The sequence below is a fragment of the Dendropsophus ebraccatus genome, chromosome 15 (assembly GCF_027789765.1).
Source record: "Dendropsophus ebraccatus isolate aDenEbr1 chromosome 15, aDenEbr1.pat, whole genome shotgun sequence".
NCBI classification, from domain to species: Eukaryota; Metazoa; Chordata; class Amphibia; order Anura; family Hylidae; genus Dendropsophus; species Dendropsophus ebraccatus.
Genome location: NC_091468.1, coordinates 71,626,867 through 71,771,045, shown reverse-complemented (window position 1 = coordinate 71,771,045; position 144,179 = coordinate 71,626,867). Strand labels below are relative to the sequence as shown.

The window sequence follows — 144,179 nt, the reverse complement described above, 5'->3', positions numbered from 1 at the left end:
CTGTGTAAATGGACCCTTAAAATGACTACAGGGTTGGGCAATACAGGGTTCCATAGTGGCCAAGGAGGCTGTGTGTAACAGCTATATACATATATACTGCAATTAGTAACAGTCAGTTTGTTTTCTATAAATATTTCAAGTGTACATAGTCTTTACATACTGAGGCTATGTTCACACACTGTCTTTTTTTGGCCGTTGGATGGACGTTATTTTGATTCCAGATAACGGTTCTTGACCATGACGGTCGTGGTTGTACAGATTCATTATGAAATAACGGCTTTTATCGTGGTGGGAACAAAGCTGAACTGTGATCTCCACTTGCTGGGACCACCTCTTCCAATAACCCGTAGATTGACTGTGCAGTTAACCAAACATTTCAGCATTTGTCACAGAACTGCTTACTAGGCCACACTAGAAAAAATACCGACATTAAGGTTGTCACTCCATCGACTTTATATAAAATACAGACTGGTAAAAGAATCACCTTAAATACACAGCCAGAAAGTATAAATCCTCTTTGGAGCCACTAAACAACACTGTAAAAGGTTCCGTGTAGGTAACATTAAGTATATGGTGTAGTATACAGTGGATGTATATATAAGGAAAGGTGCAATACAAACGCAAATACAAAACCAAACACTGACAGATATCATCTCATGGTTCAAGGCAAATACGGACAGAGAGAACAAAGAAAACTGGTGATAAAGAAATGCCTATAAAGCCTGTAAAAATAATCATCCTGCTGATAATCGGTTCTGTATACGATATAGGGCGGTAAAGTCTTTGCATAAAGTATATAAAACAGCTAAAAGGTATAAAAAGAGTCCATGTCCAAGGTGTCTCATGTGTTAGAGCATTGTCTGTGCTGGGACTATCAGTCCCTATAGCACACAATGTGTACGTGCAAATTCTTAGTCAGGTAAACAGATGAAAGACCTGAGACCTTCGTATGAGGATTAATATGCAGACTGCCAGAACTAAATAGACAAAGGGGCGGATACAAAGCAGAGCCAGGAAATATAACACTATTACAAACTGAATGTAACCTGAACTGTCACCTATGTACACATTTAACAACCATTAAAAGTTTAGCCAAATAAAAATATAACAAGGGTTTGTGATTTAAAGGGAATCTGTCACTAGGTACACGATGCCTTAAATGAGGGCAGCATAAAGTAGTGACAGAAATGCTGAACAGATTGGTGTATTATAAACATCATCCTGTTCTGCCGTTCTCCTAATATGCAGGAGAATAGGATTCTTGCCGCACCCCTCCCCCCGCCCTCCAGCTGCTGATTGACAGGTGACTGCCTATATACAGCATGGATAGATAACTGCCAATCAGCAGCTGGTGGGCGGAGTTTTCCCGCTTCTCATGAATATCCAGGACTACTGAGCACATGCACACACATAATAGAGAGGACTACTTATTGTCCATGTTATTCAGGAGGAGATCAGCTGCACAGAACAATGTAAGTGATACATCATCCTGCTCAGCTTCTCTGTCACTAGATTATGTTACCCTGAGAGAGGAGGCCATAACCTGCCGCCCCTGAGAGAGGAGGCCATAACCTGCCGACCCTGAGAGAGGAGGCCATAACCTGCCGACCCTGAGAGAGGAGGCCATAACCTGCTGACCCTGAGAGAGGAGGCCATAACCTGCTGACCCTGAGAGAGGAGGCCATAACCTGCTGACCCTGAGAGAGGAGGCCATAACCTGCTGACCCTGAGATAGGACGCCATAACCTGCTGACCCTGAGAGAGGAGGCCATAACCTGCTGACCCTGAGAGAGGAGGCCATAACCTGCTGACAGAGTCTCTGTAAGGCCAAAAATGGATTTAACTGTATAATAAGAAATAATACACGGCATCTTAAAGTGATATGTTGGGATATTGTGTATAAATCTTAGGTAACTCTTAATCCCCTCCCACAGGTTTCCTGTGCAAGATATTTTTTGGAGAAGGTTTGATGTTCCGGTTTCCTAAATTACTGTTATTTTAAGCTTTCGGCTATAGTCAGTGCGGTTACTCCGCAGCGAGGCCGCCAAGGGCAAAATAAAAGGTTATGCGAGTTTAAAGGGATCCTCAGCTCTAGTCATTGCTGGGTGCCGATATTAGTATATATATATAGTTCTATATATTCTACAATATCAGAGGATTCATTTCTAACCAGTCTATTAAAAAAAAAAAAAAGTTTACTTGGACTAAAGACGACACTGAGCTCCGTGTCATCCGGAAAAGGCAAATAATGCATCGATAGGCATATAAAGTATAAGCGAGTCAGATCAGTCACACAGGGTGGATAGTGGTGTAAGGTCTACAAGGCCAGCCTGTATACTGTATTAGAGCGCCCCCTATGTGTACAGAGCCTCAGCCCCGTGCAGCACCAATATATGTATACTCAGATAGAAGACCCTGTGAGGTGTTCTCCAGACTAATGGCCATTGTACTGATTATTTTACAGGACAGGACATGTATCTGAGGAAGTGGAGGAGGAGCACCATATATATATTATATATATATATATATATATATATATATATATATATATATATATATATATATAGCCTATGGGAGCACACTTACATCTATGTCTACATTACCCGTCCTGTGATATACTGCAGCCACATTGCCTATAAGCAGAAGACACAGAATCCTGTTCATGTGGTACAAAAAAAGAAAATAGAAAATAGAAGACTACAAAAGTACAACACACATATATTGTCCTGTAGTGTGTATATATATATATATATCACTATATACTATATGCACATATATGTCATCATGTACTATATGTATGCATATATATATATATATATATATATATCACTATGCATATAAATATCACGAGATGGAAAATGATTATGTAAAAGAATCTGTTCCTTTGTGCAATATATAAATCTAATTAATAAGCAACATAGATGGAATAAATAGTTACATAAAACAATTCCACTAACGTTATAACATAGTACAGGAGGCCCGGATGTATGAAATCGACATTGCTATCCACTAGAACCTATAAGAAGTGGTTTTAGGGTCATTATGGCAACAATACACCTTATAAGCTGCTTCGCTTTAATGAAGCATGGCGCAAACATTTTATAAAAGAACAGAAGCTGCAATATACTCGCTTCATTTTATTTTAATACCTTTTCTATGTTTAAATCAATGTTATACATACGGCCACTAGGTGTCTCCCTTCACTGTGCATGTATACAGCTGGTGGGTCCACATTGAGTAGCAGAGAATCCTGGGGGTGCTCGCATTGAATGGTCAGCTCTCCTGTCACACAGCACCTCGGTAACCACACAGTGACATTATACATAACACAGAGCATTGTCTCCTGGTAGCTGCAGAGCTGAGAATAGAAAGTTCTTGCCCTCAGCTGATATACAACCTGCATGATGGGCGGGGGTCTCTCCTTGTGTGAGCGGCAGAAGACGAGGACTTCTTGTGTTTGGGCTCTTTTTTTTTTTTTTTTTTTGAACAGAGAAAAGACCAAATATCAGCAAGGAGGGAGCATGGAGCACAGTGCGGCCGTATGTATAACGTTGATTCAAACAAACGCTTTAATATTCAGTGGAATGGATACTGTTTGTTAGGAGCAGAATACATCTGTGAGAAGCAGTGGGGGCTTTATACCAGCAATGACAAGCAATGCAGTAAAGCGATGACCAGCAATGCAGTAAAGTGATGACCAGCAATGCAGTAAAGGTATACCAAATTTTGGTAAGTATATTATGTTTTTTTCCTGCTTTAATACTAAGCATTAGATAAGATGCAAATCACCAAACGGCTACAAAAATGTGGGCTCCTCTAATGCTTGTTCCCTCAATGTAACATGATATGTATTTATAACAGAACTCTGTACTAAGGAACGCTGATGGACCCCTCTGACTTTACTGGGGTCCATCTGTGTAGACTGCACTACTGCGGCTCTGTAGACTGCACTACTGCAGACTGTAGCTCTATAGACTGCACTACTGCAGACTGTAGCTCTATAGACTGCACTACTGCAGCTCTGTAGACTGCACTACTGCAGACTGTAGCTCTATAGACTGCACTGCTGTAGACTGTAGCTCTATAGACTGCACTACTGCAGACTGTAGCTCTATAGACTGCACTACTGCAGCTCTATAGACTGCACTACTGCAGACTGTAGCTCTATAGACTGCACTACTGTAGCTCTGTAGACTGCACTACTGCAGACTGTAGCTCTATAGACTGCACTACTGCAGCTCTATGAACTGCACTACTGCAGACTGTAGCTCTATAGACTGCACTGCTGTAGACTGTAGCTTTATAGACTGCACTACTGTAGCTCTATAGACTGCACTACTGTAGACTGTAGCTCTACAGACTGCACTACTGTAGACTGTAGCTCTACAGACTGCACTACTGCAGACTGTAGCTCTATAGACTGCACTACTGTAGCTCTGTAGACTGCACTATTTATACAGAAAACTCAATGAACCCCCTTAACACAAGTGTGAACAGCACCCACAATATTACAACCTTTTATCTTTCCGCAGGTAACACGATAGGACGGACGCCCTCACAATGTTCCCTGGTAGAATTGAGTGAACTTCAAGCCCATTTGGATTCGTCTGAACCTGATTGTGCAGCTACTGTGGCTGCTGAAGTTGGATGCAGAAAATCCGAGATGACATGGATACAGCCATACACATCCCACAGGCCGTATTCATGAGTCCCTGGACTCCCTAGGGCGGCATCCAACTTCTTCAGCCACCGCTAATCCAATGCTGCACCAAAGGGTTAAGACAAATCCAAATGTGCTGGACGTTCACTCATCTCTACTCACTGCTGTTCATAAAACAGAACGAAGTATATGAGTAAGTATATAGGTATATTATACGAGTCTGGGATCAAACCCCCATCAGATCTGTGGTCACATGGGATAGACGCAATTTGTGAAATTCTCCGCTAAACATAGGTAGTAATGATGATGTGAGATGAATCCAAGTATAAGGACCAGTCGCACAATCCGACCATCAGACTGCAGAGCTGGATTCAGGCAGTTTTGGTTTTAGTGTCATCAGTAATAGCGTCATAAAACCTTGTAGGAAATGGGATACACGCATAGTATAGGCACCTTAAAGAAAGACCCTGACCTCACCAGGACGGTACATAAAGAGTTAACTAACCAACGCATCACAAAAGTACAGAATAGAAATGAATACAGTTTTACAAAAGAAGAGTCTGCAGGTTACGAGGAAACATCTGGATCAAGAAAACTATTTGCCGCGTCTTCCGGGGGAGATGACGATGAGGAGTCTGGTTACCAGTTGTCGAGAAAGTCGAATCCGGTCTTCAGAAGTACGCTGCTCGTGTTTATCTGTAAGGGAGAGGAGAAGCAGGTTACTTGTCACTGACTACAGGACTCTGGCTGAAATCAGGGAGAGCTGCGGCCCACCGGTTACTGCCCTATAGTGACCCCACCAGGGGATGTAGGATGGTGCAAGTCTACTATAGTGACCCCACCAGGGGATGTAGGACGGTGCAAGTCTACTATAGTGACCCCACCAGGGGATGTAGGACGGTGTAAGTCTACTATAGTGACCCCACCAGGGGATGTAGGACGGTGTAAGTCTACTATAGTGACCCCACCAGGGGATGTAGGACGGTGTAAGTCTACTATAGTGACCCCACCAGGGGATGCAGGATGGTGCAAGTCTACTATAATTCCTGAAACGCTGCAATCACTATAGTTTACAGCTTTTAAGGGGTTAAAGGAGAAATCTGGCAAAAAAATTTTTATTAAAATATTGTATTGCCCCCCAAAATTTATACAAATCACCAATATACACTTATTATGGGAAATGCTTATAAAGTGTTTTTTCCCTGCACTTACTACTGCATCAAGGCTTCACTTCCTAGATAACAGGGTGATGTCACTTCCTAGATAACAGGGTGATGTCACTTCCTAGATAACAGGGTGATGTCACTTCCTGGATAACATGGTGATGTCACTTCCTGGATAACATGGTGATGTCACTTCCTGGATAACATGGTGATTTCACGACCCGACTCCCAGAGCTGTGCGGGCTGTGGCTGCTGGAGAGGATGATGGCAGGGGGACACTGAGGGACGCAGGACACTGGAGGGACACTGAGCATCCCCCTGCCATCATCCTCTCCAGCAGCCACAGCCCGCACAGATCTGGGAGTCGGGTCGTGAAATCACCATGTTATCCAGGAAGTGACATCACCATGTTTATCCAGGAAGTGACATCACCGCGTTATCCAGGAAGTGACATCACCATGTTATCCAGGAAGTGACATCACCATGTTATCCAGGAAGTGACATCACCAAGTTATCCAGGAAGTGAAGCCTTGATGCAGTAGTAAGTGCAGGGAAAGAAGCCCTTTATAAGCATTTTCTGTAATAACTGTATATTGGTGATTTGTATAACTTTTGGGGGGCAGTACAATACTTAAAGAGGACCTGTCACCCCCGGTGACGGGGTGACAGGCTCCTGACCCCCCGTTAGAGCCCCCTATACTCACGTGATCCCGCCGAGTCCCGCTTCTGGAGATGGTCGGGTCACGGAGATATCAGCGCCTGAAGCCCGGCGTGTGCGCTCCTCAGAGGAGTCCAACACTTATAGAGAATGACGGGAGAGTCCAGCACTCCGTCATTCTCTATGAGCATTGGACTCATCTGAGGAGCGTGCGCGCCGGGCTGCAGCGGCTGAGATCTCCGTGACCCGACCGGATCCAGAAGCGGGACCCGGCGGGATAAGTTGAGTATAGGGGGCTCTATCGGGGGGTCGGGAGCCTGTCACCCCGGAACAGGGGGTGACAGGTTCCCTTTAAATAAAAAAATTCACCAGATTTCTCCTTTAATGACTGGCAGCAGTGTGATCACTACCACCTAGCATTACACCCGTCCCCTGAGACACTAATGTGTGCAGGCCGATCACACTGACGCAGCCCCCTGCACACATTTAAACCCCTTCAAGACTTTGGTGACGGTCACTGGCCAGGCTTCAGGAGAATATGACGGCCCTGTGTGCACACTCTGCTTATGTGCAGCCATGTAGCTGTAGCTCCATGTGTCTTTACATAGGAAGAACCAATGTGCAGCATGTAGTTGTAGACTTGGACCTTTCCCCATTTGTCTCTAGTCACCATCTCTATCACGGGGCCCGGAGAGGCCTAACCCCAGGCCTGAGCTTCAGATACAGGAGAGACATGAAGCTCTGACCGGTCGTGACCTATGTATCCTGTAGACCAGCGCTTCTCAAACTTTTTCTATTGGAGCCTCACCCAACAGACCAAGGCAATGCCTGGGCCTCACCAGACTGACGAAGAGGATGCCTGGGCCTCACCAGACTGACGAAGAGGATGCCTGGGCCTCACCAGACTGACGAAGAGGATGCCTGGGCCTCACCAGACTGACCAAGAGGATGCCTGGGCCTCACCAGACTGACCAAGAGGATGCCTGGGCCTCACTATCTGTGGTGAAAGTCCATTTAAAAGCTGGAAATAATGCTAGGGCTACCTTACACCCATCTCTCAAGCTCTCTATACTAATAAAGCAAGTACAATATAAGTTATTAATGTTGCTAAAATGGAGATTTTTGCAAACAGCAAAAGGACTGTGCAGATCATAGTTACTTCTGAGAAAACTGGCTCCCAAGCTGGGCCTCACCAACAACTAGGGGGCGCCTCACAGTTTGAGAAGCACTGCTGTAGAGACATAGATGACATCTGTACAACACTCCCATATTATTCTTCACTATGTGGCAGCTAATATGGAGTTAATCTACAGAGAACCATCGACCCTCCAGCTGTGGATAACTACAATTCCCATCATGCCTGGAGCGGCTTCTGGAGGGCGGAAGGTTCCTCATCGCTGCCCTAAGTATCAGAGAATCATCAGACAGGAGCGAGAACATCACAGCAGCCCGAGCGCTCGGCACCACACACGTTACAGACATCACAATATAGTACCGGGAAATTACACTTAAAGGAGATTAAATTTCCTCTCTGTCGCCATTCCTGTCTCTTAGTTGCAGCGGATCCATCCCCGACACAAGAAGCAATAAATGAAATCTTGGAGCTGGGGAGTACGTGGACGGACGTTTCAGTCACTGCGCAGCGGTGCTGATCGGCCTTGGCCGGAGATGACAATCATTACGTCCCCAGTGTTTACCCTAATAGCTGCCAATTATGAGCTGTCGTTTCCTTCCAGCGGACACGTGCGCCAATTATCCCAGACTATTCCATTTAGCGTTCTGTTTATTTATTTGATGGATAACAAAACCTTAAGACAATGAGATCTCGAGGACGCTGGATGATGCGGTCGGTCACAGCCATAATAAACAGATCAGCAGATTGATCATCAGCGGTGACGGTATCGCACGGATCTGCAATATACGGGAACAGGGTGTATCCACAGCATGGCCGTGTATCTACAGAAAGCAGATGTGTTATCTGGAAGGCTGAGGAGGTTTATAGGGCAGCGTGGTGTAGGTGACACATCAGGCGTAATAGTATAATACATGTTACACAACACACTGCACTGTGCAACTAAACCTCTCACTAGTGTAAAACCCAATCGACAGTACACAAGTGGTTTGCTGGGATATGTGTATGTTATGCCACGTGTGCTTAGTGGTTTATGTCCATATATTATTAGCATTACTTAAAGGGGTACTCTGGTGAAAACAAATCTCTTTCAAATCAAGTTATCCAAATTTGTAATTTACTTTTATTAAAAAATCTCCAGTCTTTCAGTGCTTATCAGCTGCCGTATGTCCTGCAGGAAGTGGTGTATTCTCTCCAGTCTGACACAGTGCTCTCTGCTGCCACCTCTGTCCATGTCAGGAACTGTCCAGAGCAGGAGAGGTTTTCTGGTTCAATGTTTTTTATTAGGTTTTTTAAGAACAAATTACAAAAGAGAAAATCTATAAGCACTGACTTTAGTGCCAACAGTATAGTTAACTTTTAGAAACAGCAGGAGAGGTTTACTATGGGGATTTGCTGCTGCTCTGGACAGTTTATAGAGATTATACACCACTTCCTGCAGGACATACAGCAGCTAATAAGTACTGGAAGACTGGAAATTTTTAAATAGAAGTAAATTACAAATCTATAAAATGTTATGACACCAGCTGATTTGAAATATTTTTTTCTGCTAGAGTACCCCTTTAACTTTTTTGTTTAAAAAAATTTAAAAAATCCTTTAGATGATGTTGGTTACCCATAGGGACGAGGTGATGGATGATGGAAAAGGATGTGTGATGCTTTCACAAAACTGAATTATAATCAAGAGTAAAAATATATACTGATCATAGGCGACCATTTTGTGTCCCTCTAAACATCACTATTAAAGGGTTATCCTAAGAATAAAGGTTATCAGCTACCCACAACACAGGTGACAACTAGGTGACTGCAGGGGGCCCAACCTCTGGGATCCTCACTGATCATGGGGAGGTCCCTCGCCCCCTGAGCACTGTGGGGTGAAAGCCCCTTCAGATCTGTCCCTGACTGTTTTGTTTGGTTGATAAGCAAGAAATATTATACAGAACATACAGGTCACAGAGCATGCCCATAAACCTTCTATGGTCGTCTATGTCCATGAGTCTTGCTGTAAAGTACATCACTAAATGCTGTTAGAAACCACTTAAGCAAGATGTCCAAATAATAATAATGTACAAAAAATGAAATAATAAAATTACAATTAAAAACAGATTAGAAAACAAATATATTTCGGCATGTGGCATCTAACTGGTTTCCCAGATGTTACACCGACCTGTGAGAAGAGCTGAGGTCCTGCTGCTGTGATAGCCTCCTCGCTTTCTGGCTGCTTTCTGGGTTCTGTCACGGTTGGCATTGGTGCTGGTGGCTCTGGAAGAAAGACGTCATCTAAAGTGCTGACAGAAGACTGGCTCGGCCGAGGAGTCTCCAAAGCTGGAGAAACACTACTGGGGTTGGTTGTCTTTGGCTGCTTGGTGACCACCGATGGCTTTTCAGACACAAGAGACTTCTCGGGTTTCTCCGGCTTGGTAACTTCCTTCTCCTTCTGGAATGAATCTTGTCTACAATAGACCGGAAGGGGTTTCTCCCCCTTTTCTAAGGACTTTATCTGACTGGGGGTTAAAGAGTGGAATTCTGACTGGGAACCTTCCACTCGAGACCGTTCCATGCTTATCTTCCAGAAGGCGGACTCCTCTTCTTTCCTGGCTGGTGTGGAGCCATCACAGTTGGGCGTCCTCATTCCCTGAGGTGGCTTGGCAGCAGAGTTTCCCAGCGGAGTCTTCACCTGGTTGCTCTGACTGGTAGATTTGGGGGTTTGCTTCTGCTCACTCTGTACAATGGTGCTCGCTGGTTCTTGAGTAGACAACGAGGCGACGCTCAATTCCATCTGACTCTGGAAAAAGATGAAGAAAAATTAACAACAGGAAACGGGTTACCATTCAATGATGGGTATGCGCTTAGACCATTGCTTCCTAAGGATCACCATGGACCTGACATATCACCGGCAGCCAATGTAAGGGGGACAAGGCCAAGGTAGGGACTCAAGTCCAAGTGGAAATTTAGGTCCAATGTGGAGAATCTCACTGGTAAAGGTTAGTTGTTTTTTTTTAACTGGTGTCAGAATGTTATACAGATTAGTAAATTACTTCTATTAAAAAGTCTTCCAGTACTTATGAGCTGCTGTATGTCCTGCATGAAGTGGTGTATTCTCTCCAGTCTGACACAGTGCTCTCTGCTGCCACCTCTGTCCATGTCAGGAACTGTCCAGAGCAGCAGCAAATCCCCATAGAAAACCTCTCCTGCTCTGGACAGTTCCTGACATGGACAGAGGTGGCAGCAGAGAGCACTGTGTCAGACTGGAGAGAATACACCACTTCCTGCAGGACATACAGCAGCTGATAAGTACTGGCAATTTTTTAATAGAAGAAAACAATGTAGGTTCAGCACATTAATGGCCACCATTTCTTTGTGCAACAAAAACAGGGTTTATCCCAATCTAGCAGGTTAGCACAAGGTATATAGCGCTTTACAGACCCTAAGAAATGAAGAAAAGAGTCTGTAGGTTTCAGTATTTCTTTCACTACTTTGGAAAATCTGTCAGCGATTTATTGGATCCATTCATGCTGCTATAAATAAGGATTTTAATCTTTGCCAGAGCAGCTGTAAAAATAGCTATTTTAGAGGATGACCCCCCAGAGACCCTCTGTAAGTGTTTGTACGAGTAACAGCGAATGAATAGCAAACAGTGTGCACAAGGCATGGTCCTCTGACAGGTACAAGTATACGGAGAGATGGGCGAGTGGATACGTCGGCACACCACTGGAGTGATTTTTGGCGAAGGTCAGGCTGACGCTGTATATTAGTCCGTCCTCGGGATCTCACAGTTAAATCTACAAAGCATGACATGAAACTTAATGGCGTCTTGCAGAAACACTTTGGGTGGTTTGCGGAATTATCCTAATACACCAAAGTCCAGAAAGCCCTACAGCATCCGAGGAGGTTCAGAATTCCGAAACGTTGTGTTTTACTCGGTTGCACAATAAACTTGTGAAATTCTGAACCACCTTGGATGTTGTGGGGCTTTGAGGACGTTGGTGTATGGACCTTCCACTATGGGATGGTTGGCCTCCATCACCATCACCGATACTAGAGCCTATTGGGCGCTGACTTCTTAGCAGTTTTTATTCTTCTACATTGGGAAGAGGGTGATGTACTATCCGAGCCTGCCACCTGTTCATGATGCAACATCTGAGTAGTGAGATAGGCAATTGGTGAGTAATGGGTGCTCATGTGCTTCCTTCCCTTTCTCTTAGGTTTGCGCTAAATAGGGTTAGTCACTTCGGCCAGAAACCTGTTGCTACTAGAATTTAGCGGACTTCGAGCATGTTCGGGATCATCCAAACTGGAGCTTGCAGCCCTAGGGAGTCCGGGCGGATGCAGCCCTAGGGAGTCCGGGCGGATGCAGCCCTAGGGAGTCCGGGCGGATGCAGCCCTAGGGAGTTCGGGTGGAAACAGCCTTTGGCCTGTTTCCAGGACTCCCTGGGGCTGCATCCAACTTCTTCAGCCACCGATAATCAAATGCTGAAATATCGAACTCAAGCATGCCGCTCGTATTGCGCTCATATCTAGTATTGTACTGAACAAGCAGGTAAGAACCCAACACCGCCCCGTGACTTCATTGTCCATCATTATGGATGATCAGGACTCTTGTACTTTCCAATATTAGGAATAAGCGGAGAGTTAGAATGGCTTCCAGTGCATGGACCCTAAGGATGGATGACAGCTCCACCTCAGCCATACGAGTGATCAGTAAGATATGCTAAGATGGTGGATTAGAGACTAATATAGCATTGTCTGCCATAGAGGAAGAATTTTCCAAACATGAGACAGACACCGGATAGGAATGGGAATATATAAACAGCCACATTCCAACATCTGGATATTCAAGTAGTTAAATGTTACCTAAAGGAGCACGCCGCAAAAAGATGGTGTCAGGGTCTGGTGAGCATGGTGATACTGCCCCTGTGGTCTGCAACCTGTGACTGGGAGGGTTTCATCGTGAGCTGCAGACCAGTCCCCTTAAAGGGAATCCGTCACCATGAAAATGCTACCTAAGCTATCAGCATCCTCTTACAGAGCAGATATATAACATTATGGGGAAAGATTCAGTATAACTTGTAATTTATTGATTGAAATCTCTGATGTTTGCATGCTAAAGAGTCCAGTCTATTGAGTGACTCCGCCCACTGGACTCCTTATCACACAATGAGCAGCAATTTTACTCAACATGTTACAAGTTATGCAAAAAAGGCGTCCGTGGAGTCTCGGTTGCGAGTCTCAAAACACGAGATAGCCAGATATCTAGCCTGTTGCCACGGGGTGCCTCCATGATGGGGAGAGCACCACACCACCCTGATAGGTAGCCCCTTAAGTCCCACTCGGTTGCGATTATTGGAACATAAATAGGGAAACACCAGGGTGGCCCTTTATTGTCAATGTCTAACTCAAGGTGCGAGTATTGCTACATGACAAGGGCTTGCCAAGGCAGGCTTCCACCCACAGACAGCCGTTTCGGGGTATTTGCCCCTAGTCAGTGTGGAGTAATGATCACAATACTCGTACCTTGAGTTAGACATTGACTATAAGGGGCCACGCTGGTGTCACAGTGTCTACAAATCTACACGAAACAATGTCTTTGCAGCCCTTGGTAAACGACTATTGGCACTCATTTACAGGTATTATCGGGCCCCCATCAGCCAGTGTAATAACACCCTAAGTTTATCGGACAGATGCTCCTCCCTTCATGTTGGAAAGGGATAAACATTTCATTACCGTTGCTATTGTTTTTCACTTTTGAATCTATTTGTAACTTTTGATGTCTGTGTTTTATTGCAGCCGGGTCACTGCTGGCTCTGCTATGCAATGGCACTGTCAGGGAAATAACAGAATGGGCTCAGGAATCCTTCCAGAAAGCATTGTCAGTGACCACAATCCACCGGGCATATATAGTATACACAGGTAATAAGAGGGGTAGGAGTATATATTATATATATATATTATATATATACACACACACACACAGGTAATATATACAGGAATCCTTCCAGAAACATTGTCAGTGACCACAATCCACCGGGCACATATATACAGGTAATAAGAGGGGTATGAGTGTATGAGTATATATATATATATATATATATATATATATATATATATATATATATATATATATATATATATATATATATATATATATATATATACATACACACACACAGGTAATACATACAGGAATCCTTCCAGAAAGCATTGTCAGTGACCACAATCCGCCACTGTCAGCTGAAACTCTACAGTGCACAGAGGAAGCCATTTCTAAGCTCCACAAGCTCCGTCCTCTGCACTGGGCCGGGGGGCATTTACAATGGAGTGTGGCAAAATGGAAAACTGTTCAGTGGTCAGATAAGTCACGATTTGAAGTTCTTTATGAAACACTAGGACGCCATGTGGTCCGGACCAGAGAGGACAAGGCCCAGCCAAGTTGTTATCAACGCTCCGTTCAGTAAGCCGCATGGCTGATGGCATGGGGCTGCAGGACTGAGAGGCATGGGGCTGCAGGACTGAGAGGCACAGGGCCGCATGATGGATGGCATGGGGCCGCAGGACTGAGAGGCATGGGGCCGCAGGACTGAGAGGCATGGGGCCGCAGGACTGAGAGGCATGGGGCCGCAGGACTGAGAGGCACGGGGCCGCATGATGGATGGCATGGGGTTGCATCAGTGCTTGTGGCATGGGCAGATTGCATGTCTGGAAAGGCACCATTACTGCAGAGAGCTAGGCTCAGGTTCTAGAACAACATCTGCTCCCATCTAGACGTCATCTCTTTCAGGGAAGACCCTACAACAAGATAATGGCCGACCACATTCTGCAGCGATCACAACATCACGAATACGTAGGGGAAGGATCTTTCACCTATAGAGAAAATTTGGCGCATCATAAAGAGGAAACTGCGACAAAGACGGCCCAAGATGCTGGAACAGTGAGAGGCCTGGATTAGACATGAATGGGAGAGCATTGCTATTTCTAAACTGGTCTGATCTGTCCCCAGACGTCTGCTGTAAGAAGGGGGGGGGGGGGGTGTGATGCCACACAGGGGTAAAAACCGCATGGTCCCAACTTTTTGGGGATTTGTAGACACTGAAGTTTTGAAACAACATATTTTTCACTTAAAATGATCCATTCTCTGAGTTTAAACTTTTGATCTGTGATTTGTCTTCTATTCTGAATAAAATATTAGTTGTTGCCCCCTTCACATCATTGCATCAGTATTTATTCACAATTTGTTTAGTGTCCCAACTTTTTGGAATTGAGGTTGTACATGTGGTACATACACACATAAACACACAGACATATACATACATACAAAAACACATACACACACATATATACATACATATATACACACACACACACACAAGCATACACATGCATATATACACACAAGCATACAGATATTAGGCAATTTCCTGCAGCATGTTGCAGACTGTATAATCCACAGTGCAGATCAATTACACTTCCACATACAGGAGAGATCTATACAATCCCATCTGCATGGAAGTTACTGTAAGGTGCACAGTAAATCTGCCGCATGTGAATGATCCCCCATAGCAGTCAGTCTATCCTGGAGGAGAGCGAGGCCCGGTGTGAGGGATGTGTAGCGGCATAAGGACACCGAGGATTGATCAGGCTGCTCTCCTACAGACACAAGAAGGAAAAAATCAATTCCTTTTCTTCCACTTAGAAGGGAACGAGCCCAGAAGTCTATTTATACCCGTTATTCAGCTGGTCGGAATGCGCAGTATTTCAGAAGCATGCGAGGCCGCTGGGGACCCGAGGAAGCTGTTTAGTTTGGCAGCCGGGAGAATTCTAAATAGCCGAGAAGCAGGAATCTGACTCTGTGTCTCTGTACCTGAAGATTCACTGAGACGAGAACCAGAGAGACCGGCAGGAATGGAAGATATCTGTGTGTGCATAATAAATTATATATATATATATATATATACACATATATATTTTGTAGAGAGAGATGGAAGATATAGATATAGATATATGTGTACAGAGCCGGGCAGAGCAATAATCGAGAAGCCCAGCACTCCCTGGTTATGGCTAGAGGAGTTAGGCTGGGCTCAGACTGTATTTTTTTTTTGCTGTATTTTTTTTTTTTTTTTAATCAGTTTTTTTTTTTTGCAAAAAACAGATGAATAAACGGATGTATTTGTGCACATCCACTTTTATCTGTTTTTCCATTGACTTCCACGGATTAAAACACATTTTTTATTTTATTTTTTTTTTAAATGTACACAAAAACTTGGTTGACTCCATTTTTGTGTACGCTAAAGGGTTTATTAGCTTGATGTGTGAGGCAAAAATGCAGACAGAGCAATAGGAGCAATAACTGAGTATACAGCTGATTCCCTTTGCCTCCGCTGTGGATGTATATACAGTCCACATAGCGAGCTGTCAGTCACTGCTGTCCCATAGACATACAGAGAGTTATCTGTAACGTTCAGCATATTCCGCTCGCCGACCGGTCAGACCGGATTCTCATATCTGATCCAGAGGGAGTAATGTACAAGCAGAGGATCAGCAGCAATATGTGACCAGTAGTGCACCTGCCGCCATTACAGCTCATGTTCAGCATATGGGGGCAGCCGCATGTTCTGTGATTGCGGTCCGTGCACTGAGAATGCGGCATGGACTGTAACACGGAATGATTCATTATAATGCTGGAAGTCCCGCATTATGGTCCATAGCACATCTTACATGCATAGAACATGTGAAAGCCCCTTAGCTGTCCTGTGCGCGGACAAGAGATTTGTAATTTACTTCTATTAATCAATCTCCAGTCTTCCAGTACTTATCAGCTGCTGTATGTCCTGCAGGAAGTGGTGTATTCTCTCCAGTGTGACACATTGCTCTCTGCTGCCACCTCTGTCCATGTCAGGAACTGTCCAGAGCAGGAGAGGTTTTCTATGGGGATTTGCTGCTGCTCTGGACAGTTCCTGACATGGACAGAGGTGGCAGCAGAGAGCACTGTGTCAGACTGGAGAGAATACAACACTTTCTGCAGGACATACAGCAGCTACAGATATACATATTACAGAGTTTCTATATTGCAGTTATCTGAAAGGACAGTTATACTTTCAAACAAAAAACCCGTACATTGCTATTTATGGGCAAATTAAAGAATTTGTTTATGGGTTAAAGGGGTATTCCGCTCAGACGGGGGGGGGGGGGGGGCAGAGAGAAAAGCTCACACACAGATTTTTGAGTTTTTAGCAGAAAGCAGCAGTTAAGAACTGGGGGAAGGAGACTGAATAGATAATAACAAGTATGGAAGGAATTGTTAAGTCTCACCATGGGCAGCAACATATCCAAAGTTATTTTTGAGTGGAGTACCCCTTTAATATTCATTGGCCGAAACTTTAAACATTGCACAAGACAATAGAACAAACTGTCTACGTGTCATATTTATGTGTGAACCAACACTTACTCTAGTTTCCCAGGAAAACGGTGCCGAATGTTCATCTTGCCAAGTAATATCCTGCAAAAGAGAGAAAAAAGATGTGTGACTACTCTGCCTGTAATGCTTCCTGCCCCCGGCCGGGGGTCACTACATAGGAGCACAGCTCGCTCCCCGTCACTACATGGAAAGGTTTCTATACAGAATAGTGGAGGAATAATCCTTCACATGACACACAATGCTCCAACATCTCAGAGAGTCTATTCCAGGGACGTCGATCTCCACGGTCGCACAACGTCATCTCATTATTTCCTCTCTTGGAGGAGAGAAATCTGTATCCATACTCCTGGCTGCGGCTTTTCTTTAGGGAGAACAAAAGGATTGGGTGCTAAAATCCAACCTGCCCGATGCTTCTTTCTCCCAACATCATCTGCTAGAGGCCGCTCTTCCCATTAAAGGGGAACTCCAGAGAAAAATAAATATTTTTATATCACCTGGTGTCAGAAAGTTATATAGATCTGTAAGTTACTTCTCCAGTCTTCAAGAACTTATCAGCTGCTGTATGTCCTGCGGGAAGTGGTAGATTCTCTCCAGTCTGACACAGTGCTCTCTGCTGCCACCTCTGTCCATGTCAGGAACTGTCCAGAGCAGCAGCAAATCCCCATAGAAAACCTCTCCTGCTCTGGACAGTTCCTGACATGGACAGAGGTGGCAGCAGAGAGCACTGTGTCAGACTGGAGAGAATACACCACTTCCTGCAGGTCATACAGCAGCTGATAAGTACTGGAAGACTGCAGACTTTTTAATAGAAGTCAATTATAAATCTCTGGCACTTTCTGGCACCAGCTGATTTGAAAGAAAACATTTTTTGGTGAAGTACCCCTTTAAGAAATAAGGTAAATAAGTTGGAAATGATCAGTGCTGATCTGCAGAGTAATAAGCTGATCCTTATGTTGCTGGGTCCTGTGTCCTGACGGTATGGCGGAGCTGGTGGAGCTGGTGGAGCTGGCGGAGCTGGTGGAGCTGGGTTACTGTGGATGACGATGACTCTACAACAATGAGGCTCCATCCACACTGACGTGACATATCAGCTGATTTGAGGGACTTATAACAGGATCCATCGGGGTCCAATGAGATACAAGAGACCCTCATATACCACTATACTGCCCGCCATATACCACTGTGCTGCCCGCCATATACCACTATGCTGCCCGCCATATACCACTATACTGCCCGCCATATAACACTGTGCTGCCCGCCATATACCACTGTGCTGCCCGCCATATACCACTGTGCTGCCCACCATATACCACCCGCCATATAACACTGTGCTGCCCGCCATATACCACTGTGCTGCCCGCCATATACCACTGTGCTGCCCGCCATATACCACTATGCTGCCCGCCATATACCACTATGCTGCCCGCCATACAACACTGTGCTGCCCGCCATATAACACTGTGCTACCCGCCATATACCACTGTGCTACCCGCCATATACCACTGTGCTGCCCGCCATACAACACTGTGCTGCCCGCTATATAACACTATGCTGCCCGCCATATAACACTGTGCTGCCCGCCATATACCACTGTGCTGCCCGCCATATACCACTATGCTGCCCGCCATATACCACTATGCTGCCCGCCATATACCACTATGCTGCCCGCCATATACCACTATGCTGCCCGCCATATAACACTGTGCTACCCGCCATATACCACTGTGCTACCCGCCATATACCACTGTGCTGCCCGCCATATACCACTGTGCTGCCCGCCATATACCACTGTGCTGCCCATCATATAACACTATGCTGCCCGCCATATAACACTATGCTGCCCGCCATATAACACTATGCTGCCCGCCATATAACACTGTGCTGCCCGTCATATAACATTATGCTGCCCGCTATATACCACTGTGCTGCCCGCCATATAACACTGTGCTGCCCGCCATATAACACTATGCTGCCCGCCATATACCACTGTGCTGCCCGCCATATACCACTGTGCTGCCCGCCATATAACACTATGCTGCCCGCCATATACCACTGTGCTGCCCGCCATATACCACTGTGCTGCCCGCCATATACCACTGTGCTGCCCACCATATACCACTGTGCTGCCCGCCATATACCACTATGCTGCCCGTCATATAACACTATGCTGTCCGCCATATACCACTGTGCTGCCCGCCATATATCACTATGCTGCCCGTCATATAACATTATGCTGCCCGCCATATAACACTGTGCTACCCGCCATATACCACTATGCTGCCCGCCATATAACACTGTGCTACCCGCCATATACCACTATGCTGCCCGCCATATAACACTGTGCTGCCCGCCATATAACACTATGCTGCCCGTCATATACCACTATGCTGCCCGCCATATAACACTATGCTGCCCGCCATATAACACTATGCTGCCCGCCATATAACACTGTGCTGCCCGTCATATAACACTATGCTGCCCGTCATATAACACTATGCTGCCCGCCATATAACACTGTGCTGCCCGCCATATACCACTATGCTGCCCGCCATATAACACTGTGCTGCCCGTCATATAACACTATGCTGCCCGTCATATAACACTATGCTGCCCGCCATATAACACTGTGCTGCCCGCCATATACCACTATGCTGCCCGTCATATAACACAGGGAAGGAACCTCGATACCAGTCTGAACACCTAAGCACAGCAGTGCCAGGCCTCGATGCCAATGATGGATCCCGCAGCACCAAGCCTGATATTTCTAGGTAAATATTATGGAGTCAGAGCCATAATATTTGTATTATAAGCAGAACCTGCAGACATCAGCCCCCCCCTTACCATGTGACCTGCTGTAGCCCCACCCATCACAATGACAGGCGTGGGTGACAGTCTGGAGTTTACAAGCAGCTTGTTGTCGCAGCCCTTTAACCATGTCACTGCCAGTAGCTGCCCTGTCTCTGGATACTGTGTATTATTCATACACTGATCGTACATTATTGTGGCTTCCTCTCTCACATCCACAATACAAAGCCAAAGCCATAGCCATAACCAAAGCCATAGCCAGGAAATCATCCCGATGGGGCCCATGGTCACTAAGAGCTCTGTACGCCAGGTAAAGGGGCTGGTGCCCGGGGCAAGTACCTGGCTTGGAGAAAATAAAGGGAAAGTAATACAACAGTGTATGCATCGCCGCTCAGCGCTATACAATGTACATGTGGTGGACTCCCCTGCTCCTGTATCCTGAGCGGTGATGTATACAGTATATATATCGGCCTGCTCCTGTATCCTGAGCGGTGATGTATACAGTATATATATCTGCCTGCTCCTGTATCCTGAGCGGAGATGTATACAGTATATATATCGGCCTGCTCCTGTATCCTGAGCGGTGATGTATACAGTGTATATATCGGCCCTGCTCCTGTATCCTGAGCGGTGATGTATACAGTATATATATCGGCCTGCTCCTGTATCCTGAGCGGTGATGTATACAGTATATATATCTGCCTGCTCCTGTATCCTGAGCGGTGATGTATACAGTGTATATATCTACCTGCTCCTGTATCCTGAGCGGTGATGTATACAGTATATATATCTGCCCTGCTCCTGTATACTCCTGAGCGGTGATGTATACAGTATATATATCTGCCCTGCTCCTGTATACTCCTGAGCGGTGATGCATACAGTGTATATATCTGCCCTGCTCCTGTATCCTGAGCGGTGATGTATACAGTATATATATCTGCCCTGCTCCTGTATCCTGAGCGGTGATGTATACAGTATATATATCTGCCCTGCTCCTGTATCCTGAGCGGTGATGTATACAGTATATATATCTGCCCTGCTCCTGTATCCTGAGCGGTGATGTATACAGTATATATATCTGCCCTGCTCCTGTATCCTGAGCGGTGATGTATACAGTATATATATCTGCCTGCTCCTGTATCCTGAGCGGTGATGTATACAGTATATATATCTGCCCTGCTCCTGTATCCTGAGCGGTGATGCATACAGTGTATATATCTGCCCTGCTCCTGTATCCTGAGCGGTGATGTATACAGTATATATATCTGCCCTGCTCCTGTATCCTGAGCGGTGATGTATACAGTATATATATCTGCCCTGCTCCTGTATCCTGAGCGGTGATGTATACAGTATATATATCTGCCCTGCTCCTGTATCCTGAGCGGTGATGTATACAGTATATATATCTGCCCTGCTCCTGTATCCTGAGCGGTGATGTATACAGTATATATATCTGCCTGCTCCTGTATCCTGAGCGGAGATGTATACAGTATATATATATCTGCCCTGCTCCTGTATCCTGAGCGGAGATGTATACAGTGTATATATCTGCCCTGCTCCTGTATCCTGAGCGGTGATGTATACAGTGTATATATCTGCCCTGCTCCTGTATCCTGAGCGGAGATGTATACAGTGTATATATCTGCCTGCTCCTGTATCCTGAGCGGTGATGTATACAGTGTATATATCTGCCTGCTCCTGTATCCTGAGCGGTGATGTATACAGTATATATATCTGCCCTGCTCCTGTATCCTGAGTGGTGATGTATACAGTGTATATATCTGCCCTGCTCCTGTACACAGTATATATATCTGCCCTGTTCCTGTATACTCCTGAGCAGTGAGGCATACTGTGTATATATCTGCCCTGCTCCTGTATACTCCTGAGCGGTGATGCATACTGTGTATATATCTGCCCTGCTCCTGTATACTCCTGAGCGGTGAGGCATACTGTGTATATATCTGCCCTGCTCCTGTATACTCCTGAGCGGTGATGCATACTGTGTATATATCTGCCCTGCTCCTGTATACTCCTGAGCGGTGATGCATACTGTGTATATATCTGCCCTGCTCCTGTATACTCCTGAGCGGTGATGCATACAGTGTATGTAATGTCGCTCACTTTCGATCTGCCAGGCTTTCTCAGGGTACAATAGTTGTTGGATTTTTTGCACCCAAGAAGACCTTGTGGCCCCCTATGCTATGTCTCTGCATATATGCATGTAGTGACTACGGAGAAGACATCTATCAGGCCTCCTCCTTAGGAATATTACAGTCAACCTCCCCTAGTCTGAATGGCTGATACCAGAGAACAATAGCTGGTGCACCCAGGCTGGAGGTTCAGCTACAGGTTATTATTAGGAGCCCTCTGGGCACAGGGTCTGTGTGGTGTCACCCTCCGGGCACAGGGTCTGTGTGGTGTCACCCTCTGGGCACAGGGTCTGTCTGGTGTCACCCTCTGGGCACAGGGTCTGTCTGGTGTCACCCTCTGGCACAGGGTCTGTGTGGTGTCACCCTCTGGCACAGGGTCTGTGTGGTGTCACCCTCCGGGCACAGGGTCTGTGTGGTGTCACCCTCCGGGCACAGGGTCTGTGTGGTGTCACCCTCTGGCACAGGGTCTGTGTGGTGTCACCCTCTGGCACAGGGTCTGTGTGGTGTCACCCTCTGGCACAGGGTCTGTGTGGTGTCACCCTCTGGCACAGGGTCTGTGTGGTGTCACCCTCTGGCACAGGGTCTGTGTGGTGTCACCCTCCGGGCACAGGGTCTGTGTGGTGTCACCCTCCGGGCACAGGGTCTGTGTGGTGTCACCCTCCGGGCACAGGGTCTGTGTGGTGTCACCCTCCGGGCACAGGGTCTGTGTGGTGTCACCCTCCGGGCACAGGTCTGTGTGGTGTCACCCTCTGGGCACAGGGTCTGTGTGGTGTCACCCTCTGGGCACAGGGTCTGTGTGGTGTCACCCTCTGGGCACAGGTCTGTGTGGTGTCACCCTCTGGGCACAGGTCTGTGTGGTGTCACCCTCTGGGCACAGGGTCTGTGTGGTGTCACCCTCCGGGCACAGGGTCTGTGTGGTGTCACCCTCCGGGCACAGGGTCTGTGTGGTGTCACCCTCCGGGCACAGGGTCTGTGTGGTGTCACCCTCCGGGCACAGGGTCTGTGTGGTGTCACCCTCCGGGCACAGGGTCTGTGTGGTGTCACCCTCCGGGCACAGGGTCTGTGTGGTGTCACCCTCTGGGCACAGGTCTGTGTGGTGTCACCCTCTGGGCACAGGGTCTGTGTGGTGTCACCCTCTGGGCACAGGGTCTGTGTGGTGTCACCCTCTGGGCACAGGTCTGTGTGGTGTCACCCTCTGGGCACAGGTCTGTGTGGTGTCACCCTCTGCCCAGCACCCCCTGGCACGGCACCTACCTCCTCCCCGAAGTGCACCACCTTCTGGCCGCTCTGGATCTTGAGCACCGGGTAGCAGGGCAGGGCGGGCTCGGTTGTGCTGGGGCCCCGGTGTAGGGCATACCTCCTCTGCAGCTCCGGGTCCACCATGCTCCGGTCTATGGCCTCGTCCTGCTCCTTGGGCGGCATCTTCTCCCACTGGGCTCCGTACCGCTCCCGCACCCGCTCCTTGTCCTGCATGATCTTCTTGGCCATAGAGTTCAGTGAGGAGAAGTAGGCGAAGCGGTTCCGCTCCCTCTCGTCCAGGGGCCGGTTCCCCAACACCGAGATCCGGGCTGCGGCTATGGCGGCCGCCATGGAGGCCATGATGTCCCCGGTGCTTTGTGTGGATTGTTGGCAGCTAGACCGTCACCGAGCAGCCGCCCGAGCACATCCCGCCTCCCGCAGCCTCTGCTCTCTGCACGGACAGTCACTTCCTTTATCCTCCTCCCCCTGTACTGCCCCCCCTCCCTGCCTCCCCCTGCCTCCCCCTGCCTCCTCCTCCTCAGCACTGCCTCCCTGCCTCCTCCTCAGCACTACCTCCCTGCCTCCTCCTGCCTCCTCCTCAGCACTACCTCCTCCTGCCTCCCCCTCAGCACTGCCTCCTCCTCAGCACTGCCTCCTCCTCAGCACTGCCTCCTCCTCAGCACTACCTCCTCCTCAGCACTACCTCCTCCTGCCTCCTCCTCAGCACTACCTCCTCCTCAGCACTACCTCCCTGCCTCCCCCTGCCTCCCCCTGCCTCCTCCTGCCTCCCCCTCAGCACTACCTCCTCCTGCCTCCTCCTCAGCACTGCCTCCCTGCCTCCTCCTCAGCACTACCTCCTCCTGCCTCCCCCTCAGCACTGCCTCCTCCTCAGCACTACCTCCTCCTGCCTCCCCCTCAGCACTGCCTCCTCCTCAGCACTACCTCCTCCTCAGCACTACCTCCTCCTCAGCACTGCCCCCCTGCCTCCCCCTCAGCACTGCCCCCCTGCCTCCTCCTCAGCACTACCTCCTCCTCAGCACTACCTCCTCCTCAGCACTGCCTCCCTGCCTCCTCCTCAGCACTACCTCCTCCTGCCTCCTCCTCAGCACTACCTCCTCCTCAGCACTGCCTCCCTGCCTCCTCCTCAGCACTACCTCCTCCTGCCTCCTCCTCAGCACTACCTCCTCCTCAGCACTGCCCCCCTGCCTCCCCCTCAGCACTGCCCCCCTGCCTCCTCCTCAGCACTGCCTCCTCCTCAGCACTGCCTCCTCCTCAGCACTGCCCCCCTGCCTCCTCCTCAGCACTGCCCCCCTGCCTCCTCCTCAGCACTGCCCCCCTGCCTCCTCCTCAGCACTGCCCCCCTGCCTCCTCCTCAGCACTGCCTCCCCCTGCCTCCTCCTCAGCACTGCCTCCTCCTCAGCACTGCCCCCCTGCCTCCTCCTCAGCACTGCCTCCCTGCCTCCCCCTCAGCACTGCCTCCTCCTCAGCACTGCCCCCCTGCCTCCTCCTCAGCACTACCTCCCTGCCTCCCCCTCAGCACTGCCTCCCTGCCTCCTCCTCAGCACTGCCTCCTCAGCACTACCTCCCTGCCTCCCCCTCAGCACTGCCTCCCTGCCTCCCCCTCAGCACTGCCTCCTCAGCACTACCTCCCTGCCTCCCCCTCAGCACTGCCTCCCTGCCTCCCCCTCAGCACTGCCTCCTCCTCAGCACTACCTCCCTGCCTCCCCCTCAGCACTGCCTCCCCCTCAGCACTGCCTCCCTGCCTCCCCCTCAGCACTGCCTCCCTGCCTCCCCCTCAGCACTGCCCCCCTGCCTCCTCCTCAGCACTGCCTCCTCCTCAGCACTACCTCCCTGCCTCCCCCTCAGCACTGCCTCCCTGCCTCCCCCTCAGCACTGCCCCCCTGCCTCCTCCTCAGCACTGCCTCCCTGCCTCCCCCTCAGCACTGCCTCCCTGCCTCCCCCTCAGCACTGCCTCCTCCTCAGCACTGCCCCCCTGCCTCCTCCTCAGCACTGCCTCCCCCTCAGCACTGCCTCCCTGCCTCCCCCTCAGCACTGCCTCCTCCTCAGCACTACCTCCCTGCCTCCCCCTCAGCACTGCCTCCTCCTCAGCACTACCTCCCTGCCTCCCCCTCAGCACTGCCTCCTCCTCAGCACTACCTCCCTGCCTCCCCCTCAGCACTGCCTCCCCCTCAGCACTGCCTCCCTGCCTCCCCCTCAGCACTGCCCCCCTGCCTCCTCCTCAGCACTGCCTCCTCCTCAGCACTACCTCCCTGCCTCCCCCTCAGCACTGCCTCCCTGCCTCCCTCTCAGCACTGCCCCCCTGCCTCCCCCTCAGCACTGCCTCCCCCTCAGCACTGCCCCCCTGCCTCCTCCTCAGCACTGCCCCCCTGCCTCCTCCTCAGCACTGCCCCCCTGCCTCCTCCTCAGCACTGCCTCCCTGCCTCCCCCTCAGCACTGCCTCCTCCTCAGCACTGCCTCCCCCTCAGCACTGCCTCCCTGCCTCCTCCTCAGCACTGCCCCCCTGCCTCCTCCTCAGCACTGCCTCCCCCTGCCTCCTCCTCAGCACTGCCTCCTCCTCAGCACTGCCCCCCCTGCCTCCTCCTCAGCACTGCCTCCCTGCCTATTGCGAACGACCAAACGATGTCTTATTCAATGCGAACGATTTGCGAACGAGCAACGATAAAAATAGGTCCAGGTCTTATAAAGCGATCAACAATTTCTCGTTCGGTCGTTAATCGTTACTGCATTTCAACCGAACGATTATCTTTTAGATTCGAACGATTTAACGATAATCTGAACGATAATCGTCCGGTGGAATAGGGCCCTTAGTTTTAGCCCCAGTGGTGAGAATGAGAACTGCAGGATATCAGGATTATTATATAATATAGAGAGAAAAATGGAAAATTAGGAAAAATGTCACCAAAAATTCTTAAAAACTCTGTTTACCTCTAAAATCATTATTTACACAATAAGTCATTTCCTGATGTACTGTCCCTTTAATCAGCCATAGAGGTACAGAGTGACGGCCCATATTACCTTTATGAGACTGTAACAATAGGATGATGACATGCGGCTTATTAGCAGCTGTTGATAAGATGATCAGGTTATTTAGGTCTTTGTTCCCCGGATTATTATGGAGACGTCTGTGACTGCGGAGAGATTATCTATACGTGGAAATGAGCGGGGATTGATTTACTTATATCTCACTATTGTATCAAGGTGACTGATGGTAATTGTGTCTGTATCTATATACTGTGACTGATGGTAATTGTGTCTGTATCTATATACTGTGACTGATGGTAATTGTGTCTGTATCTATATACGGGGAACAATCATATCTATATACTGTGACTCATGGTAATTGTGTTTGTATCTATATACGGGGAACAATCATATCTATATACTGTGACTCATGGTAATTGTGTTTGTATCTATATACAGTGACGGTAATTGTGTTTGTATCTATATACAGTGACGGTAATTGTGTTTGTATCTATATACAGTGACGGTAATTGTGTTTGTATCTATATACTGTGACTCATGGTAATTGTGTTTGTATCTATATACGGGGACAATCATATCTATATACTGTGACTGATGGTAATTGCATCTGTATCTATATACTGTGACTGATGGTAATTGTGTCTGTATCTATATACGGGGAACAATCATATCTATATACTGTGACTGATGGTAATTGTGTCTGTATCTATATACGGGGAACAATCATATCTATATACTGTGACTCATGGTAATTGTGTTTGTATCTATATACGGGGAACAATCATATCTATATACTGTGACTCATGGTAATTGTGTTTGTATCTATATACAGTGACGGTAATTGTGTTTGTATCTATATACAGTGACGGTAATTGTGTTTGTATCTATATACTGTGACTGATGGTAATTGTGTCTGTATCTATATACGGGGAACAATCATATCTATATACTGTGACTGATGGTAATTGTGTCTGTATCTATATACGGGGAACAATCATATCTATATACTGTGACTGATGGTAATTGTGTCTGTATCTATATACGGGGAACAATCATATCTATATACTGTGACTGATGGTAATTGTGTCTGTATCTATATACGGGGAACAATCATATCTATATACTGTGACTGATGGTAATTGTGTCTGTATCTATATACAGGGAACAATCATATCTATATACTATGACTGAGGGTAATAGATGGTATTAGAGAGGAGGGAATTTGCAGTAATAACAAAACAAAGGGCTTCATTATCTCTGCAATCTGCTCATCAGCCGGCTGCCTTAAAAAAATTTCTTTTAAATCAACTGGTGTCAGAAAGTTATATAGATTTGTAACTTACTTCTATTAAAAAATCTCAAGTCTTTCCATACTTATCAGCTGCTGTATGTCCTGCAGGAAGGGTTGTTTTATTTAAATTCAGAAACAGCGCTCTCTGCTGCCACCTCTGTCCATGTCAGGAACTGTCCAGAGCAGCAGCAAATCCCCATAGAAAACCTCTTCTGCTCTGGACAGTTCCTGACATGGACAGAGGTGGCAGGAGAGAGCACTGTGTCAGACTGGAGAGAATACACCACTTCCTGCAGGTCATACAGCAGCTGATAAGTACTGGAAGACTGAAGATATTTAAAGGAGAAGTTTGGTAAAAAATATTATTAAAATATTGTATTGCACTCCCCCCCCCCCGCCCCAAAGTTATACAAATCACCAATATACACTTATTACGGGATAACATGATGATGTCACTTCCTGGATAACATGGTGATGTCACTACTCCCAGAGCTGTGCGGGTTGTGGCTGCTGGAGAGGATGATGACAGGGGGATGCTCAGTGTCCCTCCAGTGTCCTGCGTCCCTCTGCCATCATCCTCTTCAGCAGCCACAGCCCGCACAGCTCTGGGAGTAGTGACATCACCATGTTATCCAGGAAGTGACGTCACCATGTTATCCAGGAAGTGACGTCACCATGTTATCCAGGAAGTGAAGTGAAGTGAACAATCTGATTTGTAGGGACGTTTATAGCTGGATTTCAGTACACCTGATCCTCTTGTTCTCAGGGAAAATAAGCCACCGCCAGAGGTGAAAGCATATGCATACCTGGCTGAGCCAAGTGTATGTGTGTATATGGAGGTGAGGGTCAGGAGAGCCGGCTGTCAGCGGTCGGCTCTCTGATGTCTGAGGCCGGCTTTATCCTTCTTACCCATACTTGGTATTATAGCCCGAAAATGTTGACAAAGTAACAGGATATAATATATAAGGAGAGTTGGCATCTTTCTTGGCAGTGATTAAAGGAATGAAATGATGGTTCCAGATGTTTCCTCCCAGCAGGGTTATATATAGAACAGCCACAAATATTCCCCGTCCAGCAGAGGAAGAATAGTAAGTGTAGCCTCAATGGCATCTACTATGGCAGAATATACGGCCGTCACTTACAGGACGTAGCAGCTTATCCCGGACTCCGTGCAATGAGGAAGAAGCGCACAGACCCTCCTAAGGATCTACTATCTAAAGCCAAGAAGATCTGGTGTGTACAGGCTAGCGGGTGGTCCTACAAAGTTGTCAATCACAGCATAGGACTGCCCACTTGACTACTTTCCACAATGAACAGATTACCACAGAAGGCGACCATGTCTTGGGGTTTTACCAGAATTGCCTGATCCTGGTTTGTGAACAGTTGGTGTAAAGTTCAGATACTCGACAATTATCAATTCTCCAGGTATACGGGAATAAATCTGGAACATGTGAGGTAGCTGCACCTTGATAAATCCTCCCCAATAGCTCCGGCTTTTTAGGTCTTCCTGCAGGACATACAGCAGCTGATAAGTACCTGACTACTGGAGATGTTTAAAGTAATTTACAAGTCCATATAACTTTCTGACAACAGTCGATTTAAAAACGTTTCATTTCTCCAGTTCCAGATCAGCGATATGTCAGATATCGGCGACAGCAGGACTTATTATAGTTCCCAGTAGAACGTCCTGAATCCGCTGGGCAGAGATCACAGCGACCGATACATCTATGGCCGTGCAGGATCAGGCCCCTGCGACAAATACATCAGTTCCTGCCCTGACCAATTGTTAGTGCACCAATGTATTATTACTCTCCTATACGCAGAGGCCGGGACGATATACTGGTGAGGCCGGGACGATACGCAGAGACCGGGACGATATACTGGTGAGGCCGGGACTATACGCAGTCATGTACTGGTGAGACATAGATAATACGCAGTCATGTACTGGTGAGGCCGGGGCTATACGCAGTCATGTACTGGTGAGGTCGGGACGATATACTCAGTCATGTACTGGTGAGACATAGATAATACGCAGTCATGTACTGGTGAGGCCGGGACTATACTCAGTCATGTACTGGTGAGGCCGGGACTATACGCAGTCATGTGCTGGTGAGGCCGGGACTATACGCAGTCATGTACTGGTGAGACATAGATAATACGCAGTCATGTACTGGTGAGACATAGATAATACGCAGTCATGTACTGGTGAGGCCGGGGCTATACGCAGAGTGGAAATCCCTTAGAACAACCTATCCCAGGGAAAACATTAAAAAAGCCTCACCACTTGGAAAACCCCTTTAAGTCTCCAAAAGGTCTTTAAAAAAAAAAAAAACTAATCTGAAAAATTTCAATTAAACCCAATGTAAAAGGGCAGGACTACTCCGGACTGGCCAATCTAGTGGTTGAAGGGGTTTCCCATGACTCGGAGGTATGATGTATCACTCTGCCTATTCACATGAATGGGGTATGTTCTCAGCTCAGTGCCTGCCTGCTGGTGATGTCAGCCTATCCATTTATACTGTAACTTATTCTTATTCCTACCTGTCACATAGACACAGATGATCTGCTTGGGGTAACCTGGAAACAAATTTATAGTTAAAACAAAAAAAAGGCAACACAGAGAAATAAAAATAATCTGCAATCTGATCAATGTAAATCCCAGTCTGACCAGTCCGGGGCGGTCGGCAGATTTCCTCCGCTTCACATTATGAACGTTTCGGTTTTGGTCTCTTAAATGCTCGGTGACATAATATCAGTTCAAGTTTTAATGAAAACGTATAAAAAAAAAAATGCCAAAAAGTGGTAAAGAACCTAATTTGTTCACAATTGCACTTTTTTTTTTGGGGGGGGGGGGGGGGGAGATGATAAAATTCAAAAATAATTTAATAACCAGCAGGTTCCATAGTTGTACATCGGACTATCAGGACGTCTTAATACAGCGGAGGGAAGAGTCGGCGTTCAGGACTTCTATCATTGCTCTCAGTGTAGGGAATGACTCGGAGACAGATGGGAGGCTCTTGTAGGAGGCGGGAAGGCTGGGGAACAAAACAACAGTGTCATCCCACATTACTACTACTATAGGTCTTAATGGGCCTCCTTGCCTGTCAATGACCCCACAGATCACCGTGACTAGTCACAGTTTAGACGACTAGTTCACGACTGTCCCCCAGTCTCACATGCGGTATTAAAATGCATTTTACTGCACATCAAACCCATGGAGCCCAGATCCCCTGACACCACCGGAGAACCTTTAAAGGCTATTCTAGTCAAACATAACTTCTGATATGTTGCTGCCCATGGTGAGACTAACAATTCCTTCCATACTTGTTATTATCTATTCAGTCTCCTTCCCCCAGTTCTCAGCTGCTGCTTTCTGCTGAAGACACAAAAATCTGTGTGTGAGCTTTTCTCTCTGTCTCCCCCTCCTCCCCCCTCCCCTTCTGAGACGGCTGATGTAAACAAGTCCCTGGCTGACTGTATCTGCAACATTGTAGCTTTTTTTTGTAATGCTGGGAGAGATATTCAAAGTGAGTTAATCAGCAACCTGACCTCAGATTAACCTTCCCGGCATTACAAAGGAGTTATAAGATGGAGAGAAAGACTCACACAAGATTTTTTTTGTCTCTTTTTTTTTTTTGTTAGTCTCATCATGGGCAGCAACATATCAAAAGTTATGTTTGAGTAGAACACCCCTTTAAAGTTTAGAAAGTAGTGTCTATCTTTTGGCAAAAACTGTACCGGTCTTATTCAAGAGTTGTGTGGGGTATTGCAGTTAAGCAACCTTCACGTAAAGGAGAACTCTGGCCAGAGGATGTTGACCCCCCCCCACACACACACACACACACACAGCATCCAATTACCTCCTGCCACCCGATTTGCTCGGCTTCCTGGGTCTTAAGACAGGACCTGGGATGTGACATGGCAGGCAGCTCAGTCATTTAGCGGCAGGACATGGACAATGGTGGTGCTGTTTAACCCCTTTGCGTCAGCCATATGGTTATATACATCCCTGCTGCACATGTCCCAAACAGCAGGAATTTACCTAAACGTTTCTGACTGTGAAAGGATTTTAATGTGCGCAGGGCCGTTTCAATGAGATCAATCCTGCACACATTACCATCCCCAAACCAGCCATAATAACAGGCAGCCGCAGTCACGCAGCTGCCTGTCAAACCCCTTCAACATCGTGGTGAATAGCAATCGCGGCGTTTAATGTAGTCAGTGACAGGACAAGCACCTGTCACTGACTGATCGGGAGCGTACCGACTGTGAACAGATGGCCGATAATACTGATGAATGCTATGTCACAGCTTCCATCACTATATGCAATAAGAGCATCACACATATAAGCCCCTTATATTCATAAAATCATATATTAGAAAAAAAAAATATATATATGCCGCTCTGGTAACTCACCTTCTTAGACTCATCCAGCTTTTGGCCGTTTTGCTGAACACGTCTGATCCTGGTGCCGTCATAGCTTCAAAATCCACCAGCTTAAAAAAACAGAATGATGGCAATGAGCTCATAAGAACTGGCCGTAACGTAAACGTCAAAGCCTCTAAATACAAAGAAACACTGAGAAGGAAAAAGGGCCGAGAAAGTATATGCTCACATTATGTACGGCCCGATTAGAACTAATCTTGAGGACGGCCACAAGTTTTCCCAGGATGTGCACACAGCTGTAAGAGTCCCCTTTAAAAGCAGCTGTTACTATCACTCCCTGTTGTCACTTTTGCAAAAATCTTCACCTCACAGTGCAAGATGGATGAAGCCTCTACTAGACCACATTATAAACCCCAGGGATGCTTATAGTTCAGGTCTCCCGACCCGCAGTTAGGACCTGAGTTTGCATTATATGCAGATGTTAAAGCGACTCTGTACCCACAATCTGTCCCCCCCCAAACCTTTTTGCTTTTACTCCAAGATCTCTCCTGGGGTCCGTTCGGCAGGTGATGCAGATATTGTCCTAAAAAACAACTTTTAAACTTACAGCCCCGTGCCATATGGGCGTGGCTTAGAATCTCTGAGCCCTAACTTTGCACCACCCCTCTGTCCCTCCTCTCCACCCTCTTCATCATTAGGAATGCTCCAGGCAGATTGTCTCCTATTCCTTACCTGTGGCAGCCCGGCACATGGACTGGATCGTGAAGACACCTGTGCAAATGTGCAGCATGGAGAAAATGTTCCAGTGGCATTCCTAATGATGAAGAGGATGGGGAGGAGGGACGGAGGGGGTGGTGCAAAGTTAGGGCACAGAGATTCTAAGCCACGCCCGTAGGGCACAGGGCTGTACGTTTAAAAGTTGTTTTTTAAGACAATACCTGCATCACCTGCCGAACGGACCCCAGGACAGATCTTGGATTAAAAGCAGCTATCCGAAGGTACAAGTGGTTTGGGGTGTGTGTGTGTGTGTGTGGGGGGGGGGGGTGTCAGATTGTGGGTACAGTCTCGCTTTAAAGGGGCACTCTGGCGAATTTTTTCCCCAAATCAACTGGCATCATAAATTTATATAGATTTGTAATTCATTCTATTAAAAAAAATTCTCCAGTCTTTCAGTACTTTTCAGCTGCTGTATGTCTTGCAGAAAGTGGTGTATTCTCTCCAGTCTGACACAGTGCTCTCTGCTGCCATCCATGCTCTCCTGCTGTCCATGTCAGGAACTGTCCAGAGTAGGGATGTCACGATACCAGAATTTTGAGTTCGATACCGATACCATATTTTTTTTTCCGATACTCAATACCATATCGATACTTTTGAAAAAAAACACTTAAAATACAAATATAAAGACACCCCCCCCCCCACCTCACCCAGACTGTGGGTATGATGCCCCCATGCACCACATTTTTATTTATGTGACTTTTTGATCACTTTTTTTGTTACTTTTAATGGTTCGGACAATTCCGCATGCAATGATGCCAAATGTTTATTTTTTTACATGAATAAAAGGGAAAGGCGGGGATTATTAGAACTTTTATTCTGAAATTTTTTTAATTGTCATCTGCCTCATAGGGGTTTTCGCCTTCCCCTGGATCAGCACAGTAGGATTTCCCTAGGTTTTTTTTTACACTTTTTACCTCCCAGCATACCTTCTTCTTGTGCACTACAACTCCCAGCATACCTCCTTGTCCACAAAGAGGTATGGTGGGGTTGTAGTACACAAGAAGGTATGCTGGGAGGTACAGTGGTGCAGCAGCAGCCTCCCAACACAACAACTCCCAGCATACATCTTTGTGCACAAGAAGGTATGCTGGGAGTTGTAGTGCACAGAGGTATCCTGGGGGTTGTTGTGGTGTCAGGAGGCTGCTGCTGCACAACTGCAACTCCCAGCATACCTTCTTGTGCATTACAACTCCCAGCATATCTTCTTGTGCACAAAGAGGTATGCTGGGGGTTGTAATGCACAAAGAGGTATGCTGGGAGTTGTTGTGATGGGAGGCTGCTGCTGCACAACTACAACTCCCAACATATTTCCTTGTTTGTTATAACTCCCAGCATACCTTCTTGTGCACTACAACCCCCAGCATACCTCCTTGTGCACAAGAAGATATGCTGGGAGTTGTAGTGCACAAGAAGGTATGCTGGGAGTTGTAGTGGACAAGGAGATATGCTGGGAGTTGTGTCGGAAGGCTGCTGCTGCACAACTGCAACTCCCAACATCTTCTTGTGCACTAGAACCCCCAGCATACCTCTTTGTGCAAAGAGATATGCTGAGAGTTGTAGTGCACTAGAAGGTATGGTGAGAGTTGTAGTTGTGCAGCAGCAGCCTCCCGATCCCAGCATACCTCCGTGCACTACAACTCCTAGCATACCTTCTTGTGCACAAGCAGGTATGCTGGGAGGGGACTGGCCGGTGTGAGGGACCGCAAAGTGCAGCGGCGGGTCTCGGGGGACGGAGGGAGGGGTGGATGAAGGGCTGGACTGGCGGTGCAGAGGTGGCTGCCGGGGCTGACAATGGGGGGCAGGACTGGAAGGACGCAGCCGCGGCGGGGGAATAGTTAAATAACTGCCACCCGTAATATCGAGGGCTGCAGTCATTAGCAGTGGGGGCCGCTCCATATACAGCAGACTTCTGCTGCATATGGAGTGGCTCTGGGGGGGGGGGGGTGTTAAATGCCGCTGTCAGTTGTGACAGCGGCATCTACCCTGTAAAATAGCCGGCACTAGCGATCGCTATGTGCCGGTTATTTGAAGTTGGCGCCACCGGGAGCGGAGAGCGCGGGGGCGGAGGAGGGGACACCAGGGGGCGGCACACAGAGAACACGGCCGGCGCTCAGCTAGCTGCCGGCCGTGGTCTCTGCGCTGTACTTTATATTAAGCTGCGCTATTATGCAGCTTAACATAAAGTATCGATACCAGGAAATCCTGGTACCGAACCGTTTTTCTGCCCGAAATATTGTTAGTAGTATCGATATTTCGGTGCATCGTGCAACACTAGTCCAGAGCAGCAGAGGTTTTCTATGGGGATTTGCTGCTGCTCTCGAAAGTTCCTGACATGGACAGAGGTGGCAGCAGAGAGCACTGTGTCAGACTGGAGAGAATACACCACTTCCTCCAGGACATACAGCAGATAGTAAGTACTGGAAGACTAGAGATTTTTAAATAGAATGAAATTACAGATCTACATAACTTTATGATACCAATTAGTTTGAGATCTATATATATATATATATATATATATATATATATATATATATATATATATATATATATATATATAGGAGTACCCCTTTAACACTGCCAAAGTAAAAACAGATGACCCCCAGACACTGGCTGCTTCTGATGTGTTACACATTGGCCCAACAGAGCTTTTAAATATAATCTTAGAAGCTCCATTTGTGGTTATAAAATGAATAGTTTAGAGCCGTACCTTTCCTTTCAGAATCTTCCCTGAAACCTCTTTACCACTGGCCATTAAGGCTCCCATAATTACAGAATAGGCGACCACACTGAGGAGGAGGAAGGGAAAAGAAGAACGTTAAAAGGAGAAGAAAACATGAGAGATGAGAATATCTGCTCTGCATATCGGCCACATATAATAAGGCAAGCATCACAGAATTATTATAAAAGGACGCTGGTTGACCTCAGGGAGAACAACCAAAACACCGCAGAGACACCATCAAGTGTCTCAACATCAGTGTATTCTAGAACATTGCCCCCTGGGAAATCAAATACGCAAGAGAACACTGCAGAGACACCATCAAGTGTCTCGACGTCAGTGAACTAGCCAGCCCTTCCTCCGGGAAGGAACAACCAAGCCTAGGAATGTCTCCAATTAAGGAAACCACCTAAGCAAGGTATCCATCCACAGACAGCTGTTTCGGGGTATTTGCCCCTCATCAGTGTGGAGGAGGTTTCTGGCTAGTGGGAGCAATGACTAGTAAGTGCATGCAAAAGGACGCTGGTTGACCTCAGGGAGATCAACCAAACCCCGAAACAGCTGTCTGTGGATGGATACCTTGCTTAGGTGGTTTCCTTAATTGGAGACATTCCTTGGCTTGGTTGTTCCTTCCCGGAGGAAGGTCTGGCTAGTTCACTGACGTCGAGACGCATGATGGTGTCTCTGCAGTGTTCTTTTGCATACAGAATTATTATAACACATCAGAGCAGTGCGGATTACACAATATACAGGGAAGTCTCAGATGTATTTAAAAGGGAGACTCCATAAAAGATTCTTCTGTCACTGACCAGCATGGTACCACCGGGGACCCCAATCTTGCATCAGCCATTGGCCACACATACCCTATTACATGGGGAGATGGGCGGCTATTAGGTAATGAGGATTTTTAGGCAATCAGAATTTAGTGATCAATAGAGGACAAAAAAAAAACTTTATATTTCAGAAAACCACAGAAAGCTTTTCAAATGTGGACTTTTGCCTCGCACTAACCTTAAGGGACAGTGTCATCAGAAAATTTTTGGTGACTTTTTCTAATTTTCCATTTTTCTATCTATATTATTAAATAATAATGATATCCTGTAGTTCTCATTCTCACCACCGGGGCTAAAACTAAGCTGAGACTTCCTGTTGTGTCTGTGGTGATAAGAGGAGGCTGCAGTAGATCTGTACAGCATTGCAAAATCATGCGACACCAGTAGGTAGAGGAGACAATAGCAGCTCTCTGTGGGATGACCTCTTCACAGGTCACAGAGCGCTCAGTAATGTTTCACATTCATCTCAAGGGGACAGAGTTTGTGTATTGTTGTCTATGTCCATGAGTCTTGCTGTAAAGCAAGTCACTAAATGCTGTTAAAACAGCCCAGGCAAGATGCCGCCCCCATAACAATGTACAAAAAAAGGAAATAAAAAAATAATAAAATCAGAAAATAGAAACAGATTAGAAAGAAAATTTAGGTGACATCTTCCCTTTAACCTGCAAGCCGTTCCCCTAGTGCTGCCCTCTGATACACAGGCGTTCCTCTGGTGCTGCTAATATCCTGCACTGCTGAGTATACAGAAGGGACGAATGTGTGGACGGCCATAAACACACGGCCAGATGTCTGCAGCTGTTATTATATTTCTTAGCACTGACAGCAGGATCGGCATTCAGGATCACCGTGTCCTATACTGCAGGACGGCCCCCATGCTGGGGAATTATTCAGACTTTGACTATATTTGCCCTTTAAAAAAAAGGACATTAGTCCCAGCACTAAGAACGGACGTACTGCATATACAATCACAGCTACTGCAGGAGAGGCTCACATTATGTGTGGGTGCACAGGAAGCTGGAGGAGGAGGCTCCTGGTACCCTACAATCAGCAGTCTGGGGCGAGGCAGAAATTTCTTTTTGTTAGCCGGCCATACAGCGGTGCCGCGTGACCATTCTGAACGGATGGGCACTTTTCACATTAGGCTATGTTCACACAACATATTTCTATGACAAGAACGGCCATTGTTTGCAATTAAAATGGTCATTCTTATCATAAAACAAGTGTTGCATTAAAGTCAAAGCAAACAACGGCCATTGTTCACACAGTGTAGGGAACAGTCGTTGTTTGATACGCCCACCCAAATCATTGACACGTCAATAATTACCGGCTGCTGTGCATACATAGTGCACTTTTTAATGCAACAACGGCCGTTGTTTTTGAGTGCCAAACCGACTCAGTCTTCTGTACATTGTGTGAACGTCTGTATTTTTTTGGGGGGGGGAAGGGGAGGGAGTTAAACGAGTCATTGTGATCAAGTTAACACAGGCTTCATCTGTGCCTATTATGTTAATGCAAACGTATCAATTTAATTCTTATTTCTATACAACCTTATGGACGCCCCGGACCGATCCCGCTGGTGTGGTTCATTTTTTAATCCGCCACCCGACTCTCGCAATCGGCGTAATTCTCTAAACATGGAGCGCCCAGATATCCCCTCCACTGGGTGATCTGCACCTCCTGAATCAAGCCTGGCCCCGGGCCTGGCTCAGCGTGTCCCTCAGGGGAGGGGATATGGGTGCACTGCGGGTGCTGCTGAGTATACTCCATAGATTTCACTATGATGGACGACACTGACCTGGATCCCCGGGAGAGCGGCATTAAGTTGTAGAAGTAATAGACCAGCGACAGGATCAGCTCACATACAACATCCGCCTCCTGCAAACCAAAGACGAGAAGCATCAGTGATGGATTCCCAAGGTTAAAAGCTTTATAGACAATGTATTACTGCTGAGCAGCGTCACAGGAATTCACCGATTATCCTCGTGGTTATGCAACTTATTAGCGGACAGAGACGTTAATTGCTGCGACATCTGAGATGCTTTGCGACAAAGACGTATTTTTTTTTATTGATATAAGACGGCCTTGTCTCGTTTCTGCATTGATGGGGATTTACTGAAATACACAATGAAATCAGATACGCACAAAGCGGAAACGGACTCTGCGCTATAAATATGGCGGTCCCTTCCCGTCACCTTGAGACTACAGACAGCGGATAGGTCCTAGAGTCCTGCAATAATAAACTCACCGCCACAGGCTCCAACTCATAGCAAAGTCAATAGGAAAACTAACGGCCCTATTACACGGGACGATTATCAGGCAAATTACCGTTATATTGTTAGAATTTAACTGATAATCGTTTTGTGTAAATGTAACAACGGTCAAACAACCATCGAGAAATCGCTCATCTTACATTCGGTGCTGACACCAAAATCATTGATAATCGTTCGCTGGGATTCCACATCGTTCCTTCATTCACCGGGATCAGATGGAGCAAACGATCGTAGTAACTAATGACTATCGCTCTGTGCAATATGGGGAACGATATCAGGTTAATGACTGTTCCTCTGTTACTTCTCCTAGACATTTGTAAATAAAATGACAACTGGGTGTTACCAGATGATGGAATGGTAACACCCAGTTGTCAATTTATTCATATATTTCTAGGAAGAACAGAGGAACCTCAATATGAACTGATAAGAAAGGATGCTCTAGAATGGTTCTCTCTTGAGAGGCGCTGTTGTGAAGAGACCAACAGGGGTTGTGATCACAAGCAGTTTTTCAATATACTCTATTTTAAGTTTAGTTATGTTTAAGTTTTCTATGTTTTAATCAACATTATACATATGGCCACTAGGTGTCTCCCTTCACTGCGCATGTTGCTACAAATCCACATTCAGTAGCAGAGAATCCTGGGAGTGCTCGCATTGAATGGTCAGCTCTCCTGTCACACAGCACCAAATCCTCTGTAACCATACAGTGACATTATACATAACACAGAGCATTGTCTCCTGGTAGCTGCAGGAGTGTTTGGTCTCTCTTTTTTTTTGAGCAGAGAAAAGACCAAATATCAGCAAGGAGGGAGCATGGAGCACAGCGTGGCCGTATGTATATAACATGGAGCACAGCGTGGCCGTATGTATATAACATGGAGCACAGCGTGGCCGTATGTATATAACATGGAGCACAGCGTGGCCGTATGTATATAACATGGAGCACAGTGTGGCCGTATGTATATAACATGGAGCACAGTGTGGCCGTATGTATATAACATGGAGCACAGTGTGGCCGTATGTATATAACATGGAGCACAGTGTGGCCGTATGTATATAACATGGAGCACAGTGTGGCCGTATGTATATAACATGGAGCACAGTGTGGCCGTATGTATATAACATGGAGCACAGTGTGGCCGTATGTATATAACATGGAGCACAGCGTGGCCGTATGTATATAACATGGAGCACAGTGTGGCTGTATGTATAACATGGAGCACAGTGTGGCCGTATGTATATAACATGGAGCACAGTGTGGCCGTATGTATATAACATGGAGCACAGTGTGGCCGTATGTATATAACATGGAGCACAGTGTGGCCGTATGTATATAACATGGAGCACAGTGTGGCCGTATGTATATAACATGGAGCACAGTGTGGCCGTATGTATATAACATGGAGCACAGTATGGCCGTATGTATATAACATGGAGCACAGTGTGGCCGTATGTATATAACATGGAGCACAGTGTGGCCGTATGTATATAACATGGAGCACAGTATGGCCGTATGTATATAACATAGAGCACAGTGTGGCCGTATGTATATAACATGGAGCACAGTATGGCCGTATGTATATAACATGGAGCACTGCCCGGCCGTATATATAACATGGAGCGCAGTTTGGCCGTATGTAGAATGTCGATTTAAACTTAAAAAAACTAAATGAAGTAATAGTATAGTGCAGAACTGCTTGTGATCACAAGCCCTGTTAATTTCTTAAAGAAAAATGTTCAGTACAGGAACACGTTAAAGAAATGCAAGTTTTTCCTAAATTAGACAATGGCTCCTCTTCCAATTTACTGAAATATAATAAGTTCTACTCACTCCTAGTTCTGTGGAAAGCGCTAACACCTTTCCCTTTGCTGTCAGATCCTTATAGAGAGCCTCGATCTCTGCATGGTACAACTGCGTCCGTTCCTCCGTCGTCTGCGTCTCCACGGAAAACAATATGTTACCAATTCTGAAAGAAAACATTGAGAGCATCACAAAGAGACACGAGGAGGAGAGAGGAGACTGCATCAATGAAGCACAGTCATTAAGAACCATTAGGACGTCTATCGAGCTTGGAGAAATTGTTGCTTGGTAAATTATCTGACGGGGAGAATTGCTCTGGATCAGTAATGGATTTTATATGAAGTTCTGCGATGTCATTTTTCTTCTTTTAATGAGATCAGGCTACGGAAATGTCACACTACTCTGTTGTAAAGAATACTTACCAAAATGGGTTTCTAGGTTAGCTTTGTTTTTGGAGGTGTTAATGGAGATCTTTTTCAATAGACTCTACCAAAAATGAGTGCTATGGGCTACGTTATGGTTTATGGAAGGTGTGCTAGCAGTAGAGGTTGGAACATTAGTGATATACCTTTACTTTATGATCTGACGGGCTTGGACTGGCTGCAGCTCTCAGCACACCCAGTAGTCAGGTCTCTGCTAAACAGTTAATGGGACACTGCATACTCCCCTTCTTTTTCAAGATAAGTCAAGACGAGTCCCAGAGGTCTGTAATATGCTAATACATTTTAATATAGGAATACCTTTTTAAAAAGAGTAAGAAAAATAGTTGAGCTGTCATCAGACACCCTCAGTGATCAGGAGATATAGCTGGGGAGAGAGCGCAGCAGACGTGCCATTCACTCCCTGGCTGTATCTCTTTTATGGCCGAGTCCTTTAATGGTAGTCTATGAGAACATCTAGACGGACAGAGCAGGTGGCTGGGGAATGGATCATACTGCTGCTGCATCATCTCCCCGGCTCCATCTTCTGATCACAGCAGGTCTCAGCAGTGAAACCCAGTGAGATGTCAACAGTTCTTTTTCTTAATAAGCACTCTTTCCAGTTTAAAAACTACTACTTTTTTACTTCATAGCTATTAAACAAATCACAAACATAACTGAAATGTTAGCTGAACATTCTGGCTTCATGAAACAGGCATCAAACAACTGAAAGGAGATGACTATGCTTAATGTCATATGTAATACAGTAAAATATTATAAAATAATCAACTAAAAAATAACCCCGCTTTGTAGTTCCTTTTATTACGGTCCGAATTCCATGAACTTCCAAGCTTTTCCGAAAAGTGTTAGTGGCATCAGCTTTGCAGGTTGAAGTCTTCTCAAGGAGAAATTTATTTGAAATTTTCACTATAATTTTTATTTGCACTTAAACCTGGGTCGGTTTCCCAGCTTTGTTTTTAGGTTGTGATTCGCCTTTCTTAAAGGAAAACGTTAACACTTTTTATTCTGAGACAAGATGCATTATGAAAGGTCATTACCAAACCTCCTCCTATCAATGGAAGAAGAGGAGTGCACGGACTGATGTAATGATCAGCATCTTCTCTGATCCTTTATCTGATATCAATATCATGAGTGCGAGGGGAAATGTGATCTTCTTTATACATATCATTATCTCCTTGTCCAACTCATCACTGGATATCACTTACATCCCATCCTGCACACTCCATTATTTGTTCTCTTTAGTACACGGTGACCTCCTCCTCTTCTGTTAGGTGCCAGGCTTGGCTGTTTTATAGTGTAAATCCCATTTCAATCATATCAGCCAGTCGCTGACTACCTGAGCGGGCGTTCCATCACCGCAGGAGTATGAGCTGCAGGAGACCAGCGGGGTCTAGGAGTGGTGATGCAGCACGGCGAGGGATTGGGGACAGGTAAGTATTGATTCTTTATTCTGTTCGCGCACCCCCCCTTGCCTACTATGTGGTTTTTGTTTTGGCCGGACTTCTCCTTTAAGTTAGGGTCCTTTTACATGGAAACTTATTGGCAGACAGGAACCCCTTACTGCCGTCAGATCGGCCCACATGAAAGAGGCTGCAATCACCCAGCAAACCAGAGATCTCTCGTAGTCGCCCGCACCTTATCCCGAGAAGACAGAAATGTGTGGATCATGAAGTTTATAACCGGCACGAGCTGAATTTAAAGGTTTTATGTCACCAATAAAATAACCGGCTTTCATTTGCTTGGGTTACATGAAGCCAGAACATGTAGCTACTTATAAGTATTGTAACATCTGTAGTTTTTGTATAGGGCCAGATTAACATGTCCGTGCTGCTACAGAAGCCACCAGGGACCCCACCAATGATTTGTGGGTCAGGCTGCATGACAGTGAGGGCAGGTTCTCTTTAAAGTTAACAGAATAAGGGGTTAAAATAATCAGACAGCTGTAAGGAATTAATTTCATATTTTGGACATGGTGTCAGTTACTTCTATTTAAAAATCTTTTGTTTTCCAGTATTTATTTTCTGCTGTAAATGGAGTATTCTCTCCAGTCTGACACAGTGCTCTCTGCTGCCACCTCTGTCCTGGAGGGGGGGGGGGGCACAGGGGGGCTGCCCAGTGATCGCTAGATTGTCCGGGCAGCCCATAGGGGATAGTGGCGGTCTATTCCATGGAGCGACGGCAGCCGACATGAACAATGTTGGCTGATCGTTGCCTTTTATTCCACAGGACGATTATCGGCCATAACGGCCTTTAGAACGCAGCCACATTTTTTATTCCCTTTTGCCTTCAGGGTCTGGACACTGCGGCTGTATTACAGCTGCCTGACACTGGCCTATACACACAATGACATATTCCTCACCGATTATTCCCAGGAACAATCTAATGTTTTCACTAATGTTCTCAAAAACAAATGAGAATCCCAGAGTTATCTCCGAATACAGGAAATTGGGAAAAATAACCTCAAACCAAACCGCCATGTGAAAGAAAGAATCATCGAGTTCTGATAAACTATGAATTGTATGAAGGGAATATGTGCCAAGTAGCAGACTGCTAAATAGATAGTGCTGGCTATAATGGAAAGGGGGATGGAACACAAACAGGGCATCTACAATGGTCCTGTAAGCATTAAAGCGGTACCCCAGTGAAATAAAACTGTTTTAAATCAACTCGTTTCAGTAAGTTATATAGATCTGTAAATTACTTCTATTAAAAAATCTCCAGTCTTCCAGTACTTATCAGCTGCTGTATGTCCTGCAGAAGTGGTGTATTCTCTCCAGTCTGACACAGTGCTCTCTGCTGCTCCCTTTGTCCATGTCAGGAACTGTCCAGAGCAGCAGCAAATCCCCATAGAAAACCTCTCCTGCTCTGGACAGTTCCTGACATGGACAGAGGTGGCAGCAGAGATCACTGTGTCAGCCTGGAGAGAATACACCACTTCCTGCAGGACATACAGCAGCTGATAAGTAGTGGAACACTGGAGATTTTTAAATAAAAGTAAATTACAAATCTATATAACTTTCTGGCACCTTTTGATGTAAACACATTTTTTTCTCTGGAGTATCCCTTTAAAACTGGACCATGAAGCAATGGAAGGTTGTAAGGTCTGAAGAATCCTATTTTCTGTTATATTATGTGAGTGGTCAGGTGTGTGCATTTCTTACCTGTGGGGGAGATCACACCAAGATGCACTATGAAGGTTCTGCTAGTCATGTGACACATACCCGATATCTACCTGAACGGGCTTTATACCCCCCGCCCCCCACATACACACAAAGGTCATATGCAAGTATGGTACCAGAATGGTCTAATAAACAGGACAGAGATCAAGATGTTAACTTGGCCTCCAAATTTCTCAGATCTCAATCCAATCCAACATAGTGGAGAAACAAGTCCCTTATCACAAGTAACAGGACTTAAAGGGGTACTCTCCTCTCACATATTCACGCCTGATAGATGCAGCTCCCACCTCTGGGACTGGGACTGATAGTTCCCCCGCTCGGCCTGGTTGCATCTGAGCGGCTTGTTTAAACGTCACTGCATAAACATTGCAGCACTTGCTACCTACTCTATAGAAGGTTTTAATGTTGTGGCTGATTGATGTACATGACATTGTGTGACCTCAGATTAAGAGCATCTGGCAAACTCCTCTGACTTCATTATGACAATTCTAGAGCAGCTTTTGCTGGAAACTCTGTCATACTGAAAATCAATGAAAAGGACGAAGACTGCATCATGCCCCTTGCCCCCTAAGGCCGGGTTCACACTGAGTTTTTGCTGTCCGTTTTTTGCAAAGGAAACAGATGTATTTCCGTGCATCCGTTCGGAATAAAAAAAATAAAATAAAAAAAGAATAAAAAAAAACGGTTTAAAACGCATCCTTTTCTTTAGCGTACACAAAAACGTGGTCAGATATGTTTTGATACCTTATTATCCTTATCCCTTTTATCAATGGAAAAAAAGGGATCAAAACGGATGCACACAAATACATAAAAGGGATGGAAACAAATGGACTGAAAAAATGCAGTGTGAACACCTAGTTATTAATATGATGGTATGCTCCTGGGAGAAATAACGGGGGAAAGCACAGGGGTCTGGGGAAAGCCGCTCTACAATATCATACAGAGCACAAGTAGTAATACAAGACACCTCACACACAATAAGCACACACAGAATATGAAGCCGCCGGTGACTGCACGAACATCACAGGATTATTCAGAGAAAAAGAGAAAAGGACTAAGTAAACTAAAGATAAGGAAGGCAGGGAGCCGGGAAGGAAGGAAGGGAGGCAGGAAAAAAGGAAGGCAGGGAGGAAGGAAGGCAGGAAGGAGAGGAAGGCAGGGAGGCAGGAAGGAAGGAAGAAAGGCAGGCAGGGAGGAAGAAAGATGCGGGAAGGAAGGAAAGAAGGCAGGAAAGAAGGAAGGCAGGGAGGCAGGAAGGAGAGGAAGGCAGGGAGGTGGTGAAAGAGGCAGGAGGGCAGGAAGGAAGGAAGGAAGGAAGGAAGGCAGGGAGGCGGGAAGGAAGGCAGGGAGGCGGGAAGGAAGGAAGGCAGGAAGGAAGGGAGACAGGAAGGAAGGCAGGGAGGCAGGCAGGAAGGAAGACAGGGACGTGGGGAAAAAGGCAGAAAGGCAGGGAGGCGGGAAGGATGGAAGGCAGGGAGGCGGGAAGGAAGGAAGGGAGGCAGGCAGGAAGGGAGACAGGAAGGAAGGCAGGGAGGCAGGCAGGAAGGAAGACAGGGACGTGGGGAAAAAGGCAGAAAGGCAGGGAGGTGGGAAGGATGGAAGGCAGGGAGGAAGGCAGACAGGCAGGGAGGTGGGAAGGATGGAAGGCAGGGAGGAAGGCAGACAGGCAGGGAGGTGGGAAGGAAAGCAGGCAGGGAGGCAGGCAGGAAGGCAGACAGGGAGGTGGAAAGGCAGGCAGGGAGGCGGGAAGGAAGGCAGGCAGGGAGGCGGGAAGGAAGGCAGGCAGGGAGGCGGGAAGGAAGGCAGGGAGGAAGGTAGTCAGGGAGGTGGGGAAAAGGCAGGAGGGCAGGATGGAAGGCAGGGAGGCAATAAAGGAAGGCAGGCAAGGGAGGCAGGAAGGAAGGCAGGAAGGAAGGAAGGCAGGCAGGTCATCTGAGGAGAAAGGAAAGGAGGCGCAGATACAGAAAGGTTTCTTACTTATCTCCTGTTATAGTTATTGTGAAGCCATCATATTCTTTCCCTGGATCTTTGAGGCTGGGAACTTTTGTGTTCACTGTGAACCCATCTCTGGTTTTGCTGTTTAACTGCTTTCAAAAAGTAAGATAAGTATTATCAGTCCATAGACAAACATGGAGAATACTCTATTCATCCCGAGAAGAGATTGATATAATATTAGATTAAATAATAAACCAACTGCACAACCGGCCATAGTGTCGGCAGCCGACTGTCTACTGTCTTACCTTTAAAGTGACTGTACCACCAGGCCCAGGCTGAAGCACTGGAGGCGGTCGACCCACCCTTAGTGGGAGGAAACCCCTGCCCCTATATGATTGGGTTCCATTGATTCTAATGGAGTCAGGTCATGGAGGGGCTGGAGTTTCTTCCCACTAAGGGTGGGTTGGCCGCCTCCAGTGCTTCAGCCTGGGCCTGGTGGTACAGTCACTTTAAAACCTACAGAAATGTAGACACTAGACATGTTAAAGGGGAAGTCCTGTGTCCGAGTCGGGGGGAGGAGGCTGAATATAACATGCACCAAACTCCCTGGCTACAGCACAGGGGTCCCGCCTCGGCTGCCGAATGGCTGAGCGGGCCGAACACGTCACGACCTGGGTCTCCGTTGGGGGAGGGGCACCAGGATCCGGAGCGAGTGACCGTGGACCTCAGTGGTGGAGCCGGGGAGGAGGTGCATGTTGATGTTATGTTCAGCCACCTCCTCCCTGACTCTTGTGGGATTAACCTCCCTGATTAACCGGCCGTTAATGGCAGATTATTAAATAAAGATGAGCTATACTAGTTATTGTTATTTTATGAAATTCTAGTTATTACGGTGATAAAAGACAGAGAGGGGCCGGATAGAATTCCTGTTCCTTCTCTGCAGACACTTTATTGAGTGACCTGTGTAATAGGAGACAGTCTGGTTGCTAGTAACTCATCGCAGGACGGGATGCAGCGGTGCTGAATGTGCTGCGCTCTGCTGCGTCTCCCTCCGGCATTACACACGTCTCCAGGGACAATACAAGCCCTGCAAACATGTGGGACGTCAGAGAGATCCATAAGGTAAGTGAAAACATACTTCACGTCACTGCCCGGCCACCACTCTCATAGCTGATAGCAGTGGTCGGGATCCTTGGCACCTGCTAACAGCGAGGCAGAGGAGCCAAACTTCAAAAGAAAACTATTCTGCTAATGCAATGCACTTGTAACACGGCTTTCTTTTGCATTTCCTGTCGCCTAAGTTTAGGTAAAGGGAATACCGCTTTAAAGTTAGATTAGTAGGATAAGTCAGGTGGGTGAATCCCTTTAAATCTAGTGACATTACTTTTTTTCTTCTGATAGATTCTAGATCATCTTTATAAATTCACATAATGATAACTTATCAGTCGGATTTTAGTGTCGATCCCTATTCCCATGTGGCAGTATGAGCCCTGACACTACAGCCTGGTAAGGACTCCGGCCATGACGGCTCCGCTACATCCTGTAACACATTGTGGTGTAACAATGGCGACCCCTCACCTTCATTATCGGCAGGAGGTCCTCCACTTTTTGGACTTTTTCTAACGCTTCTTTAACTTCTGAAAGGCCTCTAGGATTGTTGGCACTAAAACACAATTGTGCAAACAATCACATTTTATGTTTTTATTTCAAGCAAGAGCCAAGGACTAAAGAAGGAAACAATGTAACGATAGGATTCCAAGTATTCAGTCACACTGATAATAGTTACCTGTGATAGATCATTATCCGATCCTTTATAAAGCTGAGAATCTTTTCAAAGTATTCCAGATATCGCATGTTGATGACCTGACCTCTGGGAGAAAATATGAAAACACATTATAGCAGGAGAAGGGAATATCTGTCATCAGGCAGCGAGTCCTATTAGAGGGACAGTCTCATCAGAAAATGACTCATTGTATAAATAATGTTTTATGTTACACACATTTTTTAAGAATTTTTGGTGACATTTTTCCATTTTTCTATCTGTATTATAAAATAAACTTGATATCTTGCAGTTTTCATTCTCTCCACTGGGGCTAAAACTGAGCTGAGACTTCCTGTTGTGTCTGTGGTGATAAGAGGAGGCTGCAGTCAAGTGATCTGTACAGCATTGCAGCGTCATGTGACACCAGTAGATAGAGGAGACAATAGCAGCTCCCTGTGGAATGACCTCTTCACAGGTCACAGAGCGCGCTCAGTAATGTCTCACATTCATCTCCAGGGGACAGAGTCTGTCTATTGTCGTCTATGTCCATGAGTCTTGCTGTAAAGCATGTCACTAAATGCTGTTAAAAACAGCTCAAGCAAGATGGCCGCCCCCATAATAATGTACAAGTAGGGAAATAAAAAACTACAGTCAGAAAATAGAAACATTAGAATAAAAGAACAGTTTTAGCATCTGACTCTAATCAGTAACAGAAAATTTAGGTGACACCTTCCCTTTAAAGTGAGTTACTCAGCCTATGCTTATGTTAATGGCCTTTCCTGAGGATAAGCCATCAATGTTACACTGTCAGGAACGTGACTCCGGGCACCCCCTCCTGTGTTCCTCTCCGCACCTTCAGTAGAAGTGGTGCAAGGTACTAAAATGTTGTCCCGTTCACTTGAATTGTCACACTGGTCCTACTCCCAGGATTATGGTGGTGAGGGGCACAATGTATATTAGTCAGACCCCTCAGGTCTAGGTATAAAAACAGCTCAGTATTATATTGACTTGCTGGTAGAATCAGTGGTCCGGCCATTTCTCACATCAGGCTTTGTTTGCATTTGTTATCATCTGCATATTATCCTGTGACCGGCCAGAGAAGCAAGGAAAAGAAGAGCCTGTGTGAGTACTGCCGGGAAGCAGCTGAGCTGTTGTGCACTGAGGGGGATCCTCACCCCTTTAATGAGGTTGTCCGGAAAAAATTAACTTGTCCCCATCCACAGGGTAGGGTAAAAGATCACGACCTCTGTACCCCATGCCATTCTCCATATCGGCCCCCGGCTTCTTTGTTATGAATAGAGCAGAGGATACGGCACGTGACCTGCAACTCTATTCATTCCTATGGAGCCCAGTAAGCCGGAAGAGCGTCTACTTAGCTCTTTCTGGCGGCTCCATAGGAATGGACAGAGTTGCAGGTCACGTCGGTCTATTCATAAGGGGGCCTGAGATCTGCAGGGGGTACGGTGGTTGCACCCCCCCCCCCCCCCCGCAATCATTTACTTTTCCCATATCCTAAGAATAGGGGAAAAGTAAATTTTTCCCAGAACCCCCCTTTATTCTATAAGCCTGCTACACTAGTAACAGATATACATTACAGACAGTCTATTAGCTTTACACGTCACTGCTCTGTACTTACCGGATGAGGTTGATGTGGTTGTTGAATCCTCTAATAAGACTCTGAGTTGGCATTTGATCCAACCAAAGCACCGGCTGGTCGGGGTCAGCAATCCTGTCAATAGAAGAAATACACATACTTATACGTATATATATTACTATGTACAGGAAGAATAAGGCGCTAGGATAGTTCAATGTGATGTTGCTTTATGGAATACCCAGGATCACTCCTATTACCCATGAGTATATTCTCACCCCCCGCTTGCTGCTCTACAAAACTATTGTGATATAATATTGGGTCTCACTTATCCATTGTTTGCCCATAGAAACCAATCACAGGGTGACCTTTAGTCTCCCATAACAATTTAAGAATACGCCGGGTGAGCGTTAGGGATGAGCGCACCTGGAACAGCTCAAGTCCGATCGTTCGGCATTTGATTACCGATGACTGCAGAAGTTGGAAAATGGCGGTATGGCGATATAATGTTTTCCTGGGGCTGCATCCAACTTCTTCAGTCACTGTTATTCAAAAACTGAATGATGGGACTCGAGCTGCTCCAGCTGCATTCATCTCTGAGTGCAAATACCAATGTAACAACACAATACATTGTAACATTCCAACAAATTAGTTTCTCCAATTCTCCCCACGGAACCAAGGATTTATGGACATTTTGTGAGAATCCAGAAAAAACATTTGGAGGTCAATGAGAACCGGAGCAGAGTCTGGCAGTCCTGTACAATGTGCACTTACAGCAAGAAAGACTGTGCACCTTAGGCTTGGTTCACACTACATTTTTGCAATCAATTTTTTTTTCATCCGTTTGTATTGAAAAAACGTATGAAAAAAAACAAAAACGTATGCCTTTGTGATCAAAACGGATAAGTTTTTTTTTACGGACACAAAAATGAGGAACGTTATTGTGTACGTTTAAAAAACGGATTTTTTTTATAATGGAAGTCAATGGGAAAACAGATGCACACAAAAGGCATACTTTTTTTTCATCCGTTTTTTTGCAAAAAACGGATTGCAAGAACATAGTGTGAACCCAGCCTTACATCTACAGAGTGCAGGAGGGTCTCAGAGTATGGGAGCTTTAAACATTGCTTTATAGCAGACGAGAGTTTCCTTTCCAGTAATAAGTGCTGGGTGCAAAAACTTTGTTTTCCTGCTCAGCCCTGCACATGAGAGGAAGGTAGGTGATGTACTGATTCCATCTACATCTATGAGACTTTCTGCAAATTCTTACACCACTTGCTTTGCTGTCACGAAAATTGCATTCAGGATGAAATAATAAAATAAAAACCAGTGCAAAGGTGTATATAGCCACTGCAAATAGTCTGATGCAAAAAAAAAAAATAATTCAAAAAGTGCAACAACTCCGCCAGCAGGAATGTAACTGAAGGAGGAGAAGAAATAAAACACTTCACTAAAGGCTTACCAACATTTAGTTTCCTTTGTGTGACCATAACAACGTATGATTTTTATACAGAATACAAAGATTTTCTGGACATACAAACTATTTTAGATGCTTAAAAAAAAAAAAAAAAAAAAAAAAAAAGAAGGACTACCCCATACTAATCTAAATTTTAAATACCCCTTTAAATGAAGAAAACGGGGTTCTAATATAGTATCTTTAGGACATGAAGAAGAGCCCATTACAACAGAGTTATGATGTCAGGTTTCTGGCTGTTCTACCTTCTCCATTTAACAGCGATGTCAAACATATCTCTCCACTGCATGAGCCTGGTTTTCCCATTTATTCGCACTTTAGAGTTCATCCATGTCTTCTGGACGGCCTGCATGACTTCCAGAGCTGCCAGCCCCATAGCTGCAAGAGAGCGAGACAGAGAGAGAACTGGATATGACTGTATTTAGTCTGGACAATGCTCTGTGAGCTCCAGCATGGATCATTACTAGATTGGTGCTGCTGGTGGATACAACTCATGGGGCATTCGATAGACCGATAGACTGGGTACAATCATTAACCTTGTACAAGCGTGTGCATAACCAATCCTACCTTCAGCTGAATGCTTACAAGTGTGACCATGAAGTGACAACGGAAGACAGACCGCACTTATAACGTCCGGCATGTGAACGGTCATCCCTTCAGTGGTCAGTGTGTAATACTTTAGGTTCACCTGTGGTGGGGCTGTAGGAAAATACTTACAGGCTGTAGGAAAATACTTACCGCCAAGCTTCCCCCAAAGAAAAACCCCACAGGAATCGCTTGGGGTCCCAGCAGTAGGACACTGTGTGATCTGCTTAGTGTCAAGGGACACGTTAAAGAGACTGTGGACAACCCCTTTAAGCTGACAACATATATAACAAGTATCCATCAGTTGGACACCTACTGGGCAGCAATGGAGAGAAGCGCTGGCAGATATACAGTGGGGGAAATAAGTGTTTGATACACTGCTGCAGACTATCCCACCAACAAACCATGGAGAGATGTGTAATGTTTCTGGTCGGTAACAGAATCTAAACAAAAAATTCCAGATATGACATTGTAGGATTTTCAAATAATTACGATTTTATTCCATGAAGAATAAGAATTCTCCGGCTCACAGAGCTGTTAGTGTCTCTATAAGAAGCTCCTCCCCCTCTGCCCTCATTACCTGGATTACCTGCACCTGTGTCATCTCGTTACCTGTATAATAATAATCACCTGTCCTCACACTCATCAGACTCCAACCTCTCCACCATGGCCAACACAAAGGGCTGTCTAAGGACACCAGGGACAACACTGTAGACCTGCACAAGGCAGGGATGGGCTACTGGACAAAAAGGTAAGCAGCTTGGTGAGAAGACAACAACTGCTAGTGCAATTGTAAAAAAGGAAACACAAGACGACTCTCAATCCTCCTCAGTTTGGGGCTCCATGCAAAATCTCACCTCTTGGCCTAAGGAAGATCCTAAAAAATCAGGAATCAGCCCAGAACTACACGGGGAGCACCTGGTAAATGACCAGAAGAGAGCTGGGACCACAGACTCATAGACTACTGTAAGTGATATACTACACCGTCATGAATTATAACCCTGCAGGACACACAAGGTCCTCCTGCTCACACCAGCACAGGGCCAGGCCTGTTTAATGTTCACCAATGACCATGTGTATGATCCAGAGAGGGCCATGTGGTCAGGAGGAGACCAAAATGAGAACTTTTTCAGTATCAACTCCACTCGCTATCTTTGGAGAATGAGGAGGACAACCTTAAGAAAACAGTCTTAGCAGTGACACATGGGGGAAGGCGGGGGACGGACATCAGGCTTTGGGGTTTTACTGCAAAGGGGACAAAAGACTGCGCCATATTGAAGGGAGGATGGATGGGGCCAAGTATTGTGAAACTTTCAACAACAACCTCCTTCCCTCAGTAAGAGCAGTGAAGAGGGATGGTGGCCGGGTCTTTCAGCATGACAGTGACCCAAAACAGGCTCACACAAAAGAGCTGACCATATCGCAGCATATATACCTGCTGGTATACACTACCTCTGTGGATTCTCTTGTTCGGCAGAAAACCAGATGTTTCATACTGCATTAAGGTCCCTAAGCGATCGGCTGCACAAATAAGCTCTTGTATTTCCGATTTGTAGCTTTCAAAATTCTGGGGCAAAACATCCCTGAAAAGATGTAAGATATAAATATATAAGCCGACATTATAAAGATATATAGAGATATACACTGACATTACAAATATAGAAACAAACAAGGGTTTTTCCTTTTTTCTTTTTTTTTTTTTTTTGCTAAAACCTAAAAATCTTTCAATCTGCTAGCCTGGGGAGAGGCAGGGATGGGGGCTGCACATCACACATGTATGGGGAGAAGAGGACGGGGAGACACAAGGAGGTTGCATTGATGTGTGACCATAATCTGCCTATATCTGATCATGGGAAGAGGTCAGGGCGTAAATTATAGAAAAGAAGCTGAGCAGATTATATATAGTTTGAATAACTGGTAATTTATTAATGTAACTCTCATGTGTCATGTTGGCGGTCCTAATAAGTGACTGACAGCTCTTTATGCACCCGGGTCAGTTCACACGGAGTGAATCTGGTGGAATCCCGCCAGCCTCCGTGTCATACAGGCAGTCTATGGGAGGCTTGCGCACCTCCTCTCTCCGCTTGGGAGAACTGACATGTCAATTCCTCCAAGCAGAGAGGCATAGAGAGAGGAGGCGCGCGAGCCTCCCATAGACTGCCTGTATGACACGGAGGCTGGCGGGATTCCACCAGATTCACCACACTATACCTATCTGCTCTGTACCATGATGCTGGCACTTTCAATGTGACAGAATCCCTTTAAACGTATAGTATTCTTGTTCCTTAAAAGCCAACCTGCGGTCATTATCGCCCAGTACATCATCTTCTAATCTTCTGTAAAAATCATACTTATGTACGGCCGCCCAGTGCTGTTGGCCCCAATATAATCCAATAAAAGTAATTTGCAGCTCAGCTACGGAAGCAAACAAGAGTAAAGGTCTACTAGCAGGCCTGTTATTAGAGACAAAAATATTTAACTCTTTCCTGCTCTATGTGCAAGTTGATTAGTCTGAGGGCCACATTACACGGCCCGATGTGCTGGGGAAGCGAGCGCCAACCTGTCAGCTCAGCAATGGCCTCCTCCTTGTTCGCAGCGCACTGTCTGTGCTATTACACACACAGACAGCAAGCAGGGAGCAGCAAGAGGGGCCGCGGGGAGCAGCGCGCTGCAGACAACCGCTGATCTTTTAAACATGTTAAAATACCACAATCAGCTGACAATGTGTACCCCCTACAAGATGTGAGAGGAGTGGAGATGAGTGAACTTCAAGTTCACCTGAACCCAAACCCATGGCTTTTGATTATCGGTGGCTGAAGAAATTAAATGCAGTCCTAGGGAATCCTGGAAGGCATGGATAGAGCCTATCGCCTATGGTTGTATCCACGTTTCCAGGCAGCCTTAAGGGCTGCATCCAACTTCTTCAGCCACCGGCAATCAGATGCTGGGAGTTTGTGTTCGGATGAACCTGAAAGTACTTGAAGTTTGCTGATCCCTAGAGAGGAGATTTTAAGTAATGTGGGACAAAACCCTTAAGCCCCTATTACACAGGGTGACTGTGAGGAGTAAACGAGTTCTGTCAGCGCTCATTTGCTCCTCATTCCCCGCTCCCTATCACGCGTGGTGGCAGTGAGCGGGTGAGAGCTTGGGGGGGCTGCCCAGGTGATTGCTAGATCGCCCAGAAGGCCCATAGAGAATAGCGGTGGTCTACTGCCGCCGATCCCATTCCACGTAGCAGCGGCAGCAGATCGCTGCTATACGAGCAGTTTGTCTTTCAATATGTTGAAAAACAAACGACTACAACGATCAGCCGACATCGTTCATGTCGGCTAAACGTTGTGTTCTATTACACAGGACGATTATAGGCCGTAACAGCCGAAAAACGGCCGAATACTGCCGATAATCGTTACGTGTAATAGGGCCTTTATTCAACTATCCCAATCAAACTTAAATTATCAGTACTCTATATGTCCACAACCTGTTCTGCCATAGAGGACACGGGTAAGAGTAAGCATCTTACTTTATGTGAGGTTGGAGTCCCGGCTGCTCCTCATAATCCTCTATGAGAAAAGGAAGATTTTTTGCCCAATGATCCTTAAAGTTTCCCGGAAGATCAGTGTCAATATTATATTCTGTGACTGGGGTATCCAGATGGGAGTGCAAGTAGCGGGAGTATTCTGTAAAAAAGAGGAATCAGGTATAAAGTAACACAAGAAGGGATGGGCTGAAAATACAAAAAAAAAAAAAAAAAAAAAAACACACACCTTAGGCTGGGTTCACACTGCGTTTTTGCAATCAGTTTTTTTTTGTGTGCATCAGTTTTGATCCGTTTTTCCATTGTAAAACGGACGGACACATAAACGTAGCTGACACTACTTTTGGGTCAGTTAAAAAAAAAGGATCCGTTTTGAACCTTTTTGTACAATGGAAGTCAATGGAAAAACAGATCAAAACGGATGCACACAAATGGAAAAATCCGTTTGGAAAAAACGGATTGCAAAAACGCAGTGTGAACCTAGCCTTACTCACCTATCTGAGTCCCCGGGGCTCCCGCCTCACCCTGTGTTTGCCAGGGAAGGCCGTCTCTGCAGTGAGGAGCTCGTCCTGAGAGAAGCCCGAGCTGTGGCGGCCATACGATGTCACAGTGGGAGCACCGGGGAACCAAGGGCTTATTTCCATGTTCTGTGATTACAGTCCGTGCACGGAAGATGCGCTATGGACCAGAATCAAGAAACTCCCGACATTGTGATTCATGTCCCAAATCAGTTTAAATCTTTGCGGTACTGTACTGACACAGCTGCGCGGATGTGTCAGTACAGTAGCAAGAAGACTTAAACTGACTCATAGATCCCGGCTTAACTATGAATGATGGAGCTCCTTACTCCATCCCATAGCATATACAGAACGTGGGAATAAGCCCTAAGATAGGTGGTTATGTGTTTTGTTTTTAGTAATTTCTTTATTCCCAGCTTTTTTTGGATGTATATGCTAACTACTGAGTGGAGTTTTGCAACTTTTTAGAAAGTCACATTTAATACACATGGTTAAAAACCTATATACAAAAGCCTCGCACCTTCGGTAGGGGGAGGGGCAAAACTCCCCGCCTTGTGAATGTGGTGCAGGGCATGGACCAGAGATTTGATGAATCAAAAACTGCATCACAAACTGGGGCATTTGCAATAGTAACTGTGTCTGACAGGGCTGGCAGTAGCTCATACTCCATGACGGGCCAGTAACACAGAGCATCAGTCGACTAGCAGATGTGTGTATACTGCAGAATCCATTGAGCATGTCTGAGCGCTGAGTTATTCTGCGCAGATCTTACAGTCCTTACCTCTTAAGTACTTCACCTTTAAATATTCCTGGCTTGCTTTCTGACCGGGCATTGGATCATTTAACATGACTTTAGTCTGGGCTTTAATTCCCTCATAAAAGTGTCCCATGGAGACGTGGCTGAGGCCCTTCATATACTGGCACACTTCATTATACGGTTCCAGCTGAAGACAACGCTGCACAGGAGGAAAGAGGAGAAAGGATTTACGGGACCCTCAGTACATTTCATCTTCTCAGAGATTCAGTTCTGCATGTAGGGACATAGGCGGCACGATTCAGGCTTCAGGACATGGATATACATACAGAACTGAATCATATACACAACTGAACCACATGTAGTATAATATCCATATATATGCCATATACATAGGCTCCAGATGGGCTGCTTACAGTATCTTCCCGGTAAATTACTAAGTAATGGTATCCATCCATCCGATCCATTAAGTTAAAAAAAACAACAATGTATCTGATGGTACATTCACTTTAAATAAAGTTTTAATTTGAAACTTTTTTTATTATATATACTATAACTATATTTAAAAATAATCCTAAAGTGTGACGGTTATCAGTCTGGACACTAGGCCTGAAAACTAAAGATCCCATTACAGGAGCTGAGCCGCAATGTATAGCAGCGCCAGTCTGGCAGATCGGCACTCACTTACCTATGACATAGTTGGCTGATTGTGCGACCAGGGCCGCACGCAAATCACTAGGCTTTGTTTTAATCGGCCAGCAGAATTTTTTTTGACAGGTATAAAGAGGAACTCCAGCAAAGAAAAAAAAATTCTTTTAATTCAACTGGTGTCAGAAAGTTATACAGACATGTAATTTACTTCTTTTTAAAAATCTCCAGTCTTCCAGTACTTATCAGCTGCTGTATGTCCTGCAGGAAGTGGTGTATTCTCTCCAGTCTGACACAGTGCTCTTTGTGCCACCTCTGTCCATGTCAGGAACTGTCCAGAGCAGTGGCAAATCCCCATAGATACCCATTTTTGCTGGAGTACCCCTTTACAATGAGCGATAAAACAAATGCATGCACACGTGAATTCTATCTTAGAAAGACAAAAAAAAGTCAGCCTAATGATCATGTAATGGTGGGTAGAAACAGACGTCTAGAATTAAAGGTTCCTGTGATCGATAAGCTGATTGCTAGAGCAACATACGCGATTAGTGAAGACTCACCTTGAAGTTTGTGAGCGCCTCCTGGAGGCTGCCATGGTGGTAGAGCATTATCCCCCGCAGCTGAAGGGTCTGCACATGATTCTGATTCAGCATCAGAGCTTTCTGGAAGTTCTCCATGGCCGCTTCAAAATTCCCAAGTTCTCTAGAATCAAACGTGCACCAAACCGTAAGATCACAGCGGATACAAGTGTTTGTAGCTTTAGTTTGTGTTAGTTGGGTGTTTCAATTACATTCTTCTATAACAATGAAAATGTCACAGAAAAATAACAGATACCAGGATTGTTGGCTTGAGTTAGTTTTCGATGCAACATGATACAGCCATAGGCCACAGGCTGCATCCCCCCTCCCCCGGATGTCATCAGGCTGCATCCCCCCTCCCCCAGCAGTCATCAGGCTGCACCCCACCCCACCCCCGGCAGTCATCAGGCTGCACCCCCCCCCTCCCCAGGCAGTCATCAGGCTGCATCCCCCCTCCCCAGGCAGTCATCAGGCTGCACCCCCCCCCTCCCCAGGCAGTCATCAGGCTGCACCCCCCCTCCCCAGGCAGTCATCAGGCTGCACCCCCCCTCCCCAGGCAGTCATCAGGCTGCACCCCCCCTCCCCAGGCAGTCATCAGGCTGCACCCCCCCTCCCCAGGCAGTCATCAGGCTGCACCCCCCCACCCCCGGCAGTCATCAGGCTGCACCCCCCCCTCCCCCAGGCAGTCATCAGGCTGCACCCCCCCACCCCCGGCAGTCATCAGGCTGCACCCCCCCTCCCCAGGCAGTCATCAGGCTGCACCCCCCCTCCCCCAGCAGTCATCAGGCTGCACCCCCCCCTCCCCAGGCAGTCATCAGGCTGCACCCCCCCCCCCCTCCCCTGGCAGTCATCAGGCTGCAACCCCCCCCTCCCCCGGCAGTCATCAGGCTGCAACCCCCCCCTCCCCCTGCAGTCATCAGGCTGCACCCCCCCCCCCCCCTCCCCAGGCAGTCATCAGGCTGCATCCCCCCCCTCCCCAGGCAGTCATCAGGCTGCATCCCCCCTCCCCAGGCAGTCATCAGGCTGCACCCCCCCCCTCCTCCCCAGGCAGTCATCAGGCTGCATCCCCCCTCCCCAGGCAGTCACCAGGCTGCATCCCCCCACCCCCGGCAGTCATCAGGCTGCATCCCCCCTCCCCAGGCAGTCATCAGGCTGCACCCCCCCTCCCCAGGCAGTCATCAGGCTGCACCCCCCCTCCCCAGGCAGTCATCAGGCTGCATCCATGCTCTCCAGGCAGTGGGATTTAAATGCTTATCATTTGAGTTCAGTAAGTTTTCTCATCTCTATTGGTCAGCGAACTCTCACCAGGAGAAACACTACTCAAAAGTAGCCACTGAGAGCCTATCTGTAAAGCAGCGGGTGAAGCAAGAACCCAAGTGTAATCAGACGGCAGCGGTAAGTTACATACATATAGCTACAGCCTGAGTTTTGCAGCAATCGGACATTATTTGGCTGCATTATTTTTTTCACCAATGACTGTATTCCATCTGTCCCCCAGCATCTACGTGTTTTGTGTAAGATAAAACATACAGCAATAACAACTCAAGCATAGAGGTAGTCCGTCATGGAACAGATCCCCGGCAGAGTGTATAATGTGTATGTGATGATACAGCGGGGAGCATTACCTGTACGCCTGACCAAGGCTTTTATAGGCCTCAATAAAATTTGATTTCTGCTTCAACGCTTCCTTGAATGTTTCAATAGCTTCCTGCAAAAGAGAGTGACAAGAAGGTAAATGTATACCTATATCGGCACGCAGCATTTATATTGTATTTGTGGTGAAAGTCACATGAAAACCCTCACCACTAACCTGTAGTGCAGATCTGTTATTCCATGTGCATCAATGTGCAAAAGCTGAAATGGGCGCAGTCACTAACACTAACCCCGACATGTAATCAGACATAAAACGCTAAAAAGATTGCATCTTCTTCATCTTCGGAATATACCTACTGATCCCGGGGGTCTCAGCGTTGAGTCTGACGACATGTCTTGGTGACAGGTGCTCTTTAAAAGTGCTATCCGGCGCTTTAAAATGTTTCACATTGCGCTAAGACATATGGAAAACAAAAAGCCTGTACTCACCTCTCTGCACTCCCCTGGCAGTGATGCTGGTGTCCCCGGCTGGTTGCAGCCACCGCCTCAGGAGTGACAGTCCCCTCAGTCCTGAGGCGGTGGCTGCGACCAGCGGGGGACACGGTACCACTGCCAGGGGAGCGGGGAGAGGTAAGTACAGGCTCTCTGTTGTTTTCCATACGTCTACAGCGCAATATCAAGAATACTGAAGTGCCGGATAAGCCCTTTAAAGGGAACCGACCATCAGTATTTTGCCTATAATGCTGTTAGCAGCTCCTAATAGAGCCACTAACCCCCCCCCCTTACCATGGTTTGTGTACGGCATTCGGTACCTTTCTATGCAGTAAAATGGTCCTTTAATCCGGCACGCAGTACAGAGAAGTTCCCGCCTCTCTCCCAGCAGTGCGCGCCAGATCATTGGTCGGGAAATTACATTCTAACTATACAGTAAACATGATGGTTTTACCGATGTATTACCTTGAGCAGGCCTCGATGGAAGAACGTCAGGCCTTTATATAACACGGCTATTGGCTGGTTTTGATTTAATTCCAGGGACCGCTGAAAATCCTCATGTGCTGCTAAATAATCCTGCAATGTAAGGAAGCGTATGAGAAAGGGATCTATATACTGTACAATGTGCACATGAACCGAAGGAAGAACACGCTCTGCGGGATTATTTCCTGTCCCAGCATTGTAGTCTGCTGCTATAAGAGTCAATGCAAGTGGGGGGGGGGGAATATGGACATCTCTACATTGATGACCAGGCTGCTACTAGTCACAGGGCCGGCAGGATTTCCAGCACCGCTACACATAACTAGGGGGACACCTAAACTTGCCAAGTAAATCGTTACCTGTTAATATGTAGTCAGGATAAGAGGTCATTATATATCTGTAAATGACTGAATTACGCAGCAGATCTGTAACATTGCTGATCTCACCTCCGATATAAAGTACAGGGTACCGCGGTGCCTGTATAGCCGCGCTGATGGCTGTAACTGGATGGCTCTGGTGAGGTCACCAAGTGCTTCACTAATCCGACCCAACGGAGACAAAATCTGTCGGAGGAAAAAAAAACATCTATGACATATAAAGCTCTGCATGTATAACAGAGGACGCCCTGTCTATTGCATCCATTCTCAGGTCTCAACTCATCACGCTCATACGCATAAAGCATCAGTGACATCTGGTTACATGGTTGTCACGCAATGTGGTAAAGACAACCAGATGCCGCAGCGTGCCCTGAGCCCGTCCTCGGAGTTCCTCATTCACTTTGAGTATAAAGGCGACTAAATTAATAGGAAGCGCCTTGGTGAACATTGTAGTTTCAGGTTTAGTATGTGGATGCAGACGACTCTCTGTAGATGGTATACCACCAGACGTTGCCCAGCAAACACATACACATATTAATTATATATATTATATATATATATATATATATATATATATATATATATATATATATACACACACACACATGCACACACATACACACACATACACACACACACACACACACACACACATTCTACAGGCAGGGACTTTTACTGTGTTTCAGAATGACAACTATTTCATATCCTGACGGCACTGGACTCCTGTCTCACAGTGCTGCAACTAAAAAACAGTATAACCAACAAAGTGCTGAGATCAGCGGCCATCAGTACAACCTGGTACACTCAGACAAGGTACAAGAATGTGATGACGAGGATGAAAAACGTCCTTATTTATTGCTGCTGTACAGGTGAGTATACAACGTACCCGACCCTTCTCTGTCCATGTCAGGAACTGTCCAGAGCAGGAGAGGTTTTCTATGGAGATTTGCTGCTGCTCTGGACACTTCCTGACATGGACAGAGGTGGCAGCAGAGAGCACTGCGTCAGACTGGAGAGAATACACCACTTCCTGCAGGACACACAGCAGCAGATAAGTACTGGAAGACTGGAGATTTTTTTTTTTTTTTTTAATAGCAAATTACAAACCTATATAACTTTGTGACACCAGTAGAAGTGAAAAAAAGAGTTCCCCTTTAACTACACTATTATATTATAAAATAATATATATTATAACATTTTATTATATTATATTACATTATATTATATTATAAAAAAATAAAAAAAACTCATTTGTAGTAGGAAAAGATTCCAGCAGGTATCTAGTATCAGGCACTTCTCATACTACATAACACCACACTTCGGGGAAATGTGTGGCCACCTGAACTGTTCACCCAGAGTTATAGGGTGGCACCCATTACTTTATTCCATAGTACAGTACATGGAGAGCCCAGTTCTATATAACTGGCTGTGTCCGGCCCCAGGAGGACGCTGGTGTGAGGACGTTGGTGTGCGGATGTGTCGGCTCTGCAGCGTTCCCCTATTACACCACAAGGGTGCGGTTCCAAAATGAGAAAGACAGGAGCGGCACTTACTTCTGCTCTCTGCTCATACACTTCCGGGTGGTCGGGCTCCAGACTTATAACACGGCTCAGCTCAAATAAGGCCAATTCTGCATTTTTTATGTCCTTAAAGAAAGCAAAGAAAGACATTGTTAATTACCGGCTAATAAACGTAATCTAACATAAACGTGCAGCAAAGCAACAACAATACTAGAGATGAGCGAATATACAGGAATAATGAAGTGAATCAGCTTATCAGCCAGCTGCCGGGAAAAGCTGGATCCAGTCCTGGGAAACGCAGAGTAGTCTCCCAGGACTGGATCCAGCTTTTCCAGACACCCGGGGAGGAGCGGCACCAAGTTAACAGGCAGCCAACCACCGAGCTAAGGAAGCAATGTGCTTCATTATTACTGTATATTCGCTCATCTCTATTACACACCGTCACAAAGCATGAAGAAGACATAAAGAGCGGCATGCCCCATTTTTTTGTCATTGTCTTTTACCATCTCATGTCGCCATTTACTACCACTAAGAAGAATGCAAAGAAAATGACGAATACTGTTATATAGTAAACGTTCCATGCCGTGTACAGGGGGGGGAGGTGCGACACTGATGGCAGAAACAGCCAACACCAACCATCCAGCAACGATTTGTGCAGCTCTGCCTGAACGATAGATAAATGTTCCTGCAAAGCTCCTAAGCTAAGGTTAGTGCCCCAGGTGGCCACCGCCGCTCTGATGAAGTCAGTATAGCAATAGCAGAGCAAGCAGCGATACTTGTCACCGCCCGCTGCGGAGAGGCTGCCGTGCTCTGCTATAGTGACAGGCAGCTTCCCCCGGGTATTGTATATACTAACAAGCATGGCAACAGCAGAAAACAGGGAACACAGGCGGCCACAGAGGGGCCCTGGACGCCACTTATGGCTGCAAATATGTTTTATATTAAAACAATGTATTAACAAGAAAAAGTACCTCTTTAGGCGGTTCAGTGCAGTGGGGGCAGGATTACATCCCTTGGTATACTAATCTGCCTTTCTGCTTGCCCCTCTTCATGAATATTGAGGCGGTGGTCTGTGCTGATGTCACTCATCTGCTGAGCCCAGGACCAATATTCATGAGTAGGGGGGCGGGAGGACTGGTGCACAATTGGCTGTAGTCCCGCCCCTTGTGCACTAAATGGCCTAATCCCGACGTTTAGTGTACAGGGCGGGAATTGTAAACAAACTGGGGGGGGGGGGGGGGGGGGGTGACATCATTGCAGCACCTGACCGACCGGAGGAACCCCAAAACTGCATGGAACTGGCATTAGAAGCCAATTAGAGTTTAGAAGGGCAAAGGGTATTAAACTCCTTTAAAATATTAATAAAACAGATTAAATATAAAACATATGACACCTATAATGGAATATAACACATATGGCAGCTATAAGGGAATATAAAACATATGACACCTATAAGGGAATATAGCACATATGGCAGCTATAAGGGAATATAAAACATATGACACCTATAAGGGAATATAGCACATATGGCAGCTATAAGGGAATATAAAACATATGACACCTATAAGGGAATATAGCACATATGGCAGCTATAAGGGAATATAACACATATGACACCTATAATGGAATATAACACATATGACACCTATAATGGAATATAACACATATGACACCTATAATGGAATATAACACATATGACACCTATAATGGAATATAACACATATGACACCTATAAGGGAATATAAAACATATGGCAGCTATAAGGGAATATAAAACATATGGCAGCTATAAGGTAATATAACACATATGGCAGCTATAAGGGAATATAACACATATGACACCTATAAGGGAATATAAACACATATCACAGCTATAATGGATTGTAACACATGACACCTATAATGGAATATAACACATATGACACCTATAATGGAATATAACACATATGACACCTATAAGGGAATATAAAACATATGGCAGCTATAAGGGAATATAAAACATATGGCAGCTATAAGGTAATATAACACATATGGCAGCTATAAGGGAATATAACACATATGGCAGCTATAAGGGAATATAACACATATGGCAGCTATAATGGAATATAAACACATATCACAGCTATAATGGATTGTAACACATATGACTCCTATAAGGTAATACAACACATATAATGGAATATAACACATATGACACCTATAAGGGAATATAACATATAATGGAATATAATACATATCACAGCCCTGTGAACATCAGGTGTGTCACTTACCTGTAGCCCCTTTTTGCCATAGGCGATCCCTCGGCCGTATATCGCACTTACAAGATCTGCATCCTCCTATCAAAGATGGGAAAAGTATGTGAATTACTGAACACATTTATGTACAATACCAGACAATATCAGACTATCCGTGGCTTTCAGTAAGAATATAATCCCACAGCACAATGGCCATCTTTAGCCAGAGAGCAAATACAAAAATCTTACCCTATATATTCCTATTGTGTACATCAGCGCTATTAAAGGTAATCTGTCACTAGGTTTATTCCACATATTATACATACAATGGTGTAAGGAATCAGCTGGAAGAACATTTACAGATGGTAATAACCTAAAGCCGATAACCTAGCAGCACAGTCAATGATTAAGGAATGGTCTATATGTATACGACAATATAATAGAGGAAAAACTGACACCTACCTGAAGCATCGAGGAGAAATGCTTTACAGCTTCATCGTGCAGGCCGCTGCCTATTAACACGTACCCGATAGCTGGGGAAGGAACAAAGGAAAGGTCATCGATAGTGGACAATTACACATTGTAACCAGACAAGAGAAGGGATGAGATCTACATATGAGGATGAGGATGGTGACGAGGATGAGCATGAGGGTGGTGACGAGGACGATGATGAGGATGAGCATGAGGATGGTGACGATGATGATTTGTGATAGGATTTTCTTACAATACTTTAAATAAAGAACCTAAGGGAGACATTACTACTACAGTGCTTCTTGCACTGACAATCTGGGCCTTAAAGGGTTACCGTCACTTAAAAAAAAAAAAAAAAACCACTTGGCATATCGGAGACTAAAGGGAGCTAAAGGGCCTCTTACACGGCAAGGAGTGTTGCTAGGAACGACCTATGTAATAGTGCCCGCGATCAGCTGAGGAGCTGGAAAATCCATATTCCTCGGCGGATCACATCTCTTGTGCGGTGGCAAAATTTATTGCAATTGGCCGCACATGTTCCTGCGTAAACTGGGGACTTGCGACAGATAAAAATATAGTTAAATGGCTGAACGAACGATACAGAGATCACGGCCCAAATGCTCAATTAATCGCACCTCCTAAAGGCTGTGCAAACGGGTGCTGATCCTGCTGATCGTCGCTCGTCTGTGTCCTTGCACGGCCCCATATCAGGCAGCGTAAAAACACCATTCGCTAGAATAATCACTCAGTTAAGCTTCTCGCTGTCTCAATGCAGCAGGTGGACTTTATAGAAAGTCAGTGGAGCAGCGAATATATATATATGTATTTTCTCATTAGCGATGTCCATGCAGCCCTTGCCTAGTGTAAAGCAATAGAGTTCATACATACACCTGACCACGCTCCACTCCCCGGTACCTTCCTGTCTGCAGCCTGTAGCTGCCGCGAGTACTGCAGAGCCGGTCTGTGAAGTGACAGGCCAGTGATTGGCTAAGCAGTCTGTCACTTTAGAGGCCAGCCCTGCAGTTCCACTGGCAGCTGTGGGCAGAAGACAGGAAGGAGCATGGACAGGTACATACAAACTTTATTATTTTTTTACACAATCGTCAGTCATGCTCCATTATTACACATAGTGATGGGTGCCCGGCAGCCAATGATTTTAGGTCAGTATCTAAAGACTTGATCAGCCAATGATCTTTGTCTTTCTTACATGGAGTGATGATCTGCCAAATTGGCCTGATTCAGCAGATTATTGCTCTGTGTAATAGGCCCCTAAGTGCTTCTAGTGATCGCTGGGGGTCCAACCAATAAAAAAAAAAAAAAAACGTTATTAGCACATCAAAAGTTAAGTGACAATCATACTTTAAAAAGGGACTGTATCCTCTTAAAGTGCTCATGGCGGGAAGAGAAGTAAAACCACTGGTGCTCACTAGAGATGAGCAAACCTGGAGCCGAACCCCAACCCTCTGCATCCACGTCTGAGTGCTGCTTCCACTGCTAGCCTATTGTTGTGTAGAGGCAGTGCAGGGGTTAAGGGCCACAGAATCCTCCATACACCGTATTATCAGCTCATCCTTCCTTCAAGACAAGTTCTTCAGGTTTGTTTTGATAAATGACATTACAGATGACGGACAGTTTAAAGTTTCTCTACTTCCCTTGAGACTTACCCAGCTCCTCATTCGTATCATCGTCCTCTGTAACAAACGGCAATCTCTTCTGCTCGGCCAGAGTCTTGGCTTGGCTCTGAAAAAGAAAAGAAAAAGCGGCCATCAATGCATGACATGTGTCCGCCTAAGAAAAATGTAAACTTGTATATACAGTGTGAGACAGCAGGCCATTATTCTGAACACAACTGCCTAAGACTTGGTATAATATAATGCATATACTCTACATGCAATACATGCAAGGGCAGCCATAGAGAAAGGCACTGCTGCATAGTGGCTCCCTACTCTACTTAGCAGAAAGAGTCTTAAAGGGACCTGAGGCAAGGTGGTGACAGTGTGCTGTAGGCGACATTGCCCTAGCGGTCATATAACCTTTGTGTAATACATAATCGCAACTTTTTTAAAGAAGAGTCAATGAGGAGTTGTGGCTCAATGTTGGTGCCGCGCTCTGGCCGCATCACCGCTCCTTCCTCCTCCCAGAAGACATCAATTCTGTCCAGGCTGGAAAGGAGAAGCGGCTCAGCAGCACCAATGGTCCCTTGTGTAGTGGCTTTAAATCAGATGCCCGCTGGTATACCCACGATCCCTAAGTGGGTCAACGTAACTTGTATGAATAGGGTCCAACAGCATCCAGGGCTAGTTTATTGGTGTCCAAGTCTACATAAATACGACGTTTCGACGTTTGTCAGAACCCCAGCGGAGTCGAAACGTCATATTTATGTAGACATGGACACCAATAAACTTTAAATCGATTCTGTCCAGTCCACACATGCAGCACTGCTGTCGAAGGCCACACATACAGGCAGTGTAGCTCAGAGGAGCGGTTCACGCGTGCTGTGCGGCTGAAGCCAATTCACTCAGTTGGGACACTAAACGCACATGCACTGATGCTCCAAGCTAGAGCACCCACAGGACGTCCACAGTGGTGCAAGCGAGAAAGGGGGGCACACACAGGAGAACAAGCAGCGATTAATATACAGGGAGAAGAGAGAGGAGGAAGCGGTGGTGAGGCGTGCCAGAGCGCGGAACAAACGCCAGACCACAACTCCTCTTTTACTTTCTTAACCTGCACACCATCACTATGATCATATGATCACTAGAGCACTATCACCTACAGCACACGGTCAGCGTCAGGTCCGAGCGCAGGCAGGTTCATATTAAGGTGCCTATACAGCTTCAATAGCTGTCGGATGATTGTTACTGTGTTCTCTGTGTAGAGAGGCAAGCCACAGCCAGACTTGTCTGGCAGCGGTAAATCTCTCTGTGAACAAAGGAGACAGCCAGTGAAAATCCATCATGCCCATCATCATCTGTCAATGGAGTTTCAGGAGGAACCATACACCTCATACTGTGCCAGTGAACGTACCATCAGGTACATCATTTTTCTTCCGCGCTCAGCACCGTTCTCTCCTTGTACATTGGTCCGACTCTGGAGGCAGGCCCTGTTTTCAAAAAAGATCTGTGCCACCAGGATTCCCATGCCGGCCTCAACCAGGTAATGTAAAAAAAAAAAAAAAAAGATCGTTCATTCACGTTAAAGAGGTTATCTAGCACTACAAAACATGGCCACGTTCTTTCAGACAGTTGCAATTTGCAGTGCAGTTTGCCATTCACTTCAATGGAACTGATCAGCAAAACCCTGCCCAAAATGGAGACAAGAGCGGTGCTGTCTCTGGAAGAAAGTGGCCATGTTTTTGTAGCGCTGGATAACCCCTTTAAACTGGCAAGTCCCCCTGAGACATCCATATACCCGCCTGCATCCACCTTCTCCTGGCAGCCGGATACAAGTGCCGATCGCTCAGTTTTCGGTAAGTTGGCTCATCTCCCAGCCTACGGATCGTAAAGGACGTTCACAAAGTTTAATAACATACCAGGATTTTTTCTGTGTTCCGTGAAATAATGGATTCACAAGCTGGGGATCCTCTTGGCTCACAGTCCATTTCACGAAAGGTAAAAAACGCTGAATCTGCAAATGTCAAGAGTTTTATTAGAAGAAATGTAGCGGAAACCGGAAACAAAACTTTATACTCGTGACATAAAAATCATAGAGGCAAAAAGTTTATAAAAGGTTCAGTCATTTCTAGGAAAACTTTATTATATATGTTTATAGGGGTCAGAGGTCAGTTACTAAGTTTTATAGGCAATGTGCCACCTCCGGTCACCGATCAGACCCAGATACTCAAACAGCTTTCTGATTCCAATCTCATTCTACTGGTTTCTAATATTTAGAATTGTAATTTTTTTTTTATTCAATTTCTGAATGTTCTTATAGGGTCAGCCATATTTCCCCTATAATAACAGCATTTAGAGAGATGCTTTACGGCAGCCGCATGCAGCAAGGGCGAGCAGGGAAGCTGTAACGGTCACCTATTGTGAATGGCCTGATCCCATTTTATGTATTGATAAAAAAAGAAAAGAAAATAAAGTGATATTCTACAGAGAAGATGCCCACGGAGGTCGATTGCAACAGAGCTGTGACCAATGCAGCCGTACGTATACATCACACAGGAAGCCCAGAGAAGAGGAACCCGAGGCGGCGGCCGGTGCAGGGACGTCATAGGACACACACAGATGTCAGGGCCTACATTTAGCTTTGGCTTATGGGTATGAAGGCACACAGGGCATTATTACTCTGCAGAATGAGTGGCTGATCCCAGGGGTCACAGAGGCCGCAAGACCCTGCTATATGCACACAACTTTGTAGTAGTTTATTAAAGGGGGATGTTCACCCCCCAGTGCTCTCTGCTGCCACCTCTGTCCATGTCAGGAACTGTCCAGCGCAGCAGCAAATCCCCATAGAAAACCTCTCCTGCTCTGGACAGTTCCTGACATGGACAGAGGTGGCAGCAGAGAGCACTGTGTCACACTGGGGAGAATACACCACTTCCTGCAGGACATACAGCAACTGATAAGTACTGGAAGACTGGAGATTTTTGTTAATAGAAGTAAAATTACAAATCTCTGGCACTTTCTGACACCAGTTGATTTGAAAGAATTTTTTTTTGGGGGTGAACAACCCCCTTAAAGAGGAGCGTAACTGAGCGGACTCGATCATTCAGCATTATATCTTCGGTGGCTGAAGAAGTTGGCTGCCGCCCTAGGGAGTCCTGGAAAACATGGATACAGTCTATGGCTGTTTTCCTGGACTCCCTAGGGCGGCAGCCAACTTCTTCAGCCACCGAAGATAAAATGCTGAACGATCGGGCCCAAGCATGCTCCACCTTCTGCAAAACTACAATTGTAGCTGTACAGACGTGGAGCTCTAGGAGTTGTCCATGTTTTCCCTCCTGTTATACAGTCCCAGATCCGGCTACGTCCATAGGCTCCTCATTACATTGTGTACAATATCCCTCATAGGAGCTAATGATACACGGAAGCAGACAGGAGGCCGGGCAGCAGAGGACAATCACATTATTCCTTGTATTATTACTTCCCAGGACCATGGATCATTCCTTTACATAATCAGATTACTAGATCACTCTTAGGCCATGTTCACATGCTGGAACAGACCGGCCGTTCCATGACCCGGCCAGATCACAGGACGGCTGGTCTCTGCAGAGATCATTCTGGCCGGTAATGATCATTCTGGCCGCAGAGTTTTGCCGCTCGCTCCGTAGTGTGCACTGACATGCTTTTCTACGGCCGCTATTCAATGAATTGTGGCCGCAGAAAACTGACATGTCCGTTCTTTGCGGCGCGGCGAGGAATCTCAGCTGGAGCTTATACTATGTGTATACGCTCCAGCCGAGATCCCATAGAAGAGTATGCAGGGTGTCTTGGCGTACAAAGTACGGCCGTTGTTGCCAATTGCAACAACGGTCTTACCCATACTTTGTGTGAACATAGCCTTAAAGGGGAACTATCAGCGGGTGATACAAGTCTAACCTGCTGATATGTCCCTAATACACAGGAGACTGAGGAGGAAGGGATGTCTCTTATAGTATGTGTCTCCTACAGCGCGTCTCTTACCTTCCTCCTCGGCGCGGTTCTGGTGCAATTAGTAGTTTGCTCCATGGTCTGGTGAGACCATTACGGACACTGCCCGCCCCCAGTTAGAATAGAGCGCCGCCTGTCCGCCAGATCCCACAGAGAACGAATGGAGCAGTGGTACAAATGTGCTACCTGTCACTTTATTATATGAGGAGATCAGGGTCCCTGTTTTAAAAGGGGAACTCCAGGGAAACTCCAGAAAGTTATACAGATATAATTTACTTCTATTTAAAAATCTCCAGTCTACCAGTACTTAGCAGCTGCTGTATGTCCTGCAGGAAGTGGTGTATTCTCTCCAGTCTGACACAGTGCTCTCTGCTGCCACCTCTGTCCGTGTCAGGAACTGTCCAGAGCAGCAGCAAATCCCCATAGAAAACCTCTCCTGCTCTGGACAGTTCCTGACATGGACAGAGGTGGCAGCAGAGAGCACTGTGTCAGACTGGAGAGAATACACCACTTCCTGCAGGACATACAGCAGCTGATAAGTACTGGTAGACTGGAGAGAATACACCACTTCCTGCAGGGGCCCCAGCAGTTCGACCCCAGGAAGATGGGAAATAACTTTGTCAGATGGGTATACTGCTCTATGGTCACACTATGATGGTGCCCTCTGTGGCACATAAACATTTTTTAAAAAGGGTATGCCAATGTATATGAGCACGGGCAAGAATGGGCCCCATCAACTTCAACAGCCCAAACGGAGTCAGTCAGTAACTACATTCAGGTAATTTTATAAACATTTCATGTTTGGACTAATGGCCCTATTCCACGGAACGATTATCGTTCATAAACTCGCTCAAACGACCGCTCGTTAACGATAATCGTTCCGTTGAATTGATGAAAACGATTGAACGACTCGAGCAAAATGGTCGTTGAATCGTTCTCAAAAGTTTTTCAACATGTCGAAAAAAAATCGTTTGTCTTCCTACGATAATTCGCTAATCGTTTTGTTGAATTAGAAATCGTTAAATCGTTCTGGACAGTATCAAATTCTCAAGGTTTTTTTAAGGTTTTGTCACACCTCTCTCACACCTCCAACTTCTATTCCCCGCCTACATTATCATCCCGGCGAACGTTTTAACGATCATGTAACGACCGCAAAATAATTGTTATCGTTCACATTACCACTAGATTGAATGTGTAATCGTTCGCAAAAAATAGTCGTTTATTGATCGTTAACGAGCAGTCGTTTGAGCGAGTTTATGAACGATAATCGTTCCGTGGAATAGGGCCATTAGTGTCGAGTGCGGTGAACACTGCAGATGGGTTTGTACTCGGACTAGATTTCTCAACGTCCAGTCTGATATCAGGTAGGGATTGCAGACTGTTCACACTGATCACTATGAGGACAGGATCTGCTCCACGGCTCCCGTCCTGCTCCAAGAAACACGACTATCTGCCGCGCCCTGGAGAGTCGGATGAAGCTGGAGACGTCAGATCTTCCTTCACTATAAACAACGGCCAGAGAAATGGATTGTGACCATAACAAAGCTGCTGCTGCTGGCCCGGCATATGTATAATAAAACTCAGAGGACATCTATATCCCTGGCAGATAGATTACAGGAGCCGTATACAACGTCCGCCGGCCCCAGGTTACTTCTATATTAGGAGATCTGGCAGCAGACAACGGCCAAACATTGCCGTGAATCATAAGAGAAATCTGTAGAGTAATCCCTGAAGCATCGTGAGGGCAGACATGGTAATCCAGATGTGAGAGAACGGGGGGCACTCACCAAACCCCTGCAGGACCAGGCGGGAGCACCACTACACCCAGCAATAACAGGGACCCCTACAGGACAGGGCCGGAGCACCACTACACCCAGCAATAACAAGGGGGCACTCACCAAACCCCTGCAGGACCGGGCGGGAACACCACTACACCCAGCAATAACAGGGGGGCACTCACCAAACCCCTGCACCGGGCGGGAGCACCACTACACCCAGCAATAACAGGGACCCCTACAGGACAGGGCCGGAGAACCACTACACCCAGCAATAACAGTGGGGCACTCACTAAACCCCTGCACCGGGCAGAAGAACTACAACACCCAGCAATAACAGGGGGGCACTCACCAAACCCCTGCAGGACCTGGCGGGAGCCCCACTACACCCAGCAATAACAGGGGGGCACTCACCAAACACCTGCACTGGGCGGAAGACCTACTACACCCAGCAATAATAGGGGGCACTCACTAAACCCCTGCACCGGGCAGAAGAACTACAACACCCAGCAATAACAGGGGGGCACTCACCAAACCCCTGCAGGACCTGGCGGGAGCACCACTACACCCAGCAATAACAGGGGGGCACTCACCAAACCCCTGCACAGGGCGGGAGCACCACTACACCCAGCAATAACAGAGGGGCACTCACCAAACCCCTGCACCGGGCGGGAGCACCACTACACCCAGCAATAACAGTGGGGCACTCACCAAACACCTGCACTGGGCGGAAGAACTACTACACCCAGCAATAACAGGGGGCACTCACTAAACCTCTGCACCGGGAAGAAGAACTACTACACCCAGCAATAACAGGGGGCACTCACCAAACCCCTGCACCAGGAGTGAGCACCACTACACCCAGCAATAACAGGGGGCACTCAGCAAACCCCTGCAGGACTAATAGTGAGCCACAGGGGCTAACACAGTGCGATGCAGACTCACGGCTACTGCGGGTATAGATGGCGGCCGTCAGTCCGGATCTGTAACACGGCACCTATAGAAACCTATGGTATCATACTGCATCTCCATCTGAGAGAGACCCCCCCCCCCCCCAACACTGATCCAGTATAGAGAATATGATCAGGTGTAATGTACAGGGGGGTCAGGAGGATCCTACAGAGACGACCATATAACCAGGTGAGAGCACAATCTCAGACACCACCAATATAATCTTTGGATAAACCACTCATTATCAGGCTATCCCCTATCTACAGCTACAGATCGGTGGACCACAGAGCACAGGGACCCCAGGACACAGGGACCCCCAGACCCCAGAGCACAGGGACCCGAGGCCACAGCGGACCCCCAGGACACAGGGACCCCCAGGCCACAGCGGACCCCCAGGCCACAGCGGACCCCCAGGCCACAGAGGACCCCCAGGCCACAGAGCACAGGGACCCCAGACCACAGGGGACCCCTAGGCCACAGAGCACAGGGACCCCAGGACACAGGGACCCCCAGACCCCAGAGCACAGGGACCCGAGGCCACAGCGGACCCCCAGGACACAGGGACCCCCAGGCCACAGCGGACCCCCAGGCCACAGCGGACCCCCAGGCCACAGAGGACCCCCAGGCCACAGAGCACAGGGACCCCAGACCACAGGGGACCCCTAGGCCACAGAGCACAGGGACCCCAGACCACAGGGGACCCCCAGGCCACAGAGCACAGGGACCCCAGAGCACAGGGGACTCCCAGGCCACAGAGAACAGGGACCCCCAGGCCACAGCGGACCCCCAGGCCACAGCGGACCCCCAGGCCAAAGAGCACAGGGACCCCAGAGCACAGGGACCCCCAGGCCACAGGTGACCCCCAGGCCACAGCGGACCCCCAGGCCACAGCGGACCCCCAGGCCACAGCGGACCCCCAGGCCACAGAGCACAGGGACCCCCAGGCCACAGAGCACAGGGACCCCCAGGCCACAGAGCACAGGGACCCCCAGGCCACAGCGGACCCCCAGATCCCAGGCCACAGGTGACCCCCAGACCCCAGAGCACAGGGACCCCAGACCACAGCGGACCCCCAGGCCACAGCGGACCACAGAGCACAGGGACCCCAGGACACAGGGACCCCCAGGCCACAGCGGACCCCCAGACCCCAGGCCACAGGGGACCCCCAGGCCACAGGGGACCCCCAGGCCACAGGGGACCCCCAGACCCCAGAGCACAGGGACCCCAGGCCACAGAGCACAGGGACCCCCAGGCCACAGAGCACAGGGACCCCCAGGCCACAGCGGACCCCCAGGCCACAGCGGACCCCCAGGCCACAGCGGACCCCCAGGCCACAGCGGACCCCCAGGCCACAGAGCACAGGGACCCCAGACCACAGGGGACCCCCAGGCCACAGAGCACAGGGACCCCAGAGCACAGGGGACCCCCAGGCCACAGAGCACAGGGACCCCCAGGCCACAGCGGACCCCCAGGCCACAGAGCACAGGGACCCCCAGGCCACAGAGCACAGGGACCCCCAGGCCACAGCGGACCCCCAGGCCATAGCGGACCCCCAGGCCACAGAGCACAGGGACCCCAGACCACAGGGGACCCCCAGGCCACAGCGGACCCCCAGGCCACAGAGCACAGGGACCCCAGAGCACAGGGGACCCCCAGGCCACAGAGCACAGGGGACCCCCACAGGCCACAGAGCACAGGGACCCCAGAGCACAGGGGACCCCCAGGCCCCAGAGCACAGGGACCCCAGACCACAGCGGACCCCCAGGCCACAGCGGACCACAGAGCGCAGGGACCCCAGGACACAGGGACCCCCAGGCCACAGCGGACCCCCAGGCCCCAGACCACAGGGGACCCCCAGACCCCAGACCACAGGGGACCCCCTCCGAACCCGAAAGAGAAGGAGAAATGTCCAATATAAGAGAGTGTCAGGACGCATATGGGGCCAGGAAACCTCGGCCCTCCAGCTGCTGCAGAACTCCCATCAGACCTGGACACGCGAGATAAGATTTAGCTTTGGCTGCTCAGGCATGATGGGAGTTGTAGTTTTGCATAAGCTGGAGAGCCGAGGTTCCTGACTTTGGTCTATGGGGTTTCCAGACCTTTATCCTCTGTTCTCCAGATCATTTTGATCAATGCTTTTAAAGGGGCACTCCAGTGACAATATTTTCCATTTAAATCGACTGGCGTCAGAGAGTTATACAGATTTGTAACTTACTTCTATTTAAAAATCTCCAGTGTCCCAGTACTTACCAGCTGCTGTATGTCCTGCAGGAAGTGTTGTATTCTCTCCAGTCTGACACAGTGCTCTCTGCTGCCACCTCTGTCCATGTCAGGAACTGTCCAGAGCAGCAGCAAATGCCCATAGAAAACCTCTCCTGCTCTGGACAGTTCCTGACATGGACAGAGGTGGCAGCAGAGAGCACTGTGTCAGACTGGGGAGAATACACCACTTCCTGCAGGACATACAGCAGCTGATAAGTACATGATAAGATGCATGTTTGCCAATTCTGTAGGGCCCCTATAGCCATCCATGTACTATTACACAGGGGCCCCTATACCCAGCCGTGTACTATTACACAGGGGCCCCTATAGCCAGCCATGTACTATTACACAGGGGCCACTATAGCCAGCCATGTACTATTACACAGGGGCCACTATAGCCAGCCATGTACTATTACACAGGGGCCCCTATGACCAGCCGTGTACTATTACACAGGGGCCCCTATAGCCAGCCATGTACTATTACACAGGGGCCCCTATAGCCAGCCATGTACTATTACACAGGGGCCACTATAGCCAGCCGTGTACTATTACACAGGAGCCCCTATACCCAGCCATATACTATTACACAGGGGCCACTATAGCCAGCCATGTACTATTACACAGGGGCCCCTATAGCCAGCCGTGTACTATTACACAGGGGCCCCTATGGCCAGCCGTGTACTATTACACAGGGGCCCCTATGGCCAGCCGTGTACTATTACACAGGGGCCCCTATGGCCAGCCATGTACTATTACACAGGGGCCCCTATAGCCAGCCATATACTATTACACAGGGGCCACTATAACCAGCCGTGTACTATTACAGAAGGTTTCCATTCACTGACAGCAGGCAGAGATCTTACAATGGTGACAAGCAGCAGCAGTATATGAGAGACTTCCTTCCCCCAGGTCAGAGGAGCACCGGTGCCCCCCGCCAGCCCCCGCACTCACCGCACTCCTCCAGGTCCCAGGCGGAGTCAGACTCCGGGTCCCTGTGACTGCAGCCCCCGGTCCCGCCGCCGCCATGTCTGCCCAGAGCGGGGCTGAGCAGTGACCGGTGCAGGGGCCCCTCTCCGCCTCCCCCGCTGGCGGTCACCCGTCTCCCCGGAGCTCCGGCCGCCACCAGCAGTACTGCAGCGCCCAGGACCCCCAGGCCAGATGCCACCATCGTCCCCACCACTCTGTGTTGTGTACACACACCGCCCGCAGGTCAGAGCCGCCGCCACTCGCCGGGCGCCTGGGACTTGTAGTCTTCCCGGGCGCCGCGTCCCTTCAGCGGGGAGCCGCCAGCACTACATCTCCCATCAGCCCCCGCGCTTCATTCACTGAGCAGGAAGTAGTGGACGCTGAGGTGTTTGCTGTCAGTGCGGGACAGGCTGAGGCGGCCGGGGCAGGCTGTCAGCACAGGTGGGTGTGTCGTGGCCCCAATATCGCTGCTTCGTGCTCGTTCACACTCAGCGTTATGTCAGGATGGGTCCGGGCGTGTGTGCAGCCATCAGTCTCATTGTATTCACCTTCCTACAGTGACTGACTGCACCCGTGTCCCTACAACTCCCATCCTGTCCTGCCGTATGAAGGCCGCAAGGGCATGCTGGGAGTTGTAGTGCTGCACAGGTTGGAGTACAAAGATCCCCCATCGTCCAGCATCTGAGCCCCCATCTGATAGGAGCCATCACCTCCACCCCTCTGTACTCACCCCCACCCCTCTGTACTCACCCCCATCCCTCCATACTCACCTCCATCCCTCCATACTCACCCCCACCCCTCCATACTCACCTTCACCCCTCCATACTCACCCCCACCCCTCCATACTCACCTCCATCCCTCCATACTCACCTCCATCCCTCCATACTCACCCCATCCCTCCATACTCACCCCACCCCTCTGTACTCACCCCCATCCCTCCATACTCACCCCCACCCCTCCATACTCACCCCCATCCCTCCATACTCACCTCCATCCCTCCATACTCACCCCATCCCTCCATACTCACCCCACCCCTCCATACTCACCCCCATCCCTCCATACTCACCTCCATCCCTCCATACTCACCTCCATCCCTCCATACTCACCCCCATCCCCCCATACTCACCTCCATCCCTCCATACTCACCCCATCCCTCCATACTCACCCCACCCCTCCATACTCACCCCCATCCCTCCATACTCACCCCCATCCCTCCATACTCACCCCCATCCCTCCATACTCACCCCCACCCCTCCATACTCACCTCCATCCCTCCATACTCACCCCACCATACTCACCCCCACCCCTCCATACTCACCTCCATCCCTCCATACTCACCCCACCATACTCACCCCACCCCTCCATACTCACCCCCATCCCTCCATACTCACCTCCACCCCTCCATACTCACCCCCACCCCTCCATACTCACCCCCACCCCTCCATACTCACCCCCACCCCTCCATACTCACCTCCATCCCTCCATACTCATCCCCACCCCTCCATACTCACCCCCACCCCTCCATACTCACCCCCACCCCTCCATACTCACCTCCATCCCTCCATACTCACCCCCATCCCTCCATACTCACCCCCATCCCTCCATACTCACCCCCACCCCTCCATACTCACCCCCATCCCTCCATACTCACCCCCATCCCTCCATACTCACCCCCACCCCTCCATACTCACCTCCACCCCTCCATACTCACCTCCACCCCTCCATACTCACCCCCACCCCTCCATACTCACCTCCACCCCTCCATACTCACCCCCATCCCTCCATACTCACCCCCATCCCTCCATACTCACCCCCACCCCTCCATACTCACCTCCATACTCACCTCCACCCCTCCATACTCACCTCCACCCCTCCATACTCACCTCCACCCCTCCATACTCACCTCCACCCCTCCATACTCACCCCCATCCCCCCATACTCACCTCCATCCCTCCATACTCACCCCCACCCCTCCATACTCACCTCCATCCCTCCATACTCACCTCCACCCCTCCATACTCACCCCCATCCCCCCATACTCACCTCCACCCCTCCATACTCACCTCCACCCCTCCATACTCACCCCCATCCCCCCATACTCACCTCCACCCCTCCATACTCACCCCCATCCCCCCATACTCACCTCCACCCCTCCATACTCACCCCCATCCCTCCATACTCACCCCCACCCCTCCATACTCACCCCCACCCCTCCATACTCACCCCATCCCTCCATACTCACCCCAACACCTCCATACTCACCCCCACCCCTCCATACTCACCTTCACCCCTCCATACTCACCTCCACCCCTCCATACTCACCTCCATCCCTCCATACTCACCCCCATCCCCCCATACTCACCTTCACCCCTCCATACTCACCTCCACCCCTCCATACTCACCCCCATCCCTCCATACTCACCCCCATCCCTCCATACTCACCCCCATCCCTCCATACTCACCTCCACCCCTCCATACTCACCTTCACCCCTCCATACTCACCCCCACCCCTCCATACTCACCTTCACCCCTCCATACTCACCTTCACTCCTCCATACTCACCTTCACCCCTCTGTACTCATCTCCATACTCACCCCCACCCCTCCATACTTACCTGCTCAGTAATGGGCTGCTCACCCCTCCATACTCACCTTCACCCCTCTGTACTCATCTTCATACTCACCCCCACCCCTCCATACTTACCTGCTCATTAATGGGCTGCTCCACCTTCTCTGGGTGATCACAGATACTCCATACTGAACTCCGCTCCACCCCTCCATACTCACCTGCACCCCTCCCACACTCACCTCCACCCTTCTATACTTACCTCCATCCCATGGGTGCAGACGCTTGGTATGTTGTAAAGTGTTTATACACATTTGAATCCATCTGTTCCTTTGCATATATAGTGGGGACCAGGTGCCCCCCTCCCCCGTGGCAATGGGCACCAAATACTCCTTCAGGAGGTGCTGCCGTGTATTCTTTATACTTTCCTGTAGATACAGGATGGAGCTGCAGATCCCCATAATGCAGTAGTGTAGTACAACAGGCTAGAATAGAGAAGCAGGGCTGCTGTCAGAGGTCTGTGTGGTCACATGACAGGAGAAGGGGTGTGTGTTCAGCATGGACCAATCAGGAAGTGAGAATCACAGAGCTGTGCAGGAGGACGGTGACAGAAACTTTATATACAGCAGTGTGAGTGCAGGCACATTATAGCAGCAGTGTGTATAGCTGAGTGTGAGTGCAGCCACATTATACTGTAACAGCAGTGTGTATAGCTGAGTGTGAGTGCAGGCACATTATAGCAGCAGTGTGTATAGCTGAGTGTGAGTGCAGCCACATTATACTGTAACAGCAGTGTGTATAGCTGAGTGCAGGCACATTATAGCAGCAGTGTGTATAGCTGAGAGTGAGTGCAGGCACATTATAGCAGCAGTGTGTATAGCTGAGTGTGAGTGCAGGCACATTATAGCAGCAGTGTGTATAGCTGAGTGTGAGTGCAGGCACATTATAGCAGCAGTGTGTATAGCTGAGTGTGAGTGCAGACACATTATAGCAGCAGTGTGTATAGCTGAGTGTAAGTGCAGGCACATTATGGCAGTAGTGTGTATAGCTGAATGTGAGTGGAGGCACATTATAGCAGCAGTATGTATAGCTGAGTGCAGGCACATTATAGCAGCAGTGTGTATAGCTGAGTGTAAGTGTAGGCACTTTATATCAGGAATGTAGAGGATGGGAAACACAGGGGCTGATGGAGACTGCAGGGAGCAGGAAGGAATGAGCAGGGCAGATGTGGGCACATACACACAGCGCTCTCTGTCCGGGGAGAGAGGGGTTACAGCTATGGAGAGATTACCTCCACAGTCCTGTCCCCTGATGTAAGCCCCAGCCGGAAGTGGATCTGCTATGATTTGGAAGGTGAGGGAGACTTCCTGGGTCAAAGTACAGGGCTGTAGACCCCGCTATGCAGACCATGCCCCTCCCCCACTCCCCCTCCCACCCAGTACAGGGAGCTCTTACACCAAAGCAATGCTCTTACACCAAGTCACTAAAAACTGAGATCTCTTCTTGCAGAACACTCTTAAACCAAGTTACCACTGTGTGTGTGTGTGTGTATGTGTATATATATATATATATATATATATATATATATATATATATATATATACACTTTCTGACATCAGTTGATTTAAAAGAATCTTTTTGTGAACAACCCCTTTAATATTGCTGTGTTGTATATTAAAACCTTCTGAGCTTTGATATAATTGTCATTTATCGCATTACAGAATGAAAGGCCGTGTGGACGATGCGCATGGAAATACGAAGCCGCTGTACAGGTGCATCGAATGCAACGAGGAATCCACCGAACTCTATAGAGATTACAGACACGGGGTGCTGAAGATCACCATCTGTGTGAGTGCCGATTGAGTGCCGATTGAGTGCCGATTGAGTGCCGAGTGAGTGCCGTGTGAGTGCCGAGTGAGTGCCTTCACTCCTCCATACTCACCTTCACCCCTCTGTACTCATCTCCATACTCACCCCCACCCCTCCATACTTACCTGCTCAGTAATGGGCTGCTCACCCCTCCATACTCACCTTCACCCCTCTGTACTCATCTTCATACTCACCCCCACCACTCCATACTCACCTTCACTCCTCCATACTCATCTCCATACTCACCCCCACCCCTCCATACTTACCTGCTCATTAATGGGCTGCTCCACCTTCTCTGGGTGATCACAGATACTCCATACTGAACTCCGCTCCACCCCTCCATACTCACCTGCACCCCTCCCACACTCACCTCCACCCTTCTATACTTACCTCCATCCCATGGGTGCAGACGCTTGGTATGTTGTAAAGTGTTTATACACATTTGAATCCATCTGTTCCTTTGCATATATAGTGGGGACCAGGTGCCCCCCTCCCCCGTGGCAATGGGCACCAAATACTCCTTCAGGAGGTGCTGCCGTGTATTCTTTATACTTTCCTGTAGATACAGGATGGAGCTGCAGATCCCCATAATGCAGTAGTGTAGTACAACAGGCTAGAATAGAGAAGCAGGGCTGCTGTCAGAGGTCTGTGTGGTCACATGACAGGAGAAGGGGTGTGTGTTCAGCATGGACCAATCAGGAAGTGAGAATCACAGAGCTGTGAGGGGGAGTGGGGGAGGGGCATGGTGGGGCATGGTGGGGGAGGGGCATGGTCTGCATAGCGGGGTCTACAGCCCTGTATTTTGACCCAGGAAGTCTCCCTCACCTTCCAAATCATAGCAGATCCACTTCCGGCTGGGGCTTACATCAGGGGACAGGACTGTGGAGGTAATCTCTCCATAGCTGTAACCCCTCTCTCCCCGGACAGAGAGCGCTGTGTGTATGTGCCCACATCTGTCCTGCTCATTCCTTCCTGCTCCCTGCAGTCTCCATCAGCCCCTGTGTTTCCCATCCTCTACATTCCTGATATAAAGTGCCTACACTTACACTCATCTGTGTGAGTGCCGTGTGAGTGCCGTGTGAGTGCCGTGTGAGTGCCGTGTGAGTGCCATGTGAGTGCCGTGTGAGTGCCGTGTGAGTGCTAGTAGGAACAGGCTCAAACAAGGGTTAAAGGGGCACTCCAGCGAAAATCTTTACTGTACAGGAACATTCTCCAAACACTCAGCATTTGACCCCAGGTGGCTGGAGAAGTCGGATGCCGCCCTAGGGAGTCCTGGAAATGATGGAGACAGCCATAGACCATAGGCTATATCCAGCAGGACTCCATAGGTGTGCTGTGTCTGCTGCGGATGCTTGTGTGGTGCGCTGTGTCTGCTGCGGATGCTTGTGTGGTGCGCTGTGTCTGCTGCGGATGCTTGTGTGGTGCGCTGTGTCTGCTGCGGATGCCTGTGTGGTGCGCTGTGTCTGCTGCGGATGCTTGTGTGGTGCGCTGTGTCTGCTGCGGATGCTGGTGTGGTGCGCTGTGTCTGCTGCGGATGCCTGTGTGGTGCGCTGAGTCTGCTGCGGATGCTTGTGTGGTGCGCTGTGTCTGCTGCTGCTGCGCATGCTTGTGTGGTGCGCTGTGTCTGCTGCGGATGCTTGTGTGGTGCGCTGTGTCTGCTGCGGATGCTTGTGTGGTGCGCTGTGTCTGCTGCGGATGCTTGTGTGGTGCGCTGTGTCTGCTGCGGATGCTTATGTGGTGCGCTGTGTCTGCTGCGGATGCTTGTGTGGTGCGCTGTGTCTGCTGCGGATGCTTGTGTGGTGCGCTGTGTCTGCTGCGGATGCCTCTGTGGTGCGCTGTGTCTGCTGCTGCTGCGGATGCTTGTGTGGTGCGCTGTGTCTGCTGCGGATGCTTGTGTGGTGCGCTGTGTCTGCTGCGGATGCCTGTGTGGTGCGCTGTGTCTGCTGCGGATGCTTGTGTGGTGCGCTGTGTCTGCTGCGGATGCTTGTGTGGTGCGCTGTGTCTGCTGCTGCTGCGGATGCTTGTGTGGTGCGCTGTGTCTGCTGCGGATGCTTGTGTGGTGCGCTGAGTCTGCTGCGGATGCTTGTGTGGTGCGCTGTGCCTGCTGCGGATGCTTGTGTGGTGCGCTGTGTCTGCTGCGGATGCTTGTGTGGTGCGCTGTGTCTGCTGCGGATGCTTGTGTGGTGCGCTGTGTCTGCTGCGGATGCTTGTGTGGTGCGCTGTGTCTGCTGCGGATGCTTGTGTGGTGCGCTGTGTCTGCTGCGGATGCTTGTGTGGTGCGCTGTGTCTGCTGCGGATGCTTGTGTGGTGCGCTGTGTCTGCTGCGGATGCTTGTGTGGTGCGCTGTGTCTGCTGCGGATGCTTGTGTGGTGCGCTGTGTCTGCAGCAGATGTTGGTGCAGAACACCCGGGTACAGTAGCCGCTCCGTAGGATTAGCGCGGCAGTGCCCATCACACATTAATATTAATGATATTTCTCTTCTGATCTGAATGTAGAAATCCTGCCAGAAACCTGTGGACAAGTACATAGAATATGACCCCGTCATCATCCTGATCAATGCCATGCTGTGCAAAGTGCAGGCCTATAGGCACATCCTCTTCAACACGGCCATCAATGTAAGTCACAGAACAACGTACTGCATAGTATTCACCAGCCGGGCACAAGTGGCAGAGGGGGTCACCAGTGATGGAGCCGGGGAAATACCCAGAGTAATCGTCATTTATGTCATAATGATACGGCAGAGGTCACTGGGGTCATTAGGGCCAGAATATTGGCTTACAGCTGTTCTTTTACTTACAGTGTACCTGTCATGTATTACCCTGATCCGATCAGTTCGAAAATTCTGCCACTGGAAGTCTGGATATCCATGGACGCAACCACGCCGGGTCAGTACTGTGCACAAGCTCTATTGAATCAGAATAGGGTTCATGCACTGTACTGACCTGGCATGGTGTCCATGGATATCCATGGCAGAATTTTCACACTGATCAGGTCAGGATAAATCATGACACTTTAAGAGAAGTCGGTGCGGTCGGTTGCAATGCTTGGCTATTCCTGATACGGCTACACAGACTCTGTCTAAGTAGTGTAGATGGTTCAGGGTCGGGGGTGGGGGGTAGAGGGGTCGCAGTTTGTGAAAGGTGAGAGAATGTTAAGTGTCTTCTGTGTGGTTTCTTTTGAATTGCGGGCTGCGGTCGTCGGGTCCATGCTCTGTTTCCTTCCACCTTATGAGTTGCTCCCCTAGAATGGACCTTGGCCTTAGATATTTTGATCTCGTCATAACTTTCTGGTTTTGGGACTCTTTCCTACAATATCCGTACACTGTACGGATCTGTTCTGTTCTGTTTACTATTGTGAGACTCGCTGCCTATGAAGGCTTGTTGTTTGTTTTTTTGGTTGTAACTGTTGGTTTTGAAAAATGCATAAATAAAACCTTTTAGGGTGTGTTCACACCTACAGGATCAGCAGCAGATCTGCAGCAGATCCGCAGCAGATTTGATGGTGCAGATTTGATGCTGTGTTCAGTTATTTAAATGAAATCCGCTGTGGATCTGCTGCGGATCCGCTGCGGAAAATCAGCTGCAGATCCGGTAAGTGTGAACGTACCCTTAAAAACAAACAGGTGCAGTCGGGTCCGTTCGGCAGGTGATGCAGTTATTGTCCTAAAAAACATCTTTTAAACTTCCATCCCTGTGTCAAATTGGCGTGGCCTAGAGTGTCTGTGCCCTAGGCCTGCACTGCTCCTCTGTCCCTCCTCCCCACCCTCTTCTCCATTAGGAATGCCCCAGGCAGATTTATCCTATTCATCACCTGTGTGAGCACTGCACATGGTGGACGGTGAGGCATCTGTGCAGTGTTCAGAGAGGTGATAATTCGGGAAAATCCTGCTCGGGGGGCATTCCTAATGGTGAAGAGGGCGGGAAGGAGGGACGGAGAGGCGTTGCAGGCCTAGGGCACAGACACTCTAGGTCACGCCAATTTGACACAGGGCTGCAAGTTTAAGGGTACAAACACACACACCGTATACGCTGCGTATTTACTCCTGCGATATGCAGCAGATACGCAGCAGATTAGATCTATATAACTGAACACAGCATCAAATCTGCTGCAGATCTGCGTATCTGCTGCGTATACGGTGTGTGTGTTTGTACCCTAAAAGTATTTTTTTATGACAATAACTGCATCCCCTGCAGAACGAACCCCAGGACAGATCTTGGATTAAAAGCAGCTATCCGAAGGTACAAGTGGTTTGGGGGGGACAGATTGTGGGTACAGAGTCGCTTTGATTTCCCTTTTGTCTGTACCCCCACCATGTGTTTCCCAGTATTATCAATGACGTAACAAATAACTCAGACCACAGGTTGTTTATTAGATTTATTTTATTCTGTGCAAAAAAAAAATAGTTGCTATGCAGTGGAGGAGTCAGGATGTAACGTTCCCATGTAGCAGGCTTTATATGACAACCGTAACTGTCCACAGAAATGTAAGAAGAGGTGGATGCATTGGCGTATGCTACATGTCCCCACAGATTGATCCTGGGTTTCTTGTTGGGTGGAGGGGGGGAGGGTGCTAGTGTGATTGCCTGGGGGCATGTCGGTGTTCTTTCTATGTTCTTCGTCCACTTTGCTTGGTTGTTTGTGTAGCCGCATTATTTGTCGGCCTTTCTCTGGACTAATCTCCCTCATGGTTTCTTATGGGGTTTTTATCACCATTGTTTATTATTGCATACAGTGCCGCGCTCGCTCCTGCCACTTGGGCACTTAGTACTTTGCTGTTATTGTACTTTTCTATTGAAAAATGTTAAATTCTTTTTAAAAAAGAGTAGTGTGTAACACACCAGTCTTAAAGGGGCACTCCCGAGGAAAAAATGTAAAAAATTTCCAGTCTTCCCGTACTTATCAGCTGCTGTATGTCCTGCAGGAAGTGGTGTATTCTCTCCAGTCTGACACAGTCCTCTCTGCTGCCACCTCTGTCCATGTCAGGAACTGTCCAGAGCGGGAGAGGTTTTCTATGGGGATTTGCTGCTGCTCTGGACAGTTCCTGACATGGACAGAGGTGGCAGCAGAGAGAAGAGTGTCAGACTGGAGAGAATATGTTGCCGGGGTCCCCCCTTAAAGACAATATATAAGTACTATTTTATGTGACTGCGGGATCGGGCCACATAGGGTTTGTTTGTTCTGTATAGACACAAAATAGACACAAGACTTCTAGTATTTGCAGCGTTGCTTCCTTTCAGATGTCTTGCAGCAATAAAAAACATTGTGAATGATGGTGCACATAGTATATGTATGAGGTAACTGGAGTGTGAGCTCTTGTGGGCACGGGTCTGTGTGTGTGTGCATCCTCTGTACAACCCTGCAGAACTTGCTGGCTCTGCTGTATGTAAACAACAGGAACTGAAACCCGTCGGTGTGTGAGAACATGTATATAGACAAAGGCTTAGTATAGCTGCTAGTACTGTATGTAGGAGAGCAGCAGTGTGCAAAAGGTGACTGTATGTGAGAGAGCGGAAACCACAGATGCAGCAGACGCTGTCATGTGTCATGTCACCTGTCAGTCTGACGTCACCCTCGTCTGTCCGCCTGTTTCTATTTCCTCCCATTTCCCCCCGATTCTCTGTAGTGGGATTTAGATTTTCTATGTTAAATCTGCACCAAAATTCCTCTGTAAATCCATTTATTGTGAACGTGTCCCAGGGGCTGTGATCCTTCTCTGCTCCCGGCCGTATTCACTGGTCAATTTTTTCATTTTGCCTCCACTTCAGTCATCTACATTACAGTGTTGTTGTTTTTTTTGCCGCAATTTGCACAAAATAGCAATAAAAACAGCAGCTTTGCACATTTTCACTAAGATTAAAGTGTCCCTGTTGTTTGGAAAACTTTTGACACATCAGGGAGACATGTCATAGAGACATCATAGAGACATGTCATAGAGACATCATAGAGATATATCAGAGAGACATCATAGAGACATCAGAGAGAAATGTCATAGAGACATCAGAGAGACATGTCATAGAGACATCAGAGAGACATGTCATAGAGACATCAGAGAGACATGTCATAGAGACATCAGAGAGACATGTCATAGAGACATCAGAGAGACATGTCAGAGACATCAGAGAGACATGTCATAGAGACATCAGAGAGACATGTCATAGAGACATCAGAGACACATGTCAAAAGTTTTGATCGGTTCAGGTCTGAGTGTTCACACTCATAGCAATTGGGAGAACAAGCCAGGAGAGGAGCCGCACTGCTGCACGTCCGCTCTTTGTCACATGATCAGTCAGGCTCCTTAGACTTACATTATGGACCTGACTGATCACATGATACAGCGCTGGGAGAGGATCGCACTTAGCATGGTCTTCTCGGGGCTTTTTCTCCTGATCACTACAGGCGTGAACACTCAGACCCTGACCGATGTCTTTATGATGTCTCTGACATGTCAAAAGTTTTCAAAACAACAGTTACACTTAGCATACGTTCACACGTACCGGATCCGCAGGGGGGTTATTGCTGCGAATTGGCAGCGAGATGCTCTGCGGATCCCTGCCCAGTAAACTCTATAGGCAGACAAACTCGCAGCAGGGTGCACATCCCGCTGCGAGTTTGTCCGCAGGCCGTCCCGTTAACCCATCGGTTACTTGCTTCTGGGGTTCTCTGCAGGTCCCACTCGGCCAATCAGTGCGCTGCCCTGCAGCAGCGCACTGATTGGCTGAGCGGGACGTGAAAGCACCGGGAGCCCCGAAGCAAGCCGGAGTGGGGACTGGGTAAAGTATAGGGTCCGGCAGGGGGTTTAACGGGGCTGGCTGTGGACAAACTCGCAGCGGAATGTGCATCCTGCTGCGAGTTTGTCTGCCCATAGAGTATACTGGGCAGGGATCCTGCAGCGGGTAAACTGCTGCGGATTTGGTACGTGTGAACGTACCCTTTAAAAGGGTTCCTGTTATTACAAAAAAAAAAAAAAAAACTGCTGATATGTTGCAGAGACATCAGTAGTTTGGATCAGGTGAGGGGGTCTCTGTGTTCACACTCCCACTGATCTCTCAGTATGGCGGGGAGAAGCGCCCAGCTGAGTGCTTCATTTCCTGCGATCCCGATCTCACGGCATGAGACCAGCTCTGTTATAAGTCTATGGAGTCCTATCAGTTACCTGAGTCACTGGAATAATAACATGTCCTTTCTCTACTCCCTAGATTCACGGTAAGCTGTGCGTCTTCTGCCTGCTCTGTGAAGCCTACACCAGGTGGCGACAGCTGCCAGGATCCAGCAGCCACACCGACCCTGAAGACATCATCAGATATGCAAAAGAATGGGATTTCTACAAGCAGTTTGGGATCGCCGCTCTGGGTACGGTAACTCATCACATGTACACAATCACTTCTTCTGACTTCAGGGGGTCCTGGTGGTCAGACCCCTTACAGATCAGCCACATATCCCCTATACTTTTAATCCCCCTTTGAGAAGTCCTTTTAAACAGGCCTTAAAGGGATTTTAGGTTGTTTTCTTATTCAATTTTTTTTATTTCAATCTTTTTATCTTTTTTTTTGTTGTTGGACATTTGTGGATCTGCAGACGCCATTGATGCTTTTTTGATATTGATATAGATATAGATATTTTCTTTGATACATGGATAACGATTAGGGGGGTCCACTTTTAATACTTGGATTTTTCTTACATGGTCTTATTATGTTTTTGAGTGTTTGAGTCTGCATCCTGACGCTCCGTTAAATGTCTTTGGCGCTGACTGACGTTTCTGAGCACTTGAACCTTGTAAGAGCCAGACGCTGCTTTCTGCAGTGCTGTCACGCTATAAGAGCGCCATACGCCATATCTATAACTGTATACAATGGAGAAAGCTTCCAGGACTCTAAACACCGAGGATAAATGTGCGTCTCATGTCTTCCATCTTTCCTCACTAGTTTGGAGAGTTGCCGGATTTCTTCTTTTTCTGCAGTTGATATTGATGGGATTTCTGGTCGGCCATCCTGCCCAGTGCTGCATAGACTGCTGTGCGGGGTACAACCTCATGTATACGCCTGGTGCCAGGATAGCATCATAGTGCCAACCCACAGTCTTCTCCGACTATATACAATGTGGCTCCCTGTAGCTGGTGATGAAAGTGTTAGGGTCACTTTACAAAACTTTACACAAGTCCTAGAGGCAGCATCTGGGTGCTGAGAACCGAGGCCCATCACTAGATAGAGACGAGAGGACAGACTGAGGTCAGACCCCCCGGATAACCTCTTTAAAGTAACAGTAACACGTTGAAGTGGCTTTCCCATGACTCCCAGTACTGACATTACAACAACTGTACCTGGTCTCCTGTCTGTCACTAGAATATAGAGGCCGAGGCCTTCAGTATTTTCTTAGCACTGTGCCACTACTATCCTGACCCTGCACAGAGACCTGCGGGGAGGATGAGCTGCACCTGCACAGAGACCTGCGGGGAGGATGAGCTGCACCTGCACAGAGACCTGCGGGGAGGATGAGCTGCACCTGCACAGAGACCTGCGGGGAGGATGAGCTGCACCTGCACAGAGACCTGCGGGGAGGATGAGCTGCACCTGCACAGAGACCTGCGGGGAGGATGAGCTGCACCTGCACAGAGACCTGCGGGGAGGATGAGCTGCACCAGGACAGGAGCGCTCCAGGATACAGCTCAGCAGGCGGTATTAGTGCTCAGACCCCCGCAATCAGTGCCACAGTATTCTCTGCGATATGGCTTTACTTGCTTGGCTGTAAAACGCCTTTTAATATATATTTGTGATATCTTGTATTCCCCAGAACTGGCAGCGTTCCTCACTGGAATCTTCATGGCTTTGTTCCTGGTGAAGCGGAAGGCCTTCAGGTCGTCCTCTGACTTTGCTTTCCTCCTGAAGGCTCTGTTACTCTCCAGCTATGGGAAACTCCTGCTGATCCCTGCAGTCATCTGGGAACACGATTACACCCCGCTCTGCCTCCGGCTCATCACCCTCTTCGTTCTGACATCAAACACCCAGGCCATCCGAGGTAATGGAGAGTGTTTCTTGTGGCCGGGAGCACCCAGACACTTCCCTTCAGAACATTCAGCTAAGATGCTTTAGTTTATAGAGCAGCGACATTGCCAGACAGGTCCGTCCATCCATCCATCCATCTATAACACTACTGCAGACGCAGCACCCATCCAAAGCTATGGTCACCTTCTAGTATCTTCCAGACATAATGCAGTCCTTCGTCCTGTAAGGTTAGCCAGTGGTGAGGAGTGAAGCCCAGCCAGACCCTGTACTTTCCTATGAAGTGCATTTCTTCTCCGTTTTGTTCAGATGGAGGTGAAAATAGTCGTAAAATAGAAAACATATGGAAATATAATGTATATCAGTTCCTCAGGTATAGGTGTACCTGTTGTTTCATGTTCCCGTACAGTTAGGGCTGCCTCTTTGGCTGCTTTCTGGCGATTTTCACCGCATTCCGCAGTTCTGGTGCCCAGATATTTCCCTGTCTCCCTTCTCACCTATTTGGCATCAAAGAGTTAGACCTGTATTCTTTGAATGACGTAGCCCGTCAGTGCCCCCCCCCCCCCCCCCTTCCACACTCACCCCGACCTGTTTCTTCTCGTCTGTTAAAGAGCCTTTACACCAGCAGTTCATAGAGACAGATGCGCACTGAGCATGGCTGTCAATCAAATGAATGTCTTGCTCGGGCGCACACATGGGGCCGGGACTTCCTGTGTCTCCATTCTATGGTCTAATGAAGAAGCAGAGTCGAGATTTCAGCCAGTATAACGGTGAATAAGAAATAACGCACTTAGCGCCCCCTGGTGTTAGAAGGTAAAGGCTAGGCTTACAACATCAAAATATTTAAATAAAGTATGTTACAGGCTGGGCCGTATTTACCACTAGGCACCTGTGGTTCGGTGCCTAGGGCAGCACCTTGCAGGGGGGCAGCACCAGGGAGCAGGGGGACAGAAAAAACTAAATTTTTTGTTTTTATTTTTTTAGTTTCCCTCCTCCCGTTCAGACTTGCCAGTAAATCTGGTGTCTTTTCCAGGGGGGTGGGGAGTATGGTGGTATTGGTCAGGTCTGGTATCGCCAATAGGTGCGTGAAGATGGGGCGTCTTCAGGTTTAGTGCCTAGGGCAGCAGCAGCTGTTAATACAGGGTCGTCAGGAAGCCCAGGAGCTGGTGTTTAATATATATATATAACAACAGGTACTCTTTAATGCCTGCTATTAGAATTTTCCAGCTAAAGAAAAATAAAAGCAAATAAAGAAAAATTATTAATAAAAGCTAGAAAACGGTTGGGATTTCATAGTGACATGTCAAATGCTTTTTATTGGTGGAATCTGAGCAATCAGACCCCCACCAGTTCAAATCAGCTGGTGTCAGAAAGTTACATCGTTTTCTAATTTACTTCTGTTTAAAAATCTACAGTCTTCCAGTACTTATCAGCTGCTGTAAGTCATGCAGGAAGTGGTGTATTCTCTCCAGTCTGACACAGTGCTCTCTGCTGCCACCTCTGTCCATGTCAGGAACTGTCCAGAGCAGGAGAGGTTTTTTATGGGGATTTGCTGCTACTCTGGACAGTTTCTGACATGGACAGAGGTGGCAGCAGAGAGCACTGTGTCAGACTGGAGAGAATACAACACTTCCTGCAGGACATACAGCAGCTAATAAGTACTGGAAGACTGTAGATTTTTAAACAGAAGTAAATTAGGAATCTATATAACTTTCTGACACCAGTTGATTTGAAAGATTTTTCTTTCACTGGAGTGCCCCTTTAAATTTGTTAGGTTGGAAGGCTGTCGGTGAGTCTCATGTCATTATTTTCATTGTTCTGCCCCTATAACCTAGCAGAAAAACAGTAATAACTAGTGGAGAGGGAGGTACAATGACTACATGTTGTATAAACAAAGTTTTCTGTTTCTCTCTCCTTTAGTGACCTTGGATGTGAGTCGAGCCCTATCGCTCATCGCTATTGCCTGTGGAGTGCTTCTAGAAAATGCACTTTCCTCTGTTCAATGGGCTTTATAGTAAATGTACATATGTATCGTACAACAGCAACAACCTAGGAATTCTCCTGACCATCTGGGGTGATACACAATGACCATCAGGGACTCATTACAAACGTTGATAATATTTATTTTGTTATATTCTAACCTTTCTCAAGCTGATACTATACCTCAATGTTTTATATGTATTTACAGATGTTAATAAATGATACATTTTCGCTATGTACAGTCCTTTTCTCTGTTTACACATCAGAGCTGCACGTTCGGACAGCAGGCGGTGAGAGAAATGGAACAACTGTGTCTCCTTTCCCCTATACTACTCAGGAGAGGCTGTTGTTTCCCCGCCTCTTGGTCAGGTGATCACTGATTGGTGTGATCTGAGTGGTGAGCGGGGTTACAAATGAGATGTTACAGCTTGCCTGGCCCACAGAAGAGACAGACATCATGTGACCTCTGTCTCAGAAGGGATTACACACAAGCTTAGATTATAGGTGGGGATTGAACAGGGTTGATTTTTTTCTTAACCAGAGTTCCCCTTTAAGACACTTCTCAGAATCATTATCTCTTTGTACCCACGTCAGTAGGCCTCTCAATAGCCAGCCTGTTCTGTACTGGTGAGGGCCTCTGTCTGCAGGGGGCAGTCTTTTGTTTTGGAGACTTTTTTGGTTTGGCGTAGATCCCCAGTCATATTGTAAGACTCCTAGTTGGAGTGAAACACGGACATGGATGGAAAACTGCATTTAAAAGCCGGTGTAAGAGCTGCTGTATATATCCTTTCTTCCCAATAGATTTTATAAAGTATATAAAGAAATCTGTGTCTGTCTTGTGCCCCGTCTACTTCTGTACTGGCAGGCTGTGGTAGCGGTTGGCTGTGGTAGCGGTTGGCTGTGGTAGCGGTTGGTTGTGGTAGCGGTTGGCTGTGGTAGCGGTTGGCTGTGGTAGCGGTTGGCTGTACGGTTAGTTCTGCCCAAACAAATTTAAAAGTAGAGGAAAACTGTGCTGTGTGTATGAGTAATGTAATATTCCAAGTAATCCTCCTCCTCTGCAAATCTGCCCGGAACATAAGATCCCTGGTATAAGAGTAACCTGATCAGAGGAGCAGAGAGGGGGGGGACCAGACTAGTCCATGGACCTCAGGAAAAATGGAGCTTTATTTATTAGGCAGTCGTAAAAGTTGTGTCCAAGATGTGGTGTGTGAATGTGGCCAACCCCGACACATTAAGGGCTTAAAGGAGTTGTCCAAGGGCTATTTTATATATATATATGTAGATATGAACTACCTGCTCAGCCAATCACTGGACGCAGCAGTGACTCACCTCAGCCAGTGATTGGTTGTGCCGGCAGTTCCCTTAAGACTACAACCAGGAATTGCCGAGCATCAGCATCAGACATGGTTGAAACGGCATCAGTGAGAACGTCGGGAAGGGTATACCTTTAGTCGTTTGTTTTGGGTCCTGACTGAACACATCTGTATATAACAATTCATCCTTGGAAAGCCCTTGTAAATGGGATCTAGTTACATTATTTTTAGCCATTTCATAACTCCATACCTCCACTCCACAAGAATACAGGTTTTTTGGGCACAGTGGTGATTTTGGGTAGGACTTAATTAACCCTTTCACGACCTAGGGCCATTGATGCATCAATGCCCAGGTCGTTTTTGGACATCAGCTAATGGGATCATAATGATCCCATCAGCTGATGTCCCTATGTCTGCCCCCTCTCCTCTGTCCCCTGCCACTGTCACAATCTTGTGACAGAGGCAGGGGAAAGAGGGGAGGGGGCAGAGCTCACTTCCAGGATAAAATGTCACTTCCTGGATAACATGATGATGTCACTTCCTGGATAACATGGTGATGTCACCTCCTGGATAACATGGTGATGTCACTTCCTGGATAACATGATGATGTCACAACTCGACTCCCAGAGCTGTGCGGGCTGTGGCTGCTGGAGAGGATGGTGGCAGAGTGATGCTCAGTGTCCCTCCAGTGCCCTGTGACCCTCAGTGTCCCTCTGCCATTATCCTCTCCAGCAGCCACAGCCCGCACAGCTCTGGGAGTCGTGACATCACCATGTTATCCAGAAAGTGACATCACCATGTTATCCATGAAGTGACATCACCGTGTTATCTAGGAAGTGACATCACCGTGTTATCCAGGAAGTGACATCACCGTGTTATCCAGGAAGTGGCATCACCGTGTTATCCAGGAAGTGACATCACCGTGTTATCCAGGAAGTGGCATCACCGTGTTATCCAGGAAGTGGCATCACCATGTTATCCAGGAAGTGACATCACCATGTTATCCAGGAAGTGACATCACCATGTTATCCAGGAAGTGAGGCCTTGATGCAGTAGTAAGTGCAGGGGAAAAAGCACTTGATAAGCATTTCCTGTAATAAGTGTATATTGGGGATTTGTATAACTGTTGGGGGGCAATACAATACTTTAATAAAAATTTTCACTGTGTTCTTTTACAAGAATTTTAACAATTCCTTCCATACTTGTTATTATCTATTCAGTTTCCTTCCCCCAGTTCTCAGCTGCTGCTTTCTGATGTAAACAAGTCAATGGCAGGCTTTATCTGCAACATTGTAACTTTTTTGGAATGCTGGGAGGGTTATTCTGAGGTCAAGTTGCTAATGAAGTCACTGTGATTAACCCTCCCAGCATTACAGATAAAGCCAGACAGGGACATCAGCGGTCTCAGAAGGGAGGGGGGAGGAAGGGGAGACAAAGAGAAAAGCTCACACACACATTTTTGTGTTTTCAGCAGAAAGCAGCAGTTGAAAACTTGGGGAAGAAGACTGAATAGATAATAACACATATTGAAGGAATTGTTAGTCACACCATGGGCAGCAGCAGCATATGAAGTTGTTTGAGTGGAATGCCCCTTTAAGAGCACAGCAGTGGTCGGTAACCTGGACAGCAAACTCAACAATGGGAGGGAAAGAGCAGCAGATCAGGAGGAGGAGACAAGTTTGCTAAATTATTGTATATGCAAAAATATTTACCTTACCGACAGGTCTACAAGTAGAGATGGACAATGTTTGCAGTTAGCAGAATGTGATGTTGGTGACTGTATATACAGGATGTGCTTTACTGCTGCTGTAAGAGTGTATATACAATAACACAGGGATTAGCTGGAACTGTGCGCAGTGTTATTCTCTGACCTCAGTCCAAGCCGCTCTAATTACCCTTCTAGAGGAAAGTTCTCTCCGGCCGACACAGGAGGCAGAACAGTAAGTACGGCCAGTTCTGTAGGAACCAGTAATTGCTGCAGTAGATTCTGATTTTATTAGGAAAACAGCAGCAGCAGCAGCGAGGAAAAAGTAACGGAAGGCAGAAAGGAGATCCAGGCAGATGGCGTCCGAGGCTGGAAGAACTCCGCAGCTCCAGCACCCAACAACTTCAAAGATACGCTGCCTAAGGCTATGTTCACACTGCGTATATGTCAGGCCGCATATTTTCGCAGCCGGACATATACGCGTTAAACTCCAGCCGGGGATTTACGCTACTTGTGGCCGGCTACGTACGGAGCGCGAACTTACGCCCGCAGTCTACTTACGCTTCCGGAGCGCCCTACGTAGCTATCTGACAGCGGTCTTTTACTTGGAAATCTTCGCCTAGCCCCGGACACCCCACAGAACCTTTGGGATCGGCACAAAAAGATGGCAAAATTAAGAAATCACCACTACGTACGGGACCGCATGTTACGCTACGGGCGTAAGTTACGGCATTTTCGTCCTCAAACAATGGTCTGGTTCATTTTTTACGGCGCCGCGTACGATCCGGGCGTAAGTTCTTACGTAGTGTGAACTGTGCAGCCGTACATCATATACTTTCCATTGTACGCAAACTACGTAAGTCTCCGTCCGCTTATTCACGGAACACGCTACGTCTGGAGACTTACGTAGTGTGAACATAGCCTAAATGTACGAGGAGAGAATGCAAATAGTGACAGAAGGCGATTATAGAAGTGCTGCGAAATGGGATGGGCTACAAAGTGTAATAAGTAGTATCAGTTTATTCTTAAAAGGATAGTTCAACAACAACAAACAATTCTTTTAAATCAGCTGGTGCCAGAAAGTGCCAGAGATTTGTAATTTTATTCTATTAAAAAAACCTCCAGTCTTCCAGTACTTATCAGCTGCTGTATGTCCTGCAGAAAGTGGTGTATTCTCTCTCCATTCTGACACAGTGCTCTCTGCTGCCACCTCTCTCCAGAGCAGGAGATGTTTTCTATGTGGATTTGCTGCTGCTCTGGACAGTTTCTGACATGGACAGAGGTGGCAGCAGAGAGCACTGTGTCAGACTGTAGAGAATACACCACTTCCTGCAGGATATACAGTAGCTGATAAGTGCTGGAAGACTGGAAATTTTTTAATAGAAGTGAACGTACCATTACAACTATGGAAAAAAATGTTTTTTTTTGTTTTGCAGTACCTACTTGGCACCGACGCTGGACGAAGGGCTGGTGTGGCCCTCCTTTCAAATGTTGCCCAGTTCCCGGGCTCGGCCCTGTTTTTTGCTTATGCGCCGGCTCGGCACTAAGCACTGGGGGCAGACATGGCGCCCCCCAGTGTGACAATTACCCCTCCCCTGCTTGATTCTAATAGAGCTGTGTCACCAAGGGCATATTGTCGGGGGGCGCTGGGCCGAGCCGGTGCACAAGCAGAAAACAGCCCAGAGTGCGGGAGAAACTGGGTGGTGTTTTTGAAAAAAAAAGGACGGTGTCACCTGGATGCTCGCGCCGGAACTGAGCAGGTGGTGCAAAAAAAAATTTAAAAAATTCTGTAGTGGTGATGGTGCATTCACTTTGAAGGAGAAGTTTGGCGATTTCTAAAAGCTTACGAGTAACAACTTACCTCTCCTCGTGCCCGTAGTGACCGGCAGGAGCGGCTGTGGGACCCCCGCCGGGCTCCGGGAAGCCCAAGGCTGCAGGCTTTCAGAAATGGCCGGACTTCTCCTTTAAGTAATTGAAGTTTCCACCACTCCCTGATAGATGCCGCAACACACAATACAGCGCTGCTCCTTGTTATGAAAATCGCCTCCTGGTCCCAGAGAAATCTAAGTTTTTGTAAATATGCTAATTAGCTAGTTTGGTGCCCTGGAGGCGGGCCCAGCACCCCCAGTGCAGCGATTTACACTCCTACTGATGATGGGCCTTATTATTATTCATCTAGATGAAGCTGTCACTGGTCACCGACCTTTCCTAACACTGTGCTATATATGAGAGATAGCCAGACCTGGGGGGAAGAGCTCAGCCCTCTGCCGTTCTTTCCTTTTAGCTTGTAAGATCTGGCAGGCAGGGTGCTCCCTCCTCATGTTTCATCTTATGTTCACACGTGTATCTGTGTAATATCTGATTCTGTCTGTACATGTTCCCTCAGGATTGTGAAGTGCTGGGGAAACGTATACTGCTGTACTGTAATATATATTTATATTATTATTATTTGCAACGAGTGAACATTCCTCCATTCATCTGTTTTTGGATTTGTATTTAATAGCCTGACCATGTGACCAAACCAGGGGCGTAACTAGACATGGCTGGGCCCCATAGCAAACTTTTGATTGCCCCCCCACCCCCGACTGACCACTAAACGGTCAAGTGAAGTCATAACTACATAACTGCTAGCTCTGGTCAGGAGTGCTTGCAGTTAAAGGGACATTTGCAAAACCCAGGAGACCAGCAGGGCCACTCGGTGCTGCAAATAATGACAGCTCAGGGGGCCCAGTGTATTGCAGGAGCAGGCCATGGGGCCCCCTGATGCGGCGGGCCCCATAGCAGCTGCTATGGCTGCTATAGTGGTAGTTACGCCCCTGGACCAAACCCTTTAAGCCCTTTTACACGGGTTGATAATCGGCCCGCTCACAGGTGACAGTGATCGGCCGAGAAGCGAGGAAACACCCGATCCTTAGCTTATCCCATCTTTTGTGCGGGTTTTAAAACCTGATTTCAATGTCCGCACAAACAATACGCTGATCGTTTGTACAGTCTGGCCTCGTGATTAGTTGTGGTGTTTAAAGGCATTTGAAATGATTGGCACTCGTTTGCAGCCATGGCCGGACGAAGATTGGAGCATCTAAAAGGAGCCTTAGGAACAGTTCCTGACATGGACAGAGGTGGCAGCAGAGAGCACTGTGTCACACTGGAGATAATACACCACTTCCTGCAGGACATACAGCAGCTGGTAAGTACTTGAAGACTGGAGATTTTTAAATAGAAGTAAATTACAAATCTAAATAACTTTCTGACACCAGTTGATAAAAAAAAAACAAAAAAAAAACATTTTCTCTGAGGTACCCCTTTAAGAAGAAAACTGCTGCTCCCCCATTGTTTTCTTTGATTCTCTTTATCTATTTTTTGGACGGCTGTAATTTTGGGTGTAATTTCTGGAGGATAGACCAACCTTCTGTATTCTTCTCCATGATGTGTATTGTAGCTATGAGCGGGGCGCCCCCAGACATGTCTGTACATTTCCCGCATTCTGCAGACATGTGCCGCTCTGCTCTCATGCCTGGGATTCCATTACCGTCACCACAGGGAGATCAGACTAACAAATACTTTCTAGAATATTCCGCATTCTTGCATAAGTCTCAGGCTACAGGATTTTGCATCTTCCCGTGTCAGCGGTCTCTCCTAGTGTTTGCCGGCTCCAGGTACATAGCTATATATAATGGCCGGCTCCAGGTACATAGCTATATATAATGGCTGGCTCCAGGTACATAGCTAAAGATAATGTCCGGCTCCAGGTACATAGCTATATATAATGGCCGGCTCCAGGTACATTGCTATATATAATGGCCGGCTCCAGGTCCATAGCTATAGATAATGGCCGGTTCCAGGTACATAGATATAGATAATGGCCGGTTCCAGGTACATAGCTATATATAATTGCCGGCTCCAGGTGCATAGCTATATATAATGGCCGGCTCCAGGTACATAGCTATATATAATGGCCGGCTCCAGGTAGATAGCTATATATAATGGCCGGCTCCAGGTACATAGCTATATATAATGGCCGGCTCCAGGTACATAGCTATATATAATGGCCTGCTCCAGGTACGTTGCTATAGATAATGGTCGGCTCCAGGTACATTGCTATAGATAATGGTCGGCTCCAGGTACATTGCTATAGATAATGGCGGCTCCAGGTACATAGCTATAGATAATGGCTGGCTCCAGGTACATAGCTATATATAATGGCCGGCTCCAGGTACATTGCTATAGATAATGGCCGGCTCCAGGTACATAGCTATATATAATGGCCGGCTCCAGGTACATTGCTATATATAATGGCCGGCTCCAGGTACATTGCTATATATAATGGCCGGCTCCAGGTACATAGCTATATATAATGGCCGGCTCCAGGTACATAGCTATATATAATGGCCGGCTCCAGGTACATTGCTATATATAATGGCCGGCTACAGGTACATTGCTATATATAATGGCCGGCTCCAGGTACATAGCTATATATAATGGCCGGCTCCAGGTACATAGCTATAGATAATGGCCGGCTCCAGGTACATTGCTATAGATAATGGCCGGCTCCAGGTACATTGCTATAGATAATGGCCGGCTCCAGGTACATTGCTATAGATAATGGCCGGCTCCAGGTACATTGCTATAGATAATGGCCGGCTCCAGGTACATAGCTATAGATAATGGCCGGCTCCAGGTACATAGCTATATATAATGGCCGGCTCCAGGTACATTGCTATATATAATGGCCGGCTCCAGGTACATTGCTATAGATAATGGCCGGCTCCAGGTACATTGCTATAGATAATGGCCGGCTCCAGGTACATAGCTATATATAATGGCCGGCTCCAGGTACATTGCTATATATAATGGCCGGCTCCAGGTACATTGCTATATATAATGGCCGGCTCCAGTTACATAGCTAAAGATAATGTCCGGCTCCAGGTACATTGCTATATATAATGGCCGGCTCCAGGTACATAGCTATATATAATGGCCGGCTCCAGGTACATTGCTATATATAATGGCCGGCTCCATGTACATAGCTATATATAATGGCTGGCTCCAGGTATATAGCTATATATAATGGCCGGCTCCAGGTACATAGCTATATATAATAGCCGGCTCAAGGTACATAGCTATATATAAAGGCCGGCTCCAGGTACATAGCTATATATAAAGGCCGGCTCCAGGTACATAGCTATATATACTGGCCGGCTCCAGGTACATTGCTATATATAAAGGCCGGCTCCAGGTACATAGCTATATATAATGGCCGGCTCAATGTACATAGCTATAGATAATGGCCGGCTCCAGGTACATTGCTATAGATAATGGCCGGCTCCAGGTACATAGCTATATATAATGGCCGGCTCCAGGTACATAGCTATATATAATGGCCTGCTCCAGGTACGTTGCTATAGATAATGGTCGGCTCCAGGTACATTGCTATAGATAATGGTCGGCTCCAGGTACATTGCTATAGATAATGGCGGCTCCAGGTACATAGCTATAGATAATGGCTGGCTCCAGGTACATAGCTATATATAATGGCCGGCTCCAGGTACATTGCTATAGATAATGGCCGGCTCCAGGTACATAGCTATATATAATGGCCGGCTCCAGGTACATTGCTATATATAATGGCCGGCTCCAGGTACATTGCTATATATAATGGCCGGCTCCAGGTACATAGCTATATATAATGGCCGGCTCCAGGTACATAGCTATATATAATGGCCGGCTCCAGGTACATTGCTATATATAATGGCCGGCTACAGGTACATTGCTATATATAATGGCCGGCTCCAGGTACATAGCTATATATAATGGCCGGCTCCAGGTACATAGCTATAGATAATGGCCGGCTCCAGGTACATTGCTATAGATAATGGCCGGCTCCAGGTACATTGCTATAGATAATGGCCGGCTCCAGGTACATTGCTATAGATAATGGCCGGCTCCAGGTACATTGCTATAGATAATGGCCGGCTCCAGGTACATAGCTATAGATAATGGCCGGCTCCAGGTACATAGCTATATATAATGGCCGGCTCCAGGTACATTGCTATATATAATGGCCGGCTCCAGGTACATTGCTATAGATAATGGCCGGCTCCAGGTACATTGCTATAGATAATGGCCGGCTCCAGGTACATTGCTATATATAATGGCCGGCTCCAGGTACATTGCTATATATAATGGCCGGCTCCAGTTACATAGCTAAAGATAATGTCCGGCTCCAGGTACATTGCTATATATAATGGCCGGCTCCAGGTACATAGCTATATATAATGGCCGGCTCCAGGTACATTGCTATATATAATGGCCGGCTCCATGTACATAGCTATATATAATGGCTGGCTCCAGGTATATAGCTATATATAATGGCCGGCTCCAGGTACATAGCTATATATAATAGCCGGCTCAAGGTACATAGCTATATATAAAGGCCGGCTCCAGGTACATAGCTATATATAAAGGCCGGCTCCAGGTACATAGCTATATATACTGGCCGGCTCCAGGTACATTGCTATATATAAAGGCCGGCTCCAGGTACATAGCTATATATAATGGCCGGCTCAATGTACATAGCTATAGATAATGGCCGGCTCCAGGTACATTGCTATAGATAATGGCCGGCTCCAGGTACATTGCTATATATAATGGCCGGCTCCAGGTACATTGCTATATATAATGGCCGGCTCCAGGTACATAGCTATAGATAATGGCCGGCTCCAGGTACATTGCTATATATAATGGCCGGCTCCAGGTACATCGCTATAGATAATGGCCGGCTCCAGGTACATAGCTATAGATAATGGCCGGCTCCAGGTACATTGCTATATATAATGGCCGGCTCCAGGTACATAGCTATATATAATGGCCGGCTCCAGGTACATTGCTATATATAATGGCCGGCTCCAGGTACATAGCTATATATAATGGCCGGCTCCAGGTACATTGCTATGCTAGGACATGTCACTTCTTTCGGCGGATAGCGGAATACGCCGGCCCATAGAGTAGTGCCTATGGAGCCGGCGGAAAGGCGCGCGGCCGTGCGCGTGGACATTATCCACGAGAATTCCTCAGTGTGAACCCACCCTATTGTAGCAACCATACAGAGTCTTATCAGCCATATGTCACACACAGGACGTTTATTAAGACTGGAATTTTTTGCACCAGTCTTGAAAACCTCCTGTTGGTGCGGAGGCTCACCGGATTTATGGTGCGGAGGCTCACGGTATTTATGGTGCGGAGGCTCACCGGATTTATGGTGCGGAGGCTCACCGGATTTTTGTAGAGGCGCCATCCCTCAATCCTGTGCACACTGGAGACTCTTTGTGCACAAACACCTAAAAAATTTTTTAAATGCAGTGTCCTCTGCTTCCGCACCTACTGTCACTACCTCTCCCACCTCTACTTCTATTTAAAAAATTCCCAATCTTTCAGTACTTATCAGCTGCTGTATGTCCTGCAGGAAGTGGTGTATTCTCTCCAGTCTGACACAGTGCTCTCTGCTGCCACTTCTGTCCATGTCAGGAACTGTCCAGAGCAGGAGAGGTTTTCTATGGGGATTTGCTGCTGCTCTGGACAGTTCCTGACATGGACAGAGGTGGCAGCAGAGAGCACTGTGTCAGACTGGAGAGAATACACCACTTCCTACAGGACATACAGCAGCTGATAAGTATTGAAGCAATGGGACACCAACAATCTTATAAAGATTAGTAGAAGGTGCGAGCTGCATGAGATATAAGACGTCTTTCATCTGTGAAATGGAAGGAAATTGCTGTATCTGAGGAAGCGGCTACTTTCCTGTAGGAAGTTGTAGGACGGGAGTACTGCGCTGCCATCACACTCTCATCTATTATTAATACTCGGGATCTCCCTCCATGTAATTATCCCTTTGCCGGTCGGACAACGCATGAATTATCGATGACTGAGATCTTTATGGTTTCTCTTCATTTCGACCCCGTCTCATCATTCCCTGATGTAGATGTCACCGCTCGGTGGTTTCGGGATCATCTGCACTTCGTATCTTCGTACTTCTCTGCTGTGACATAATACAATATATACTGGAATTCCTTGGATTTTGTGTCCTGCCAAGATGAACAGTTTTTTCATGATGAGTTTTCTTGCCAGGGAACAATTCTGAGATGAGTAATACTGGATACTGGATGAACATATGTGCGGACTCAACCCCGTTCTTTTACAATCATCAGCAGTGTACACAAGCAAGGAGCTTTAGATACACCAAGCAAGGAACTTTATATACACCAAGCAAGGAGCTTTTTTATACACCAGACAAGGAGCTTTATATACACCAAGCAAGGAGCTTTTTATACACCAGGCAAGGAGCTTTATATACACCAAGCAAGGAGCTTTAGATACACCAAGCAAGGAGCTTTAGATACACCAAGCATGGAGCTTTATATATACACCAAGCAAGGAGCTTTAGATACACCAAGCAAGGAGCTTTAGATACACCAAGCAAAGAGCTTTATATATACACCAAGCAAGAAGCTTTATACAAACCAAGCAAAGAGCCTTATATACATCAAGCAAGGAGCCTTATATATACCAAGCAAGGAGCTTTAGATACACCAAACAAGGAGCTTTATATACACCAAGCAAGGAGCTTTATATACACCAAGCAAGGAGCTTTATATATACACCAAGCAAGGAGCTTTATATATACCAAGCAAGGAGCCTTATATATACCAAGCAAGGAGCTTTATATATACCAAGCAAGGAGCTTTATATACATCAAGCAAAGAGCCTTATATATACCAAGCAAGGAGCTTTATATACATCAAGCAAGCATAAGGTTGGGTTCACGCTGCATTTTTGCAGTCTGTTTTTTCATCTGTTAATGCAAAAAATGTGAAGAAAAATTTATTTGTATATTAAATGTCAACCCAAAACTGTGAAAATCATTGTGATACTGACGTGAAATCCTGGCAAACTATAGAGAGGTGGACAAACCAGGAGGAGGAACAGGTGAGAGCCGGGGGGCGCGGGAAGCTGCAAATAGGAGTTCATAGTTCATGCTGCCACTGCTCCTATCATACGGAAAAATGGCAGCAGAACATAAGCAGTCTGATCGCTGGTGCTTCAGCCTGTTGAAAGACAACGATCATCCAACAATAGTGCATGTTGGCTGATCATTGTCGTCTATTACACAAAACGATTATCGTCCATAACAGTCAGTATCGGCTGTATACGGACGATAATCGCTTTGAGTAATAGGGCCATAACACTGGAGGACGTGCCTATTGAGCCCTGAGCCTGGCCTCTCCTATCCTGGTAAAGACTGCCCTGAATCGGATCTATCCCCGTCGCTCCTAAACAGACCCTAACCATCTCATTCATAGAACAGACCAGCGCTGTGCATGGGAACCAGGTGGCAGTACAAAAAAAAGGATCCCGCCACCAGCATCCCCACACCGGCACCAATCTGTTAATGTAAAAAAAACAAAGTGATGTACCGGTTGGTGATCTCCCCGCTTAGCTTGGAATTTTCTTCCCTGGCAGGATATCCAACTATTCCTGAATTTTGAGACCTGTGACTGAGGCTCCACGGACTCTTTCTTAGCATATTTATATTTTTCAGGAGGTAATGCATAATGGAGACTCTTGAGTGAGTACTCCATCCAATCTTTTGCTGATCTCCCTGAGTTAAGTGATTGTTGTGTTTTAGGGCAGCCATGTTTTCCTCCTGCCATCTTGAGCATTGGCGGTATCCACTCATAGACCATTCCTTTACTGGGAGTCACACTTTTCTCGGTGCTCAAATATCATCGGCTTGAAGCCAAAGAAGCTGTAACTCACAGGAAAGGTCACCATGATGTGATCATTGCTATATGTAGGGCTGTGACCTTGTCATTCACCTTTGCCCTCCGCTTTGGCCTTTGTAGTGTTGTACAAAGAGGAGACAATGAGAAAACCAGACGAAAGATTAGAATATAGTGAAATGGCCGATAGCGTTCAGCAATGCTGCAAGATAGAACAGGCGGGAACATCTGACGGACATCAGGCTCAGACAAAACATGAGGGTCGTCTGGTCGCAAAACTAGAACTTTCTCCGAAAGACGGTCACTCATCAGTTTATGTAATTTTAGTATAAACTTCAGTTTTTGTTACTTATAAAACTTAAATATAATGGACCTCCTTAGGCCTAATACACATGTTCTGGGTTTCACGGATATACCAATCATGGAAGCGCTGTAGTTGGGTCCCATCCCCCTTATGCTGTCACGATGCAGGAAAGTCTTGGCGGCTCCGTAATGAAGCAGTCACCGTGGGTTTACACTCATAATTAGATCAATTTAGGGGGCTCTATCATGAGGTCAGGTGGGTTCTGCCCCAGATGCCAGGTTCCCTTTAAATGGCTGCACAAACAATACAGTGATTATTGGTGCGGCCCGCTCGATTAGCCGCAGTCTCACTGATTGGAACTTGTTTGCGGACGGCCGAAGATTGATTAATGTAAAAGGCCCATGGTGTGAATCTGCAAAGCTGCTAACCATCACGCTGCTTGCATTTGCTAATCCCCAGACATCTGTTCGGCATTACTCAGCGGTTGTTTGCACCTACTATCTGGCCTGGAGAATGCGTATGAGGAAGATTCACTTTCATTTACAATTAAAATGGGCCAGACTGATGGCGAGTCACCAAACGATGGAACAAATGAACGTGACTCCATAAAGCTCTGAGTAACCATGGGAGTAGTCAGTACCGCACCGCATTAATATGTACTGGTTTAGGAACGGCCTTTAACTCAGCACAACATGATTTCATAATACAAAGTATAGCTGTGGGTGTATCACATACAGTATATACCTCTAACCATATCTACAGTGCACCAATAGGATTGTACAGTAAATATAAATATATAAAACATTATAGATGCCAGCAGTGTTCGCTTTAGGCTTAAAGGGAAGCCCCGCTCACTGCCGCCACACTCCTGCTCAGTCCGGGATCTCTGAGCGGCGGCTACAAGAGCCTAGCGCTGCGGCACACGGCACAATGTCACTTATGCGCCTGCAGAGGATGGAATGTTGGGCGACTGCACGGGAGCCAGGTAAGTATAGTTGTTCAATGCTGAGCAGGTTTGTAAAACATGTGAAAGGGGATGTAGAATGCATAGAATTCAGACAAACACTATATCGGGAATCCATCCTCAGCCGTTGTAGCACGGCCAGTAAAGAATAAGCCAAATTATACCAAACACGAACTAGGACTTTAATTTTATTAGAGAAAATGTACGATTAACATTTCTAAATAAATACACAAAATAAACAAAATATAACAAAAAAGGGTTTTTTTGCTTAGCTGATTGCAAAGAAATGTTGAGGTCCTAAAAACCATAAGTAGGTCTATGAGTCGGGCTCAATGTGTGCTCCTTGTGCAATCATATGTAACAGACACGGAGTGGTTCATGGCGATATGTGCAGAACGTGAACGGAACGGAACCGGCACATGTTACAGGAAAGTGCATAGGAACAATAATACCAATCACTAGAGTACAGCCAGCAGCATAGGGGTTAAAGTGTCAGACAAAACAACATGGAACACTGTTTGAATACACAATAGTTTGGAAAACGCACAAGAAAAATTACGTGAAGACAAGTGGAGCCGTAATGGATGTAATAAAGTGGAGAAAGAGCGGAGCCGTAATCCACATGAATTCATCAGATTCCAGCTATTACTTCCGGATGAAACGCAGCACGAAGACTGGAGGTAACTTGTCTCATACTGGTCTGCACTGGTTTCTATGGCCGGGACTTCATGTTCTGATCTGATGCATAAAACACACGATGGGAAGCAGAATCGGGACAGAAATACACAAAAACTAAACTATTCTCATGTGTCTCATGGAAGGTGAATAGACCCTGTATATGTGTGTGCGCTTAATAGTTCAAAAGGCAATAAAATGGGACATATCTGGGACAAGAGCCCGCAGAATGTCACGGGTGCAGCGAAAAACATTGGATTCTGCCTCACACGGCTTCTTACTCTAGATACAGATACGTGTACAGAGTCCAACCATGAATATCCTCTGGCAATCACCAGCGATTTCTTCCTGTATGTGAATTAGAGATGAGCGCAACCAGAGCGAGCTCGAGTCTGAACGTTCGGCACTTGATTACTGGTGATTGAAGAAGATGGATGCCGCCCTAGGGAGTCCAGGTGGATACAGTCTATGACCTATAGCTGTATCTAGGTCTTCCTGAACTTCTTAGGGGGGCATCCAACCCCTTCAGCCACCAGTAATCAAATGCAGTATAAGAGGCTGAAGTTGCGCTCATCTCTAATGTGAATTAAAGCATTACAGCGATGAGAGACGTTGTGTGGCCGGAATCATCCAACAGTCAGAGATGCAGGAACACGAGTCACTCAGAACGGGATCGTGAGCACAAAGTTATAAATAAAATGGTAACATTTTTGGTTGCCAATAAATAGACATAAGCGAGACAGTTTTTGGTCAGTAAAACATCCATATGCAGCCACCTGAACGTGGACCTTTACAGGGATATTTTAATCTAAAGGTTTTTGTACATAGGACGATTATTCGGGTAATTGTCACATCAGATAACTGGAAAAACGTCCGCTCATCGGCTGATGGCATCTTATGTGCAGCCCTGTAAATTGTTGTTTTTTGTACCTTTCCACTGGATAGGAGATAAATGCTAGATGGGCGACAGTCCGCTAACCCCAACTCACCCCCAACCCAAGCTACAAGACTGCGGCTAGGGTGACTGCTTGGAAGGGACATATGTCTGAGCAGTGAGAGTCTGGGTCTTAGTTGGGGTCCCAGTGATCAGACCCCCACCTTGCATTTGTCACTAATCCAGTGGATAGGTGAGGAACGCTTTAGACTAAATTCCTGTAAAGAAGAATCTGTCATCACATTCTCGCTTCCTAAATGACGGAGCCATCGGAGAGGTCCCCAGCGGCTCCTCCCCACCCCGCCGGCCTGAATTCACAGATCTCTCCCTATATCCAAACAGAGAAAGATCTGGCAAAGTGGTGGAGAGAAGACTCGTGGTCCAGGTGGCAGGAAAGCAATGACTGGTCCCTTTGGGGACGCTTCTATATAGATTATGGTCAGTATTTTGCATCTGTTCTTGTCAGCAAAAAAACAGCCTGAAAGAGAAAACAGAATGCGCCCAAAGTGGCCTAAAGGGGGGATAACTATTAGGATGACCTCATGTTCCCTCGGATTGTATATGGACGTCTTATGATCACACAACCAAATGGACTCGTCTGTGGAGTTTATACCTTATTCTGCTTTCTTAGCAACACGGATTAAGGCCGAACCCTGTCTCTACCAAGGCTCTTGTGCACTAGTGACTTTACACACTCGATGCGTGTTCCTAAACGGTGCGGACCCTATGACCTAATCTTATCAGCTGGACCCATGTGAGGAAGGTTATGGGCGATTCTGCAGCATTCAGTTCTAAGAAACGGGAGCTTCTTCTTGCCATTTGCTAAGAAGCGATGATAGAAGCCATTGCTGTATGGGCGATTTAAGGCAGATGATGGAAGCCTGTATAGTTAGTCCTATCACTACCAGTCTCCAGCACTACTCATTGGATACGGTATTATAAAAAGTCCTCTCATACAAGTGCTTCTGGATGGTAAAGGCACATGGACTAGGTTCCACATTGCTTCCAGCATAACCATCACCAGGCACGGTGAGCAGAGAACAGTCCTCGGAAACATGGCAGAAAAGGAGCCGGCATGTGGCAGGTTAAATATTCTCCAGTATCCAGTCCTCATTAGATATAGCAGGTACTGATAGAGTAAGGTTCCCTTCGGAGTCCTCCCTGCCACCTTTATGGAGGGCTCCCGCTTCCTGGTAATACTCCTCCTCCTCATCAAAAAATCCATTCTCCATGGCGTAGGTACATTCTGCACTGGAGGCCGCCTGGCAAGCGCCTTTATATTCCTGGATGGATTCATACAGCGAGTACAGCTGACACAGGAGAGACATGTCAAGTTGTCTGAGCCCGACCTGGGGATAGAGAACATAGCGGTTCATACAGAGCACAGCGGGATGCAACAGGACGCAAGTATCACATGCTGGGCGCATACACAAACTCACTGCGTTTTATATAGTAGAGCTGGGTTTGTAGGTGCTCAACAGTGCACAGGGTGGGGGCACAACAGGCACCCCAACCCGATCGCCGTGTCCGGCAGCTGCTGCAGAGGGAGTAGTGGTTGCTGTTACCGTTCCATCTGCCTCAGTATAATGGCTGCTCTCCGTGCGGACGCTGCTGGACACAGCGATCGGGTTGGGCAGCCACTTCTGACCCCCACCCTGTGCACTGTATATTAGAATATACAGTACCCAAGGGAAACAGAACCCTGCTCAGCGGTGCTAGGACAGGGCAGGGGGGTCAGGGATCAGGAATTATAGTCCTGCAGTTCCCAGCAAAAACGTTAATGGCAGCAGATAAACCACGCCTCCGCTTTATGCTGCCGCTAAACAGACGTGGATATGTCCAAGAAACGTTCACCTTACACATTACTGCAGCGGTCTATGTACTGGTAGAGTGTGTGGGTACAGCCGGGTTCCCACCGCTCCGGCCTCATCTCCAAGCAACCATGGAGAACCCCAGCCCCCCGCTCCTCACTGGAGAACCCCAGCCCCCCGCTCCTCACAAAGAACCCCAACCCCTCCGCTCCTCACTGGAGAACCCCAGCCCCCCTGCTCCTCACTGGAGAACCCCAGCCCCCCTGCTCCTCACTGGAGAACCCCAGCCCCCCTGCTCCTCACTGGAGAACCCCAGCCCCCCTGCTCCTCACTGGAGAACCCCAGCCCCCTGCTCCTCACTGGAGAACCCCAGCCCCCCTGCTCCTCACTGGAGAACCCCAGCCCCCCTGCTCCTCACTGGAGAACCCCAGCCCCCTGCTCCTCACTGGAGAACCCCAGCCCCCCTGCTCCTCACTGGAGAACCCCAGCCCCCCTGCTCCTCACTGGAGAACCCCAGCCCCCCTGCTCCTCACTGGAGAACCCCAGCCCCCTGCTCCTCACTGGAGAACCCCAGCCTCCCTGCTCCTCACTGGAGAACCCCAGCCCCCTGCAGAGAACCCCCACTGCTATCTATACATTACCGGAAAGCTGGATATGGCGGCTACTGATATCCTATACAAAGCTCTCACTGTAATAAATCTATATCGCTCTATTGGCTGTCGCCCAGTTTCGCCCATTATCTCCATAGCGCTCGCCGCATCCAACCATAAGTAGTCCGCAGACAGCGGCATCACTCACACACTGACCTGTACATCAAATACTAAAGAGAAAAACCACAAAAGATCCAACCCAAAGGGACAGACAGATGTGACCATCGCTCTCTGTATACGGCTCTGTGCACACCTACATAAATCCATGAAATGGAAGGGATACAGTAACGTGTACACGCACCTCACCTCTAAGAGGTAACAGTACCTACAGAAGGGTCCGATACTAAGAAATGGGAACAGTGCAAGATAAGTCCCTGGTGGTCTGTGGTGGGCTGGAGATATGTACCACTCTATATATAATATATTCTGTACAGATGGGGGAAGCCGGCCTCACCTCATGTCACTTCATTCAGTGCCGCTAACACTTCCTATAGAGAGCAGTACACAAGCTGGCGGACACTGGATGATATTTTCAACTGGGTTCACACTGCGTTTTTTTCTTATCTGTTTTATGCAAAACTGTGCTCGTTTGCTGGGCCTATTCCACGGCCCAAAAATAGTTTAGCGAGGGCTGCAGGGACATAGTTACCGATGTCCCTGCAGACCTTGTTTAAAAAACATACTTTACCTATCCAGGCTGCAGGTCTTCTCCTTCTCCCGGTCCCCTGCGCAGCAGCAGCTTCGGACCGGCCTGTCTGAACTGACAGATCGCTCAGCCAATCACTGGTCGCGGCGCTCCTGGCCAGTGATTGGCTAAGCTAAGTCGGCGGTCGCCCGTGATAAATCGATTATCGCTCTGTGGAATAGGCCCCTAAGTGTAGACAGTAGGTCTCTATTACACTGCAGCTCCAACTGGAAAATCCTTCAAAGCACTTAAAGGGGTTCTCCAGCATTAGATAAACATGGCCACTTTCTCCCACAGACAGCACCGCTCTTGTCTCCAGGTCAGGTGCAGTTTGCATTCATTCACTTCAATGGAACATATTAGCGGCCATTTTCACCCAATGTGTGAGCCCAGACTAATATCTGTTGACAATACTGGAGCGCTGCCTCAGGGCCCCATGGAGTGTATCATTATATGCACCTAATGTATACATGGAACATATACCACATGTGTGATGTGAACGCAGCTGAAGAAATACAATATGAGGTGGAAAGCTTAAAGGGGTTCTCCAGCTAATTTTTTTCTTTCAAAACAACTGCGCCAGAAAGTAACAAAGATTTGTAATTTATGTCTATATAAAAAAATTCCAGTACTTATCAGCTGCTGTATGTCCTGCAGGAAGTGGTGTATTCTCTCCAGTCTGACACAGTGCTCTCTGCTGCCACCTCTGTCCCTGTCAGGAACTGTCCAGAGCAGGAGAAGTTTTCTAAGGGGATTTGCTGCTGCTCTGGACAGTTCCTGACATGGACAGAGGTGGCAGCAGAGAGCACTGTGTCAGACTGGAGAGAATACACCACTTCCTGCAGGACAAACAGCAGCTGATAAGTACTGGAGAGATTAGAGATTTTTATATAGAAGTAAATTACAAATCTGTGTAACTTTCTGCCACCAGTTAATTTGAAAGATTTTTTTTGCTGGAGTACCCCTTTAACATAATTTTATCATGTAAAGGAAACATGTTAAGGGTGCCTTCACACCTACCGTATCGCAGCAGAAAATCCGCTGCGGATCCGCAGCGGATTTGACAGTGCGTACTTAATCCTGTGTTCATTCATTAAGTTAAATCTGCTGCGGATCCGCAGCGGATTTTCTGCTGCGATACGGTAGGTGTGAAGGCACCCTAAAGCTGTATCTACTAAATGATAACCTTTTCCAGCAAACCCCTTACATACAGCAATGCAGATGCAGGACAGGGATAGTCCCCCACATTGTCTGTCCCCCCCCCAGTATATTGTGCTGAGACAATAGCAGGACATATGCTCCTCTCCACCCACTGAATGGTAAAACAATTAGGCCGCGTATTCTGCGGATATCCTATAGATTTACTGAGAGCGGCCTCTGCGCAGGGACTCTGGGGAGAACAGGCAGCCGCTCTTAACGAAACACACGAGACCCCAATGTGGATGAGTTCAGTGAGTGGATGAGTTCAGTGCCCTATGACCCCGACACGATGCAGCGTTGTGCCCGGCGGCTGCCCTGCTGGATGTATATGTGCCATGTGCAGTGTAATACAGCGTTGTGCCCAGCGGCTGCCCTGCTGATGTCTATGTGCCATGTGCAGTGTAATACAGCGTTGTGCCCAGCGGCTGCCCTGCTGATGTCTATGTGCAGTGTAATACAGCGTTGTGCCTGCCCTGCTGGATGTCTATGTACCATGTGATACAGCGTTGTGCCTGCCCTGCTGGATGTCTATGTGCCATGTGCAGGGTGATACAGCGTTGTGCCCGGCGGCTGCCCTGCTGGATGTCTATGTGCCATGTGCAGGGTGATACAGCGTTGTGCCCGGCGGCTGCCCTGCTGATGTCTATGTGCCATGTGCAGGGTGATACAGCGTTGTGCCCAGCGGCTGCCCTGCTGGATGTCTATGTGCAGGGTGATACAGCGTTGTGCCCAGCGGCTGCCCTGCTGGATGTATATGTGCCATGTGCAGTGTAATACAGCGTTGTGCCCGCGGCTGCCCTGCTGATGTCTATGTGCCATGTGCAGTGTAATACAGCGTTGTGCCCGCGGCTGCCCTGCTGATGTCTATGTGCCATGTGCAGTGTAATACAGCTTTGTGCCCAGCGGCTGCCCTGCTGGGTGTCTATGTGCCATGTGCAGGGTGATACAGGATATAAGCAGATTGGTACTTATAAGACTAGTGCGCCATGTGCAGCCATGCCTCGTCCTCCCTCGTACATGGGTGGCACTGCACTATCTTGAGCTGTTTAAGACCTGGCACATCTGCTCTTAATTTTATAATAGGCGGCCATGTATAAAAATAGCAGATCCTGTTTCTCAATCTTCTTACTGCACCTAAGTCTCTGGCCCCGGGCTGGACGGCAGCCGGCGAACAATACATCTACCTTTACTGTAATGGAATGATTCATACGTCCTTGTGATCCCTAATACTCAGGGGGAGCGGGGCCCCATAAATACACAGGAGCGGGCCCTATAAATACATGGGAGTGAGCAGGCCTTATGGCTCTTACTATTTAGGGCAAAGGCCTTTATCCCTCTAAGTAACTTCTGATCTGATCCCAATGTACAGATATATCTTTCTAGTGATCATTTTACTCCTAGGTCTGTAACCATGACAAGGGGGAATCCTCTACATCTAGAGGAAAGAAGGTTTCACCACCAGCACTGACGTGGATTCTTTACTGTAAGAGCAGTGAGACTATGCAGTCATGGCCTATTCATTATATAAGTACAGGGGAGGCCTGAATGCTTCTATATAAATATATTACAAGTTATGGACACTAGATTCCATGTGATCAGAATAAATCCCTGGATCAGCGCCCTATCACCATAGTGGGGTCAGGAAGGAGTTTTCTCCATGTGATGGGACAATTGTCATCTGCCTCGTAGGGGTTTTCTCCTTCCTCTGGGGCAGCACAGTAGGTTTCTGTAGGTTGAACTCGAGGGGCTCTTGTCCTCTTTTCACCTTATGAACTATGTTACTATTATAATGAGGATGAGACACAGAAGTATACGAAGATTTACTATGATAGAATGTAACACAAAGTAACTATTCTATAGTACATGAGATGAAATACAACAAGAGCCTCTGCGGACGGCTACAATGTAAAGCAGCGGCATCCTGACCGTCTTAGGGAGAGTTCATACACCGGCATCACACACCGTATTTAGCTGCAATTTGTACCAAATCCCCAAATAACCCGATTCTGGCTGGAATGGAGTCTATGGAGCCGGCGGAGAGGGAAGCGGGAGCGTGCGGGGACGAGCGGCGGATTCTGCACGGCGTTTTCCACCAGAATTCCTCCTTGTGCATATACCCTTATAGTACAATCACACACAGCAGAATCTATTCCACACTATGGGGTTGTTCGGGCAGCATGGCCTGATTCTCTAAAAGCCCAGTGCAGAGGAACCGGAGAATTGCAGAAAATTCAGCAAAAACCCTGGGCAGCGACTTATTACTGTCCCCATCAGCCAGGACTATAGGTGCAGATGCGGCACAGCAGGGACATGAGCCCGGGTCACAGGCTGCATCTACGTATTCCAGGACCCCCCCTAGTTCTGCCTCCAACTCCTGCAGTCACCGGGAAAACAAACGCTGAGGGTTCAGATAACATTGCTGTTGAAATTTACTGGCTATCCGCCATTTATTGGCACATAACGGGCATTGTTTTAAAATTATGGCCGTAATGTCATTAAATGACGGCCATTGATTACATTTCAACAGTGAACAGAGAACATAGCCTTAATGCGTTATGAACCCACTCCTGGTTTTGGTTGCTGTGTGGGAGCATAGCCTTACAGTCTACCTGTCATGACGTTCTCTGACCCGATCAGCGCAAAATCCATTTGGCCGCTGAAAGTTCGTCTATCCGTGGATAAGACCCCGCCGGGCTGGTACTATGTGCAGCCCCCATTCAGAGTCCGTTGGGCTCGTGCACAGTACAGACCCTGCTCGGCCGTGTGCATGCATATCAGAACGTCCAGTGGCTGAATGGATTTCCCGCCATTATGTCGGCATACTCCATGACACGTAACCTGCTGGTTATTTCTGGTTATCAGAGGACACAGTTCACCTACCATCTCCTTCCTAAGTAACGCCAACGCTGCGTCCAGATTTGGCGGCTTGGGATGAGCTTGTGCGCTGCCACTTGTCCCTCCGCGGCTCAGGTCATCCTGAATACGAGACTTCTGGGCGTAGACTCTCTCCAGGTCCCGCCAGCCCGATCCTCCGCTGGAGTTCAGCAGGCCGCTGAGGCTTTTTGGCAGTGGAGGCAATCCCTCCATACAAGGGGTCAGTGGGGTAACAGCGGCGTGCGACCCACTCATCACTGGACCGGGGTGACAGCGCCGACCAAGCCAAGCGTTCCTAGTAAAGAATGACGGACATTGTATAAATATAACAAGCGTTACATCATCATCATCATCATAGCCTCACGCTACATCATCATCACAGCTGCGCGCTACATCATCATCGTCATCACCCATTTCATCACAGCCGCATGTTACATCATCATCATAGCCACACGCTACATCATCATCAACATCACAGCTGCGCGCTACATCATCATCGTCATCACCCATTTCATCACAGCCGCATGTTACATCATCATCATAGCCTCACGCTACATCATCACCCTCACCCATTTCATCACAGCCGCATGTTACATCATCATCACAGCCGCATGTTACATCATCATCACAGCCACAGGCTACATCATCATCAACATCACAGCTGCGCGCTACATCATCATCGTTGTAGTCATCACCCATTTCATCACAGCCGCATGCTACGTCGTCATCCTCATCATCACAGCCGCATGTTACATCATGGCCACCGGAGTTACCCAGCAACTAAAGTGTCTATGAAAACCTCCGGGGCTCAGGAACTACTTCTTTAGTAATACAGTCAGACTACTTGGGGTTTCCAGGACGGCTCCGCTATGGTATATGCGCCTGACAGGACCAGCGGGTATACTGCACAACCCTGATATACAAAAGCCCATCACATACTGGAAAGGTACAGCTAAATTATAGACTCTGGTAACACATACAGCACTCAGAGACAACACAATCTTATCTCTTCCAGTAAAAGAGGCTTACTTAAAGGGGTACTTATCAGCTGCTGTATGTCCTGCAGGAAGTGGTGTATTCTCTCCAGTCTGACACAGTGCTCTCTGCTGCCACCTCTGTCCATGTCAGGAACTGTCCAGAGCAGGAGAGGTTTTCTATGGGGATTTGCTGCTGCTGCTCTGGACAGTTCCTGACATGGACAGAGGTGGCAGCAGAGAGCACTGTGTCAGACTGGAGAGAATACACAACTTCCTGCAGGACATACATCAGCTGATAAGTACTGGAAGACTGGAGAGAATAAACCACTTCTGCAGGACATGCAGCAGATGATAAGTGCTGGAAGACTGGAGATTTTTATATAGAAGTAAATTACAAATCTGTATAACTTTCTGCCACCAGTTGATTTAAAAGTCCCCCCCCCCCCTCCCCTGCTGGAGTCCCCCTTTAACCCAGTAGAAGGGTATGTTTACACAGAAATGGCCTTTGAGGTCATATGAAAATCCTAGAAGGGGATTCCTAAGCGCTGGGTCACCGTGTAATATATTGTGTGTGACTGACTGTAACTTCCCCCGACCTCATCAGCTGCTTCCAGAGGATGTCAGACCAGCTGGGATTCCTACTGTGTGTGCGTGTATATATGTATATATATATTACACACACACACATATATACATACACACACAGTATATATCTCATTACTGCCCCCCCTATGTGTCTGGCAGCAGATGACCCCCGTCATGTCTATGGTGGAGTAAGAAGAGACTGTTGTCTCTCCTCTTTAGCGGTGTGACCCCCTCATGTCTCCTCACACATGGCTGCCATCCCGAGGTCTCTGTGTCCTGCTGAGCTGAGAACAGCTGTGATCACACGTATACAGATAAGAGAGAAGAACCAGATGCCGCCTCCTCTCCCCACAGACACCGGCCTAATATGCCTGTTATTATAGCAGGGAGGGGAGACAAGGGGCTGCCAGACCCCAGATCCTCCAGTAAGAGACATTGGCAGCAGAGTGACCCCTCCCCCCTTAGAGGAACGGTCCAGGATTATGTGCGGCTTATATCACCTAGTACAAGGTTACTGCCGGGGATCAGGAGGACTACTCTGTACCAGATGATTTATGCAATGTGAATATCACTTTAAGGACCAGGATATAAGGCGACTGCCGCACCCGTCACAGGTGAAACCTTTCCCTGCATTTCCTGTTCTGCTCCTGCACAGAATGATCAGTCATCTTATTACATTTCATGTTTTCCTATTAAAGGGGTAGTTCACAAAAAAAAAAAATAATCTTTCAAAATTGGTGCCAGAAATTCATAATTTACTTCTATTAAAAAAAAATAATCTCCAGTCTTCCGGTACTTATCAGCTGCTGTATGTCCTGCAGGAAGTGGTGTATTCCCTCCAGTCTTACACAGTGCTCTCTGCTGCCACCTCTGTCCATGTCAGGAACTGTCCAGAGCAGGAGAGGTTTTCTATAGGGATTTGCTGCTGTTCTGGACAGTTCCTGACATGGACAGAGGTGGCAGCAGAGAGCACTGTGTCAGACTGGGGAGAATACGCCACTTCCTGCAGGACATACAGGAGCTGATAAGTACTGGAAGACTGGAGATTTTTAAATAGAAGTAAACTACAAATCTGTAGAACTTTTTGAAATCAATTGATTTGAAAGAAAGAAGGTCTTCTACTCCTGTAACAGATCCTGTATGCGTGAACGCACTCTTTAACAATTAGAGGATAGAAAATAGCCGCGTCCCTTCTATCAGGCCGGAGTATACGTACTCCCCCCCCCACGTCCCTTCCATCAGGCCAGAGTATACTGTCCCCCCACATCCCTCCCATCAGGCTGGTGTATAGTGCTATCGCCCCCCCCCCCTGTACATACATACATATATATATCTTCTCCAGTCACATGGCTATGCTGCAGTCCCTATCAGGCAGAGCGGCAGATCGCCCCATTAGTAATGAGTGCACCGTCTCTCCGGAGATGCCGTACAGCAAACACCTCCCAGCCGCCCTCCGCAGGGCTCCTTTAAGAACATTGCTCATTATCAGGAGTCACATAAGGTTATTATAAGAGCAGTAACCTCCGGGGGGGGGGGGGGGGGGGGGGGGGGAGGGGACGTCGGGGGAATATCACTGATTCCTGGCAAACGTATAACAGGCAGGAGTGTGCTGCCCACAGGGAGGCTGCCCGCAGGCGGCAGGTCACATCCTGGACGGCCACTTGCAGCTGGCACACACAGCTGAATGTGATACAAGAGACATCTGACACTAAAGCTGCCCCCATATACACCAACTGCCCCCAGATATACCAACTGCCCCCAGATATACCAACTGCCCCCATATATAACACTGCCCCCATATACACCAACTGTACCCAGATATACCAACTGCCCCCAGATATAACGCTACCCCCAGATATACCAACTGCCCCCAGATATAACGCTACCCCCAGATATACCAACTGCCCCCAGATATACCAACTGCCCCCAGATATAACGCTGCCCCCATATACCAACTGCCCCCAGATATAACGCTACCCCAAGATATACCAACTGCCCCCAGATATACCAACTGCACCCAGATATAACGCTACCCCCAGATATACCAACTGCCCCCAGATATACCAACTGCACCCAGATATAACGCTGCCCCCAGATATACCAACTGCACCCAGATATAACGCTGCCCCCATATACCAACTGCCCCCAGATATACCAACTGCACCCAGATATAATGCTGCCCCCATATACACCAACTGCCCCCAGATATAATGCTGCCCCCATATACACCAACTGCCCCCAGATATACCAACTGCCCCCAGATATACCAACTGCCCCCAGATATACCAACTGCCCCCAGATATACCAACTGCCCCCAGATATACCAACTGCCCCCAGATATACCAACTGCCCCCAGATATACCAACTGCCCCCAGATATACCCGCTGCCCCCAGATATAACGCTGCCCCCATATAACAACTGTACCCAGATATAACGCTACCCCCAGATATACCAACTGCACCCAGATATAATGCTGCCCCCATATACACCAACTGCCCCCAGATATAATGCTGCCCCCATATACACTAACTGCCCCCAGATATACCAACTGTACCCAGATATACCGCTGCCCCCATATACCAACTGCCCCCAGATATACCAACTGCCCCAGATATAACGCTGCCCCCATATAACAACTGTACCCAGATATAATGCTGGAGGCCAAAGTAGTAGTGCTGCCTGTCGTGATGCCGCGGCAATGGGTGGTATATAGTGATGTCATGTACCCACGGCAATGGGTCACATATAGTGATGTCATGTACCCGCAGCAATGGGTCACATATAGTGATGTCATGTACCCGCAGCAATGGGTCACATATAGTGATGTCATGTACCCGCAGCAATGGGTCACATATAATGATGTCATGTACCCGCAGCAATGGGTCATATATAGTGATGTCATGTACCCGCAGCAATGGGTCACATATAGTGAGGTCATGTACCCGCAGCAATGGGTCATATATAGTGAGGTCATGTACCCGCAGCAATGGGTCATATATTGTATAGTGATGTCATGCACCCGCGGCAAGGTCTGACCCAAAGTGTCATCACTAGAATAAGACAGTTATAACCTTCTCCCCTATAATATATAAAGCTCCATTCATATTCCGCCCCGGGCTCCTGGATACGACCCAAAGGCTCCAACTGGTACTGAACAGGTCACCGCCCTACGAAATATCAATGACTCTATGGACGGCGCCAAAGTGAGTCGCTATCTGTCTTGTCCTTCAAATAAGAAAGACTGTCTATGGGCAGAGGGTAGAGTGCCCTCCGGGACCCCACAGCAGGACAGGCACTCTCTCTCTGGTCAGTGGCCCCTGGGACCCCTCCGCAGGGCATGCCCCCCCCCCCTCTCTCTCTGGTCAGGGACCCCTCAGCAGGGCAGGCTCTCTCTCTCTGGTCAGGGACCCCTCAGCAGGGCAGGCTCTCTCTCTCTGGTCAGGGACCCCTCAGCAGGGCAGGCGCTCTCTCTCTGGTCAGGGACCCCCTCAGCAGGGCAGGCGCTCTCTCTCTGGTCAGGGACCCCCTCAGCAGGGCAGGCGCTCTCTCTCTGGTCAGGGACCCCCTCAGCAGGGCAGGCGCTCTCTCTCTGGTCAGGGACCCCCTCAGCAGGGCAGGCGCTCTCTCTCTGGTCAGGGACCCCCTCAGCAGGGCAGGCGCTCTCTCTCTGGTCAGGGACCCCTCAGCAGGGCAGGCTCTCTCTCTCTGGTCAGGGACCCCTCAGCAGGGCAGGCTCTCTCTCTCTGGTCAGGGACCCCTCAGCAGGGCAGGCTCTCTCTCTCTGGTCAGGGACCCCTCAGCAGGGCAGGCTCTCTCTCTCTGGTCAGGGACCCCTCAGCAGGGCAGGCTCTCTCTCTCTGGTCAGGGACCCCTCAGCAGGGCAGGCTCTCTCTCTCTGGTCAGGGACCCCTCAGCAGGGCAGGCTCTCTCTCTCTGGTCAGGGACCCCTCAGCAGGGCAGGCTCTCTCTCTCTGGTCAGGGACCCCTCAGCAGGGCAGGCTCTCTCTCTCTGGTCAGGGACCCCTCAGCAGGGCAGGCGCTCTCTCTCTGGTCAGGGACCCCCTCAGCAGGGCAGGCGCTCTCTCTCTGGTCAGGGACCCCCTCAGCAGGGCAGGCGCTCTCTCTCTGGTCAGGGACCCCCCTCAGCAGGGCAGGCGCTCTCTCTCTGGTCAGGGACCCCCTCAGCAGGGCAGGCGCTCTCTCTCTGGTCAGGGACCCCCTCAGCAGGGCAGGCGCTCTCTCTCTGGTCAGGGACCCCTCAGCAGGGCAGGCTCTCTCTCTCTGGTCAGGGACCCCTCAGCAGGGCAGGCTCTCTCTCTCTGGTCAGGGACCCCTCAGCAGGGCAGGCTCTCTCTCTCTGGTCAGGGACCCCTCAGCAGGGCAGGCTCTCTCTCTCTGGTCAGGGACCCCTCAGCAGGGCAGGCTCTCTCTCTCTGGTCAGGGACCCCTCAGCAGGGCAGGCTCTCTCTCTCTGGTCAGGGACCCCTCAGCAGGGCAGGCTCTCTCTCTCTGGTCAGGGACCCCTCAGCAGGGCAGGCTCTCTCTCTCTGGTCAGGGACCCCTCAGCAGGGCACGCTCTCTCTCTCTGGTCAGGGACCCCTCAGCAGGGCACGCGCTCTCTCTCTGGTCAGGGACCCCCTCAGCAGGGCAGGCTCTCTCTCTCTCTCTCTCTGGTCAGGGACCCCTCAGCAGGGCAGGCTCTCTCTCTCTCTCTCTGGTCAGGGACCCCCTCAGCAGGGCAGGCTCTCTCTCTCTCTCTGGTCAGGGACCCCCTCAGCAGGGCAGGCTCTCTCTCTCCGGTCAGGGACCCCCTCAGCAGGGCAGGCTCTCTCTCTCTGGTCAGGGACCCCTCAGCAGGGCAGGCTCTCTCTCTCTGGTCAGGGACCCCTCAGCAGGGCAGGCTCTCTCTCTCCGGTCAGGGACCCCTCAGCAGGGCAGGCTCTCTCTCTCTGGTCAGGGACCCCCTCAGCAGGGCAGGCTCTCTCTCTCTCTCTGGTCAGGGACCCCTCAGCAGGGCAGGCTCTCTCTCTCTGGTCAGGGACCCCCTCAGCAGGGCAGGCTCTCTCTCTCCGGTCAGGGACCCTCTCAGCAGGGCAGGCTCTCTCTCTCTGGTCAGGGACCCTCTCAGCAGGGCAGGCTCTCTCTCTCCGGTCAGGGACCCCTCAGCAGGGCAGGCTCTCTCTCTCTGGTCAGGGACCCCTCAGCAGGGCAGGCTCTCTCTCTCTGGTCAGGGACCCCTCAGCAGGGAAGGCTCTCTCTCTCTGGTCAGGGACCCCTCAGCAGGGCAGGCTCTCTCTCTCTGGTCAGGGACCCCTCAGCAGGGCAGGCTCTCTCTCTCTGGTCAGGGACCCCTCAGCAGGGCAGGCTCTCTCTCTCTGGTCAGGGACCCCTCAGCAGGGCAGGCTCTCTCTCTCCGGTCAGGGACCCCTCAGCAGGGCAGGCTCTCTCTCTCTGGTCAGGGACCCCTCAGCAGGGCAGGCTCTCTCTCTCTGGTCAGGGACCCCCTCAGCAGGGCAGGCTCTCTCTCTGGTCAGGGACCCCTCAGCAGGCTCTCTCTCTCTGGTCAGGGACCCCTCAGCAGGGCAGGCTCTCTCTCTCTCTGGTCAGGGACCCCTCAGCAGGGCAGGCTCTCTCTCTCTGGTCAGGGACCCCTCAGCAGGGCAGGCTCTCTCTCTCTGGTCAGGGACCCCCTCAGCAGGGCAGGCTCTCTCTCTCTCTCTGGTCAGGGACCCCTCAGCAGGGCACGCTCTCTCTCTCTGGTCAGGGACCCCCTCAGCAGGGCAGGCTCTCTCTCTCTGGTCAGGGACCCCTCAGCAGGGCAGGCTCTCTCTCTCTGGTCAGGGACCCCTCAGCAGGGCAGGCTCTCTCACTCTCTGGTCAGGGGCCCCCGGGACCCCTCTATGTCTATTAGCCTCAGGATTCCCGTACACAATAGGCGGCACAGAGCGCGGACACTCACCAGCTCCTCCTGCACACGGTGCGGCTTTGTGTCAGATCCTCGGTGCCGGTGCGGTTCCCGGTGTCATTCCCCCGTGCTCGGTGTGTCTCCGTGCCTCCCGCCGGCGCTGTGTGTGATGGGGGAGGGCGGCGGCGGTGTGCTCTCTCGCCTATGGCCGGCTGGGTGGGGGAGCAGTGCTGCTGCAGGGGGAGGAGGAGGAGCAGGAGGGAGGGCTCTGTGTGACACCCGCCCCGACAGCCTCAGCGCTCACAGGGAACAGCACAGCTCTACAGCACGGAGTGATAGAGGATAGAAGGGCTACAAATGTATCAGTATTAGAGCCTAACCCCGCCCCTCTGATACAGACCACCCCCCCAAATATACGTGTGTATGAGTGTGGTGTATCTGTACTGTGACATCACTGTGTATTATCCCTGTACTGTGACATCACTGTGTATTATCCCTGTACTGTGACATCACTGTGTGTATTATCCCTGTACTGTGACATCACTGTGTGTATTATCCCTGTACTGTGACATCACTGTGTGTATTATCTCTGTACTGTGACATCACTGTGTAGTATCCCTGTACTGTGACATCACTGTGTGTATTATCCCTGTACTGTGACATCACTGTGTATTATCCCTGTACTGTGACATCACTGTGTATTATCCATGTACTGTGACATCACTGTGTGTATTATCCCTGTACTGTGACATCACTGTGTGTATCATCCCTGTACTGTGACATCACTGTGTGTATTATCCCAGTACTGTGACATCACTGTGAGTATTATCCCTGTACTGTGACATCACTGTGTGTATTATCCCTGTACTGTGACATCACTGTGTGTATTATCCATGTACTGTGACATCACTGTGTGTATTATCGCTGTACTGTGACATCACTGTGTGTATTATCCCCCCTGTACTGTGACATCACTGTGTGTATTATCGCTGTACTGTGACATCACTGTGTGTATTATCCCCACTGTACTGTGACATCACTGTGTGTATTATCCCTGTACTGTGACATCACTGTGTATTATCCCCCCTGTACTGTGACATCACTGTGTATTATCCCCCTGTACTGTGACATCACTGTGTATTATCCCCCCTGTACTGTGACATCACTGTGTATTATCCCCCCTGTACTGTGACATCACTGTGTATTATCCCTGTACTGTGACATCACTGTGAGTATTATCCCTGTACTGTGACATCACTGTGTGTATTATCGCTGTACTGTGACATCACTGTGTGTATTATCCCCCCTGTACTGTGACATCACTGTGTGTATTATCCCCCCTGTACTGTGACATCACTGTGTGTATTATCCCTGTACTGTGACATCACTGTGTGTATTATCCCTGTACTGTGACATCACTGTGTATTATCCCTGTACTGTGACATCACTGTGTGTATTATCCATGTATTGTGACATCACTGTGTATTATCCCTGTACTGTGACATCACTGTGTGTATTATCCCTGTACTGTGACATCACTGTGTAGTATCCCTGTACTGTGACATCACTGTGTGTATTATCCCTGTACTGTGACATCACTGTGTGTATTATCCTCCCTGTACTGTGACATCACTGTGTGTATTATACCTGTACTGTGACATCACTGTGTATTATCCCTGTACTGTGACATCACTGTGTATTATCCCCCCTGTACTGTGACATCACTGTGTGTATCATCCCTGTACTGTGACATCACTGTGTATTATCCCTGTACTGTGACATCACTGTGTGTATTATCCCTGTACTGTGACATCACTGTGTGTATTATCCCCCCTGTACTGTGACATCACTGTGTGTATTATCCCCCCTGTACTGTGACATCACTGTGTGTAGTATCCCTGTACTGTGACATCACTGTATGTATTATATCTGTACTGTGACATCACTGTGTGTAGTATCCCTGTACTGTGACATCAATCTGTCCCCGTCCCTCTCTCTATCTCCCTCCCCTTTTCTCTCTCTCTCTCTCTCTCTCTCTCCTTATCTCTTTCCATCCCTCCCTCTCCTTATCTTTCTCTCTCTCCCTTCCTCCCCCCCTCTCTCTCCCTTCCTCTCTCTCTCTCTCTCTCTCCCCCCCCCCTCTCTCTCCCCCTCCCCCCCTCTCTCTCCCCTCCCCCCCTCTCTCTCCCCCTCCCCACTCCCCCCTCTCTCTCCCCTCCCCCCTCTCTCTCCCCTCCCCCCCTCTCTCTCCCTTCCCCCCTCTCTCTCCCCCTCCCCCTCTCTCTCTCCCCTTCCCCCCCTCTCTCTCCCCCTCCCCCCTCTCTCTCCCCTTCCCCCCTCTCTCTCCCCCTCCCCACTCCCCCCTCTCTCTCCCCCTCCCCCCCCCTCTCTCTCCCCCTCCCCCCCTCCCTCTCTCCCCCTCTCTCTCCCCCTCCCCCCTCTCTCTCCCCCTCCCCCCCTCTCTCTCCCCCTCCCCCCTCTCTCTCCCCTCCCCCCCTCTCTCCCCCTCCCCCCCTCTCTCTCCCCCTCCCCCCCCTCTCTCCCCCTCCCCCCTCTCTCTCCCCCTCCCCCCTCTCTCTCCCCCTCCCCCCCTCTCTCTCCCCCCCCCCCCTCTCTCTCCCCCTCCCTCTCTCTCCCCCCCCCTCTCTCTCCCCCCTCCCCCCCCTCTCTCTCTCTCTGTTATCGGTTGGCAGTGCTCTGTGTGACATCAGGGCGTTTATTTTCTTGCTGAATGACCAGTTTGCTAAATAATCTCCACAGGGGAAATGTCTGCAGCTGCTGCCGGCCAGCAACGTCCTGCAAAACAGACATATGTCTGCTGTACATATATATACAGTGGTACCTTGGTTTAAGAGTAACTTGGTTTAAGAGCGTTTTGGTTTAAGAGCTCACAGTTTTTCAAAATTGTAACTTGGTTTAAGAGCATTGCTTTGGTGTAAGAGCTCCCTGTACTGGGTGGGAGGGGGAGTGGGGGAGGGGCGTGGTCTGCATAGCGGGGTCTACAGCCCTGTACTCTGACCCAGGAAGTCTCCCTCACCTTCCAAATCATAGCAGATCCACTTCAGGCTGGGGCTTCCATCAGGGGACAGGACTGTGGAGGTAATCTCTCCATAGCTGTAACCCCTCTCTCCCCGGACAGAGAGTGCTGCATGTATGTGCCCACATCTGCCCTGCTCATTCCTTCCTGCTCCCTGCAGTCTCTGTCCGCCCTTGTGTTTCCCATCCTCTCCATTACTGTACAGTAACTTATAATATCACAGATTCTGCTGTTTCTGAATGTTTGTTTCATTAGTTTTACATGTTATTCAGAATAATAAATCATGATTTTTGGGGGTGTGGAACCAATTGTCTGCATTTCTATGATTTCTTATGGGAAAATTTGCTTTGGTTTAAGAATGGATTTGGATCACAAGCGCGGTACGAATTATACTCGTAATCCAAAGCACCACTGTATATATATGCCTGCTGTATATGCCTGCTGTATATATATATATATGCCTGCTGTATATGTATATATGCCTGCTGTATATGTATATATGCCTGCTGTATATGCCTGCTGTACATATATATATGCCTGCTGTATATGTATATATGCCTGCTGTATATGTATGTATATATATATATATATATACCAACAAAACACAACAATCACAATTTACGAGTCTCCATTGATTGTCCCATACAAAATTTGAATATGCAAAAGACGGGGTCCGCGGAGCCTCAGTTACGAGTCTCAAAACACGGGAATAGCCAGATATCCCTCTCTCCAGAGAAGGTAGCCCATTGCCAAGGGGTGCCTCCTATTGGGGAGAGCACCAAACCACCCTGATACGTAGTCCCTCAGGTCCTCACTCTGTTACGAGCTTTGGGACCTAAATAGGGAAACACCAGGGTGGCCCCTGTGAGTCAAAGTCTAACTCTGTGGCGAGTATAACGACATAAGACAAGGGTTACCAAGGCTAGGCATCCATCCACAGACTGCAGTTTCGGGGTATTTGCCCCTCGTCAGTGTGGAGCAGGATTCTGGCAACGGCACTGGGCTTCCTTCTCTGGAGAGAGGGATATCTGGCTATTCCTGTGTTTTGAGACTCGTAACTGAGGCTCCACGGACCCCTTTTTTGTGTATATATATATATATATGTATGCCTGCTGTATATATATATATATATATATATATATATATATATATGCTGTATATATGCCTGCTGTATATATGCCTGCTGTATATATATATATATATATGCCTGCTGTATATATGCCTGCTGTGTATGCCTGCTGTATATATGCCTGCTGTATATATATATATGCCTGCTGTATATATGCCTGCTGTATATGCCTGCTGTATATATATATATATATATATATATATATATGCCTGCTGTATATATGCCTGCTGTATGTGCCTGCTGTATATATGCCTGCTGTATATGTGCCTGCTATATATGTGCCCGCTGTATATATGCCTGCTGTATATATGTCCCTGCTATATATGTCCCTGCTATATATGTCTGCTATATATGTCCCTGCTATATATGCCTGCTGTATATATGCCTGCTGTATATATGCCTGCTGTATATGTGCCTGCTGTATATATGCCTGCTGTGTATGTGCCTGCTGTATATGTGCCTGCTGTATATGTGCCTGCTGTATATGTGCCTGCTGTATATATATATATATATATATATATATATATATATGCCTGCTGTATATATGCCTGCTGTATATATGCCTGCTGTATATATATATATATGCCTGCTGTATATGCCTGCTGTATGTGCCTGCTGTATATATGCCTGTTGTATATGTGCCTGCTATATATGTGCCCGCTGTATATATGCCTGCTGTATATATGTCCCTGCTATATATGTCCCTGCTATATATGCCTGCTGTATATATGCCTGCTGTATATATGCCTGCTGTGTATGCCTGCTGTTTATATGCCTGCTGTATATGTGCCTGCTGTATATGTGCCTGCTGTATATGTTGCTGCTGTATATGCCTGCTGTATATGCCTGCTGTATATGCCTGCTGTATATATACCTGCTGTATACGCCTGCTGTATATGCCTGCTGTATATGTGCCTGCTGTATATGTGCCTGCTGTATATGTGCCTGCTGTATATGCCTGCTGTATATGCCTGCTGTATATGTGCCTGCTGTATATTTGCCTGCTGTATATATGCCTGCTGTATATGTGCCTGCTGTATATGCCTGCTGTATATATGCCTGCTGTATATGTGCCTGCTGTATATGTGCCTGCTGTATATATGCCTGCTGTATATATGCCTGCTATATATGCCTGCTGTATATATGCCTGCTATATATGCCTGCTGTATATGCCTGCTGTGTATGCCTGCTGTATATATGCCTGCTGTATATATGCCTGCTGTATATATGCCTGCTGTATATGTGCCTGCTGTATATGTTCCTGCTGTATATATGCCTGCTGTATATATGCCTGCTATGTATGCCTGCTGTGTATGCCTGCTGTGTATGCCTGCTGTATATATGCCTGCTATATATGTGCCTGCTGTATATATACCTGCTGTATACGCCTGCTGTATATGTTCCTGCTGTATATAGGCCTGCTGTGTATGCCTGCTGTGTATGCCTGCTGTATATATGCCCGCTGTATATATGCCTGCTGTATATATGCCTGCTGTATATATGTCCCTGCTATATATGTCCCTGCTATATATGTCTGCTATATATGTCCCTGCTATATATGCCTGCTGTATATGTGCCCGCTGTATATATGCCCGCTGTATATATGCCTGCTGTATATATGTCCCTGCTATATATGTCCCTGCTATATATGTCTGCTATATATGTCCCTGCTATATATGCCTGCTGTATATGTGCCCGCTGTATATATGCCCGCTGTATATATGCCTGCTGTATATATGTCCCTGCTATATATGTCCCTGCTATATATGCCTGCTGTATATATGTCTGCTATATATGTCCCTGCTATATATGCCTGCTGTATATATGCCTGCTGTATATGTGCCTGCTGTATATATGCCTGCTGTATATGTGCCTGCTGTATATATGCCTGCTGTATATATGCCTGCTGTATATGTGCCTGCTGTATATGTGCCTGCTGTATATGCCTGCTGTATATGTGCCTGCTGTATATGCCTGCTGTATATATGCCTGCTGTATATATACCTGCTGTATACGCCTGCTGTATATGCCTGCTGTATATATGCCTGCTGTATATGTGCCTGCTGTATATGTGCCTGCTGTATATGTGCCTGCTGTATATATGCCTGCTATATATGCCTGCTGTATATGCCTGCTGTGTATGCCTGCTGTATATGTGCCTGCTGTATATGCCTGCTGTATATGTTCCTGCTGTATATATGCCTGCGGTATATATGCCGCCTATATATGCCTGCTGTGTATGCCTGCTGTGTATATGCCTGCTATATATGCCTGCTGTGTATGCCTGCTGTATATATGCCTGCTGTATATATGCCTGCTGTGTATGCCTGCTGTATATGTGCCTGCTGTGTATGCCTGCTGTATATGTGCCTGCTGTGTATGCCTGCTGTATATGTGCCTGCTGTATATGTGCCTGCTGTATATATGCCTGCTGTATATATGCCTGCTGTATATGCCTGCTATATATGCCTGCTGTGTATGCCTGCTGTGTATGCCTGCTGTATATGTGCTCGCTGTATATATGCCTGCTGTATATATGTCCCTGCTGTATATGCCTGCTGTATATATGCCTGCTGTGTATGCCTGCTGTATATATGCCTGCTGTATATGCCTGCTGTATATATGCCTGCTGTGTATGCCTGCTGTATATATGCCTGCTGTATATGCCTGCTGTGTATATGCCTGCTGTGTATATGCCTGCTATATGTGCCTGCTACTGTATACATGCCTGCTGTGTATATGCCTGCTATATATATGCCTGCTGTGTATGCCTGCTGTATATATGCCTGCTATATATATGCCTGCTTTGTATGCCTGCTGTATATATGCCTGCTGCTGTTTATATGCCTGCTATATATGTGCCTGCGGTATATGCCTGCTGTATATATGCCTGCTGCTGTATGTGCCTGCTGTATATGTGCCTGCTGTATATATGCCTGCTATATATGTGCCCGCTGTATATATGCCTGCTGTATATATGCCTGCTGTATATATGCCTGCTGTATACAGTATATGCCTGCTGTATATGCCTGCTATATATGTGCCTGCTGTATATATACCTGCTGTATACAGTATATGCCTGCTGTATATGCCTGCTATATATGTGCCTGCTGTATATGCCTGCTATATATGCTTGCTGTATATTCCTGCTGTATATGCCTGCTGTATATGCCCACTATATTTGCCCGATGTATATGCCTGTTGTATACATGCCTGCTATATATATGTGCCCGCTGTATATACCTGTTATGCGTGCCTGCTGTATATGCCTGCTATATATGCCTGCTGTATATGCCTGCTGTATATGCCTGCTGTATATGTGCCCGCTGTATATACCTGTTATGTGTGCCTGCTGTATATGCCTACTATCTATACCTGCTGCGCCGCATCTCTCCCGGTTTCGGGAACATCATGAAAGGGATTTAGCCAATCAGTGACTGCAGCAAACAAGCATGAGGGCAGGAACGGCCACAGAAGATTATAAAACCTGTCCTGAAGAATTAGAGGATTAGAAGATAACAGCAGGTTAACCCTGCGACCTCCAAGACTAAAGTCATCAGTGAACAGGTTAAAAGACTCTGAATCTGTCATCATTATTCTTCTTACATTCTCCTACTATAAGTCCGCAATCTGCGCCGTCTGCTGAAGAGGAACCCCGAGCTCAGCGGTATAATGGAGAGGAGCACCGAGCTCAGCCGTATAATGGAGAGGAACCCCGAGCTCAGCCGTATAATGGAGAGGAGCACCGAGCTCAGCGGTATAATGGAGAGGAACCCCGAGCTCAGCGGTATAATGGAGAGGAGCACCGAGCTCAGCGGTATAATGGAGAGGAGCACCGAGCTCAGCCGTATAATGGAGAGGAACCCCGAGCTCAGCCGTATAATGGAGAGGAGCACCGAGCTCAGCGGTATAATGGAGAGGAGCACCGAGCTCAGCGGTATAATGGAGAGGAGCACCGAGCTCAGCGGTATAATGGAGAGGAGCACCGAGCTCAGCCGTATAATGGAGAGGAGCACCGAGCTCAGCCGTATAATGGAGAGGAGCACCGAGCTCAGCGGTATAATGGAGAGGAGCACCGAGCTCAGACGTATAATGGAGAGGAGCACCGAGCTCAGCGCTATAATGGAGAGGAGCACCGAGCACAGCGGTATAATGGAGAGGAACCCCGAGCTCAGCGGTATAATGGAGAGGAGCACCGAGCTCAGCGGTATAATGGAGAGGAGCACCGAGCTCAGCGGTATAATGGAGAGGAGCACCGAGCTCAGCGGTATAATGGAGAGGAGCACCGAGCTCAGCGCTATAATGGAGAGGAGCACCGAGCACAGCGGTATAATGGAGAGGAACCCCGAGCTCAGCGGTATAATGGAGAGGAGCACCGAGCTCAGCGGTATAATGGAGAGGAGCACCGAGCTCAGCGGTATAATGGAGAGGAGCACCGAGCTCAGCGGTATAATGGAGAGGAGCACCGAGCTCAGCGGTATAATGGAGAGGAGCACCGAGCTCAGCGCTATAATGGAGAGGAGCACCGAGCACAGCGGTATAATGGAGAGGAACCCCGAGCTCAGCGGTATAATGGAGAGGAGCACCGAGCTCAGCGGTATAATGGAGAGGAGCACCGAGCTCAGCGGTATAATGGAGAGGAGCACCGAGCTCAGCGGTATAATGGAGAAGAACACCGAGCTCAGGGGTATAATGGAGAGGAGCACCGAGCTCAGCGGTATAATGGAGAAGAACACCGAGCTCAGGGGTATAATGGAGAGGAGCACCGAGCTCAGCGGTATAATGGAGAGGAGCACCGAGCTCAGCGGTATAATGGAGAGAAGCACCGAGCTCAGCGGTATAATGGAGAGGAGCACCGAGCTCAGCGGTATAATGGAGAGGACCCCCGAGCTCAGCGGTATAATGGAGAGGAGCACCGAGCTCAGCGGTATAATGGAGAGGAGCACCGAGCTCAGCGGTATAATGGAGAGGAACCCCAAGCTCAGCGGTATAATGGAGAGGAGCACCGAGCTCAGCGGTATAATGGAGAGGAGCACCGAGCTCAGCGGTATAATGGAGAGGAACCCCGAGCTCAGCCGTATAATGGAGAGGAACCCCGAGCTCAGCGGTATAATGGAGAGGAGCACCGAGCTCAGCGGTATAATGGAGAGGAACCCCGAGCTCAGCGGTATAATGGAGAGGAGCACCGAGCTCAGCGGTATAATGGAGAGGAACCCCGAGCTCAGCGGTATAATGGAGAGGAGCACCGTGCTCAGCGGTATAATGGAGAGGAGCACCGAGCTCAGCGGTATAATGGAGAGGAGCACCGAGCTCAGCGGTATAATGGAGAAGACCCCCAAGCTCAGCGGTATAATGGAGAGGAACCCCAAGCTCAGCGGTATAATGGAGAGGAGCACCGAGCTCAGCGCTATAATGGAGAGGAGCACCGAGCTCAGCGGTATAATGGAGAAGAGCACCGAGCTCAGCGCTATAATGGAGAGGAGCACCGAGCTCAGCGCTATAATGGAGAGGAACACCGAGCTCAGCGGTATAATGGAGAGGAGCACCGAGCTCAGCCGTATAATGGAGAGGAGCACTGAGCTCAGCGGTATAATGGAGAGGAACCCCGAGCTCAGCGGTATAATGGAGAGGAGCACCGAGCTCAGCGGTATAATGGAGAGGAGCACCGAGCTCAGCGGTATAATGGAGAGGAGCACTGAGCTCAGCGGTATAATGGAGAAGAACACCGAGCTCAGGGGTATAATGGAGAAGAACACCGAGCTCAGCGGTATAATGGAGAGGAGCACCGAGCTCAGCGGTATAATGGAGAAGAACACCGAGCTCAGCAGTATAATGGAGAGGAGCACCGAGCTCAGCGGTATAATGGAGAGGAGCACCGAGCTCAGACGTATAATGGAGAGGAGCACCGAGCTCAGACGTATAATGGAGAGGAGCACCGAGCTCAGCGGTATAATGGAGAGGAGCACCGAGCTCAGCGGTATAATGGAGAAGAACACCGAGCTCAGCAGTATAATGGAGAGGAGCACCGAGCTCAGCAGTATAATGGAGAGGAGCACCGAGCTCAGCGGTATAATGGAGAAGAACACCGAGCTCAGTGGTATAATGGAGAGGAGCACCGAGCTCAGCGGTATAATGGAGAGGAGCACCGAGCTCAGCGGTATAATGCAGAAGAACACCGAGCTCAGCAGTATAATGGAGAGGAGCACCGAGCTCAGCGGTATAATGGAGAGGAGCACCGAGCTCAGCGGTATAATGGAGAAGAGCACCGAGCTCAGCGGTATAATGGAGAGGAGCACCGAGCTCAGCGGTATAATGGAGAGGAGCACCGAGCTCAGCGGTATAATGGAGAAGAGCACCGAGCTCAGCGGTATAATGGAGAGGAGCACCGAGCTCAGCGGTATAATGGAGAGGAGCACCGAGCTCAGCGCTATAATGGAGAGGAGCACCGAGCTCAGACGTATAATGGAGAGGAGCACCGAGCTCAGCGGTATAATGGAGAGGAGCACCGAGCTCAGCGGTATAATGGAGAGGAGCACCGAGCTCAGCGGTATAATGGAGAAGAGCACCGAGCTCAGCGGTATAATGGAGAAGAGCATCGAGCTCAGCGGTATAATGGAGAGGAGCACCGAGCTCAGCGGTATAATGGAGAAGAGCATCGAGCTCAGCGGTATAATGGAGAGGAGCACCGAGCTCAGCGGTATAATGGAGAAGAGCACCGAGCTCAGCGGTATAATGGAGAAGAGCACCGAGCTCAGCGGTATAATGGAGAAGAGCATCGAGCTCAGCGGTATAATGGAGAGGAGCACCGAGCACAGCGGTATAATGGAGAAGAACACCGAGCTCAGCGGTATAATGGAGAGGAGCACCGAGCTCAGCGGTATAATGGAGAAGAACACCGAGCTCAGCGGTATAATGGAGAAGAACACCGAGCTCAGCGGTATAATGGAGAGGAGCACCGAGCTCAGCGGTATAATGGAGAGGAGCACCGAGCTCAGCGGTATAATGGAGAGGAGCACCGAGCTCAGCGGTATAATGGAGAGGAGCACCGAGCTCAGCGGTATAATGGAGAGGAGCACCGAGCTCAGCGGTATAATGGAGAGGAGCACCGAGCACAGCGGTATAATGGAGAGGAGCACCGAGCTCAGCGGTATAATGGAGAAGAGCACCGAGCTCAGCGGTATAATGGAGAAGAGCACCGAGCTCAGCGGTATAATGGAGAAGAGCACCGAGCTCAGCGGTATAATGGAGAAGAGCATCGAGCTCAGCGGTATAATGGAGAGGAGCACCGAGCACAGCGGTATAATGGAGAAGAACACCGAGCTCAGGGGTATAATGGAGAGGAGCACCGAGCTCAGCGGTATAATGGAGAGGAGCACCGAGCTCAGCGGTATAATGGAGAAGAGCACTGAGCTCAGCGGTATAATGGAGAAGAGCACCGAGCTCAGCGGTATAATGGAGAGGAGCACCGAGCTCAGCGGTATAATGGAGAAGAGCGATGTGCACACAGGCCGGGCCATGCATCTGCTGCGGATTCTCTGCTGGACACAGGCTGCACACGTCTTACACAACACCCATCCGACTTCCTGCCCCCGCTCTGTACTGATGAGGGGCAGATGGGCAGGCTTTCCTTTTGGAGAGATCCCCAGTCATGTTCTCAGACTCCTAGCCGCAGGAAAACACTGACATGAAGGGGAAGCATCAGCTGCTTAGCATATGTGTCTACACAGAAGTCCCCATGGAGGATGATGACCCCCTCCTCAAGGAAAAATATTACCCTTTATATAGCAGCCCTATAGACGTACAATGGAGCTGCCTGACTAATGTTATTTAAAAAATAATGAAATAAAACTTTTAACAGGTTATCAGACTTGTCACAACTTATTGAAGATCCCACCAGGTTTCACTGCTGGCACCAACTTAGATATAGTCAGAGAGTCAGACGGCCGGCGAGTGGATAGCACTGCTGCCGCCTCCTCTCCATATATATATACAGTATATATATATATATATATATATATATATATATATATATCTCCTTATCCCAGCGGGTGTCCCAGCCATATTGGAAGTATCTCCAAAAGGCGCTGTTGAACTTTCGTTTTTTAGTATGTCTAATGACCTGTCAAAAGTTATATTTGCTAACATTTACTCTTGAAGGTTTTCTCTTTAAGAATGTGAAAAAATGCCACAAAACACCCAAAAGAAAACTGCCATTGTTATACTGAATATAGCTTTATAGTGTTTGAACATAGCCCTAACTTGGTCCACCAGGTTTTCCATATATAGTATATATATATCAGGATTACTATTATATATATATCAGGATCACTGGCCCCCATCTATTCTGGGAGGAAGCTGCTGTCTCTGTATCTATCTCTGTTGATTTTGCATTTGGTTCCTGTAATATGATTCCTTGTTCTTCAGACTTTGCTGATCTTAGAGCAGTTGCAGAATCTTGTGAGCAGCTGTTTTCCTTGACCCTGTGTGATGATCTGCGGAACCCCGGGTGACATTCATTGCTGGGATTCCTGGGCTGGGGGTCTTCCCTATCATACACCAGGGACATCATACACCAGGGACATCATACGCCAGGGACATCATACACCAGGGACATCATACACCAGGGACATCATACACCGGGGACGTCACACACCAGGGACATCATACACCAGGGACATCATACACCAGGGACATCATACACCAGGGACATCATACACCAGGGACATCAGGGACATCATACAACAGGGACATCATACGCCAAGGACATCATACACCAGGGACGTCATACACCAGGGACGTCATACACCAGGGACATCATACACCAGGGACATCATACGCCAGGGACGTCATACACCAGGGACATCATACGCCAGGGACATCATACACCAGGGACATCATACGCCAGGGACATCATACCCCAGGGACGTCACACACCAGGGGCGTCATACACCAGGGACGTCATACTGTACACCAGGGACGTCACACGCCAAGGACATCATACACCAGGGACATCATACACTAGGGACGTCATACACCAGGGACGTCACACACCAGGGACGTCACACGCCAGGGACATCACACACCAGGGACATCATACACCAGGGACCTCATACACCAGGGACCTCATACACCACGGACATCATACACCAGGGACGTCATACACCAGGGACATCATACACCAGGGACGTCACACGCCAAGGACATCATACACCAGGGACATCATACACCAGGGACGTCATACACCAGGGACATCATACACCAGGGACATCATACACCAGGGACGTCACACGCCAGGGACATCATACACCAGGGACATCATACACCAGGGACCTCATACACCAGGGACCTCATACACCACAGACATCATACACCAGGGACATCATACACCAGGGACGTCACACGCCAGGGACATCATACGCCAGGGACGTCATACGTCAGGGACATCATACACCAGGGACATCATACACCAGGGACATCATACACCAGGGACGTCACACGCCAGGGACATCATACGCCAGGGACGTCATACGCCAGGGACGTCATACGTCAGGGACATCATACACCAGGGACATCATACGCCAGGGACGTCACACGCCAGGGACATCATACACCAGTCATACACCAGGGACATCATACGCCAGGGACATCATACGCCAGGGACATCATACGCCAGGGACATCATACGCCAGGGACGTCATATGCCAGGGACGTCATACGCCAGGGACGTCATACACCAGGGACGTCATACGCCAGGGACGTCATACACCAGGGACGTCATACGCCAGTACTCATCCAAATAGCTAGGGCCCTTACATCTCTATGTGAAACCACTGAAGTCTTTTGATGACCTTTATATAAAACCTATAGCTGGATTATTAGTTCTGCGTTCCAGAAAGAAGGTTTTTATGACAATTTATATAACATTATCATTTTACAAATAGTAAAAAGTCTTTGTTCTGCACCTGTGTAAGGACCATGTTACACGACCGAATGCACTGTGTAAGCAAACCTATTACACGGCTCGATAATCGTGCGGCAAGGGCTGTATATATCACAATCACTGACCGACAATCACTGACCGACAATCACTGACCGACAATCACTGACCGAGATGGGACAGCGCTGCACATGCGTGGAGAACGGCCATAGCCTAGTCACTGGTCAGTGTCCGCGACCTCACTGGACATGTAATAAAGACGATATTACATTTATTACGGGACTGGTGAGTGCCACAATTCCTCTTCTATGCTTTATTGGATGACTTGTCTTCTATTGCTGAGTAACAGCGCCTGTAGTGGTGCCGGGGTCTCCTGTTAGCGGTTTGCAGACGATACGCCCCTGTTCACATATGTCGGTGGTGCCGGGAGTTGTGCTCTTGTATTTCATACATCCAATAGGCAGAGATACAAAAGCTTCTATTATTCACCCAATGTTGTATCCAGGCCCGGATTGGTAATCTGGCGGGCCGGGCAAATGCCCGCTGGGCCGCCAGATTACCAGTCAGTGGGGCCGCTGGTCCTGCTGTAAACTTGCATCGGCCCTCTGCAGTGGCTGAGAGAACAGTGTGGCCGGCCGCCGCGCTGTTCTCTCAGCCTCTGCCAGTGTGACTGGGCCGGAATATTCCTCCCCTGCTCCCCCCTCCCCTCTGCCTACTTCCCTATACCTCAGCATAACGGAGGTGCCGCACAGGCCGTCTGCTTCAACTTCCTCTCTCACATCTGACGTCATTTCCTGCAGGGGATCAGCTTCCTGGAGGAGAGAGGAGAAGAAGTTGCCCCACGCTGCAGCACTGAGAGGCTGCCGAGGTGTCAGTCAGAGGGGGGCCCGGGCCTGTCATCTGCCCCCTGCTGGGCTGTGTGAGGAAGCAACCAAGTCTCCCTCCCCCTCACAGTGATTTCATCATCTCCTTCCTGCTCTGCAGTCGGAGGGGCAGGGGAGAACCATGCTGGCTGTGAGGGAGGAGGACCTGCCAGGACCAGAGAACTAAGGAGCTTAGTGATGAGAAGTAAGTGATTGTATGTGTAAGTGTGTTACTATATGGAGTGTGTTCAAGTGTGTAATGTACACAGTATATGTGTGTTCAGTATATAGTGTATGCATGCCTCTATTATGCTTATGATGTATGTATATGTGTGTACAGTATATAGTGTATACATGCCTCTGTAGTATGTGTATGATGTATGTATATGTGTGTACAGTATATAGTGTATACATGCCTCTTGTATGTTTATGATGTATGTATATGTGTGTTCAGTATATAGTGTATGCATGCCTCTAGTATGCTTATAATGTATGTATATGTGTGTACAGTATATAGTGTATGCATGCCTCTAGTATGTGTATGATGTATGTATATGTGTGTACAGTATATAGTGTATGCATGCCTCTGTAGTATGTTTATGATGTATGAATATATGTATAGTGTGTGTGTAGATGTGTGAATAGTGTATACATGCCTCTGTAGTATGTTTATGATGTATCAATATATGTATAGTGTGTGTGTGTGTGTGTGTGTAGATGTGTGAATAGTGTATACGTGCCTCTGTAGTATGTTTATGTATCAATATATGTATAGTGTGTTTGTGTATTTGTATGTACAGTTTATAGTGTATACATGCTTCTGTAGTATGCTTATGATATATTGTATGCATGTATGTGCAGTAGGCATATGTGTATATAATTTTATGTTTGTACAGAATGTTCTCATATATGATATGCATGTGTATAATAAAATTGTTCCTTCTTATTCTGACATATTGCACATACAGTATTACATATTTTTTGTATATGCAATATGGCAGAATATGAAAACACATTTTTTGTATGAAGGAGATGCTGTCCTAGTTTATAGTCTCCATTGTGTGACAGGGATGCCATGGGTTGGTTGTAGTGTGCCCATCCCAGGGTATCGGCAGTACACAGCGCTACAGAAAGTGTATGCTGCCAGTGTTAGACACATTGCGCTGACATGTGACCATACCTGAACTGTAGCGTCAGCACAATCTGTTTAATGCCGGCTACATGTGTACGTACGTATGTATATATATATATGTATGTATGCACAGTGTGTGCTGGGTGTTTACACCACTGGAATAATCTGTAATAATCTGTAGTTAAAGGGGTAGTGCGGCGGTAAACAATTATTCACAGAATAACACACATTACAAAGTTATACAACTTTGTAATGTATGTTATGTCTGTGAATGGCCCCCTTCCCCGTGTCCCACCACCCCCACCTGTGTACCCGGAAGTGTGGTGCGCTATACATTACCTGTCACGTGCCGACTCGTCTCCGATCTTCAGTCATCAGATGCTCAGCCGCGATTGGCTGAGCACAGTTATGCTCAGCCAATCGCGGCTGAGCATCTGGAGACACTGAAGAGGGTGGCCGGCACTCAGGACGGTCGGAGGGATTCGGCCCGGCCGTCCGAAGACGACATCGCTGACTGAAGATCGGAGACGAGTCGCCACGTGACAGGTATGTATAGCGCACCACACTTCCGGGTACACGGGTGGGGGTGGTGGGACACGGGAAAATGGGCCATTCACAGACATAACATACATTACAAAGTTGTATAACTTTGTAATGTGTGTTATTCTGTGAATAATTGTTTACCGCCGCACTACCCCTTTAAATGTGACTGTAAATATATGTAGGATTCCATAGACAAAAGTCCAGCACTTTCTTCCTATGTAATTATATTCACATCTTTATTGTAACTCCCTGATACAAGACGCCATCACCATCACATGATGCAGTTGTTGGTAACAAGGGTGTCTTACATTATGGATCTGTTATGAAGCTGTGAATTCTAATACACCAGAACGAGGTGCTGGACTTTTGTCTGTCAGGCTATGTTCACACACACTTTTTTGAGCCATAAGCCGCATTCACACGTTCCGTGTTCTGCACGGAACATGAATGTGGAATGCCTGTAACGGACTCTCCCCCGCCCGGACAGCATCTGTGATAAGATGCTGGGAGCGGGGGAACTGTACAGATATGCGCCGCACTGTAATGACAAAGCCGCACGGCTGCTTCATTACAGCATATCTGTACAGTTCGGGTCCGTTACAGGCATTTCACGTCCGTGTTCTGTGCAGAACACGGAACGTGTGAATGCGACCATACAGTAGCTGCTCATAAAGTCCTAAAAGGTCCATAACAGTTTATTATGTTCAATTAAACTTGATATTAAAATGGCTGTTTGCGCACACATGTAGTGACTTTATGGTCATAATCATCACTACAGAATTTAACCCTTAGACGACCCAGGGCGTATAGTTACGCCATGGAAGTCTGTCCCCAGACGACCTAGGGCGTAACTGTACGCCCTGGGTGTTTCTCACGCTATGAAGCGTGCTCCGGAGCGGAGCGCGCTTCATAGCAGGTGGGGGCCGGCTGCAATCAGCAGCCGGGACCTCACCGGTAATGACACGCTGCAGCGATCGCGCTGCCGCGTGTCATTAACTCCTTAACCGCCGCGATCGCGGCGCGACCGCGGCGTTTAAGTGTAAGTGACAGGGGGAGTCCCCTGTTACTTACCGATCGGGACCCCCGCAGTGTGACTGCGGGGGTCCCGATCGGTAAAACGGGCCGCCGGAGGTCTCTCACCTGCCTCCGTGCGGTCCGATCGGCGATCTGCTACACTAAGCCTGCACAGGCAGGCTCAATGAGCAGAGCGCCGATAACACTGATCAATGCTATGCCTATGGCATAGCATTCATCAGTGTAAAAATCCAAGTAGTGAATGTAAAAGTCCCCCAAAGGGACTTCAAATGTGTAAAAAAAAAAAAGTTAAAAACACTAACACACTACCCCGAAACCCCTCCCCCAATAAAAGTTGAAATCACCCCCCTTTCCCATTATATAAATAAAACATATAAAAATAAATAAATAGATAAACATATAATATACCGTAGCGTGCGTAATTGTCCGATCTATTAAAATATAACAAGCGTCATTGCGAACGGTAAACGGCGTACACGAAAAGAGGGAAAAAAGTGCGCGGATTACCGATTTTATGTTACATTATATATATAAAAAAATTAATAAAAAGTGATCAAAACGTCCGATCTTCACAAATATGGTATTAATAAAAACTAGAGATCATGGCGGAAAAAATTACACCCCATACAGCCCCGTAGGTGAAAAAATAAAACCGTTATAAGCGTCACAATAGTCCCATTTTATTTATAATTAATTGCCAAAAAAAAGGATTTCATTTAAAAAAAATATATAACATTAGAGAATCTGCGTAAACCTGCATATGGTTGTGTTCGGACTGACCTATAGAGTAATGGTATCATGTCGCTTTTACCATATAGTGCATTACGTAGACACAGGAACCCCCCAAACGTTACCATATTGCATTCTTTTTTGCGATTTCACCAATTTATATCTTCATAAATAATATATTTGGAATTCCATCATACATGTTATGGTAAAATGAATGACGCCATTACAAAGTACAACTATTCCTGTAACAAATAAGCCCTTACATGGCCTGTAGATAAAAAACTGAAAGTGCTGGAGCTCTTAGAAGGGGAGGAGGGAAAAACGGAAACACTAAGATCAAAATTTGCGCGGTCCACTGGGTCATTTTGGGCCTGGTCCTCAAAGGGTTAAAAGGATAATCCAGAATTAGAAAAACATGGTTGTTTTCTTCCAAAAACAGCGCCACCCTGTCCTCAGGTTGTGTGTGTTATTGTATTAGAACTCAGCTCCATTCACTTCCCTGGAAATAAGCTGCCTCTTTGCAAAGTGACACTAGTTGAGGGGCTATGCAGCTTTTAATATATCATCTGGTCATCAGTATTGTTCTATGGATAGTCGTCTGCAGCTACTACAGTATAAGCAGGGCCTGTGTGGGCCGCCATATCCATACAATTCATATATTGGTGACCTGGAGTGTATTTTTAATAGTGTCACCTTCATCTTCATGTTAAATTTATTATTTTATTGGGTATTAACAAACACAAATTTTTAATAATAGGGTCACGTCCAAGGTGTGAGTGGGGCATTGGCCCTTTTGTTAGGGGGGCCCCAGACACTTTGGCAAAGGTTACTTTGTGAAGCAATACACTTGGGTATGATGCTGGAACAAGGATCCTAAAATGTTTGTCTGGTAGATCCTACAGAGGGGAGTCACGGCCGGAGAAGTCTTCATGATAGGCGAGCAAGAAAAAGAGAACAACTTTAGCAAAAACGTCACTTGCAATTCATGCAGAGAAGACGCCTCCTGTAAGTCACTGGATGCAATTGCACTATAAGCACTCCTTTTATAATCATCCTTTTTATTACCAGCTGAAGTGTCACAGTGACAGCCGCAGCATTGCCGTGTATGTAAATCAGTCAGAGCAGAAAGGCTCCTCCTCTGTGACACTTCAGCTGGTAAAGAAAAAGGATGATTATTAAAATTTACCCTGGACTAAAAGTCCTGTCACTGATACTGTATCTCCCCCGCACCTTTCTACAGCTCTGTACCTAGTATGGACCTCACAGATTCCCGTACATACCTAATCTATTGCGGATTTGGTGCTGCTGAAATACATAAATATGCACAAAAGATTTTTTCTTTTTTATGTGTTGATGGTAGGGTTCAATATTTAAGGAAGTAGTGAGTAGTGAGTAGAATTCGCTACAGCATGTATAGTACAATGCTATCTCTAATTTATAAGGAAGGATATGGTATGTGGGCTGCTGAGGTTTGAGTGCCAGGGCTGATTTTAAGTCCCAGTCCGGCCCTGGTTGTATCCCACCCTCCTGCACCGTTCTGTAATGTACTGGGACCTGCACTGGGATTAGTTCACTTTAGGTCACAACTAGACCTTTATATACAGCAGAATCTTATTGGAGATACAAGAACTCGTCATTCGTGATTTGTAAGACACAATAGTAATAGATATAGAAACATGCGGGGTCGGCTCTGTCTACAGAAGTTTAGATATGTGCAGTATTACTAGAAGCCTATAGAAATGTTTGTATTACAGCCCCATAAAATTCCTCAATAAACCTTTAAGACGCGTTTTCAGCCGTATAAGATTTCACTCATAGACACCAGCATGTTCAGCTGCTCAGCTCCTGAAGGTTATATGCCGCCATCTTGGTCTCTTTCATATCCCTCATCTCCCCATAAACCTTCAAAGCTTCTGGTACAGTATATGATATCATATTGGTATATAGTATATGGTATCATACTGGTATATGGTATCATATTGGTATATAGTATATGGTATCATATTGGTATATGGTATGTGGTATCATATTGGTATATAGTATATGGTATATGGTATCATACTGGTATATGGTATCATATTGGTATATGGTATTATACTGGTATATGGTATCTTATTGGTTTATGGTATATGCTATCATACTGGCATATGGTATATGTTATCATATTTGTATATGGTATCATACTGGTATACGGTATCATACTGCTATATAGTATATGGTATCATATTGGTATATGGTATTATACTGGTATATGGTATCATATTGGTATTAGGGATGAGTGAACCGGCCGAGGTTGGGGTTCGTATGAACCTGAACTCTCGGCTTCTGATTCCCGCTATCTGCAGCCTCCGTGGAGAGGGTGGATACAGCCGGAGGACCGCCTATGGCTATGGCTGTATCCCAGTTTTCCAGGCGGTCCTCAGGTTGTATCCACCCTCTCCACGGAGCGGACAGACAGCGGGAATCGGAAGCCGATAGTTCAGGTTCATACAAACCCCCATCCTCGGCCGGTTCGCTCATCCCTAATTGGTATACGGTATATAGTATCATATTGTCTGTGATTCACATCACATTACGGATGGTTCTGTCCACCACTGATCCAAACTACATGAAGGTTGGGCCTTAGCAAATGTCCATAGCCTGTCCTAGATACATAGATCCTGAGTAGAGATGAGCGAACCGGGTTTGAGTCGATCCGAACCCGAATGTTTGACATTTGATTAGCGGCGGCTGCTGAACTTGGATAAAGCTCTAAGGTTGTCTGGAAAACATGGATACAGCCAATGACTATATCCATGATTTCCACATAGCCTTAGGGCTTTATCCAACTTCAGCAGCCACCGCTAATCAAATGCTGAAGGTTCGGGTTCGGATGGACTCCAGCTGCTCCAGGTTCGCTCATCTCTAATCCTGAGTGTTGAAGCGTTACTGTCACATAGAAAGTTCTGCTTGTGGTCTGAGGCCCCAAATACACGGAGTGATTATCAGGCAGAATCAGACAGATGTAATAAAGACAACAAAGAAAATGAAGCCATCGTCCCCTCATCCGCTGATCGCTGTCTTTCAACAAGTTTAAAAATCATCAGCCGCCGGCCGTGCATGGCTCTGTATAATAAGTGATGCACGGCCGACAGCTGATTAGGGTGGTGGATAAGTGGTACTCCGGTGTCAGTATATAGATCATAATAAAGATTGGGGAGACTTATCAAACTGGTGTAAAGTAGACTTGGCCCAGTTGCCCCTAGCAACCAATCAGATTCCACATTTTATTTTCCAAGGAATCTATGAAGAATGAAAAGTGGAATCTGATTGGTTGTTAGGGGCAACTGGGCCAAGTCTACTTTACACTGCTTTAATGACTCTCCCTGCTTACCTCTCTGCACTCCCCCAGTGTCTTTTTCCTGGCTCCCCCCTGCTATCAATGGCGGCCGCAGATGAATCCGTCTCTGCAGTGACAGCCGCTTAGCCAAACACTGACTGAGATGGGACAGCGCTGCGGTCTGTGAATGGCTGAGCAGGCCAGCGTGGCAGAGAGGGGCTCATCTATGGCAGTGGTGGCCGTGGTCAGCGTGGGACACAGGGGCAGCGGGGAGAGGTAAGTATAATCTTTATTATTTTCTCTATATTGATGCCAGAGCAGATTGGCGCTCGCTTAGCCTGCACATTGGCTGTAACAGGTCGTGGAGGGGTCAGCAGTCACACCTGGGCACATAATGAGCCCATCATCCATTATTAGTAGAGAGCCCCTTCCATCAACAATCACACTACCTGATAGATAACACAAGATCATGTGATAAAAAAGTAAGTAAAACACGTCTGCTGTACTTCTCGATAATGAGAACCGAATAGAAGAGATGTCGGCTGTATCTACTACACCCACTCCTCCATAGTGTGAGATTTCCTGCTGTATATAGGCCCGAGGCGGCTGGAGGCCATCCGAGACAAAGGGACCTGCGGCTTACTGCTCGCTGCAATGTTTCTTCTCATCGTGTAT

General features: G+C 47.9%; 4 protein-coding genes across 9 annotated transcripts; 1 reads left to right on the top strand and 3 right to left on the bottom strand.

Moving 5' to 3' along the window:
- Positions 1-4,930: 4,930 nt before the first annotated feature.
- Positions 4,931-23,692, bottom strand: C15H1orf198 (chromosome 15 C1orf198 homolog). The gene is made up of 4 exons (XM_069954967.1): positions 23,235-23,692; positions 17,056-17,106; positions 9,781-10,398; positions 4,931-5,356 (listed from the first exon to the last, which is right to left on the bottom strand). Exons 1-4 carry the CDS (start codon positions 23,577-23,579, stop codon positions 5,300-5,302), a joined length of 1,071 nt encoding a protein of 356 aa, XP_069811068.1. The 5' UTR covers positions 23,580-23,692; the 3' UTR covers positions 4,931-5,299.
- Positions 23,693-30,362: 6,670 nt separating this feature from the next.
- TTC13 (tetratricopeptide repeat domain 13) lies at positions 30,363-76,297 on the bottom strand. 5 transcript variants are annotated; one of them, XM_069954174.1, is made up of 24 exons: positions 75,998-76,297; positions 67,994-68,088; positions 67,489-67,608; positions 66,126-66,201; positions 64,453-64,523; positions 64,027-64,092; positions 61,791-61,883; positions 60,307-60,423; positions 59,846-59,956; positions 58,921-59,003; positions 57,278-57,419; positions 56,097-56,271; positions 54,783-54,939; positions 52,715-52,845; positions 50,923-51,055; positions 49,249-49,341; positions 47,637-47,720; positions 47,429-47,513; positions 45,893-46,002; positions 40,327-40,462; positions 38,021-38,100; positions 35,384-35,462; positions 31,930-32,009; positions 30,363-30,548 (listed from the first exon to the last, which is right to left on the bottom strand). In XM_069954174.1, exons 1-24 carry the CDS (start codon positions 76,212-76,214, stop codon positions 30,434-30,436), a joined length of 2,649 nt encoding a protein of 882 aa, XP_069810275.1. In that variant the 5' UTR covers positions 76,215-76,297; the 3' UTR covers positions 30,363-30,433. The 5 variants fall into 5 exon arrangements, with proteins under 5 accessions (XP_069810275.1, XP_069810276.1, XP_069810279.1 ...); XM_069954175.1 differs by having other exon boundaries at positions 45,893-45,999; positions 75,998-76,296; XM_069954178.1 differs by lacking the exon at positions 75,998-76,297 and adding an exon at positions 70,092-70,270.
- On the top strand, positions 76,094-91,656 carry ARV1 (ARV1 homolog, fatty acid homeostasis modulator). Of its 2 annotated transcripts, none has more exons than XM_069954180.1 (6): positions 76,094-76,255; positions 80,299-80,425; positions 82,942-83,061; positions 87,642-87,795; positions 89,233-89,457; positions 91,362-91,656. In XM_069954180.1, exons 2-6 carry the CDS (start codon positions 80,300-80,302, stop codon positions 91,454-91,456), a joined length of 720 nt encoding a protein of 239 aa, XP_069810281.1. In that variant the 5' UTR covers positions 76,094-76,255; position 80,299; the 3' UTR covers positions 91,457-91,656. The 2 variants fall into 2 exon arrangements, with proteins under 2 accessions (XP_069810281.1, XP_069810280.1); XM_069954179.1 differs by lacking the exon at positions 76,094-76,255 and adding an exon at positions 76,383-76,453.
- Positions 91,657-105,651: 13,995 nt separating this feature from the next.
- Positions 105,652-122,094, bottom strand: FAM89A (family with sequence similarity 89 member A). The gene is made up of 3 exons (XM_069954337.1): positions 121,835-122,094; positions 114,319-114,607; positions 105,652-108,441 (listed from the first exon to the last, which is right to left on the bottom strand). The coding sequence occupies exons 2-3, from the start codon at positions 114,565-114,567 to the stop codon at positions 108,178-108,180; spliced, it is 513 nt and encodes a 170-aa protein (XP_069810438.1). The 5' UTR covers positions 114,568-114,607; positions 121,835-122,094; the 3' UTR covers positions 105,652-108,177.
- Positions 122,095-144,179: the final 22,085 nt, after the last annotated feature.

Coding starts and splice junctions, on each gene's coding strand:
- C15H1orf198 (XM_069954967.1), bottom strand. CDS start 23,579: ATGGCCTCCATGGCGGCCGCCATAGCCGCAGCCCGGATCTCGGTGTTG. Junction 10,399..17,055: donor CGTTTTCCTGGGAAACTAGA/GTAAGTGTTGGT, acceptor ATCTTTTTCCAG/AGTCAGATGGAATTGAGCGT. Junction 5,357..9,780: donor GACCTCAGCTCTTCTCACAG/GTCGGTGTAACA, acceptor TCTCCCTTACAG/ATAAACACGAGCAGCGTACT.
- TTC13 (XM_069954174.1), bottom strand. CDS start 76,214: ATGGTGGCATCTGGCCTGGGGGTCCTGGGCGCTGCAGTACTGCTGGTG. Junction 64,524..66,125: donor TGATACGAATGAGGAGCTGG/GTAAGTCTCAAG, acceptor TTCCTTCCCCAG/CTATCGGGTACGTGTTAATA. Junction 59,957..60,306: donor CCCTGTACTTTATATCGGAG/GTGAGATCAGCA, acceptor CTTACATTGCAG/GATTATTTAGCAGCACATGA.
- ARV1 (XM_069954180.1), top strand. CDS start 80,300: ATGAAAGGCCGTGTGGACGATGCGCATGGAAATACGAAGCCGCTGTAC. Junction 80,426..82,941: donor TGCTGAAGATCACCATCTGT/GTGAGTGCCGAT, acceptor ATCTGAATGTAG/AAATCCTGCCAGAAACCTGT. Junction 83,062..87,641: donor TCTTCAACACGGCCATCAAT/GTAAGTCACAGA, acceptor TCTACTCCCTAG/ATTCACGGTAAGCTGTGCGT.
- FAM89A (XM_069954337.1), bottom strand. CDS start 114,567: ATGAGTGGGTCGCACGCCGCTGTTACCCCACTGACCCCTTGTATGGAG. Junction 108,442..114,318: donor CGTTACTTAGGAAGGAGATG/GTAGGTGAACTG, acceptor CTCTATCCCCAG/GTCGGGCTCAGACAACTTGA.